At 43.5% G+C, this 131,698-nt stretch overlaps 2 protein-coding genes, 3 long non-coding RNA genes and 1 pseudogene across 6 annotated transcripts in view; 4 read left to right on the top strand and 2 right to left on the bottom strand.

Annotated features, from left to right (window-relative positions):
- Positions 1-3,845, top strand: part of SERINC5 (serine incorporator 5) — a 119,814-nt gene extending 115,969 nt beyond the window's left edge. Inside the window, exon 12 of the mRNA XM_007976640.3 lies at positions 1-3,845. This exon is cut by the window's left edge and continues 1,282 nt beyond it. The gene's annotated coding sequence lies outside the window, so the exon portion shown is untranslated.
- Positions 3,846-31,432: 27,587 nt separating this feature from the next.
- On the top strand, positions 31,433-59,225 carry LOC140711495 (uncharacterized). Its single transcript, XR_012092739.1, has 3 exons — positions 31,433-32,124; positions 37,434-37,728; positions 59,133-59,225. It is a non-coding gene; the product is annotated as an uncharacterized lncRNA (long non-coding RNA).
- Positions 58,358-104,630, bottom strand: THBS4 (thrombospondin 4). The gene is made up of 22 exons (XM_007976598.3): positions 104,351-104,630; positions 99,684-99,887; positions 84,132-84,379; positions 81,869-81,977; positions 81,400-81,482; positions 80,705-80,756; positions 80,291-80,493; positions 78,364-78,501; positions 75,784-75,852; positions 73,144-73,296; positions 70,887-70,991; positions 70,546-70,653; positions 70,116-70,275; positions 68,925-69,043; positions 67,995-68,047; positions 64,585-64,778; positions 63,426-63,604; positions 62,689-62,737; positions 62,400-62,596; positions 61,578-61,750; positions 59,125-59,264; positions 58,358-58,595 (listed from the first exon to the last, which is right to left on the bottom strand). The coding sequence occupies exons 1-22, from the start codon at positions 104,436-104,438 to the stop codon at positions 58,534-58,536; spliced, it is 2,886 nt and encodes a 961-aa protein (XP_007974789.1). The 5' UTR covers positions 104,439-104,630; the 3' UTR covers positions 58,358-58,533.
- On the top strand, positions 59,223-70,109 carry LOC140711493 (uncharacterized). Of its 2 annotated transcripts, XR_012092736.1 has the most exons (4): positions 59,223-59,309; positions 61,431-61,552; positions 68,657-68,814; positions 69,429-70,109. It is a non-coding gene; the product is annotated as an uncharacterized lncRNA (long non-coding RNA). The 2 variants fall into 2 exon arrangements; XR_012092737.1 differs by lacking the exons at positions 68,657-68,814; positions 69,429-70,109 and adding an exon at positions 62,312-62,416.
- LOC140711494 (uncharacterized) lies at positions 73,311-80,280 on the top strand. Its single transcript, XR_012092738.1, has 3 exons — positions 73,311-74,802; positions 79,461-79,589; positions 79,890-80,280. It is a non-coding gene; the product is annotated as an uncharacterized lncRNA (long non-coding RNA).
- A 13,041-nt stretch (positions 104,631-117,671) lies between the features above and the next one.
- LOC140711496 (E3 ubiquitin-protein ligase RBX1-like) lies at positions 117,672-128,749 on the bottom strand (annotated as a pseudogene).
- Between the last annotated feature and the right edge of the window lie 2,949 nt (positions 128,750-131,698).

Raw genomic sequence — 131,698 nt, forward strand, 5'->3', positions numbered from 1 at the left:
CAGAGGAAGCCTGTTAGGCAACGTGTGGGAGTGGCTGAATATACTTAAAGAGAGGTGGGCAGAGGCAGGTGGATCACTTGAGGTCAGGAGTTCAAGACCAGCCTGGCTAACACAGTGAAACCCCGTCTCTACAAAAAAGAGAAAAATTAGCCGGGCATGGTAGCGTGTGCCTGTAATCCCAGCTACTCGGAGGCTGAGGCATGGGAATCACTTGAACCTGGGAGGCGGAGGTTGCAGTGAGCCAAGATCACACTCCACAGGAATTTCCAAAATCCGTACTTGCAAAGTAATACAGAAACGTGACTTTTGGCAGCTACCTAAGATGATGTCTATTTTCAGCATTGATGTTCTCAGGCAGGGAAAAGGTTTACTTGCTGGAAACTCCTGTTAGAATTTCATTCGGGATGCAAAGAATCTTCTCGCGCTCTCTGGAAGTGAGGATCTAAGAATAAAAGGCTCAGCCTAGTCTTTTTTTTCTGTGCTCTACTGTATGAGTTGGGCAGAATTGAGTGCCACCTAAGCTGAGCTTCTGTGTGCCAAAATGCTGGTGGGTGAAATTAGTGAAATTCCTTCTATTCATTCCTTTGCCTTCTCCCAAGAAAACCCATGGGGAAACAAATTACAGGGGATGAATTCCTTTAGAACTTTCCCTACTTAGAGTGTTTGAGATTCAGTTTCAAAAGGCACTCCATCTGTGTGTGTGGTTAAGAGAGCCTTGTTTTGTAAAGTCCATTAAATTTCGTTTTGTAGGGCAGGAGCTCTGTACTTAGCAGTTCAAAGATTGATCCGGAGTCACAAAATGAAAGGCTAACTGGTTCCCCGAGGAACCAGTTAGGGTACAGGAGCTCCCAGTTAGGGTGCAGGAGCTCCGTGGACCAAGAATGGGTGCAGGGAGTGGGGCTGCGTGTCATCCACAGTAGCTGTGTTGCAGTGGTCTAGGGCCTTGGGGGTTGTCTTTAGGAAACACCCTGAGGAGAAGCAGATCAGGGGCCCGGGCAGTATTGTGACTAGTTTCATTGTTTTCCTCCTGCTGAGGTCTAGCAGAGCCTTTACTTTGTCTTCTTGACTGCGTCTGGCTGCCAGCTGGTGTGATTTGAGAAACTGACCTTACGCTCAGTCAAGGTCGAGCTGACAAGGCCTTGGATTCCTTGGCTGGCCATGGCTGGCTCTTTCCTCTGCAGAAAGCAGCTCAGGGAAGCCCAAGCAAGGGAGTGTGGCCAGTGGAAGGCCCTCGTCACTTCCTTCTGGAGCCAGCCCAGCCACCCCACGTTTTCCAGATGCATGAGTCTGGTTTGTGACATCCCGTTCCCTTCTGCTGGTTGGTCTGATGCAGGAGGAAGAGTTACAGTTGCTCTGAATTTTATTCTCAGCTGAAAATGTTAGCACGTGTATCTGGATGAACAAAAGAGATGTGGATGTATCTGAGGATGAGGGACTATCAATGCAAAGTTAATGTTAATGGTTATTAATTGTGATATACAATTCTCAGGCGAGGAGTCAACATTCCTGGATTTAAAGAACCTATAGTTTTGTGCAATTGTGATTTAAGAAACTGGAAACATTGTGCCAATGGCTTTGACTTGCTCTAACAATGGTGTTCATTTGATTAACTCACTGATATCTTTGAAAAATAATAGACATTTGCTTCCTACACCTTTTTGTACATGACTTAAAGAGTATATTCCCAGAAGCTGCTGGTCAGACACATTTAGGGATGACAGATGAAGAGGATTTTTTAAAGCTGCATGTGAATATTTCCTCTGTGTCATTTGTCTGATGTAGAAAAGTTTTCCCCTCATTTTTATGAGTAAAAACACTAAGTGGGTGGCGGGGGGTGGGGGTTTTTATGGGAGTGTCATAGCGAGGCATGTTACCTGACTGGAGGCTAGAGGCTATTTCCATTATAAGCCTTCAGAAACCCAACCACGTCTTTCCTGGGTCTAGCTTTTTTTAAAATACTCATTGGTTACTTTTATTTTTGCCCCCAGTTTCTTGGGCAAAAAGCTTCTTCATTTTGTCTGAAGAAATTGTTTGCCAGAGGTATTTGGAGCCTCTTTGAAGGGGAGATAGAGTCAGGTGGGCTGTGGGGAAGGTGGAGTTATTGGGGTTTTGGGATTCTGTTTCCATACAACATTTATTTCCGATTCCTTAGAATATCCTTCGTTATGAATAACCTCAGTGTATTTCCCACCTCAGTTAATTTCCCACCCCATGCCAAAATTGTCACCCTTGGCCTTTTTTAATTTTTTATTTCTTTTTTTTTTTTTTGGAGACGGGCTCACTCTGTCACCCAGGCTGGAGTGCAGTGACGTGATCTTGACTCATGGCAGGCTTGACCTCCTGGGCTCAAGGACCACCTCCCAAGCAGCTGAGACCACAGGTTTGCGCCATCACACCTGGCCAGTTTTTATTTTTTTGTAGAGATGGGGTTGTCCAGGCTGGTCTCAAAACTCCTGAGCTCAAGCAATGTGCCCGCCTTGGCTTCCCAAAGTGCTGGGATTACAGGCATAAACCACTGCACGCAGCCTACCCTCTGCCTTTTTAAGATGATGTATTTATTTAATTTTTGCCATCATTGGTGCTTCACCTTCCTGCGAAGGAAATTCCAGAGCCTGTATTTAAGCTGCCTAGGCTTTTACCCTCCCTTTATTGCCTTTCTAAATAGTATCTCATTTGGTGTACTCTAGTATCCTATACCTCTTGGAAGTGAAAGAGGACCCAACCTACAACTAAGAAGGGACAAACCTTGAACTTAGTAAGACCTTACACACCCAGAAAGAACATGGGCCCTCCTTCTTCAGGGACAGTGCAGGAGCCACTTGGCCTGTGGAATTTTCTGAAGGCTATTTTCTGTAACTTGCTGGTTAACTTAGTTTTGCATTTCAGACAGAGGTGTGCTCTGTAATGTTGGGCCTTTGACTTCACAGGACTGGAGAGCTGTCCACGCAGATGTTTAGACCTTTCTCTCTCTCTCTCTTTTTTTTTCTTCCTCAACAAATCTTTCACAGAGGCAGTCATTTTGAAAGGTTGAAATATTTGGCCTTTACCAAAGAGCTTTTTTTTTTTTCCTTAAGCAAAATTCTTTCAGAAAGAAACAAATGGGGAAGGGCAGATTAAGAATGCATATGTCCCAACCCACTTCTATAAGAGTTTAATCATATTCACATGAGCAAAATGATGGAAGAACTCTTTAAGGTAATCCTTTGGGATAAAGGATCCTGGGACGTTCTCTCAGGTAAAGAAAGATTACAGCAGATGCGTAATATATGTCTCGAGAGCTATTTATAAGAAATTTAAGAGGATTGTTTTGTTTTCCTTTATTAAAGATTTAAGCCTTTTTTACTTTGCAAAAAGAAAACTACAAAAGTTTTATAGATATAACTTTGCTAATTTTTTAAACTTTTCTGAAACAATTAGCTGTAGCCAAATTATGTGGTTACGTTTTGCTACGTTAGAATTTGAAAATGCAATATGTCTGGTAAATCTGTTTGAAATTTATAATTGTCTCTGATATGATTAGAATTTTGGTAACTTTTAAACATTATTTTCCTCCTTTAGTCATGGACTTCTATTTGTTTTTTAATGTTAATTTTTCTATAAAGCATCTGAATTGACTAGACTTTTCCTATGTAAAAAACTCAAAACTTGTTAACTCTGTACTTTAATAAAATTTGAAATTAAAACTATATTGTTTTTTTCTCTTCTGCTAGATACATACATAATTAAAGTACTCAAGTTAGTTGTTTTGCAGAGATGTTGCCTTCAGATGTTAATGAGGTCTCTCTTAAGTTTCATGGAGTATATGCTGATCCTTTAATTGACAAATAAAAGATACGTAGATCTGTGGTGTGCAACATGATGTTTTGAAATATGTATATATTCAGGAATAACCAAATGTGCTAATTAGCATATGTATTACCTCATGTTTTTGTGCTGAGAACATTTAAAAGCTCACAGTAATTTTTTTTCTTTTCTTTTCTTTTTTTTTTTTTTTGAAACAGAGTCTTGCTCTGTCACCCAGGCTGGGGTGCAGTGGCGTGATCTCAGCTCACTGCAACCACCGCCTCCCAGGCTCAAGCGATTCTCCTGCCTCAGCCTCCCAAGTAGCTGGGATTATAGGCATGTGCCACCATGCCCAGGTAATTTTTGTATTTTTAGTAGAGATGGGGTTTTGCTATGTTGGCCAGGCTGGTCTTGAACTCCTGACCACAGGTGATCAGCCCACCTCAGCCTCCCAAACTGCTGGGATTACAGGTGTGAGCCACTGCACCCAGCCTACTCTCAGAATTTTTAAGGTAGTGCAAGTTTCCCAACTAATCACCATGTTACACAGTAGATCTCCTGAACTTACTCCTTCTGGCTGATATTTTGTGTTCTTTTGACCAACATGACCCTGAACTCCCTTTCACCCAATCCCCCACCTCCAGCCCCTAGTAACCACCTTTACACTCTGCATCTCTTAAGTCATGGATCAGTAAGATCATGGATCTTAAGATCCATGGATCAGTAAGATCACGAAGTATTTGTCTTTTTGTGCCTGGCTTATTTCACTTAACTGTGTCCTCTAAGTTCCTCCAAGTTGTTACATGTTGCAGGAGTTCCTTCTTTTTGAGGCTGAATTTTTTATTCTGTTGTGTATATATGCCACTTTTCTTTTCCTTTTTTTTTTTTTTTTTGAGGCAGAGTCTCACTCTGTCACCCAGGCTGGAGTACAGTGGTGTGATCATGGCTTATTTTGGCTTTGACTTCTTGGACTCAAGCAATCCTCCTGCCTCAGCCTGCCGAGCAGCTGGGACCACAGAGTGCAACACCAAGCCTGACTAATTTTTGTATTTTTTGTAGAGATAGGGTCTCACTATGTTGCCCTGACCTCAAGCAATCATCCTGCCTCAGCCTCCCAAAGTGCGTGGATTACAGACGTGAGCCACTGTGCCCAGCTCACATTTTTTTTCTTTTTTTTTTTTTTTGAGTTAGAGTCTTGCTCTGTCAACCAGGCTGGAGTGCAGTGGCACGATCTCGGCTCACTGCAACCTCTGCCTCCCGGGTTCAAAGCAATTTTCCTGCCTCAGCTTTCCGAGTAGCAGCTGGGACTACAGGTGGCCACCACCACACCTGGCTAGTTTTTGTATTTTTAGTAGAGACAGGGTTTCACCACGCATGTTGGCGAGGCTGGTCTCTAACTCCTGACCTCATGATCCGCCAACCTCGGCCTCCCAAAGTGCTGGGATTACAGGCGTGAGCCACTGCACCTTGCCACATTTTCTTTATATATTCATTTGTGGACACTTGTGTTGATTCTATATCCTGGCCATTGTGAATAATGCTACAGTGAACATAGGGGTGTGGATATCTCTTAGACATACTGATGTCATTCCCTTTGGATATATACCTATTAGTGGGATTGCCGGATCATATGGTAGTTCTGCTTGCAGGGTTTTGGATTTTTTTTGTTGTTTTTGAGACAGGTTCTCACTCTGTCACCCCAGCTGGAGTACAGTGGCACGATGTCAGCTCACTGCAACCTCCGTCAGCCTCTAGGTTCAAGTGATTCTCCCACCTCAACCTCATGAGTAGCTGGGGTTACAGGCGCATGTCACAGTGCCCGGCTAATTGTTGTATTTTTTGGGTGGAGATGGTTTCACCATGTTGGCCAGGCTGGTCTGAAACTCCTGACCTTAAGTGATCTGCCTGCCTCGGCCTCCCAAAGTGCTGGGATTACAGGTGCAAGCCACCGCACCCAGCCTGACTTGAGCACTTTTTCATATATCTATTGGCCATTTGTATGTCTTGAGAAATGCCTATTCAGTTCCTTTGTCTACTTTTTAAGTGGGTTGTTTGTTTTCTTGCTATTGAGCAGTTTTGAGTTTCTTGTATATCTGGAATATTAACCCCTTATCAGATGTTAAATTTGCGAGCATTTTCTCCGATGCTGTAGGTTGTCTCCTAACTTTGTTGTTTCCTTTGCTGTGCAGAAGCTTTTTAGTTTGATGTAATCTTATTTGTTTACATTTTTGTTGCCTAGTTTTGGTTTCAGGTTTTAACAGCTAAGTCTTTAATTCATTGTAGGTTGATTTTTGAATATGGTATGAAATAAAGGTCTAATTTCATTCTTCAACATGTGGATATTCAGTTTTCCCAGCACCAAAAAGACATTCCTTTTCCCATGTTGTGCTAATTGTTGAGAATATAAACATGCAACCCCAAGCTTGTCTTCTTCCTCTGAAAGCTCCTGTGGACCACACTTCCTTTTTCCTGCCCTTATGCTAGTGACACCCTGTTCTGAATATGAGAATTGGAGTAAAGCATTTTTTTGTTTTTTTGTGACAAGGTCTCTTGCCTAGGCTGGAGTGTAGTGGCATGATCATAGCTCACTGCAGCCTTCAGCTCCTGAGCTCAAGCAATTGTTCCACCTCAGCCTCCCGAAGGCTTGGGGCTACAGGTGTGCACCGCTATGCCTGGCTCATTTTAAAAATTTTTGTAGACACAGGGTGTCTCTGTTGCCCAGGATGCTCTTGAACTCCTACCCTCAAGTGAGCCTTCTCTCTTGGCCTCCCAAAGTGCTGGGATTACAGGTGTGAGCCACCACACTCGGCGCCTAACCATTTTTAGGTGTACAGTTGAGTAGTATGAAGTACATAGTACGTTCACATTGTTTTGCAGCCAATCTCCAGAACTCCTTTCAATTTGCAAAGCAACTCATTAAAGAACTCCCTGTTCCCCTCTTCCCCTCTCCTGTGGCAACCATAATCCTACTTTCTGACTCTGAATATGTCATTTGCTTTTTTTTTTTCCCCCTCTGCTTGTTCCCACATAGATACTGATAGTCTTCAGCTCTTCCAGCTTTTGATTTTCGATTGTGCTATCTAGTTGCTATTTTTATGTAGCAATTCAGGAAGATCCAAAAACTATGCTTTTACCATTGACCCCATCTCTTCCATTCACACTTGAACTTGCCACAATAAAGCTTTCACACAAATTGAAAACTGCTTTTCAAAGTCATGGGTGACTTCCATATTGCCACGTCCATCGTCCTTACTTGACCTATCAGAAGCACAGGACACTGTGAACAGTTTACACTGCACTGAAAACCTTATTCAGATTTCATACACTCATCCTAACTTTTTGAAAGGGATTCCTCTTCACGTTGTGGAAGGAATGCAGGAGGCAGATAACTTGTCTTTTTAGTTCTTAGGTCTCTGCACCCACAGAGCCATCCTTGTGGCGCCTTATCCACACACAACTGGACCTGATTTACTTCCTAACTCCACCTTCTGGGTTGGCCTTCCTTTACCATTTGAAAAAGCGTGATTGGGCCTGGCGTGGTGGCTCATGCCTGTAATCCCAACAATTTGGGAGGCCAGGAGTTCAAGACCAGCCTGGGCAACATGGCGAAATTCTTGTCTACAAAAAATACAAAAATCAGCTGGGCTTGGTGGCACGTGCCTGTAGTCCTAGCTACTCCAGGGAGGCAGAGGTTGGAGTGAGTTGTGATTTGTTCCTAACCTCCAAGCTGTCCTTGTTCATTCCTGGGTGCAGGCTGAACTAACTTTGGGAGGAACTTAGCTTATAGTTTGTTTTGTTTTGTTTTGAGACAGAGTCTCACTCACCCAGGCTGGAGTGCAGTGGCCCCATCTTGGCTCACTACAACCTCCACCTCCTGGGTTCAAGCGATTCTCCTACATCAGCCTCCCGAGTAGCTAGGACTATAGGTGCATGCCACCACACCAGGCTAATTTTTGTATTTTTAATAGAGACAGGGTTTCACCATGTTGGCCAGGCTGGTCTTGAACTCTTGACCTCAAATGATCTGCCCACCTCAGCCTCCCAAAGTGCTGGGATTACAGGTGTGAGCCACCACACCCGGCCTATAGTTTAACTTTGAAACAAAGATGGTACCAGCCCTTTCCCCGAACAAACTCCCTTTTGGCCTGGGAACTATAAACTGCCTTTGCAGGACTAACAAATTAGCTACAAGATTAGATATTATGGTTTAGGAGTCATGCAGCTGGAGGTGGCAAGATTCTAAACCCCCTCCAAATTGCTCCCCTAGATAACACATATTTTGCAGACCCTGCACTTGATGGATCAGCTGTCCCTATCCAGATTGATAAACTGGTTCATCTGGTCTTGTGGCCCCCACCCAGGAGCTGACTCAGCGCAAGAGGACAGCTTCCACTCCCTCTGATTTCATCTCTGACCTAACCAATCAGTAGTCCCCACTTTCTGACCCCCTGCCCACCAAATTATCCTTAAAAACCTCATCCCAAGTCTTTAGGAAGACTGATTTGAGTAATAATACAACTCCAGTCTCCCGTACAGATGACTCTGTGTGGATTAAACTCTTTATTGTAATTCCCCTGTCTTAAATTGAGTCTGTCTAGACAGTGGGCAAGGAGAACTTGTCCGGCAGTTACAGCATCTTAGATTTGTTCTTTGCCTCCAAAGTTTTATTTTGCTTTTAGAACACGCTGCTAACTGACTCAGTCTTGGGCCCTCAATATTCTTCTAAAATTTGATTGAAAGGTGAACATTTCCCTCTTTAGTTTATCTCTTTCTGTACTTTATCAACGATCACAAGCCAGTTGACATTTTCAGCATTCTGCATGAAAGTGTCCTTAGCCAGTTCATTAATACATGTGTCACCTTTCACATTGCTACAAGTGACAGTGTAATTGAGCTGCCAGTATGTAACTCAGGCCCCCTTTTCTCTAGCCCACAAGAGCAAGAGTAAGTTTTTCCTTCCTGTTTTAGGCTAGTGTTAGGCCTTTCTTGCATTGCTCTAACAGAATACCTGAGACTGGGTGATTTATAGAGAAAAGGGGTTTATTTGGCTCATGGTTCTGCCAGCTGTATAAGCATTGGTACTGGCATCTGCTTGGCTTCTGGAGAGGCCTCAGTGAGCTTTTACTCGTGGTGGAAGGCGAAGTGGGAGCAGGCACGTCACATGGCAGAACAGGAGCAGGTGGGGAGAGATACCACACACAACCAGATCTCATGAGAACTCACTATTGTGAAGACAGCACCAAGCCGTGCGGGATCTGCAACCATGACACCTCCCACCAGGCCCCACCTTCAACGCTGAGGATTACATTTCGACGTGAGATTTGGGAGGGACAAATATCAAACCATATGAAGACTCCACCAACAGCCTTCTCACTGCTCCTCAGTCTTCTATGTGTCACTTGGTCCCAAACATGCAGCATTTGGCATTAGCTTTTCATTCCAGTAGTATGTCACGTTCTGGTGTCTATTTTTATTCCAGTCCCCTATTGCTGTGTAATGTCGACCTGAAAGAAAGAACTAAGGGCCAGGCATGGTGGCTCACACCTGTAATCCCAGGACTTTGGGAGGCCGAGGTATGAGGATCACTTGATCCCCAGAGTTTGAGACCAGCCTGAGCAACATAGTGAGACCTTGACTCTACAAAAAATTTAAAAATTAGCCAGGCATGGTGGAAAAAAAAAAAAAAAAAAAAGAACTAAGGCAAATGCATATAGGTAAAGAGTTTATTTGGGCCAAATTTGAGGCTTGCAACCTGGGAAGCACATATATGCCAAGTCCAGGAGGTGCTCCAAGTTGGGGTGGTTACAAGCAGATTTTAAGGAACAAAATGAGATACAACAAGGTGGTCTCAGCATGTACATATAGAAACGTCATTAGTTAACAGAAATAAGCTAACAAATGATGAGCTAAGGAGTACAGCACTTCTTGGAATAGTCATCAGTTTGTGATTAACCCAGACCTGGAGTTCTTTATAGAAGCAGGAGGGGATCTAGGAATTTCAGGAGAGTAACTGTGGGGTCTCGTGCTTACTCCCCTGTGGCCTGTGCTATTTAGTTCATCTCTATTTGTCTCTTTTGTCATCAGTAATAAATCACCCTAAAACTTAATGGTTTAAAACCACAATTGCTATTATTTGCTCATGGTTTGGGGGTGAAAAATGTGTGCAAAGCATGTTGAACATGGCTTCTCTCTATTATCTGGTGTCTGCAGCTTCAGCTGGCTGGCTTGAAAGCTGGGGGCTGGCAGAAATGCTCAACTAGGCCGAAATGGCTGGGCCTTGGTTCTCTTCCATATGTCTTTCTCCACATGCCTTCTGGAGTGGAGAAGCATTCTCCAATGCTTCCTTCCAAGAAGAAGCATTTCAAGAGGTGAAAGGAAGGTTTCTAAAACAGTTCCGAAGGCCCAGCCTGGAATTTACAGTATTACAGAATCTAGTTACAGAACTAGATTCTGTTGGTCAGAATTGGTTTAGGGTCAGCCCAAATTCAAGGAAAAGGGAAAGAGACTCCATCTCTTCTTAGGACAGTGGCAAGATCACATTGCAAAAGACTGTGTGAGGTGTGAGATATTTCTGCTGCCATATTTGGAAACACAATTTACCACACCCTCAAAATGGCTTCCCATCTCCTCTGAAGTAAAAGCCAAAGTCTTTACAGTGGTCTACAAAACCCTGCATAACCCATTCCCTATCCCTGCCTCAACTACCCTTTGCCCACTCTGTTCCTGCATTACTGGCTCCCTTGCTGGTGTTCAAATCCAGGAGGTATGCTCCTCCTTCCCCCTCTCCACTGCAGGCTCTCTGCACATACTCTTTCCCATACTGGATGCTTCTCCCTTGGATAGCACTTGGCTCATTCTGTCATTGTATCAGTCTGTTCTCATGCTGCTAATAAAGACTTACCTGAGACTGGGTAATTTACAAATGAAAGAGGTTTAATTGACTCACAGCTCCACATTGCTGGGGAGGCCTCAGAATCATGGCTGAAGGAGAATGAGGAACAAAGTCATGTCTTACATGGTGGCAGGCAAGAGAGCATGTGCAGGGGATCTACTGAAGGAGAATGAGGAACAAAGTCACGTCTTACATGGTGGCAGGCAAGAGAGCTGCAGGGGATCTACCATTTATAAAACCATCAGATCTCATGAGACTTACTGACCATCATGAGAATAGCATGGGAAAGACCCAGCCCCATGATTCAGTTACCTCTTACTGGGTCCCTGCCATGACACATGGGAATTATGGGAGGTACAATTCAAGATGAGATTTGAGTAGGGACACAGCCAAACCATATCAGTCACCATCCTCACACTCTTCCTCAAATATGTATTACCTTTTCAGTGAAGTTCTCCCTGACGATTCTATGTAAGATTTCACCCTCTCCCTGAATTTCCTACCCTACTTTACTGCTTTATTGTTTTCTATAGTACTTATTACCATCCAGCCAACTATATACATTTCCTTACCTTTTCAGTTTGTCTTCTGTGACACTAAAATTCAAGCTCCCTGAGGGGTAGGGATGTGTTCACTCCTGTATCCCCAGTGTCTAGAATGATGCCTGGTACATAATAGGTGCTTAGTAAATAGGTGACGAATAAATGAACAAATGGATGGATAAAAGAAAGAAGGATTTGTGAATGGCACTAGTGAAAAACAAGACATTATAGTGCCTTGTGAAGGACTTTTAAATGTCAAATGTCTAAATTAAATTTAGGGAACGGGACATAGGAAAGGGTGATATATGGGTAGATGGTAGATGATATCCTTCTAGGCATATGTAAAGATAAAGATAGGTGCTGGAAAGAAGAGATTTGAGTATCTGAACTTAAAACAAATTATATCAAGGTTATGACAAACTGGGAAGATGTAATTACAGATAGAGTCCTATTGTATTGCCCAGGCTAAAACTCCTGGACTCAATCAAGTAGCTGGGACTATAGACGCAAGTCACCACACCCAGCAATATATCTAGTAATTAAAATGCCTTATTACTTTTTTCTTTTTCTTTTTGTTTTTTTTTTGAGATGGAGTCTCACTTTGTTGCCCAGGTTGGAGTGCAGTGGTGCAATCTCGGCTCACTGCAACCTCTGCCTCCCAGTTTCAAGTGATTCTCCTGCCTCAGCCTCCCGAGTAGCTGGGATTACAGGTGCCTGCCACCAGGACTGGCTAATTTTTGTATTTTTAGTAAAGATGCAGTTTCACCATGTTGGCCAGGCTGGTCTCGAACTCCTGACCTCAGGTGATCCACCCGCCTTGGCCTCCCAAAGTGCTGGGATTATAGGTGTGAGCCACCACGTCTGGCTAAAATGCTCTTATAAACCAATAAGAATATAATAGGAAAACAGTTGGTAAAAAAAAAAAAACATGAAACTATCCTTTAATCTTACCAGTAATTAAGGAAATTTTGTTTCACGTATCAAATGGAAATTAATTTTCAACTAAGCACTGGAGACAATGTTGAGGAAAACTGCATTTTGTATGTTGTGGTGCAAATTGCCTGGCACATTTAGCAACATGTATCAAAACTGTTAAAAAATGACACACCTTCTGACCTGGCAATTCCAATTTAAGGAATTTCCCTAAGGAATTAATACTAAATAGTTTCAACTATTTAGTTACAATAATATCATTCAAATAGAGTTCATAAAAGCAAAATAATAGAAATAATTTAAATTCACTTAGAACATCTATACATGGAAATGTTAACATAGCTAATAAATATAGTGCTGTAGAAAAATATCTTATTAAATGTGTTCTGAATGCCTTGTAAAAAATAATTTAGGTAACTGTTGCCAGGCGCAGTGGCTCATGCCTATAATCCCAGCTACTTGGGAGGCTGGGATAGGAGGATCTTGAGGCCAGGAGTTCAAGACCAGCCTGAGCAACATAATGAGACCCTGTCTCTAGAAAAAAATTGTTTTAAAAATTATCCAGGCATGGTGATGCACACCTGTAATCTCAGCTGCTCTTGAGGCTGAGGTGGGAAGATCCCTTGAGTGCAGGAGGTGAGTTCCAGGCTGCAGTGAGCTATGATTGCCCCACTGCACTCCAGCCTCAGTGACAGAGGGAGACCCTATCTCTAAAACAAACAAACAAAACCTTTTTTCAGTGCTATCCAAGTTATGCACACATGCATAAATGTACTCATGTGTGCACATGGACCCAAAGGAAATGTACCCAAATGTTCACCTACCATTCTCTCTTCACAGCGGCATCTCCTCCCTGCTTTTACCCCCTCCATATTTTGGGAAGTTTTCTAGTAGGAGCAGCCATGTCCTTTCCATACAACTCTCCTGTCATAGCTTCAGTTAATTGATCCAAGAGTGGACTTTCCATCTAAGCTGGACAATCAGTGTCTTTTTGGAAATTTGGACTTGAGACTGAAAGAATGCACTTTGCACTTTGAAATGGCTGCTGTCTTGAACCAAGAAGTTTGGAAACTTAAAAGATGTTGTTAGTGACCATTTTAGCCTCATTGACACAGAAAGAAAGCCAATTTGCAGAAAGATATAGGATTAAAACAGCTGTGCAGAGGAGCAATTGTGGAAGAGAGGAGAGGGAGGGAAAGAGTAAGAATGAACAGACTTCCTGGATTTCCTTATTATGTTCCAGTCTGCAACTCTAATCCATTCTAGAGGCCCAGCTTAATAAAGTAATAATGATAGACAATGTTTATTGAGCACTTAACGTGTGCCTGGCATAATTCTCACAATGATCCTATGGACGTTACTGTTCTAATCCCCGTTATGGACATGGAGAAAAGGCAAACTTTTCTTAACATCCTTACTAATTTGCTTTCACAGAAACTGCCAGATCTTTCCTCTCTCCCCAGTTCCCTTTCCCACCTCCTCTCTTCTTCACTGCCTCTCCTCCCCACAAGATCTTCCCCTTTAGGTCAATCTTTCCTTTCCATATGCAGTGCTTTCTCTGGGCTTCTTTATTTGTGTAACCATTATATCAGTAAGGAATCGCATTTGATGAATGGACCACAGGGACTTAAACACCTGGGATGTTGATTCAGCAGCTCAAGGACGTCAGGTCAAAGATTATGGTGGATTTCTGGTTTCCCCTTGTGGCCCCCAGGAGCTGCTTTGCCAATCCATCTGATCTGCATTCCAGTCAGAAGACTCTGAGGGCACTGGGCTCCCTGGAGCATGTTTTAGGGCAGGAAATATCAAGATGAGTCTGGAAATATCTTCTTATTGCCAGAAAATAAACATAAAGATCCTCGGAAGATGACTAAGTTATGTCTAGTCATAAGTTTTATCTAAAAATAAGTTTTGTAACCATTATAGTATTTTGTGTATATTTTTCTGCTCTTTATGGTAAATAAAGAGACTGTTTCACTAGACTCAAAATATTAGTAAAAATTTATAAGATACTGATAACTAAGTTTGAAATAGTGTTCAAATGTTTTAATTGCTATAATTTATTAAATTTGTAGGGTTAAACTTTTTAAGCTCAGCATGTTTTCAGTGTTTAAGATTTTGCTTTATTGTTTTTTTCCTTGAGAACTCAATTACAATTAGATTGTGATTTGAAATGTCTAAAACTTAATTTTGAAAGTTTGATAAATATTTGGGAGTACTTTATCAAACTTGCAAGTCAGTTAGGTATTCATCAAAACCAAATAAAAGTAGATAATAAAATATTAACAAAATTGATTTATAAATTAACACAAGTTTAGTCTTCAAAATTAAGTTTTAAAATATATAATTTAAATATATAAAATATAAGTTGAAATTAAAGGGAGTATTTATTTCAATGCATAAAGGCTCCCTTCAGACATAAGAAAAACTCAGTTGACATTTTGGAGGTAGGTGGTATCAGTTAGTGTCAGCTAAGTTATGCTGTGGTAACAAGCAACTCCAAAACCCTCAGTGGTTTACAATTACTGAAGTTCAGTTCTTGCTCACATTACATGTCAATTATGGGCTACCTGTAGCTTTGCTTTAGGTTCTCCATCCTGGGACCAGCAGTCTCTATTTGGGATATTGCTGGTTTCATGGAAGAGAGAATGAACATAGTAGAACCGCAAGATGAATCAGAGCTTCTGCTTAGAAGTGGCACACATCACTTCTATTATCATTGCATTGGTCAAAGCAAGTCTCATGGCCACTCTTGAGGCCAACGAGGTGAGGATATGTAATCCTCCCACAAGAAGGGACACCTCAAATCACATCTCTAAGGCTGATGCAATGAAGCAGAGAAGTATTATTTTCCCCAGGATGGGGCAGCAAATATTTTGAGTAACAAAATCTACTGTAATGGGGAATAGGAGGTTTTTAAAAAATTCTTACAACTTTGTTTTTTTCCCTGTCACATAGGCTGTCAGTATATCCTAATATAGAAGTGATTGTGATTGTGTCGGGGTGTTGGAATTATGGTGATTTTAATCTTCTTCTTTGAAAGTTTTTGACAATGAGCATATATTAATTTTGTAGTCAAATTAAAATTTTTTAATTAAAAATTTAAATTATGCCAGGCATGGTACCTCATGCCTGTAATCCTATCACTTTGGGAGGTCAAGGTGGGAAGATCACTTGAGCTTAGGAGTTTGAGACCAGCCTGGGCAACATAGTGAGACCCTGTCTCTATTTTTATATAAACAAATAGGCAAAAATGTTGATGAAAAATTTTTTGTAACCAAATTAAAATTTATAAATTTTGTTTGTACAAAAAAGGCAGTGGATAACTAACTAGTTTTTAATATAGGAATGGTAGTATATATAGAACAGTGTTTTAGAAAAATACATCTCAAAACATTGAAGAAAAAAGTGTCTATTGGAGATTTTGTGTTTTAGATATATCTCAATCTGTCAGTTCTGAAAGAATGTGGCTATGAAATGGAGTGTGTTTGTTAAAGAAATAAGTAAATCAGTAAATGAATGTTGGTTTGTTGGGTGGAGAAAGGCTTAGAAGCATCTTGCACTAAAAGATACATTCGTTTGTGGTTATCTGGCTGATGTCATGAAATTCTGACTTATACCACCGGGGAAGATTACATTTCTCTTTGGCAGGAAACTTCAAATTTAGTACAGCTTGGACCTCACTGCATAGTCATAGTAAAAACTTTTGTACTTAATTGACTCTTTGTTCGCTTCTGGCTTTATAGTGGCCTTCCTGATGAACTAGCTTTTTATAATCCAAATTGGATCTGTGCCTACTTGATTGTTTCTGTCCCAATTCTATTTGGTGGTCAAGACTGAATCAGATTATCAGTTCCTCCTTCTCTCTTTTTGACTTTCTGTGTATTCAACTGAATTTTCATTATAATGACTCCAAAGTACTCTTCTCTTCCTTTGTCCTGTGGTCACAAGAAAAATCACAAGATCACATTGATGGATGACTCATGAGCTCCTCATCTTTCTGATAGAGTCTCTGAACTGAACCAACTTGAGTCTAGGTTTGCAGGAAGGCTCTTGATTCAGCCTTTTGATTCTGATGAATAGATGGCAGTAGAATTTATCTCTCTCTCTCTCTCCATCTTGCTTTTCTTTTGCAACGAATATAACTTTATTTACATCGATTTTCCTCCCTACCCAACCCACTGCATGTCCTTTTCTTGACCCAGGTGATGACATTTCTTAAACCAGTTTACTCTTCTCCATATCCGAGGCTGCTCTTGTAGGTCACCACTGTAACTCCACAGTTAATGCAGCAGCTGCCCAGCTGAGTCTTCCCATCAGACATCCCGAATCCATTCCAGTCACGGTGAGCTTTCAATAATGCAAATCAAGTCATCAAGGTCATTCCTGTGTAGAAAGCCCATTGCCTTCATCATATACTTATGGCTTTCAAGTTCCTTCATATCTAGTCTCTGTCCCCCTTTCTAGCCTACCTCCCTGTACTCTCACTCCAATATACCTCATGTCAACCAGATACTACTTTTGGTCTCCTCAAATGCTTTCCTTGACAGTGAACCTTGTTTCTGCATGAAACATTCTTTATTACCCTATTTCTATCAAACTCCCTGATTTTCAAGGTTCATTTCAGGCAGCATGCTCTCTAGGAAGCATTTCTTGGCAGCCTGATCCTCAGCCCAGCCTCTGATCTGATTTAGGCCATAGATTGAGCATAACATGTTTCACAGTATTGTAATTATTCATTTATATGGTGGTATCTCCTCACATTGAGGGTAGAGATTGTGGTTTTGGTTTTTGTGTTTGTTTTACCATTGTATACCTAGCATCTAGCATAAGGTTGGGATGTATAATTGCTAAATGAATGAATGGATAGATGCCTACACAAGGAAAATCTCTCACTAGACCATGTTGGTCAGTAACAGGTACTGGGAGGCACAGAGTCTAAGAGTCTAGCATGTGACACATGACCGCTGTCTCACTGTGCCATCAGGAATGGAGTGGACCCCTATAGGGATGTCTGTCCCCTACATGTTTGGTGGAACCATCCCCCTTCTCTCCCCTCCCCTCCACACGGTGACAGGGATGGGCTCCTGATTGCCATGTTCATAAACAAGACTACCTGCAACTACTCCCCACCCTGGGTGGGAGCTGAGCACTGTTAGTAAATTGATCTTGGATGGTGCCTGACCCAAGGTGGTTCGGTCTGTGTCCTTCTCCAGGAACTTGGAATCAGGACATACGGAGAGTTGTCTCTCTGCAGGTGACAAGATAAGCACAGGTCCTGTCCATGGTCATATTTTTGGCCATTTGGACCAGAGAACCCTGTTTGCAAGAAGACAAGATTTCTAAGATCTGAGAGAGAGCAGGCCCTGATTGCTTTTCCAGACTCTGGCTCTAGGGTTTTCCCATGGCCGCGCTGCTTTCCTGAGCTTGAGGTTCCATGAAGCACTCCTGTATCCTTACATGAAATTTCCTTGTATTTAAGCCCTAAATCTCCCTGAAATACAAGGACTGTGGAAATAAATGAAGACCACCCAAATGAGAAAAAACAAAGCCTACTATAGAGAGCTTGCAAGGTAGTTAGCCACCATCACTTGTGTTTGGCAGACACTTAAAGGCAGGCAGAGATGTGGAAAAGCCTTGTAGTAGAAAAAAGGGAAGACTCTGGGCGTGCCCTGAGACTGTTGGCATGGGGAAGCTGCAAGAAGGCCAACTAGAAGGACAGCGTGCTATGTGATTGGTTAGGGTTGCCCATTTGACTTTCTCTGATTAGTCTAAAGCTGGAGGTAAGGGCAAAAACTAGGGGGGCTGTCAGTTTATTAATCAAGTCCTGGCCATTCGGGACCCATTGCTAAGGGGGTTATTGCTTTGCTTCCTGGACTGGTTACTGCAGATGATGTGTTGGCTTCCCAGGCTAGTTGCCACAGATTGCGGGTCAGGGTTCGATTTTGATATCTAGTCTGGCCATCTGCATATTCAGTATCTCATGACAATACCTCTCTCTCCTTCCTTCACTGGGAAGCTTTGTAAAACCTTCTGAAATTTACCTGGCTAAGTGCATAATATGTGCAGGAACAGTTTCAGCTTTTGGAAAGGGAGGATGTTTTAGAACAAGAGGTACAGAAACAAGGATATATGTGCCAGGCCAAGAAGCATTAATCCAGGACACGATATCAGAATAAGCTACCTTCCCTTTCCATAACTTCCAGGGCTGGTGGAAAGGGGAGGTCAATACTGACGGACCCTGAATATTCTCAGGTGCCAGGACCCACTGGGAGAGTGAAGGTGAGCACGTTGGGCTTTGAAGTCATTCTGCTCAACTTTGTTTTCCTTGACAGCAGCTCCACTTCTAAGCTTTGGATTTGGGGGCTGGTCAGATGGGGAGCTGGATCATCTCTGTTCAAAGAGCTGCAACTGATGCCCAGACTATGTCATGTCCTCACCATAAGGGCAGGAAGCTCCCTAACAGACAACTGAGCACGAGGAACTGAGCAAATGTAAAGACAAGAGCATATTCAGATATCATCAGTTTTTATTAATAAAAAATAAGTGAGGAAGCTGGGCATGGTGGCTCACACCTGTAATCCCAGTGCTTTGGGATCCTGGGATCCTCCCAGCTGAGATGGAAGGATCTCTTGAAGCCAGAAGTTTGAGACCAGCCTGGGCAACATAGTGAGACCCCATCTCTATATAAAAAATAATAATTAAAAAAAAATCAGCCGAGAATGGTGGCATGTGCCTGTAGTCCTAGCTACTCAAGAGATTGAGGTGGGAGAACTGCTTAAACCCACGAGTTTGAGGTTACGATGGGCTATGATCGCACCACTGCACTCCAGGCTGGGAGAGTGAGACTCTGTCTCAAAGAAAAAAAAAATGATGACAAAACAGATTTAGAGAATGTATTAGTTTTTTTTATTGCTGCTGTGACACATCACCACAAATTTAGCAACATAAATTTATTAGTAGACAGTTCTGTAGTCAGAAGTCCAGGCAGGCTTGCGTGAGTTCTATGCTCAGGATAGCACAGGGCTGAAAATCAAGGTATTGGCTGGGTGGAGCTTTTACCTGGAGGCACAGAGAAGAATCTGCTTCCAAGCTCATTCCATTCATTGGCTGAATCCAGTTCCTTATGGCTGTAGGTCTGAGGTTTCTGTTTCCTTGCCGACTGTTAGGCAAGGGCCACTTTCAGTTCCTTGAGGTATTCCTTCTCATGCGGTCCCGCCATCTTCAAGCAGCAATGGCACTTGAGTCTTCCTCATACTTCAAATCTCTCCAAATTCCTCTTCTGTTGTGTAAAGGGCTCTTGTGATTAGATCAGGATCACCCAGATCATCTCCATATTTTAAGGTTGACTGACTTGAAACTTTAATTACATTTGCAGAATCCCTTCACAGGAGTACCTAGATTTGTGTTTAATTAAATAACCAGGGAACAGGAATCTGAGGGAGGCTGTGATGGTTAATACTGCGTGTCAACTTGATTGGATTGAAAGGATTGATCTTGGGTGTGTCTGTGAGGGTGTTGCCAAAAGAGATGAACATTTGAGTCAGTGGGCTGGGAAAGGCAGACCCACCCTTAATCTGGGTGGGCGCAATCTAATCAGCTACCAGCCCTGCTAGAATATAAGCAGGCAGGAAAATGTGAAAAGAGAGATGGGCCTAGCCTCCCAGCCTACATCTTTCTCCTGTGCTGGAAGCTTCCTGCCCTCAAATACCGGACTTCAAGTTTGGACTGGCTTTCCTTGCTCCTCAGCCTGCCTATTGTGCCTCAGACGGCCTATTGTGGGACCTTGTGATCGTGTGAGTTAATAAACTCCCCTTTATATTTATATATTGATATACATATTCCATTAGTTCTGTCCCCCTAGAGAAGCCTGACTAATACAGAGGTCATCCCTAGAATTTGTCCTACTACAGAGAGATTGCAATTTACACCATACGGGAATTGTGAATAGAACAAAATGTTTGCACATATGTTGGGTACTGTGTAATGGTTATTTGGAGGTGGAGAAAGGGGGTGAGCATTTCCTGACTGATATGGTTTGGATGTGTGTCTCCTCCAAATCTCAGGCTGAAATGTGATCCCCAGTGTTGAAGGTGGAACCTGGTGGGAGGCATTTGGGTCATGGGGCAGATCCCTCATGAATGTTTGGTGCCCTCCCTGAGGTAATGAGTGGGTTCTCACTCTATTAGGTTCACATGAGAGCTAGTTGTTTAAAAGAGCTTGGCATGTCCTCCCCTCTCTCTTTTTCTCTCTGTCGCCATGTGACACACCTGCTTCTGCCGTGATTGGTAGTTTCTTGAGACCTCACCAGAAGCAGATGTGGGTGCCATGCTTATACAGCCTGCAGAACCATGAGGCAAAATAAACCTCTTTTTAAAATGAATTACCCAGTCTCAGGTATTCCTTAATAGCAATGCAAAATGGATTAACACACTGACTATAGGTTAGTTGTAAAATAGATCCAAAAAGTGTATGATACAGTTTAGTTGGCCCCTCCAAATCTCATGTTGAGATGTAATCCTCAGTGTTGGAGGTGGGGCCTGGTGTTTGGGTCATGGGGCTGTTTGCCTCATGCCTTGGTGCTGACCTTGTGATAGTGAGTGAGTTTTTGTGAATAATCAGGGAACAACAATCTCAGTGAGGTCATCCTGAGATTCCTCACCACTACGCCCACTCTCACTCTTGCTTCTGCTCTGCCATGTGAGATGCTTGCTCTGGCTTTAAGTAAAAGCTCCCTTAGGCCTCCCCAGAAGCTGAGCAGATGCCAGCACCTTGCTTGTGCAGCCTGCAGAATCATCAGCCAATTAAAACTCCTTTCTTGGCTGGGCACGGTGACTCATGCCTGTAATCCCAGCACTTTGGGAGGCCGAGGTAGGCAGATCACCTGAGGTTGGGAGTTCAGGACCAGTCTAACTAACATGGAGAAACCCTGTCTCTACTAAAAATATAAAATTAGGCAGGTATGGTGGTGCATGCCTATAGCCCCAGCTTCTCAGGAGGCTGAGGCAGGAGAATCACTTGAACCTGGGAGGCGGAGGTTGCAGTAAATCGAGATTGCACCATTGCACTCCAGCCTGGGCAACGAGAGCGAAATTCTGTGTCAAAACAAAACCAAAAAAAGCCCCCAAAACTCCTTTATTTACAAATTACCCAGTCTCAGGTATTTCTTTATAGCAATGCAGTGTATTTTTTTTTTTTTTTTTTTTTTTTTTTTTTTTGAGTCAGAGTGTCACTCTGTCCCCCAGGCTGGAGTGTAGCCTGAATCTAGGCTCACTGCAACCTCTGCCTCCTGGGCAGAATAAGAATTCAAGCAATTCTTATGCCTCAGCCACCTGAATAGCTGGGATTACTGGCATGTGCCACCACACCTGGCTAATTTTTTGTATTTTCAGTAGAGATGGGGTTTCACCATGTTGGCCAGGCTGGTCTCAAACTTCTGGCCTCAAGTGATCCACCTGCCTCAGCCTCCCAAAGTGCTGGGATTACAGGTGTGAGCCACCACGCCCAGCCATGGGTATTTCTTTAAAGCAACTACATTATAACCTAATATGGTATATGGGCTTATTTCTCATTTGCAGAAAAGTCCAAGGCAGGCATTCAGGTTGATAGATAGCTTTCCCCTACCTAGTAACTCAGGCATCCAGGCTCCTTCCATGTTGTAGATCCCCAATTCCCTAGAGCCTATCACCTGCATCCAAGTGATGCAAGACAAAAGAAAACATAGAGGAAGCATATCTGTTCTTCAAGCCTTTGCCAAGAATAGGTACTATAACTTAGAACCATATCCCCTTGGTGAGAACTAGTGTGGCTGTGCCTGGCTGCAAAGGGTGCTGGGAAATACAGTCTAGCTGTGTATGAACAACAAGAATAAATGGATTGGTGAATAGTAGCAGTCTCTGCCTCAATCTACCATGAGCTGGCACTTTACATAATTGTCACTGAATTAACACCACAACCCTGGCAGGTACATCCCCTCTTTATAGAAGAGGAAGTTGAGATCCAAAAAAATGAAGTGACTTGCCCAAGGTCCCACAGCTATTATGTGGAAGACCCAGGATTGGACCCTAATCCTGTTTAATTTCTAAACTCTTACTCTTTCCAGTATTACATATTGACTCCTAGATAGCAAGCCCCTGCCTAGGTTTGACTATATTTTGATTGCTATGGTTGAGTCAGAATTACCAAAGGGGGATATTTAAAATGGTTGGTTCCTATCCCCACTCTACTGAAGCTTTGTTTAACCAGCCTGGTAGAGGCCCCAAAATGTGCATTTAAACAAGCCCTCTGGGTTATTCAGATGTGCTGTAATGTTTGTAATATGCCAGAGCAGCTTTCCCTTCTGGGATAAGGAAATCATTAAGGTAAATTCCCAGTTGTAGTCTGGAAAAGTCCCCCTCTCTGGGATTTGGGATCATAATCTATTTATGATTTTCTGGAACTTCTCCAGCGTAGCTGACCTCCCATCTGTAGGAATGACCTCATGTGGAGGGATTCAAAGAATGGTAACAACAGTGCAGTGAGTGCAATTAGTTCTATGTGCCTGCCCTGGTGGCCTATTCTCTGCTGACAAACCCACCCAGCTGATCCCTGCACTGCTCAGGTTGGGGTCACTACTGGCTGTTTCTAATTCCCTTCTTTTTTTTTTTTTTTTTTTTTTGAGACGGAGTCTGGCTCTGTCGCCCAGGCTGGAGTGCAGTGGCCGGATCTCAGCTCACTGCAAGCTCCGCCTCCCGGGTTCACGCCATTCTCCTGCCTCAGCCTCCCGAGTAGCCGGGACTACAGGCACCCGCCACCGCGCCCAGCTAGTTTTTTGTATTTTTTAGTAGACACGGGGTTTCACCATGTTAGCCAGGATGGTCTTGATCTCCTGACCTTGTGATCCGCCCGTCTCGGCCTCCCAAAGTGCAGGGATTACAGGCTTGAGCCACCGCGCCCGGCCTCTAATTCCCTTCTTTAGATCCCTGTGAAATCTTACGTAATTGGTGATATTGGCTGTCTAGGCCACTTGTTCAGCCAGTTTGTCACCTCACCTTCACTAAGGATGGACTGTTTGTAGACTTGTGCTAGACTTGTGAAGGAAGCAGAGATAACTCCTGCTCCTAGGAGCTTGTAGCCTAGCGGGGTAAACCTACCGTTAGTAATGAGAGCTACCACTTATCGAGTATTTTAACATATTAGCTTATTTAATTCTATCAAACAACCCCGGGACATAGGCATTATTGGCCCTTTTCCAGAAGCTGAGGTTCAAAGATGTTAAGTAACTGAATCAAGGTCATCCAACTAGTGAGTGGTGGTGGGGCTGGTATTGGAATCCAGGTCAGTCTACTTCTAAAGTCCATGTTCTTAGGCACCCCGAGTAGTGGACCAAATGTTGGTGTAATGGACTGAATATTTATGTCTCCCCAAAATTTATATGCTGAAATCCCAGCCCCCAAGGTGATGGTGTTTGGGAGATGATTAGTTCATGAAGATAGAACCTTCATGAATGAGGCTGGGTGTAGTGGCTCATACCTGTAACCCCAACACTTTGGGAGGCCGAGGCGGGTGGATCTCTTGAAACCAGGAATTCAAGACCAGCCTGGCTGCCTGGCCAACATGGCAAAACCCCGTCTCTACAAAAATAAAATAAAATTAGCTGGACATAGTGGTGTGCGCATGTAGTCTCAGTTACTCAGGAGGCTGAGGTGGGAGGTTCACTTGAGCCTGGAAGGCAGAGGTTTCAGTGAGCCAAGATCGTGCCACTGTGCTCCAGCCTGGTGGCAGAGTGAGACTCTGTCTCAAAAAAAACAAACAAACAAAAAAGAGAGACTAGAAGCCTTATAAAAGAAAGAGTGATCCCTGGCTCCTTCCACAATGAGGACGTAGTTAACAGACCTCACCAGACACTACAGCTTCCAGTGCCATGATCTTGGACTTTCAAGCCTCCAGACCTGTGAGAAACAAATGTTTGTTGTTTATAAGCTACCCAGTATCTGGTATTTTGTTATAATTGCCTGAACAGTCTAAGATAGATGGTTCCCAAAATGATGTCCACATCCTAATTTCCAGAACTGTAAATGTTAACTTTGCAAATGTAATGAAATTAGGGATCTTGATTTGAAGAGATCACCCTGGATTAGCCAAGTGATTTTTTTTTTTTTTTTTTGAGATGGAGTCTTGCTCTGTCACCCAGGCTAGAGTGTAATGGTACAGTCTCAGCTCACTGCAACCTCCACCTCCCAGTTTCAAGTGATTCTCCTGCCTCCGCCTCCTGAGTAGCTGCAATTACAGGAGCCTGCCACCACGCCCAGCTAATTTTTGTACTTTTAGTAGAGATGGGGCTATCTCTACTAAAGATGTTGGCCAGGCTGGTCTCAAACCCCTGACCTCAAGTGATCTGCCCACCTCAGCCTCCCAAAGTGCTGGGATTACAGGCGTGAGCCCCCGTGCCTGGCATGACAAGTGTTTTTATAAGAGACACACTGAGGAGAAAACAGACACAGATGAGATGATAAGAAGACTAGGTAGGAATTAGAGTGGTGCAGCTACAAGCCAAGGAATGTTGACAGTCACCTTGGCTTGTAGCTGCACCAGCTGACAGTTGGGAGAAATAAGTAATAGATCGCCCCCTAGATCCTTCAGAGGGAGCACAGCCCTGACAACATAGTACTTTCAGACTTCTGGTCTCCGGAACTGTGAGAGGATAACTTTCTGTGTTGTAAATCACTGGCTTGTGGTCATTTTTTTTTTTTTAATAGCAGCCTCAGGAAGACTAATACATTCTCTTTGTTTATAAAAGCAAAAGCACAAGGCAGCATATAATTCAAGGCTGAAGGAGTGTGGCATGCTGACAGATGGTAAGAAAAACTGAGTATCAGGGAAAGACACCAAATCGAGTCAGTGGCTCCGTGTGGTTATCAGTTAGTATGTGTCCCTTTCTCTTGTGCCCAACTTACATCATCACCATCACCTATTATTAAGCACTTAATATGTACTAGGTCCCAAGCTAAATGCTTTGCCTAGATCGCCTCAGTTAAGCCTCGCACTCATTCTATGAGGTAGGTGCCAGTATTTGCCTATTTTACAAATGAGGAAACTGAGGCTCAGAGAGGTGAGGTCCCATCTGCAGTTGGACAGTGAGTAAAGAGCAGAGTGAGGACCAGAACTCAAGTGTGTCTTACTGCAGAGTCTTGGCTTACGTGGTTCCTAGCCGTCTCCCGTGTTAGTTTGTTCTTCTACACATGCTTAGTCATTGTAGTTAAGAGCTCTGGGCCAGGTACGGTGGCTCACACCTGTAATCCCAGCACTTTGGGAGGTCGAGGCAGGCAGATTGACTGAGATTGGGAGTTTGAGACCAGCCTGGTCAACATGGCAAAACCCCATCTCTACTAAAAAATACAAAAAATTAGCCAGGTGTGGTGGCACTCGCCTGTAATTCCAGCTACTTGGGAGACTGAGGCAGGAGAATCAGTTGAACCCGGGAGTCAGAGATTGCAGTGAGCCAAGATCGTGTCACTGCACTCCAGCCTGGGTGACACAGCGAGACCCCATCTGAAAAAAAAAAAAAAAAAGAGCTCTACGGTTTCTGGTGACTTGAGCTAGCGGGAGTGGAATGAGGCATGGCTCTATGAGCCCGAGTCCTGTAGTGTACGACATCCCCCTCCAGGCCAGAGCAGCCTGCCTCTGTGGATGTTTGTTAATGAACGAGTGAACATATGGGTTGGGCTGCCAGCAGAGCTCTGCCTATCTCAGGGCCACATGAGGCATTTATGTCATCCTCTTGGCAGGTATGCCACTAGTGTCTGAGCTCAGTTACTGAGCTTCTTCCCACTGTGGGGGAAAAGGCGGGTGAGCCTGGCTCTCATGCTCTACCTCATCCACAAAGCCTGGAGAGTGGGGAAGGAGGAGTATGGAAATATAGCATGCAAGTCCCAGGGAAGGGAACGGAGAAAATGGACTGAAGTTTCTGATGAGGTTCATAGTGATCTGGATGGCCTGGGCCTATCCCATTCTCTGTCCAGGAAGAGGAAGAGGAGGGGAACACAAGGTAAGATTTTAATTTCTATTTTGTCCCCAGAAACTATCAATATTGTAGACTTAAGGCCTCTTACGAATATCCTTTTTGCAAGAGGGGATGGAAAAATCTCTGGCCCCAACTCTGACAGGAAAGCCTGGTTTTAGCGTTGAAAAGGTGATTGAATACAGCTTGCTTTTCTCCAGGGAGGAGAGACAAGATGGAGTGCCAGAGAGGCCTAAGGCAAGGTGCCTATTTTTGCATTGCTGCAGCAACGTGGAGGCTTTCTGCCCTGCCTCACACCCCTCATCCATTAGCCCCAGCCTTCCCCATCATGGTTTTCCCAGATGAGGCCTGATTGTTGATTTCTTTCATGTGTGTGTGTAATGAACATCTTCTATCCCTTTCAATGTTGAATTAACTTAGTGACCAACTCATTAAGGACTGCTTATCAAGGCTTTCCCGCCTTTCTATAATTTTACCCGTTGTCAGCTTTGACAGAACTCCCACTGAAGGTTTGTCAAAGAGCCATTAAAGAGTTCTAAATGGTCTTGCTTGCAGAGGGCACCTGCACTTGACCTCTATTTATACTTTTTGTAGTACTCTTGCCTGGCCTCAGAGATGGAACTGGGATTGAAATTATATTTACCAAACATCAACATATTGATATTAGACCTTAAAATAAAAAGTGTAAAACAGTAAACATCTATAGTCTTTTTGCAGTAAGCAGTAAACTCAGGAAATTTTTATTCATTGATTCCTTCCTTCAACGGAATTGTGATTAAGAATACCTGCTATTTGTCAAATTCTAAGAATATGAAAAAGAACAAATTCTACCCTCAACTTACTCAAAGTCTAGACAGCAAAGCGGAAAATAGCACATAATTACTATATGGTGTGATATGTACCACAGCCTGAAGAGAAATATACTGAAAACTGAGAATTCAAAAAATATTGAATTAATGGTTTGTGGGTTCATAATAAGCAACTACAGTAAATGAGGAATATTAGAGGGTTATTCTGAACCTGCTAAGATCATTGGAGAGGACAACCTTGGACGGTAGGTCTGGTTCCTGGGTTGGGTAATGAGAAAGGCTTGGGCTGGACCTGGGGTGCATTTGAGCTATACCATGTGCCCCCAGTTTCACCCTAGCAGCAATGATCCTTGGCAGCAGTTTATCTGCTTTATTTCTCCCCACCCCATTTTTATAGTAAAACATCTGCTAAAAATGATGTCAGTAAAAGCAGTCCCTATAGTGAAGCTGAATGTCATTTCTGGGACACTGGGTAACAGTCGCACGTAGGGAGTGGGTGGCTCCACTTTCCCTAATCAAAAATAGGGAAGTCCTGGCATTGAGCCAGGAGGGTTGGGCAACTGGATTGGGAGGCAGAAAATCAGTCATTGTCTCTGCCTTTTCCCTGGTTTATGGAGTGTCACAGCTCCAGAGACACACCTTTCTTATCTATAAAATGGGAATAATGTTTGCTTCCACCTTACTCATTTAAAAACATTTCTTACAATTCCTAGTCAGAGTTATTTGTCAGAAAGCTTTTGTGGATGGTGATATGGTTTGGCTCTGTGTCCCCACCCAAATCTCATCTTAAATTGTAATCCCCCCATGTTGAGGGAGGGACCTGGTGGGAGTGATTGGATCATGCAGGTGGTTTCCCCATGCTGTTCTTGTGATAGTGGGGGAGTTCTCACAAGATCTAATTTTTTTTTTTTTTGATGGAGTCCCACTCTGTTGCCTAGGCTGGAGTATAGTGCCATAATCTTGGCTCACTGCAACCTCCACCTCCCAAATGTCAAGCTATTCTCTTGCCTCAGCCTCCCAAGTAGCTGGGGTTACAGGCATGTGCCACCATGCTGAGCTATTTTTTGTATTTTTAGTGGTGATGGGGTTTCACCATGTTGGCCAAACTGGTTTCGAACTCCTGACCTCAAGTGATCTGCCTGCCTCAACCTCCCAAAGTGCTGGGATTACAGGTGTGAGCCACTGCACCCGGCGGTGATCTGATGGTTTAAGAGTGGCAGTTTCTTCTGCATGCTCTCTCTCTTCTGCTGCCATGTAAGATGTGCCTTGCTTCCCCTTTGCCTTCTGCCATGACTGTAAGTTTCCTGAGGCCTTCTCAGCCATGCAGAACTGTGAGTTGATTAAACCTGTTTTCTTTATAAATTACCCAGTCTCAGGTAGTCTTTGTAGCAGTATGAAAACAGACTAATACAGACAGCCAACATTTTGGTTAGGTGAAGATGTTTAGCTTTCAGTTGTTTGTTTGGGTCCACCTCTTGTAACTTAACATGGAGACGGTGCTGAAGAGATGGGGCCTAGGTCAGGTCATTGTTAATAGAGGGAAGGATCCTGGGAATATTGGGTTATCTTGAAGGCACCCAGAGATGGGAGTGTGAGTGGAAGTACTTGGAGTCTGGCAGCAAAGCCACCAGGCCTGGGGAGCCTCGCCCACAGGCATGGGGGTGGGGGCACAGCATGGCAGAGGTTATGGGTGGGCGCCATCAGGTGGTGATGCATGATGTGGTTTGGCTGTGTCCCCACTCAAATCTCAACTTGAATTGTATCTCCCAGAATTCCCACACGTTGTGGGAGGGACCCAGGGTGAGGTAATTGAATCATGGGGGCCAGTCTCTCTTGTGCTATTCTCGTGACAGTGAATAAGTCTCATGAGATCTGATGGGTTTATCAGGGGTTTCTGCTTTTGCTTCTCCCTCTTTTTCTCTTGCCACTGCCATGTAAGAAGTGCCTTTTGCCTCCTGCCATGATTCTGAGGCCTCCCCAGCCATGTGGAACCGTAAGTCCAATTAACCTCTTTTTCTTCCCAGTCTCTGGTATGTCTTTATCAGCAGCTTGAAAACAAACTAATACAATGCATATCCCCTCGTGCCCCATCCTTGCTCTCCTTAAAATGAGAGTACTGAGGATGCGTCCAGACCCGTCACAGAAGAAACATGAATGGTTATGCCACGCAGAAAAAAGTGTTCAGCCACACGAGAGTTAAGCAGAATGCAGTCTAGAAACGATACTAGTTTTACCTACCAAATTGGGAAAAAATAAAAGAAGATAATGGACAATGCTGATCATGTCTTGAAACAGGCACTACTGCTAGAGAGGATGAATTTGTTGAAGCTTTCTGGAAACAATTCAACAACATCTATCATGAACTTTAAGAATATTTAACCTTTTGTTCCAATATCCCAATCCTGGAAACCTATTCTAAGGGAAAAAAGAGATTACAGGGTTAGAGATTTCAATAAAAACATGGCCAGAATAAAATTATTTACATTGGAAAAAGAATTAAACAACTTCAATGCCCCCCAAATAGGGCAAGCATTAAGTAAACAATAAAAACATCCATAGGATAGACTATTATGCAGCTATTAAAACCATACATTTTTTTTTTTTTGAGACATGGTCTCACTTTATTGCGCAGGCTAGAGTGCAGTGGTGTGATCACAGCTCACTACAGCCTTGAACTCTTGGGCTGAACCGATTCTCCCACCTCAACCTCTTGAGCACCTGGGACTACAGGTGTGCACCACCATGCCCAGCTAATTAAAACGATTTTTTTTTTTTTTTTAAAGAAATGAGGTCTCATTATGTTGCCCAGGCTGGTCTTGAACTCCTGGGTTCCAGTGAACCTCCTACCTCGGCCTCCCAAAGTGCTGGGATTACAGGTGCAAGCTATTGCACCTGACCTAAACATCATATGAAGGGGCGGCCTGCTCCTCCACACCTGTGGGTATTTCCCATCAGGTGGGACAAGAGACTGAGGAAGAAATAAGACACAGAGACAATGTATAAAGAAAGAATAGTGGGCCCAGCAGACTGGCGCTCAGCATACAGAGGACCTGCACCAGCACCGGTCTCTGAGTTCCCTCAGTATTTATTGATTACTATTTTCACTATCTCAGCAAGGGGAATGCAGCAGGAGAACAGGGTGAGAGTGGGGAGAAGGTCACCAAGAAAACATGTGAGCAAAGGAATCTGTGTCACAAATAAGTTCAAGGGAAAGGACTATGCCTGGATGTGCACGTAGGCCAGATTTATGCTTCTCTCCACCCAAACATTTTAGTATGGTAAAGAATAACAGAGCAGCATTGCCGTCAGCTTTTCTCACCTCCAGCCACAGGGCAGTTTTCTCCTATCTCAGAATAGAACGAACGTACAATTGGGTTTTATACCGAAACATTCCGTTCCCAGGGGCATGCAGGAGACACAGGCCTTCCTCTTATCTCAACCGCAAGAGGCCTCCCTCTTTTACTAATCCTCCTCAGCACAGACTCTCCATGGGTGTTGGGCTGGGAGATGGTCAGGGCTTTCCCATCCCACAAGGCCACATCTCAGGCTGTCTCACTGGGTAGAAACCTTGGACAATACCCGGCTTTCCCGGGCAGAGGTCCCTGCGGCTTTCTGCAGTGCATCATGCCCTTGGTTAATCGAGAATGGAGAATGGCGGTGACTTCTCAAGCATACTGCCTGCAAGCATTGTTAACAAGGCACATCCTGCACAGCCCTAGTTCCCTTAAACCTTAATTCCATACAACACATGTTTCTGTGCACACAAGATTGGGGCTAAAGTTACAGATTAACAGCATCTCAAGGGAAAACAATTGTTCAGGGTACGGATCAAAATGGAGTTTCTTATGTCTTCCTTTTCTACATAGACACAATAACAGTCTGATCTCTCTTTCCCCCCCCCCCATCATACTTTCAAAGAATAACTGACATGGATAAATGCTTTTCCTACAGTGTTAACTTTTTGGTGCTGGGGATCTCAGTGCAGATTGGTATATACACCACACCTGTGCATGTGAACGATTGGAAGGATATTTTCCAAAGTGCTGAAACATCATTTCTGAGTTGTAGGATTGCAGGATTACTTCCTTTTTTACATTTTCCAATATTTTCTAACTATTCTAAAGTGAGTTGCACAATTTTGATAAGGGGGGAAGATACCATTAAAAAGTGATTGCACCTGCCTGACTGCAGCCAGTGTGCTCTGCTGCCAGCGGATCCTCTGCCTTTGGCAAGAGGCAGATTTCATGAGCCTGGAGACCCGGCCAGGAAAAGTGCAAGGGAATCGAACAATTCACCCTGGGGTCTGGCCAGGCCTGGTGGAGAGAGGGATGGGGCAGAAAAGCCCATCTGGGAAGAGGGGCCGTCTTTGTTCTCAGGTGCATCTCCAAATTGAGCTGTGCATTTCCACCTATGGACGCCCAGGACCCCAAGTTAAAGAGGAATTGCTGGTGCCAGTCTGAAGGCCCAGCTAAATGCCACCTTGACTCTGGGGCTGCGTGCCCAGTGCCACCTTGAAGAGTGAGGGGATGTGGCTGGACAGACGCTCAGGTAGACCCAGCTTCTGCCCCCGGCTCTGAGCGACTCAGAGCAGCGAGTGAAGAGCATCACACTTCGCTCTAAAAACCCATGGAGCATCTTGACTGGGAGTCCTGGTTTCTGCTCGAATGCATTTGAGACTGAAATTTCCCCCGCTGTATTGTCTAGCACGTTTCCACTCTGCTCAGTAACATCAGCATCGCCAGGGAGCAGGTTAGACGTGCGGAAGCTCGGCTCCGGTTTACAGAACGAGAATGTGCAGTTCAGCACATCCCCGGGGGACTCAGGAGCACTGAGTTTGCAGCACTGCTCAGCTCCCCTAGCAGGGGGATGGACCTCAGACTGGACCGGGCTCGGGGGAGCAGGGAGGAGGAGGAGAGCACTGAGGAGCTGCAGAGTGGGGGCCTGTGGGAAGCCCACTCCAATCAGGTGGGATGGAAGCAGAAGTGGCTCCTGAGGGGAAGCAAGAGCAGCTGGACAGAGCACGGAGCGACCGTCATTTCTGCCACTTGGGATAAAAGAGGCGGGGCAATAGCTTATTCCAGGGCAACCTCCTCCGGGAATGTGTAGAGTATGGGGATCGTCTCCCTGTTCCTCACAGGGTCCCTGGAGCTTCGTAGGAAGCAGAAGGTATTATTTTCATTTTCCAGATGGTTTTATAGGGGCTGGGGGAGGGAGCCTGGGAGGTTGCCAGCCTGCTGGGAAAGCTCAGAGCCCTCTCCTCGCTCTAATGGTGCCAGCTGGCTCTCGGGCCAGATAGGAAGGCTGTGCCCAGGCACGCCATCATTCCAGATCCCGGGAGAGTTGCCAGGAATTGGGCTGCTGGGTTTTCTCATCACAGCTGAGGCCCTTCAATGGAGCATCTGGGAGGTACAGAGAACTTGGGCTACCTTCTTTTCTTTCCTCCTCCTCCTCCTCCTCCTCCTCCTCCTCCTCCTCCTCCTCTTCCTCCTCCTCCTCCTCCTCCTCCTCCTCCTCCTCCTCCTCCTCCTCCTCCTCCTCCTTCTTCTTCTTCTTCTTCTTCTTCTTCTTCTTCTTCTTCTTCTTCTTCTTCTTCTTCTTCTTCTTCTTCTTTTTTTTTGTAGTCCATTTGATTAATTTTCCTCCAGTTTTATTAAGGTATAATTGACAAAGATGAGCCACTGTCATTTCGAAGGGTGGTGGTTGTTCCCAATGTATTAAAAACGCAGAAATGCTAGCCAGGCACAGTGGCTCCCGCCTGTAATCCCAGCACTTTGGGAGGCCAAGGCAGGTGGATCACTTGAGGGCAGAAGTTCAAGACCAGCCTGGCCAACATGGTGAAAACCTGTCTCTGCTAAAAAATATATATATAAAAATTAACCGGGCCTGGTGGTGCACACCTGTAGTCCCAGCTTCTCAGGAGGCTTAGGCAGGAGAATTACTTGAACCCCGGAGGCGGACAGCCAAGATCGTGCCACTGCACTCTAACCTGGGCGAGTGAGCAAGACTCTGTCTCATGGGGAAAAAAAAAAAAAAAAAAAAAAAAAGCAGAAATGCCAAAACAAGTTAAAATGTTACAGTATATTTTTAAAAATATTTTAAAGAAATGTTACATTTTAAAAATGAATGCTTAGAAACACATCCCAGGTGCATATGGATAGAACTTTATACTATTTTGCTAGGGCTGCCATAATAAACTACTGCAGCCCTAGCAAGGGCTAGGGCTGTTTAAGCCCTCAACAGACATTTATTGTCTTGTAGTCCTGGAGGCCGGAAGCCAGGCATTATGGTGTTGGCAGGGTTGGTGTCTGAGGCCTGTCTCCTTGGCTTGCAGATGACATCTTCTCCTCGTGTGTTCATGTGGTCTTCTCTCTGTGTGTGTCTGTGCCAATTTTCCTCTTCTTATAGACACACCCTTATTGGATTCGGGTCCACCCTCACAACCTCATTTTAACTGACTGACCTCTTAACCCTATCCTCCAAATTCAGTCAGATTCTGAGTTGCTGGGGGTTAAAACTTCAACATATGAATTTTGGAGGGACACAACTTGGCCCATAGCAAACATCATTTGGAAATAGTATCTAAAGTCTAAAAGTCCTTACTTGAATGTAAAGCCCAGGCCCAGCGGCCTTCTTGCCCCTACCTCTGTCTATGTCCTGGACTCTTAAGCCATCTTGGTGGGGAGCAGGAGGTATCTGATTTTTCCTGTTGGTGTGTTGTCTTAGTCTGTTTGGGCTGCTAAAACAAAAATACCATAAACTGGTGTCTTAGAAACAACAGAAATTTATTTCTCACAGTTCTGGAGTCTGGGAAGTCCAAGATCAAGGTGTGGGAAAATTCAGTGTCTGGCCAGGCCCAGTTTCTGGTTCATAGATGGAACTTTCTTGCTGTGTTCTATCATGGTGGAGTGGGTGAGCTAGCTCTCTGTGGTCGCTAAATCCTAATCATGACGGCTCTGCCCTCATGACTGAATTACCCTTCAAAAGTCCTACCTCCTTATGCCATCACTTTGGGGTTTAGGATTTCAACTCATGAATTTTAAGGGGACACAAACATTTAGTCCCTTGTATGTGTGGGGTGGGTCAAGAAGAAAGGTCCTCTCTCCCTCTTGCCCTACTGGCTGCTTCTTGCCCTCTGAATTCATCTCCACTTTGCCCTCATGTGGATTCCAGCAGCTAGCTTCTCTTTTGGTAGGAATGTTTGAGGTTGTGGCTTTAGCTGATGCCCATGGCTGGACACAGTCTCCCCAGGGGCCAGGATTCTGTTGCTCCTGTCGTTGGGGCATGCATGAAGAAGTCCTGCCCAACGTGGCATGTTCTGTCACTGAAGATGTTCCTCAAATCTGGAAAAACAACCTTGAGGAATTATTCAGTAATCACAAAGTATAAAACCTTCCAGTGTTTACCTCTGCCCGGTAACCTGCCCTTTTAGATGAGGAAATTCTGGCTGGGTGCAGTGGCTCACACCTGTAATCCCAGCACTTTGGGAGGCAGAGGTGGGCAGATCACCTGAGGTCAGGGGTTCAAGGCCAGCCTGGCCAACATGGTAAAACCCCGTCTCTACTAAAAATACAAAAATCAGCCAGCCTGGTGGTGAGTGCCTGTAATCCCAGCTACTTGGGAGACTGAGGTAGGATAATCGCTTGAACCTAGGAGGCAGAGGTTGCAGTGAGCTGAGATGGCACCAATGCACTCCAGTCTGGTGACAAGAGTAAGACTCCATCTCAAAAATAAATAAATAAACAAATGGATGGATGCATGGATGGATGAGGAAATTCTCTTTCAAGTCTTCCTTTCCTGCAAAGCCACCTGTTATGGGTTGAATTGTGTCCCTCCAGAAAAGATATGTTGGAGCATATCTAATACGGGGCTGTATTAGTTCGTTTTCACACTGCTGATAAAGACATACCTGAGACTGGGTTACTTATAAAGAAAAAGAGGTTTAATGGACTCACAGTTCCACGTGGCTGGGGAGGCTTCACAATCATGGTGGAAGATGAAAGGCACGTCTTACATGGCAGCAGGCAAGAGAGAAAATGTGTGCAGGGGAACTCCCATGTATAAAACCATCAGATCTCATGAGATTTATTCACTATCATGAGAACAGCACAGGAAGGACTCACCCACCATGATTCAACAGCCTCCCACTGGGTTCCTCCCATGACATGTGGGAATTATGGGAGCTACAATTCAAGATGAAATTTGGGTGAGGACACAGCCAAATCATGTCAAGCCCTAACCCCTAGTACATCCGAATGTGGGTCATTATAGAGGTAAAAAAATTAAAATGAGGTCACTAGGATGGCCTCTCATCTGATATGACTGGTGTCCTTAAAAGGGGGATATGTGGGTACAAAGACAGACATGAATAGAGGGAAGATGATGTAAAGAGACACAGGGAGAAGATGGGCATCCACAAGCCAAGGAGGGAGGCCTGGAGCAGACCCTTCACAGCCCTCAGAAGAAACCAGCCCTGCAGACATCTTGATTTCCTAGACCAGTTCTCCAAAACTGTAAAGACAGTAACTTTCTGTTGTTTCAGGCAGCCTTAGCAAACTGATACACCATTTGTGGTACCTCTTCCCCCTTGCACTACTTCTTGTTCACCTAGCTGCTCAGTCTTGGGCTATACACAGATCACAAGCTTCCTGAGAGCAAGGACTACGATTATATTCTCCTTCTCAATCCCACAGGCCCCAGCATGGTGCAGAAACTCAATGAAACCATGTTGATTTAAAGGACTTTCCCTCCCTTCCTCTGTTCCCCTTCTTCTCTTAGACTTTCTGGCATAGTTTGTGTAGGAGGCTGAGCCTAATAAATGTGGTCCTTGCTGGTGGGCCTGGGGCACGGCTGTGCATTCACTCAGCTCTTGGGTTCTTGTGACTTGGTCTTTCTTTCAACTTCCAATCTGATGCTGGGAACAATCTTGCTCAGCCATAGCATGTATCACCGTGACCTTGAAAGGACATCACAGTGCAAACATGACAACCCCAAGAAGCTCTAGAGTTCAGGGGAGGGCATCCCAGGGAGGCCTCTCTGGGTGGTGAGGGGGTAGGGAAAGGGTCTTCTGGCTGCTCCCTCCGGGAAGCTGCCTCAAGGTCCCAGGGCTTGAGATACCACAGAAGCCTGGCTCTCCCTAGGGGTGGCAACCTTGGTCTCCCTGCAGACCCTTCTCAGAGCATGTTCCATTTGAACTTTGATGACAACAGCCTCTAAGCCTGGGGTGCCCGCCCCTGCTCTGTCCTCAGGTGCAGCCCTCACAGCTGCAGGTGTGCTAGGGATTGCTGAGGGGGAGGGGAAGATACTGAGGGGCCCCAGAGGGACGGGCACTGTATGACTAGAAAGAAGAGGCACCCCCGGAGGAAGGGGGTTGGCTTCTGATGCAGGGAGGGGCTGTGAATTTTTACACAGTGGAGGGGGCCTGTGCTAGGCTCTCAGAGGGTACAGGAACTGGACAAAGTGTTCAGGGCCTCAGGGGAGGGAGTGATCACATCTAGCTGAAGGGCTGGAGAAGCCGCACAGGGGAGGTGACATCTGCATTAGGCCCTGGAGAGTGACCAAAAACCCATAAGGAAGAGTGGAGGCTTCAGAGCTGCTGCAGTCCTCCTTGCCTGGCACCTGAAGGTGTAGCCCATGGTGGGGAGACATTGCTGGCTGAAGAGACCCATTTCTTCCAACTCAGTTGCCAAGGATGGGCCTGTGATGGACCAAGTGCCAAGGGTATTTTAAAGAACAGAGCATGTCAGGAGAGTGACAAGAAAACAGATTTGCAGTATTAACCCCACTTGGCCGTTCTCCAACTCCCTGTCCGCCTCCAACTTCCAAGCAGGTGACTTCCTGGCTCATTGCCTCAGCTGTGGAATGTGACAGACAGGAAGGCAGGACTGGACCTGGGACTGGAAAAGCCCAAAGCCACTCCAGAATGTACAAGACTCGAGATCTAGCCAAAATGTTTGGCATATGGGAGGTTTGATGACGTGGTGATTTCCTTGGTGGTGAGGGGAAGAAGGAAAGCAATGACAGTACAGAGATGGGGGTCCCTGGGAAACAGGGGGCAGATTGTCCTGTTTCCTGCAACCTAGAAAGAGCCCTGGGAGACCCCAGAGAGGTAATGGCTTGTTTGTGTGTTGAGGTAGATGGCACCTTGTCTTCTAGAGGTTCTCATCCCAACATGGTTCAGAACAGAACCAGTTCCTTCCCAAGACAGCCACAGTAGGGGCAGCAAACCTTCAGCCTTAAAAGGACCATGACCTTGACAGGGCATCTGTCTAGTGACTGGGCTGAGAGGTGAGTGATGGTGGCTGCCCTGCACACCTCCAGGGATGTGCTCACACGGCGGCCTCTGCTGCAGGCAAAACTCTAAAGATATTTCCCCTTCTCCAGTTCCCTGTTTGGTCAATCAAACGCAAATTTAGGTTCTGCTGGGAAGGGGCTTTGCAGCTGGAATTAAGGTTACTAATCAGCTGACCTTAAAATAGGGAGAAAACGCAGCACATCCAGGTGGGCCTGATGTAATCAAGCAGAAAAGGAAGGCGGAAGAGTCAGATGCCGCAGAAGGCTGAGTCCATGATCTTCCAAGTGTGAGAAGGATCTGATGCCTCCTGGATGATGTGCAAGGAGCAAAGAAGGAACTCTAAGGAGCTGAGGGTGACCTTAGCTGCCACCTAGCAAGTTTACCCACAAAGAACTGAACTGCGCCAGCAACCCGAACGAGCTTGGAAGAGGATTCTTTCCTAGAGTCTCCATCTGTAAGCCCAGCACAGCCAACACCTGGTAAGACCCATGTTGCACCTCTACAGGAACTGTGAGAAATAAGTTTGTGTTGTGTTAAGCCATTATATTTGTGGTAATTTGTTACAGCAGTGAGAGCAAACTGTACAGCCTTTGAATAGTGGTCTGCAGTTGTGTAGCGCACAAAGTAAGTGACAATAGGCATCCTGCAGACACCCATGTGACAAAAGACAATAAGGACCCCATTTCCCAAAGCTCAGTGGGACTTTGACAACATCCTAGGTTCAGGGCATGGGTACATTCTAAATCAACAGAGATTATGTTTCTGCCACATTGGCAGGATAGAAATCAAAGTAGAATTAAACTCTGTGACAGAAAAACGGTTTGTTGGCCGGGTGCGGTGGCTCATGCCTGTAATCCCAACGCTTTGGGAGGCCGAGGCAGGTGGATCACTTGAGGTCGGGAGTTGGAGACAAGCCTGGCAACATGGTGAAACCCTGTCTCCACTAAAAATACAAAAATTATCCTGGCGTGGTGGCGCACACCTGTAATCCCAGCTACACGGAAGGCTGAGGCACAAGAATTGCTTGAACCTGGGAGGGAGAGATTGCAGTGGAGATTGCGCCACTGCACTTCGGCCTGGGTGACAGAGCAAGACTCTGTCTCAAAAAAAAAAAGACAAAAATGGTTTGTTTTCTGCACACCTGAACTTGTGGCCTAAGATTGGAACCCACTTCAAGAGATCTTGCATATCTTGCATTAAATGGAGCTGGAATTAAGGTCTCCTAAATGCTGAGAGCTTCTGTGTCCAGGTTAGCTTTCAAAGGATAGGAGCAAGAGGGAGGAAGGCGGAACAGATAAATAGTTGCAGAGGCTCCCAGACAGGTCTTCACCCCAATACAACCAGACCCACAGAACCTTCCACCAGCCCAGAGAGTATTTGCCCTGCTGCTTACATGCAAGAGGAGCTCTGGGGCCTGACTGCTGCTGCGTGGGGGAAGAGCCAGCTGTCTGGGGGCTCTCAAAAGTACAGTCCTGCTTTCTCTGGCTTCCCACTGTTGGGACTCAGAAAACAGTACTCTAAAATGAAAGCCTCAGAAGTTAAACATTTTTCTCTGCATACCTGCCCTCCTGTCTCTCAGGCCCATTCTCCCCTAGTCTAGCCATAGAAACTAGAATCCCTCTTCCCCGTAGAAACCAGAACCTCTTTTCCCCAAAGCCAGCCATACATCCTAAAAATATTACTCTTATTTTCCCTCTGCCTTTCTGTGTAAAAACTGGCCATAAATAAATGATCCAACTTACCTCGTTTGACTAGGTCATAAGACTCCCATTCCAGAGAGAGCCCTGTTCCACACACAGAAGGAAGGGACGCTGTAGAGAGAGGCCAAGAATCTACACAGGCCTCACTGAATCTCCCAGCTCAGTCTATTAACATTAGATCGTACCCTCTTTTGTCCAATCGCATTTCTACATAGCTGTTCGTACCTCATTAATCCTAAGCATTAACATGGCCAATTTCCCCATTATCTTTGGGTTTTCATTCTGAAGTCTCCTGTGTATTTACGTTAAATAAATGTGTATGATTTTTCTCCAGTCAACCTGCTTTTGCACAACACATCTCACCAACAGGACTAACCTTCCTTAAAGGCATCCCCTTGGCTCCTTGCACCAGATAGGAAGGAGCAGGGGTTCCTGTGCTACAGCCAGAGCAAGCCTGTGGGCAGCCCCTGAGTGAGGTGTGTGACCTGAAGGAGGGCTGAGATCTAGTGGCTGCTCCCAGCACCCTGGTGACTTGGGAGGGCTGATGGACCTCCTGGGGGACCAAGCATGCCAGGGACTCTGAGCCAGGCACTGGGCTGCATGCAGAAAGCTCGGGGTGTGTGACCTGATGGACGTTCTCGTGGCCATTTGACGACCTACCTTAGATCCTCTTTGGGGTCCAGAATGCAGTAAGGCATCGGGGTCACTGGGGACACCAAAAAGCCTCCTGGGAGAGGTACATAAAATCCTATGGCATAAGGGTGCGAGCTCCACGGTCAGGGTACTAGGTCCAAATCCTGGCTTTTCTCTTTATTAGTTGGGTGAAACTGGGCATGCTTCGTAACCTCTCTGGGCAGTAGTGTCCTGATTTATAATTGGGGTTATTAAGATGATTTTCTCGTTTGCTTTGTTTTAAGATTTTAATGAGATAACTCATGAGAAACAATTGGTGTGTAGGATGTGCACAACACATCTCAGCTATGATAATGCACAACAGGCCTAGAAAGGGAGGTTTTGCATTTGATAGGATGCAAAAATCCTATTGAAAGTGCTCTGTGAGTAGTTAGAGAGGAAGATGTGGTTACTAGGAGTCAACAGAGGTTCCTGTGCAGTGGATAGTGGTAGCTTTTGGCTGTATATCATCTAACCCTCATTTTCTAATAGCACCTATTACTTTTCCTTTTGGGGGACCATACTCTTGGGTTGTGGGGGGAGAGAGAGTACCCTTTCATTCTAGACCCAAATGGGTCAGATCCTCCCTTTCCTACCTAGCCATGGGTTGGGCACATGCCTTTGGCTTGGCCAGTTACACTCTTTGTCCTGGAGATTGTCTCTGTGTCTCTTAGTGGACTCCTATTGGGTAGATATTGGGTCTTCTGGATTGGTCATCTTTTCTCCCATTTTCTATCTCTCTATTTTTGTTCAATTTTCTGGATAGTTATCCTACTTTATCTTCCAGAGTTTCTGTTGAATTTACTACTTCAGTTGTAACTACATCTCCAAGAATTCTATCATGTTTTCCTTTTTTTTTTTTTTTTTTTTTTTTTGAGACAGAGTCTTGCTCTGTTTCCCAGGCTAGAGTGCAGTGGTGTGATCTCAGCTCACTGCATCCGCCGCCTCCTGGGTTCAAGCGATTCTCCTGCCTCAGCCTTCCAGTAGCTGGGATTACAGGTGCATACCACCAGATCCAGCTAATTTTTGTATTTTTCATAGAGATGGGGTTTCACCATGTTGGCCAGGCTGGTCTTGAACTCCTGACGTCAGGCGATCCACCCCACTCAGCCTCCCAAGTGCTGGGATTACAAGTGTGAGCCACCGTGCCAGGCCTTCTTTCATGTTTTCTGATTATCCCCCATTCTCTTCTGTTTCTCTTTCATGGATGCATATCTTTTCATATTTCATAGAGGATATTATTTATAGTGTTTTGTTTCATTTTGTTTTGAGGGATCCTCTGATCCCTTATAGTTTCTCTCTTTGTCCTCTGAGCTGCTTTTGTTATTATTTGGTCTCTCACTTTTTTAAGTGAGGCACTAAAAAGTGAATGGAAATTTCCCTGGGCATTCCCACCCTACCCACAATTGACAATCATCATCATGTTGATTTCTGCCCTCCACATTTTTTCCTGAATGTTATTTTAACGCTTTTCATTATTTTATATGTTCCATTAAGCTAATGACCATACTTACTTATAATTTCCCAATTGTTTTTTGGACATTTTTTTTTTCTGGCTCTGAGAGAAAAGTTTGCTATAAATATCTTTCTGCATGTGGCTTTTATTTCTACCTAAATTATTTTCTTGGAATAAATTCGAGGAGTAGAATTACCAGGTCAAAAGCTTATGGGTGTTTTCATCAGTCTTTCCTGTGTGTTGCCAAATTTCTAATGGTAGTGGATACAGGTACCATAGCAGCAACAACAGGAGTACAACTCTCCCAGCAATCTTTTTTTTTTTGAGACAGGGTCTTGCTCTGTTGCCCGGACTGGAATGCAGTGGTGTGATCATAGCTCACTGCAGCCTCGACCTTCCAGGCTTAAGTCATCCTCCTACCTCAGCCTCCTGAGTAGCTGTGACTACAGGTGCACACTACTGTGCCTGGCTAATTTTTTGCATTTTTCTTTTTTGTAGAAATGGGGTTTCATCATGTTGCCCAGGCTGGTCTTGAACTCCTGAGTTCAGAGATCCACCTGCCTTGACCTTGCAAAGTGCTAGGATGACAGGTGTCTGCCCCTGCACCTGGCCAGCACTTGATTTTTGAGTCTTTTCTTTATAGTTGTTTGTTGTTATAAAGGTACAACATAACACCTTAACCTTATTCTTATTTGAATTTGTCTATCTTTGAGTATTGGTGTGGTTGAACATTCTTTCATCTAGAACTGGGAAAATTAGCTGGGCACAGTGACTCATGCCTGTAATCCCAGCACTTTGGGAGGCTGAGATGGGTGGATTTCTTGAGGTCAGGAGTTCGAGACCAGCCTGGCCAACACAGTAAAACCCCATCTCTACTAAAAATCCAAAAATTAGCTGGAAGTGGTGGTGCATATCTGTAATCCCAGCTACTTGGGAGGCTAAGGCAGGAGAATCACTTGAACCCAGGAGGCAGAGGTTGCAGTGAGCCAAGATGGCACCACTGCACTCCAGCCTGGGTGACAGAGGAAGACTCTGTCTCAAAAAAAAAAAAAAAAAAAAAAAAAAAAAAAATAGGGAAAATTAAGCCTGGAGAAAGTCTGTTAGATATAAAAAAATTCATAAGAGAATTTCCAAATAGATACAAAAGCAACATTATTTTGTGTTAGCTGTGGTTCTTAACCTGGGGTCCAACGGCTATAGGTGGGTTGACTCCCTGAAATAATATGCAGAGTTTTGTGACCATATGCACGTTAGCATGGAGAGGATCCTTGGCACTCATCACAGTTTCACAAGGATCTGGACCTAAAAAGACTCACTTATAGGGTGGAAGATTTCTGCCCCAAGAAGAAAAAAGGCAACAGAGGAAAGCTCTCGAAGGCCACTTTTTGTTTGAAATCACATTCTACCACTTGCTAGCTCTGTGATCTTGAGCTAATTATTTACTTCTCTGTGCTGCAAGTTTCCTTGCCTGTCAGGTTAGGTGGAGGTAATAACAATAGCATCTATTTCATAGGATTGTTGTGATTAAATGAGTTGACCCAGGTCGAGCACTTTTAATTTAATCTGTATTTTTAAAGGAGTTGCGTTCTTGTTCTATGGCCCAGGCTGGAGGGCAGTGGCGTGATCATAGCTCACTGCAGTCTTGAACTCCTGGGCTCAAGGAATCCTCTTGCCTCAGCCTTCCAAGTAGTTGGGACCACAGGTGCACACCACCACACCTGGCTAGTTAAATTACTTTTAATAGAGCCTGGCACATAGCAAATGTTTAATAAATGATGTTTACTGTTAAGAATTATTAATAACTGGAGCCTTCCAACAATAGCATAGGCTACATCATACAGCAGTGAGTTCCCTGTCACTTGAGGTGTTCATGAAGAAGATAACAGCTGTCAGGCAGGCTCTTGAGGGGGATCCCTGAGTTGGGAGGGAGGAGGAATCTGGCATTCTGAGTTTCTGTGAATTAAATTTTCCTGTTGGGCATGTGGCAAATGGTGAGACTAGCAGTTCTCAAGAAGCCAACAGGCCTCCAGCAGGAGTGACAGCTGTGCCTGCTAATATGGAAATGTACTTCTGAGCAAGCAGCCTGTTTCAAGAGCATGTTCCTGGCCCATTCTCCTGAGGCTGCAGGAGAATAGTTTTTGTTTTTGTTTTTTTTTCTTTTGAGTCAGAGTCTTGCTCTGTTGCCCAGGCTGGAGTGCAATGGTGCCATCTTGGCTTACCACAACCTCCGCCTCCCAGGTTCAAGCGATTCTCCTGCCTCAGCCTCCTGAGTAGCTGGGATTACAGACGTGCACCACCATGCCTGGCTAATTTTTTAAATTGTTAGTAGAGACGGGATTTCACCATGTTGGCCAAGCTGGTCTGGAACTCCTGACCTTGTGATCGGCCCACCTCAGCCTCCCAAAGTCCTGGGATTACAGGCATGAGCCACTGTGCCCGGCCTGAAGAATAGTTTGAAAAAACCAAGTGCAGTTTCTTCACCATTCTGTGCAGAGAGACTAGGAGTGGGGAAATCATTCTTGGTGCAAACAAGATAACAGAGCAGGGGTTGGGGGAGGGTGTACGGCGCAGGGGCAGAGTGTGAGCTCCCAGTAGCTTTGTTGACTAACAGATATTTACTGAGCACTTACCAAAGGCTGTGGGCTGGGTGTAATTGCAGGTGGTGAGTGGGGTTAAAAATATAAATGAGATCCAGTATCAGTGTCTCCTCATTTTTCTAGCTTTCATTGTCCTTACTGGATTTCTAGGCTATTCTTGGAAGGGCAGTAAAGCTCAGCTGAGTGGCTGAGCGATATGATTGTCTTTGGGTAGTGGGCTCAGAGAAGAGTTGGAAATTTCCTTTTTTAATTGAGATAGGGTCTCGCTCTGTCACCCAGGCTGGAGTACAGTGGTGCCATCATGGCTCACTGTCGTCTTGAACTTCTAGGCTCAAATGATCATCCCACCTCAGTCTCCCGAGTAGCTGGAACTACAGGTGTGCACCACCACACTCAGCTAAGTCGTTATTTTTGTAGAGATGCGGTCTCCCTATGTTAACCAGGCTGATCTCAAACTCCTGGCCTCAAGTGATCCACCTTGGCCTCCCAAAGTGCTGGGATTACAGGCGTGAGCCACTGCACTCCGCCAGAAATTTCTATATATACGTCTGTGTGCATGCTTTTGAGCACAGGGTATGTCTTCGAACTTAATATTCCCTAATTTCGGAGTAAGTAAAATCTGAGTGCTGAGGAAGGTTTGCCTCTGGTCAGCTCCCCCAGAAGCAGACCCTGAGATAAGGATGAGTGAACCCTCTTTATTTGGGAGGTGAAGCACCCCTAGACTGGGGAGGGAGGAGGAGGCCATTACCACTGAAGGCAGCTGGAGCCTAATCATGCGGGAACAATGCAGGGCACATTCCTCAGAGGGGCTGAGGCTTTTCACACCCACTCCCTTCATCTCATTGGAGCCCATTCCTTAGGTCTCCTAAATCCCCCGCACCTCTAACATAGGCAGAAAAAGCAGCTTCTGCACCAGAGGAAGCCCAGAAACAAACAACTACAGGTGCTGGTGCTTTGACATCCGTGAATGACAAAGTGGAAAGAGAAATGGGCAGGCCACCAAAGTATCTGCCACAGTGTTTCCAGCAGGGACGAAACTCCCTTGGTGTGAGTGGGGCCGGGTGTGCATGGGGAAGAAAGATGGATTCCATCGAGCTCTTTCTCAAGCCTTGTCCTCTGTAAAAGGTTGTCGGTCTGCGTACTTCATAGAGGTAACTGGCCAAGAAGGCACAGGTGGGGTGAAATCCAGCCTGGGTTCCACCAGTAAGCACCATATGGGTTCGAGGCACTCGAAATAGACTTAGGTTTTAACACCAAGGGAAGAGGGAGGTGTGAAGTCTGATGGATGAGAGGAAAGTGAAGAGGAGGGAAGCTGGGGCCTGAGAAAGCCGAGGTCATACCTGCCTTCCACTGTTGAGTCTCTGCTCATCAAAACCGGAAGTGGGATGGCCTTCCAGGAGACCTCTGAAATTTCATCATGTACATTCTATCAGCGCATTTTCTTTTTCTTCTTTCTTCTTTTTTAATTTTTTGAGACAGAGTCTTACTCTGTCACCCAGGCTAGAGTGCAGTAGCACCATCGTAGCTCACTGCAGCCTCAACCTCTAGGGCTTAAGCTATCCTCCCACCTCAGGCTCCCAAGTAGCTTGGACGACAAGCGCATACCACCACATCCAGCTAATTTTAGTATTTTGAAGAAATGGAGTTTTACCATGTTGCCCAGGCTGGTCTCAAACTCCTGGGCTCAAGCGATCCACCTGCCTCGACCTCCCAAAATGCTGGGGTTACAGGCGTGAGATACGGCAATCTGGCACTGCTTTTTCTTTGAGTCCTCTAGAGAGAAACCCCCTTTTGGACTTTACCCCTGACCTGGCCTACCCAAGGCAGTTCTCATAGCAGGAAAATGAGAACCATGAGTCTGTAGCCCCAAAACCTGGGATCCGGCCTCAGTTTTGCTCCTAACTAGCCACGTAACCCTGACAAATCACAGAGGCGACTGGGCCTCAGTTTTTCCAACTGTAAAATGAAAAGGCCGAAACAAAAAGCTTCCTGATGACTCTTTAGATGTAAGATTTGGTGAGTCTGTGGTTCTGGATACATGACTTTATAGACACTTCCCCATCCTGAATTTCTTTTGCATTAAGGAGGATTAAATTTAGCTGGAAGTAACAGTAAAGCCCCAAGAACAGATGTAGATTTTTCATGTCCACAAAGTCCTGTGATAGAAATTTTATGGTAAGTTACTGGCATGTTACTCCACGGTGTCAGTTCTATCTTGTTCTCTGCGATGACACTTCTATTCCCAAGGCTTTCTCATCAACTCAAGACAGCCTCTGGAGCTTCAGCCAATATATCCATATTCCAGCCTAGGAGGAGGGAGAAGAGGATGAATAAGAAATACTAACCATCTGTCTGGGCGCGGTGGCTCACGCCTGTAATCCCAGCACTTTGGGAGGCCAAGGCAGGTGGACCATGAGGTCAAGAGACCAAGACCATCCTGGCCAACATGGTGAAACATAGCCAACATAGCCAGGTGTGGTGGTGCATGCCTATAATCCCAGCTACTCGGGAGGCTGAGGCAGGAGAATCACTTGAACCTGGGAGGCGGAGGTTGCAGTGAGCCGAGATTGCACCACTGCACCCCAGCCTGGCGACAGAGGGAGAATTCATCCTTAAAAAAAAAAAAAAAAAAAAAAGTAACCATCTTTAGAAGAAGATTCCCAGAAGCTACCATGAACTTTTTGCTTATATCCCACTGATCAGAACTTAGATGGCCACAGCTAACCTGGAAAGTTTGCAATCTTTTATGCTGGGCATCTGGGTTCCTGCAGAAATTTGGGGCACTATGACTATGAAAGAAGAGTAGAGCAGGTATTGGGGGTGACTGCCTCCCCTTAAGTTTCACCAGGTATGAGACTCACCAAATAATCCACTTCAGGTAGATTCTGTCCCTTGTCATGTGTCCAGTCTCAGGGGTCTCCACTTTGAGTTTGGCTCCTCCAACTCTGCAGGCATTTTGTGGTTATTGGCCTCAACTTTTAGGCCCCTGTTTCCCACTATTTTCTCATTAGTGATGCGTGTGATGACCTAGCACCTCAATTATTCTTTGCACTTTGTAAGCCCAAGGCATCTTTCAGTTGTTGCAGAGAAGTGACTGATGTTTTGGGGTCCCCAACACCACTACATTTAAGTGGTTGGCTAGAAAGTTTCATCGGAAGCTTTCTAGACAGGGAAGTTTAGAACGAGGCTCTCTTTGGACCCAGGTAAAAACTCTGCATTAAGTAAGTTTGGGTTCTTCCAATAAACAAATGCCCTCTAAATAGGTAGAGAGAATCTAATGACTGGCTGAAGCATAACTCAGCATCTACTTATTCTCACAGTTATAATTTATTACAGTGAAAGGATACAGGACAAAATCAAAAAAAAAAAAAAAAAAAAAAAAAGATGTATGGGGCCCAGTCCAGAGAAAACCAGGGGGCAGGTTACCAAGAGTCCTCTCCAGGTGGAAGTCACATAATATGTGCTTAATTTCCCCAGCAATGAGTTGTGACAAAGCATATGAAATGTTGGCCACAAGGGAAGCTCATTAGAAACTCAGCACCCAGGGTTTTTATTAGGGTCTGGTCCCATGGGCACCTTCTCCCTACCACGTACCAAAATTCCACCTCCCAGAAAGAAAGCAGATGCTCGGCATAAACCACACTGTACAGTCAAGACACAGTGAACCACTCTTATCAGGTTCAGAAATCATGGGAACACTCTGGAAAGCCAAGTGTGCAGATATCAGCCAAGGTCCAACTTTGCAATTAGGCCTTTCTAACTAAGGATCGCCAGCCATCTCGGGCCTGCTGTTAGCTCTTCTCTGCACACTCGATGAATGTGTGCTGTAGCTATAAAAGAATTTCAGATTTTGGAGCCAGAGTCAGTGATGCTCGGTTTGAATCTCTCTCCATCTATTGATAAGGTAGGCGTCCTCTACCCGAGACCTCAGCTCCTGTCGGCTGGCCCTCACTGCACCCCTATCCTCTCCAGGCAATGGTGACAACCCCTAACAGGTTGTCAGCCAGAATGTCCCCAGACTGAACCAAGAGTTGGGCTGCTTGTTCTCACAGCCCAGTAACGAGATGCAGATAAACCGGGAAAGAAGAGAGTTTATTTCTGTAACAGGGTACAGGGAGAAGGCCAGGAAGATATCACAGACCAACTCAAATTTACAAAGTTTTCCAGTGCTTATATACCTTTGAAGCTATGTGTCTATGTGTAAGTGTACATTCATCAAAAGACACAGTGATTGATTCCCTCTAATCCATAACTAAGGTCTGAGTCCTGGAGACCTTCCTCCGGAGCCTCAGTAAGTTTACTTAATCTAGATAGGTCCAGATGCTGGAGGTGATTACCCTTATCTTGTCTCCTGCTGAGTTACGGAGGTCTGGGGAGTTCTTTGCTGACCCCCAATAAAACGTGTTTAATACCTAAACGTGGGTACAAGGAATGTAAGAATTTCTTTGTTATTTTGTCATGCTTCCAGGCCCAGGAAAGGCCTAGGCAAGACTCTTGGTGGGCTTTTGTTACATTCCAGCCTTTGTGTAAGGGCACTGGCTCTTGCAACCTTTAATATTGAATCTAAGCACTCAGGCAGTGCTGAAACAGTTGTCATGGAGGCCTGCCTGTTTAGCTGTTAGTGAGACCCGACCTGCCACAAGACGGGTTGAGTCCCAACCTTCTCCATATCCCCTGCAGGCCGCACAGAGCGCCTGGGAAATCCCAAGTATGGAGTCTCATACTCGATCACTTACAGTGCCAGGTAGAAACTTACATATGTGGACACTGTGGTGCATGGAGAACACAGGCCCTTTTCAAGGTTTCTGTGCATGAATGCAGATGGAGGCCGGAGCTTTTGACTTTTTAAAGAGAAGTTGGAAATCCAGGTTTTTGTGTAAAAACACTCAAATTTTAAATATTTGCTCAAGTTAGCAAATAGAAAACCCAACAACAACCACCGAAACACTATGTGGGTCAAAGAATTTTTGACTCAAGTAATTTAGGTCACGCAAACTGTCCTGGGCCAGGAAGCTGCCTGCCCCTGCTCCCTGGAAGAGTTCTCCCTGGCAGGGATGTTTAGGATGAGGCTCCCTTGAGACCCGCTAAAACCTCTCAGGATTAAGTCGGGGTTCTTACAACAAACAAATATCCTCTAAATAGAGCGAGAGAATCTAGTGGTTGGCTTTGAGGTGCAGTTAATTTTTTTTTTTTTTTTTTTTTTTTTTTGGAGACAGAATCCCCCTCTGCTGCCCAGGCTGGAGCGCAGTGGCAGAATCTTACTGCAACCTCTGCATCTGAGGTTCAAGTGATTCTCCTGTCTCAGCTTCCCACGTAGCAGAAACTACAGGTGTGTGCCACCACACGTGGCTAATTTTTGTACTTTTAGTAGAGATGGGTTTTGCCATGTTGCCCAGGCTGGTCTCAAACTCCTAACCTCAAGTGATCTGCCTGCCCCCACCTCCTAAAGTGCTGGGATTACAGGCGTGAGCCACTGCGCCCAGCCAGGTTCATTTACTTCGAAACTACACTCTACTTTTGCAGTTATGATCAGTATTATTAATCGATGACAAAGGCTTTCAGTCATACAGTGGCCTGGACTAAAATGGACTGGCTTTGTGTGCTTTTAAAATCCCTCCCAGTACCTAGCTCAGGGCCCGGTATATAGTGATTGCTCAGTGTGTGTCTGAAGAATGAGTGAATGATGAGTGGATGGATGAAGAATGGCTCTTTGCTTTGCTCGTGGAGAAGACTCTATCCTGTGAATTTAGGCTGAGGGAATACCTAAAAGAAGCTGAGGCTTCAGTGTTCATTCAGAGACTAATTTGCAATAACTCAAATTCAGGTGGTGGTTTCCTTCCTATGTGGTGGTTGTTGCTTTTTGTTGAGATGTTTGTTTTGATACATAAGAGTTCTTTTTTTAAAGACAGGGTCTTGCTCTGTCACCCAGGCTGAAGTGCAGTGGTGCAATCATAGCTCACTGCAGCCCGTCCACTCAGGCTCAAGTGATCCTCCCACCTCAGCCTCCCAAGTAGCTGGGACTACGGCGCACCCCACCATGCCTGACTAATTATTAAAACATTCTCAGTAGGATGGTCTCACTATGTTGCCCAGGCTGGTCTCAAATTCCTGAGCTGAAAGATCGTCCTGCCTCAGCTTCCCAAAGTGCTGAGTTTTCAGGGGTGAGACACCACTCCTGGCCAATAAAAGTGTTCTTAAGCCCTGAACTATTAGCATATAGCATAGTGCTAGGAGCAGAGTTTAAAAAATTGTAGTTGTTGTTATTCTTTTTTTTTTTTTTTTTTTTTTCTTTTTTTTTTGAGACAGATACTTGCTCTGTCGCCCAGGCTGGAGTGCAGTGGCGTGGTCTCAGCTCACTGCAACCTTCGCCCCCACAAATTCACGCCATTCTCCTGCCTCAGCCTCCCGAGTAGCTGGGACTACAGGCGCCCGCCACCACGCCCGGCTAGTTTTTGTATTTTTAGTAGGGATGGGGTTTCACCATGTTGGCCAGGATGATCTCGGTCTCCGGACCTCGTGATCCATTCGCCTCGGCCTCCCAAACTGCTGGGATAACAGGTGTTTGTTATCCTACTTTTAATGAAATTTAGTCATCTTTTAGCGTTAGGGGCTGGTTTAGGGGTTATTTTTAGAGGATTGCTGCCCCCTAGTGGATGATATGAAAGAGACAAGGGTTTGAGGCCTCTTGGCCTCTCCAGTTCCACAAATTTGTACTTTATTGAGGGGTGGAGGGTGAGATAAACATGGCACGGTCCTCATCCTCCAGGAGCCTATAGAAAGCCTATAGAAAGGGCTACTGGGACTTTGGAGATGTTAGTTCTCAAGCCCTGATCCTCAGAATTCTGGTAGGAGGGGTAGGACGGGTAGGAGTGGGATGGAATTGTTGTGAGGAAAACTCCTTAAAAATATGCTAATGGAGAAAATTTTCCATTCAAATCTTCCTTCCATAAATTTTTCTTAGACATTAGATATCTGCTACTGTTTACTCTAGTAGGTGCTACAAAATAAATAACTAATGAACAACTATTTAGTAAATACCCCCAATGGGGCAGCAGATACTCACACTTAGTTGGACGCTTGTGAACGTATATGTTCACAGCAGTGAAATTCTATTGTGCTTTGCAGTGTGTAAATTTAATGTTACTCAACAAGTTAAACTTAACGAAAGGGAGATTTGTGCTGAATCACAGCTTGGATAATGGATAAAGGCAAACCTTCCCGCCAGCCCCAGTGTATCCTAAGCTGTGACTTCCTAGGTCTCCTCCTCCAGGCCAGCATGGGAACTGGGCTCAGCCACCCATCTGCCTGGAGCCCTCAGCTCATGGGCTATTTGTGGAATTTCTAGGGTGAGTGATCTGGCCTGGTTTAAACACAGGCATCTTTTACTTTTAGGAACAAATCTAAACAGTCGGAGGCCAAGTGTGGTGGTTCATGCCTGTAATCCCAGCACTTTGGGAGGCTGAGGTGGGAGGATTGCTTGAGCCCAGGAGTGTGAGACCAGCCTGGGCAACATAGTGAGACCTCATTTCTAAAAAAGAATTTTTCTAAATTAGCTATTGAAGTTGTTCATAATATGTTGTGGTAGCACTTTGAGATATTGACCCATTTCCTTTTCATATTTCCCTTTGCACCTGTCCTCCCATTCAGGCAGAGTGGACTCTGGGCCCACTATATCAGTGAGGCTGTGGTGGTGTGAGTCAGAGCCAGCTTGCAAACTGTTCTAGTTTTTGTGTACCCTAGAGCTAAGCCCATAGTTGAATTCTAGGGTTTTTGGGAGTGTCTTGGTCCATTTTGTGTTGGTATAACAGAATACGACAGACTGGGTGACTTACAAAGAAAGAAAATTTATTTTACACGGGAGGTTGGGAAGTCTGAGATAGATCAAGGTGCCGGTATCTGGCAAAGACCTTTGTGCTGTGTCCTCCCCTGGTGGGAGATGGAGGGGCAGAGAGCATAAGAGAGCAAAAAATGCAACTCACAGCCTCAAGCACTTTTATAACTGACATTAATCCATTCACAAGGGCTCTGCCCTCATGAATTAAACACCTCCCATTAGGCCTTATTTTTCAAAAGTGTTGTATTAGGAATTAAGTTTCCAACACATGAGCTTCAGGGGTCACATTCAAGTCATAGCAGGGCGTAAGTGAAGGAACACTGGGAATGGAGAAGATTTCTTGGCCAAAAGCAAGAGGGAGAATGAGGCTTCCCTCCTCATATTTGAGAAGGATTCTCCCATACTGAGAGGGAAGGAAGGGAGGCCTGTGGGGGCTTTCTGCAGTCCATAGGTGAGGGCCAGTAAAGGAATGGCTGCAAAGGTTCACACAGATTTGAAGTCCCCAGTATGGTCTGTTAACTCTAACAGAGTTTGGGGGGTGGGTGCTGACTATGGTCACGTTGGAAGGAATCTCTGTGGATAGATGTCCTCCTCCCCAAACACCTTGGTACTGAGAAGACATCCTAGAGTCTTGATTCTGGAAAAAGAATGGGAACCCCAAGAAAGACTGAGGTTATGTTTCTCTTGAGTTTGGCACAATAAGTTCTCAGAAGAAAAACAAGGTGAAATTTGGGAAAGAAAGTTGTTTTTTCTCTAGGACCTTAGTTGAAGGCGTGATGCATGTCCACTCCATAGCTGAGAAAGTAGACAATGTGAGGAAAATACTTTTCACTCTTTCATGATGAGCCAAGGAAATAAGCTAAAGTTACTTTTCAATCAGGTGGCGCAGCCAGAATAGGAGAGCTTTCATTGTGGAGGCCTCATTCACTCCAGCCCTCCAGATAAGCGGACATGTTTAGGCACCCTTAAAATTTTTAATGTAGCAGGGAGAAGAGAGAGGTGCTCCTTGCCGCATTGCCACACCAGGGCTCCAAGTTGGGGCTAGTGTATTCTTCAGGCCATGTGTCCTGGCAAATGAGGGGTTTGAGAGCTGACAGCAGGATAGCTCAGGCCCCCAGCGATACTGCAGCCAGCTGCTTGGTGATGCCCTGGAGCCGGGGAGAGCTGAATCAAGGTCCTTTATTCCTCTGTGCGGTGACAGTCCCCAGTGTAGAAAAGGGCAGTGCTCTGGAATGATTGTTAGCCCCTTATTTGGAATTGAGGATGCATTTCCCCAGATCTTCACCCCTTAATAAAAAAAAAATCAGTGCTGACTGTCAGTGTGCTGGCTTTTATAGATTTTGTTATTTGCTTATAAGAGTAGCTTTTGTACACAGAAAACACGATTTATGGTGACTGGTTTTTAAAATTAATGTTTGATTAAAGTTACAAATTGCAAAACCTTAAGTATAGAAGTTCAACTTAAAAATCTTATTACTCTACTATATTCTATAAATATGCAAATCTATTCCTTTATAGCAAAATTTATAATTACTTGTAAGCTTTTGATTAATGTCTAGTGCCATTTGTAAACTTAAATTTCTTTAAATGCCCTAAATTCCATTTATAAATTTAATATATTTATAACACAATATACTATGCTAATTTGTAACACATTATAAACAGTAAATTTAAATTGCATTTATAAAGTTTATTATTTTTATGCCACTTGTGTGACAAAACCTGCCTATGCACTTAAATAACTCTTGTAAATTAAAAAAATTTATATAGTGGATTATAAATTATTTGAACCACCTCAATATCATTTACGTATTCAACCAAATTCTCCCTACCTTCTGATTTAAAATCACAAGTCTGAAATGAAATACTCAACTACAGACAATCCCCAACTTATAATGGTTTGACTTAAGATATTTTTGACTTTATGATGGACTTATCAAGATATTAAATGCATTTTCACTTATGATATTTCTGACTTGCCGTGGGTTTATCCAAGGATGTAACTACATGGTAAGTCAAGGAGCATCTGTATGCATTTTAAACTAGAATCCTGTGTTGAATTTATTGCATTCTCTATGCCAAATTCTCTTAGACATTTCCTGTACTCCACCACATATTCAAACATAATTCCCAAGCACCACACAAAAATATTAGGATGATGGGTCCAATTGACTTCAGCATCTCTGTACTTAGTTCTACAATTGTAGAATTATTTCTAGAAATAAAAGACCCTTCTCCACTAAGGAAACTCTACTGCCTCAGGAAATTTGGGGTACATGTCAATTGACTGAGGTTGTTTATTAACCAGTGATTTGGGTGAGGTGGTAAAATGTGGAGCTTGCAGGAGGCTGTCCTTATGCCCGAAGGAAAGGTTGTCTTTTACAGAAAACACAATTTATGGTGACTTTGGTTTTAAAATTAATATTCTATTAAAGTTACAAATTACAAAACCTTAAGTTAAAAAATTCAACTTAAAAAAAGGTATTACTTTACTATATTCTATAAATATGCAAATCTATTTATTGCTCTATAGCAAAATATATAATCACTTTTAAGCCTTTGATTAATGGTTAGTCCCATTTGCAAACTTAGTTAATTAAATTTCCTTAAACACTAAATCCCATTTATAAACGTAATATATTAATTTATGACATAATATACTATGCTAATTTGTAACATTAAAAATATATTTAAATTTCATTTACGAATTTATTTTTTTGTCATTTGATGAAAACTACCTATGTACTTATATAATTTGTAAATTTAAAAAATTTATATAATGGATGAGAAATTATCTTAATCACCTCAATATTTGCATATTTAACCAAATTCTCCTACCTTCTGACTTAAAAATCACAAGTCTAAAATCAAATACTCTCTTTGGGAGGCCAAGGCAGGAGGATCATTTGTGCCCAGGAGTTTGAGACCAGTCTGGGCAACACAGTAAGACCCCATCTTTACAAAAAAAATACAAAAAATTAGGTGGGTATGGTGGCACGTGCCTGTAGTCTTAGCTTCTTAAAGGCTGAGGTGGGAGGACTACTTGAGCCCAGGAGCCGAGACTGCACCACTGCACTGCAGCCTGAGCAACAGTGAGATCTTGTCTCAATAATAATAATAATAATAATAATAATAATGACGATAAACCAGATATTCAACTATAAACAGCTCCCAACTAATGATTGTTTGACTTACGATTTTTATCAAAACATAACCCTATTTAAATTGAGGAGTATCTGGACTTAATGATGGATGACTTAAACTTTTGACTTGGCTTTATTGGAGTACTAAATGCACTTTGGACTTAAGATATGTTCAACTTATGGATTTATTAGGACAAAACCCCATTTTAAGGTGAGGAGCATCTGTCTGCATTCTAAACTGGAATCACAAGTTCAATTTATTGCATTCTCTAATTATGCCAAATTCTCTTAGATATTTCAAGTGCGTTGCCACTTACTCAAACATAATTCCCCAACACCACACAAAAGTATTAGGATGATGGGTCCAATTGACTTCAGCATCTCTGTACTTAATTCTAAAGTACTGGAATTATTTCTCTGGAATAAAACACCCTCACCCACTGTGGAAACTATACTGCCCCAGGGAATTTGGGGTGAGTGTCTGTCACCTGAGGTTGCCTATGACCAAATTGGGTGGGGCTGTAAGATGCGGAGCTGTGGACACTGCAGGGGGTTTCTTCATGCCACTGAAAGGTTGAGCCACCCTTCACAGTCCCGATGTTACTGGGGACACCAGGCGTTATCCCAAGCAGGGGTACCCCACCTCTCACCCCTAGATTCATGCTGTACATTATCTGTTTTTCCCACAGCCTCGCTTCTGGACCAGATTATTTTTTGTTGCTTGAGTCTGTTCCCAGTTATCTTCTAGCCTAGGCCATAAAAAATGCCTACAAATATTTCAGTAGGAGGTGGCTGGATTCGATATCCTCCTTATTCTCTTTAACTCTATAGCCTGTCTCCAAAATTAACCTAAGGATAATCACCATAATACTTCTGGAGCCTAGGACTAATAACCCGGATGGGGAGAAGGAAGAGCTTTTTTTTTTTTTTTTTTTTTTTCTCCTTTTTCTTGGGTGTAGGCAGAAAGAGCTGCACCTCCCTTTGTGCACCTGCTCCCATGCCCCCAGGCCTCCTCTGGCTGCCCCTAGTGTCCTCATCCTGCCCCCAGAGATCTCCCACACTTCCCATGGGATTCTACTCAGCCATGGTCTTTTCCCCACAGTGACAATACCTCTTTTCTTTCCTAGTCACGCCTCCCATTCCCCTAGTACTTAAAAAAAAAAAAATAGAGACAGGATCTTGCTATGTTGCCCATGCTGGACTTGAACTCCTGGGCTCAAGTGATCCTCCCCATTCAACCTCCCACGTAGCTAGGACCACAGGCATGCACCACCATGTCCATCTCCTCAGTCTTCTCGATCTCCATGAGAAGTCAGGAGGTGAATGGGCATTGGAATGAATTCATACTAGTTGTTGAGAGATTGATGGCCACTCAGTCCTAGAGGTGTAAGATTCAAATGAGGCTCTTACTAACCTAATGGAACTGTAATAGGAATTTGAGTCATTGTGCTAAGGTTGAGTATAACAAGTATTCAAGAAGCCCAGGGAGTTACTGGGGGGAGAGGGGGAGAGCATACCACACCTGCTAACTCACCCTCTGAGTCTCCAATTGGCTAGTTTCTCTCGAGTGCTTCCTAATTTTTACTTTTTTTTTTTTTTTTCCTTCAGACAGGTCTTGTTCTGTCGCCAAGGTTGGAGTGCAGTGGCATGATCTCAGCTCACTGCAACCTCCGCCTCCTGGGTTCAAGAGACTCTTGTGCCTCAGCCTCCTGAGGAGCTGGGATTATAGGCATAAGCCACTGCACCTGGCCTAATTTTTGTATTTTTAGTAGAGACGGGGTTTTACTGTGTTGACCAGGCTGGTCCCAAACTCCTGACCTCAAGTGATCCTCCCGCCTAGGCCTCCCAAAGTGCTGGGATTACAGGTGTGAGCCAAAGCACCCCGTCCATTTTCACTTTTCTTACTTCATTTCTTATGCAAGGTATTTTCTGAAAGCCTCACATTTTCTATATCAGCTTCAAAAAAAATAAGGAGGGCCAACTAGGAATAGGACAAGATAGAATAATCACTTGTGTGCTGATAAATGTTTAACCACCAGTTCTCTGGAGCCCTGATTTGTAGTGTTTGCCAGTTTCTGTGTAAATACTCCCACCATGGCCAATTTGAAACTACCAACAGTTTAACTGGCTCACAATATTCCTAAAACTTGAATAATTGGCTCTTATGAGCTGGTAGGAGCTGGCTTCAGCACACTGCTGGATCTACATGCATCTTTGTTTCTTGTTTTGCATAAAAAGTTTTGTCTTCCCAAAAATGAAATAAGCTCCCTAAGGGATGGAATTATGTTCTAGATCTCCTGTGGGCCCATGGTTTCTAAAACAATTATAGACACAAAAGATTTAACCAAGAGAGTCTGTTTCCTGTGGACATACTGTGTTCTTGGGGCTTGCACAGCTGACAGCAGGGAGGCTGCCCCAGGGGTGGGCATGGCGTGGGTTGCCTCCTCCTTCCACCAGCCTCAGGGAGAATATAGGAGCCATAGGACACTCACTCTTATTGCCCAGGCTGGAGTACAGTGGTACCATCTCAGCTCACTGCAGCCTCTGCCTCTCGGGCTCAAGTGATTCTCCCACCTCAGCCTCCCAAATAGCTGGGACTACAGGCAAGTGGCACCACAACCGGCTAATTTTTGTATTTTTAGTAGAGACAGGTTTCGCCATGTTGGCCAGGCTGGTCTTGAACTCATGGCCTCAGGTGATCTGCCTGCCTTGACTTCCCAAAGTGCTAGGGACCACAGGCAAGCATCACCACACGCGGCCCCGTTGGAGTTTTTGATGTAGGAGAGCAGATGTCCTGGATTACAAGGCAACACACATCTCCAGTCTGTACACGAGAGGAGGATGTCCAGAAAGCCTCCAGATCTCATGCATGCACCGTTGTATTTTCTCACTCTTAGTCATGGTAAAACTGGTGTTTTTTCTTCATAAATGATTTAATATATCTCTACGAATTCTGGGATAAGAAAATTTATAACCACACAGCAAATTCTTTGAAACTAAATTTCTAGAGAATTTATACAAATTTGCTTGTATCTTTGACTTATAACTGAGATACAAGAAAGGCTAGTGTACAAATTAGGCAAGTTTCTGCCCTGTACATCCAGCTACTGGTACCATAAATAGAGGATATGTTGTGACTGTTTGAGTTGAGGAGGGCTTTTATGATCATATGCACTCTACTGTCCTTTCACTTAAGAGGCATTCATTCATTCATTCATTCTTCGTTTATTCAGCAAACATTTATTGGCTATATACTACATTCCAGGTACTGTGGGGATATTGATTGTAATGACATGCTCCTTTATTGTCAATATGCTTACAATCCACTAGGGGGAGCCAAATATATAAATAAGCTTAAGAATGACGTTGAAGGGGCCAGAATGGAAGTCTGGAAGGAGTGGGATGGGTGGAGAGCATCAGAAAGAATTCGGCAAATCTGTCCCAGGACTAGGTCAGAAAAACACCTTCCTAGGGAAGGTGCCCCCCGAACATGTGTTTCTCGAGACCCCTTAGCCAAAATAAGGAAGCTGCCGAGGTGAGCATGGAACGGTTAGGTGTTTTGTATGGAGCAAACTGGGGGGACCCCAGATGAGACCTCTGGCCTGGTGGACCTTGTGATTCACGCACAGGCTCATCTTACCGGCTACCGGGTCTGAGAAGAAACCACCACCCTGCAAGTTAACGGGGATCCCTCACACGAGAGCAATGTCTGAGCAACACGGTTTTTAAAAATGATCTCCTTTATTGCCACGTTCATATAAAACATTTTGATTTATTTGGGTTGGTAAAAGAAAGCCACAGTGTATATAAAGAAAATTAAAGGAAGTTAAAAAATATATGGTTTTAGTGTTCGGAAAAGCAGTTACGGATTGCTCTCTTGGTTCAATTATCCAAGCGGTCGAAATTCTGGGTTTGAAACTCTTGGAAGTCCTCCGGGATGGTGTCTGCAATAGGAATGCGCACAGGGAGGTTAGCGAGGTTCCTTCCACCCCGGACCCCCGCCCGCGGCGCAGGCCTCCCGTAGGGGGCGCTGTTAGCCCGCCCAGGAGGCCCCGCAGGCCCGCGCCGCCATTTTCTCCTGCAGGCTGCTTTGCAAACCGTTGGCTTAAAGCCCAGGAGTGCTCCTTCCCGGCCCTACAGAAAATCAGCAGGCAGAGTGGGTTTTGCATCTATGATTATGTTTTAACTCCAGGAAAAAATAAGAGCTTCCTGTAAATTAAATCTGACTGGATTTCTCACTGAACCCCAAACCCTAAACCATGCAGTCAAATTCTGTGGGGTCTTAATTTCCACATGCATAAAATAGGATAAATGCGATCTGCTTTTTACTTCTGGTACACAGGGACTATCAGGTTTTAATGACTACGTGGTATGAGCGTTGGGCTTTTGGGGGGAAGTGCGGTATAAAAATAAGGTGGCAGTATTTGACTAATTCTAGTAACAATATTGAACAGTAACGAGAATGCACGTTACCATTGCAGCGATACTTGAGGTTGGACCAGATGATGTTTTCTTGAGAGAAGCAGAAAACGCCAAGTCGGCCTCCACGCATTGTGGTGTCTATGGTGACTCCAGAGTCAGCCACCAACTCGGAGCCTTCATAAAATCGTACCCTGCGGACAACACAGCCAGAGGGGTCTCCATGAAATCCAACCCGGGTAAAGTGCCCACTGTGAGGCCCAGGGGCCCCACTTCTTATACACACCTGTGTCTTTACTCTGTTTTAGGCTCCATTTTTCGCTGACCTGGATTATGCTGTAGCTGTTCCCCTTTACTTACTAGACTGGAAGTCCCTGAGGACAGGGACCGTTTGTGTGTCCCTGTGTGTGTGTGTATGTCTGGGGGTGTGTTTCTTCCCAACTTCTGTCTCTCACAAGGCTTAACATGATGTTGGGCACACTATCAAACTTGAGTTAAAAATCAAACCAAACCAAACCAAACCTGATGTCATGAGTGAGAAAGTTTTGTGTCTTCATTGTCATGTGAGTTGCCTTGTCTATATACCATGCTTAAAGACTTCTGCTTTTCCTTTGGTCTGATTTCTCTCTTTTGGTGGAATCTCAGAGCTATGATTCTCCACAGGATTCAGCTCTCCCTAAGTAGAGTTGGAGGAATCTGTGGGGACACTTTGGGTTGTCACAGGGGCATTGAGTGATGGCAGCCAGGGATGCTAGATGGCGTGCAATGCCCTAGAGAGAACAATCAAAACCTGTCCTGCATTCCACATACTTCTGGAGTGTTCCTCAGACACCAGGTTAGGTAAAGAGCAACTATCAGGGCCTAGAACCTGACTCCCTTTCACTTGTGAACATCAAATATATTTTGCACACATTTTAATGTAAACTGTATTTTCCAGGGTAAATTGAGAAAACTACTGAGTACTTTGTTTGAAAATTAACATTCTAAAATGTTCACCATTTGAGAAATTGACATTGCTGTCATCAATACCAGTGTAACATTTAAGTCACTGACACAACAGTCTGTGTTAGAGTGTCACCTGCATAGTGATTCTAGGTATGGGTGCAAGTGTCCATTTCATTTTGTCTTCTGGTGTGGCTGTGCTCAAGTATTTAAATTATCTTGTTATAAGTTATTCTTATTTCTGTATTATATTGTTAGGGCTCAGACTGATTTTCTAGATTATATGTGTAGGTAGGTTGTAATTTCTATGATTCCATTTTGGGACGGAAAAGGGGACATTTCAAAATATTATTAAAAAGGGGCATTGGGCTTAATAGGGCTGAGAACATGATCATCTTACTGTGAGACAAAAAGAGTACATTTGACATAATGTTATAAAAAGAAACAAAACATGAATTTGCCCTCATGACTTTCTTTTTTCCACGAGGCTGTTTCCTGCCCTGATGAGGAGAATGCACTCAATACTCCTTTCTCAATATACTACATAGGCTAGGATGGGTGTTGATCTGCAAGTTCAAATGAAGAACACTATCTACATTTCAAAGATACAGCCCTAAGCCTCCTAACTCCCAAGAGAGAATACAAAAAAAAAAAAAAAAAAAAAGTCCTATGAAGAAACAAGACAGACTACTTTGGCTTACATGACGATTAGTTCGTGCCATGTGTAGTAGATGCCAGGCTTTGTGCTAGGCACTGGGGAGACCAAGATAAAATAATAAGATACGGCCAGGCACGGTGGCCCACGCCTGTAATCCCAGCACTTTGGGAGGCTGAGGTGTGCGGATCACGATGGCCAACATGGTGAAACCCCATCTCTACTAAAAATACAAAAATTAGCTGGGCATGGTGGCACATGCCTGTAATCCTAGCTACTCGGGAGGCTGAGGCAGGAGAATCACTTGAACCCGGAAGACGGAGGTTGCAGTGAGCCTAGATCATGCCACAGCACTCCCACCTGGCAACAGAGTGAGATTCTGTCTCAAAAAAAAAAAAAAAAAAAAAGATATAAGTGCTGCCCTCATGCAGTTTGTGATCCAGTAGGGAAGACAGACTGTAAGGGGCATAGTGCAGTCAGGGTGAAACGTGCACTAGTAAGTGATTACACAGGGCTCAGAGGTGCCACAGGGGAGGGTGTGGAGAAGAGACCCTGCCATACCTCTTACCTCATACCGATTGGCATGTCCACCCTCAGGCTTCTCTTCAGAGCATGGCAGAAGGGCACAGCCATCCAAATGCACCAACCCCACAACGCTGGGTCCTCCCCTCAACTCTGCTCCTTCTCTCCCCATCTTGGCCCTTCTGTCGTGTCCGGGTGGTCTGTCTGAGTCTGAGTGCCTTCTCCCCCACTTCTTTTCTAGGTTCCCCACCCTGCAGTCACAAAAGTCCTGGCATGTCCCTGGGGACTATCCTAGGTCAGAGATGCTCAGGGAAGTGAAGGCTCTGGGATGCAGAACAGAGGGTGCTTTGCTTCTAGGGCAAGGTAAGGAGATGGGGCCTCCACCTACCTGATGTAGCCCACCTGGGGCCTGTGCTGTAGGAACCAGCGGTAGGATACCTTGTCCTTCCAGCCCACATTCCTGGAGTCCTTCCACAGCAGCCTGACCTGGTCACTGGTGTCCCCCGTGTGCCACAGGGAGTTCCGGAGATGCTCCCCTGGACCTGTCTTAGATTTCACAGCCTGGACGGTGACACAAGCAAGGTTTTAGGACAGGACCCAGGCACCACCCGTCCCACTTCCTGGATCTGAAGTGATGATCCAGGTTACAGTCATGGTTATCATCCGGTTGCCTTGGATTCGAAACAAAGCATAAACACTTCAATGTCATATCTATGGAGGTGACCCCAACCTTTTACTACTAAGCCTTGCCCAGTATTCCACCACACATTCCATGTTGTTCCTGCTGCAAACTCACTGCTCCCTACATTTGCCCAATGAGGGCTCCCATCAAACGCCTGGCTACTTAAGTCAGCCTTGTGTCCTAGCAGGAGTGACAGAAGTAGCCCACGAGCCCTCCTGTACAAAGTTGGACCTATCGATGAAACTTATTAGCCAGTTTCCAACACAGTGTGCCTGAAGGTGCACTCTAAACCTCCCCTCTCTCTGACCTCATGTAGGCTGGGATTCCCACCATTAGACGTTAGAATGTAGCTGGTACACAGTAATGAAGGCAAGGCACTGCTTGGGTCAGCTGTAGTCTTCCCTGACTCTAACGTTAGCATAAATGCATCAATTTTTTAGATTAAGTACCATATGGGAGAACACAACATCTGGAAAAAGATGAAGGATCCAGAAGAAAGGGCGATGAATGACTTCAGACCACCAATACCTTGAGCTGAATGCCAGGTTCTGCAACCGCTCGGAACGGGGTGGCTTGCCAATATGTCTGCTCCGTCTGCTTCCACATGACCACGTAGAAGCTGGAGCTATCTTGGTAGCCAAAGATAAAACCCGCATAGTCATCATCTGTCTGGGTATTTACATGGAAGGTCCCTTCAAAGTCAACTCCATTAAAAGCCGTGTACCCTGTAGGGACCAGATAAGATTAGAACAACAGACAAACCACACTAGTAGCTGGAAGAATTCTATGCGAGTGGCAACTGAGGCCCTGGACGTACCCACTGCCAGGCCAGGATCACTGTTCATGGTCTGCACAATCTCCATGCCCTGCAGAGAGAGGTGAGGGAGTTCAGAACAGTCTTGAAGGGGTCAAGTAACCCTGAGGAAGCTGAAAACCTCAGGTGCCATGAGTGAGTGGCCAGTGATGTCTGACCTCCAAATAAAGATTTCATCATCTGAATAGTTGCTCTATCGTGTTATGTGCTCAAAGAAAGCATGTGCTTGTAAAGGTTAAAATAAGCTCAAAGCTGAATAGAAATAAGTTTGCTGAGACTGTCACTTAAGCTGACTGAACAGGCCTTTAACTGGGGAACATACAACATATACTTCTAATCAATGTGACTTGCTCTGTGACTCTGGAAAATCTACTAAGCCTCTCTGTTCTTGCCTTTGTTGGTTACACAATGAGGAGGATATGCAAGAAGGCAGTCCGCTGCAGAGATCAGAAGTGTCAGTTCTAGGGTCAGACTGCCTGGGTCCCAACTGCAGTCATCTCAGCTACTTACCACAGTGCTACCATCATTAAGATGCTACAATCATGAAAGCTGTAGCAGACAATTTCATCCTCTGTAAAATGGGCATAATTGAAGTAGTCTGTCATAGGGCTGTTGAGGAATAAGAGCGATGTGAAGAATGCCTGGCTCATTGTCTGCACCCTCTAAACATGACCTACCACTATCAGAAGGGCCTCTGTTGAGAGGCAAGGCTGAGCCGTTGCCGCCCATGTGACACTCACCTGGTTCAGGACCACCCAGTTGGGATCGATCTGGGCATCCCCTTCAGGATCCAGGACCACGGTCTGGTAAGCCCTGAAGTCGGTCAGGGTGACCTCTGCGTTCTCTGGGCAGACATCAATCCGATCGATGACCTGGTCCTGGTCAAAGTCAGACTCACAGATGTCTCCCACTCCGTCGCCTGAGTGGGGTGGAAAAGGACAGGGGCTCAATAGCGCTCACACCCACTGCCACTCCTTGAGGAACAGAAGGGCTCAAGCTCCCACAACCAGGGCCATGATTTCCCATCAGTGTTGGGAGAGGAGCCCTGGGGTCATGTCTGAGCTGGTCCCAGGCCCCATCCTGGAGTCCTTGTACTGGGTGACCAGGCCAGTCCTCCCAGAGCTTTTTGAAAGATCAATTTGAACAGTTGCCCTCCACTCTGTCCCCATAAAAGTTCTTATTACATATAGTTGGGTTCACCAACTGGTGGATCTTAAGCTTGACCTCACATAAGCAAATGTCTACAGCACTTTCTGGACTGTAATGTGTAGAAAACAGGGAAATTGTTACCAGAATATCTCTAAGACTAACTTCTGGTGGCCCCTAGACTGAATGTGGCCCCCACGTGTGTGTTGTTCAGCTTACTTGCTGGCATTTTTGCATGTGCACTGCTCTGGACGGGCACGCCCTCTCCAGGTCACCGCAGTCCCCAACACTCCCTGCTGTCTCATGTCTGGCTTGGTGCAGACATTTTCTTACCTGCCTGGCCCCCGCAGGCATCTGTGTTTGTGAACCTGGCATATACCACTTCTGTGCCATTCTATCCTGCTCTTTTCTGGGACTCACAGTGGAAGGTGGCAGGTAAGATGGGGGAGCAGCTCTCCAGGCCCTTTGGGAACTGAGCCACAGTGTGTGGCTGCTTCCCTGACCTGTGTGATGGCATCCTAGGGTTGTTCAGGAAGATGCAAAGCAGCTCAGTCCTGACTTAGTTGGAGAGTGGTGTCTACCAGATATCTGCTGTCCACACAAGCTGCAGCTACGCAGAGAGGCCGGGTATGGAGAAGCAGCTGATGGGAGCTGGGGATGTTCTGAGTTGGTGCCTGGAGAGAGGCGTGCCCCCACGTGCCTGGCTGAAGGGAGCCCAGGGGTGCTGCGCAGCTTTGGGCTGAGCCTGCTTACTGTTGCTATCCTCCTGGGCTGGGTTGGGGACCAGCCGGCAGTTGTCTGGTCCAGGGGGCACCAGGTCTGGGATACCATCATTGTCATCATCATCATCACACTCGTCACCAATTCCATCCTTATCGGTGTCCAGCTGGGCACTGTTAATGACGGTGGGGCAGTTGTCTGTGCTGTCCTGGTGCCCATCTCCATCGCTGCGGGAGAAAGGACAGGTGATGTGGTTCACAGTTCAGCCGGGAACAGGAAGGATCCATTCTTAGGAAGGAGAGTCTGTGCTTGAGGTTTTTTTTTAAACCAGGGATGGCTTTTAAAATCAAACCCACTGGGGTCATTCCCTCAAACAAGGCTGCCCTATGGGCCTTGGAGACAGCTTTTCCCATCCTCACCCTCTTGAAACAAGTGAGTCATTTCCTACTCAAGAAGATAAGGGTCTATTTCTATGATTTGTGACCAGATGCTCCTATCAGTCCCTGGGAACTGCTAGATAATATTCAACTCAGAGGACGTGTGAGGGGAACAGAGTGACAGGCAGTGGAACCAGACAGCCCAGTGTAAATCCTGGCTCAGGCACTGACCAGCATGTAACCTCAGGCAGGACACCTGACCTCTCTATGGCTCAGGGTCCTCATCTGTAAAATGAAAATAGTACCCACCTCAGAGGGTTGTTACGAAGATTAAATGATGAAAATCAGGATTTTGCATATTACATTTCAATATATGAAAAAGTACTGACTCTTAGGAAGCCCTACAGTGTTTTCTGGATATTACTCTTCACAATCCGTGGCTAGTGGATCCCATGAGGATTCAGACCTGAACGCCATGGGGAGAAGGGCTAAGTGAACAGGGCCATGCCTTCCCGAGGGGAGCATGTAGACCAGGCTCAGTGCTGGTCTAAAGACTTCTCAGAACTCTCCTCCTCTGTCCACCTGACTTTCTGGGCTGAGAGAACACCTGAAGATGAGTCTGCCCTGCCTCCAAGAGGTGTCCTGGAGTCTGAGACCGCTCATGGTTACTCTGGAAAAGAATTAGTAGTCCTTTAGCCCTGGTCCACCTGCAGCCTGTCCTGGGCCAGGAGCTGCCCCTGCACCCTCTTGGAGAGGGAAGCCAGGGACCAGACCACGCTCTATGGCCACACTTTCCAGATGGTACAGCGGGACAGAAAGACTCCAGCAAAAGTGAAGCCAGCCTGGACAAGCAGAAGACGACGTGGCTCAAACAGCAGAATCCCTATGCATGCAGCAGGCTGCTTTATAAAACACAAGACTGAGCTATTTCCATTAGCAGCCGTTCTATAGAGCCCTGAACATTTTTATGCAAAAACAAGCAGTTCCTGTCCTCTTCTCCAAGGTTCAACTTTGTGGGAATTAAAGCAGAGCAGAATGAGTCATTTGTTTTGGGCAAATATCTAGAGGCTGGTGGGATAGGATATTTTAGAAATTAATGTAGATAGTAGTCAGAGTGCAAGATGACCTGCACCAGGGAACATTCTTGATGCACATTATTTAGGGCAGTTGTCAGTCCCACCTTCCCTGCAGAAGAGGAGAGGGACATCTGACGTCAGGCTGTGTTGCTGACGGGCCTTTCCTTGTACTGTGATACCGAGAATAACATGGTTCCTGCTTTCTGCATGTCACCCTTGGGCCAGCGCTGGGCCAGGAGCTTTATCTACATTATCTTGACTTTTCACCATAACCTGTGCGATGCATTTATTTATCTCCTCTTTGCAGGTGAAGAAGTTGAGATGCCAAGAGACTGTGAAAAATGTTTAAGTTCACTTAGCTAGTACAGTCGGGCCTCTGTATCCGCGGTTCCATATCCGCAGATTCAACCAACTAAGGATTAAGAAGATTTGAAAAAGAACAATAAAAAATAACATAAAATGATACAAATAAGAAACCATTGCAGTATAATAACTATTTACCTAGCATTTACATTGTATTAGGTATTACGTAATCTAGAGAGGATTTTTAAGGCATATGGGAGGACAGGTATAGGTTATATGCAGATACTACATCATTTTATATAAAGGACTTGACTATTTGAAGATTTTGGTATCCTGGGGGCAGAAGGATGTCCTGGGACCAATACCCTGGGATACTGAGGGATGACTACATGTACTTTGCAGCAAGGACACACAGCATAATGAAAAAGATGCACACTTTGGGAGGCTGAGGCAGGTGGATCACTCAAGGCCAGGAGTTCAAGACCAGCCTGGCCCACATGATGAAACCCTGTCTCTAGTAAAAATACAAAAATTAGCCAGGCATGGTGGCACACACCTGCAATCCCGGTTACTCGGGAGGCTGGGGCACGAGAATTGCTTGAACCCAGGAGGTGGAGGTTGCAGTGAGCTGAGATCACGCCAGCCTGGGTGACAGAGCAAGACTCCATCTCCAAAAAAAAAAAAAAAAAAAAAAAAAGAGAGACGTGGCTTCATAGGAGCTATCCTTGAGTAAGGTTTGGGTCAAGAACTGGTTTCTACAGGGCAACCTCTGATCCAGGTTATTTGGAGAGAAATTACCTCTTTTTTTTGCTTTGTCTTTCAGAATCCTTTCCCTCTCATCCTTGCCCTAGCTGCCTTTGTAAGACTTCCCTAAGGAGATGAAAGGGTTTAGAACCTTGGGTTGCAGGTGCCTCTAGGGCTGAGTGGCACACGTCTGTTTTTGGTGATGTTCCAGTATCTGATCAGTTGATCCAGCCTTGAATCTTAATGTAGGACTCCATCATGTTGAGCTAGGAGGGTTGACAAAACTCACTTCCACAGAACAATTCCACTTAAGTAAGGGAAACGGAATTTTAAAAATTTCAAGGAAATTTCCAGAAAATAATAGCAATCCCTCAGCAAACTGACAGCCTTCTATTTTGGGACGATGGTGAAGTTTTCCTGAGCTGAAAGATTATAAAAATAAAAGAGCTAATATCTACTGAGTGCTATGTATGTAACAGAAACCATAATAAGCACTTTCCATGGATCAACTCAATCTTCGCGACGGTCCTATGAGCTAGATCTACTGTCATCCTCATTTTACAGATGAGAAAATTGAGGCACAGAAGTATTAGGTAATAAGTATTAGTATAAGGTTAGCTGGCATGTAAGAGAAGGAACTGAGATTTATATCTAGCTATCTTATTCCAGAGCCCATCTGTGAAGCATGATGCTATATTACCTCTCCTGAAATAGATCTCACTTGCTGGAGTGCCTAGTAACCTATTCTGACACTGTTATCCCCTATACAGAACTTTCAGGGAGAATTTTCATGGTAATCCTGACCAAAGGCAGGGCTATTATCCCACCAGCAGCTCAGTCAACCCAGAAAGATCCCAAGGAATGGAGCGGCAGGAAGTTTTGAAATTTAAAACCCTCTCCGGATGTTGCATCTGGCTCTCTGCAGTTGGGAGACATGCCATACCTGTCCTGATTGGTGTCACAGGAGTCCCCAACCAGATCATTATCCACATCAGACTGCAAAGAGAACAGCGCATGTTATTTATTCCTGGGCCTGCATGTACAGAATGTTCCAGAGAAGGCAGACCTCACCCATCATCATTGGATTTGGGGAATTATTTCTCTGGAACTGGGGTGGTGCAAAACTGCAAAAGGACAACACCATATTGGTGTAGGCACAATGCTGAATTTTCAAAAAAGCCTTCTAAAATATCAAGCTACGTGGATGGGCTGCCCACACACCAGATGAGCTGATTGGAAAGGGGCGCTGGGGCAGCATGGTGGCAGGTGGAGGCATGGAACTCCAGCATGGGTCAGAGGGAGCCAGCCATAGGCACGGGGAGAAGACAAGTGGATTTTGCTTTGCTTCTGCAATTTGAAATTTGGCCAAAATCATGAGTGAGTCACAGAGGGCAACTATGACTCCCCTGTCTCAGGGCTTTAAAAATAAATGACACATCATACCCAATTATCCAGACAGGAAGGAGGAGTGAGAAGGGAGATGCAACACATCACTGGCTGAACTTAATCTGAAATGTCCATACATAGGCTGTGTAGGGGTTTAGGGACTAAAGGGACACAAGGCTCCCAATGGTTAATTTCCATGTTCCATTTTCCTTTCTGCAGGAGAAATACTTGTATTGAGCATCATGAAGCTCGTGTTGCTAACCTCACAGGCAATCGACAGCCTGGGAGATAGTCCCTAGGGCTTCAGATCTCGTGTGGTGCTCATCCCACCATCTTCAGGCCCACAGTGTGTCCTTTCTCCGCCTCTGCTTTGTTAGGTAAGTGGCAACAGCTAAGAGGCTCTGCTGTTTTCTAGACACCCGTCTTAAATGAGTCTTTGCATAGAGGAATTCAGCCTGGAGTTTGAATTCCCCAGTATCCTACTAACCTGGTTAGGGTTGCTGATATCAGGACAACTGTCACAGGCATCCCCCACACCATCACCATCCTTGTCCCGTTGGTCACGATTGGGAAATCTTGGGCAGTTGTCCAGAATGTTTTTTATTCCTGTGAGAAAGAAATGCTACCTTGAGTCAGGGGGATGTCACTGACTTCTAGGTGCTGGAGAGATCAGGCACATGGTGAGTCGCTTCTGCCTGGGCCAGTGTCACACAGGGACTAGCCTTTTCAGCAGTTATCCAGAGGTGGCTTCAAAGGATGGATCCTGGGAGACTTAAAAATGAACAGCTCTCAGAGGTATTTGTCGACTGAATTCTAATTTGTCCAAGATGTCAAAGGCTATGATAGCAACCAGAGGAGGGGATCATGACGGCTGTATGGGCTGACCCTGGAGAGGGAGGATCTCATGGGTATCTGAGCTATGACTGAGACCCTAGGGCTCTAGGCAGTGTTGTGTTGGAGCTGCGTCCATTGTGTCCCTCTCTCTTTTCAGTTTTGTGTTTGATGATGTCACATTGGTAGCTTGAAATCAGCAATGAGGACAGTATGGAGTTACCTCATGGAAACTGGCAAATGCTACCAACCAGGGCTTTCTGTGGTTTGTTTACCAGCACACCACTGGAAATGGGTCATCAGTTAGGCTTGCAGAAGGTGAGGTCATGTTTTAGGGGGGTGTGCATGTTCTGGAGTGGGGTGTGTGTGTGTGTGTGTGTGTTGGGGCAGGTGGTATTTTGAAAAGGTTTTTCCTTCAAGGGCCCACAATGCGATGTGTAGCCTGTGATGTGTAATCTGTGATGCTGCTCAATGCCTTCTCATTCAGTTCTCCACTTCTGGGTCTCTCACATGTAGAAAGTCTAGTGGCGAGTGAGGAGAGGTAGAAATGGGAAGGGAGATGCCCACAAAGACACGCCCTGATAAGACACTGCTTGAAGGGGTCCTACAAAGTTTCTGGCAATGATACAGAGTCCTGGAAACATCTAGAGCCATTAAGTAGTGGAGTGGGCTGTGAAGTCTCCTTCCACAGACACAAGTCCACCTTGGGCCCTCCAGATGCAGGCCACAGTGAGCCACCCACAGCTGGAAGGCCCTGAATCAGTCATTCTATTCCTACTCTGGAGAGAGAACAATGGAACAAGGTCAATTGAATCCCAGATAAAAGACAAAAGCAAGATAAATCTACCATCTCCATCCATGTCATCATCACAGGCATCTCCTCTTCCATCCCCATCTGTGTCTTTCTGGTCATTATTTAAGACACTCAGGCAGTTATCACAGGCATCTCCAAAGATATCTTTATCGCTGTTCCTTTGGTCCACATTGTGAATCAGGACACAGTTATCCTAAAAGATGAAAGGATAGAACATCACTCAGACTTTTACTAAATCCACTTCCCCCATTGTTAAGAAGCGTCAGAACTCTGGTGGCCCAAGTTTGTCAGTTTTATATTTCAAACATTTGTGAATCTTAAGGAGTAAAAAGCTGCAGTGCCATGGAATGCAGGCATGGAAACTAACATTTGGGATGATTCATATACACAGTTGACTTCACAGGCTTTCTCCCATCATCCCTGGTACATGGCAATTCACAGGCCCTCCCAGCAAAGCAGGTACCTGCTCATTCAGGATCCCATCTCCGTCAGCATCCTCGTCACAAGCGTCACCAATGCCATCTCTGTCTGCATCTTCTTGGCCAGAATTTGGCACATACTTGCAGTTGTCCTTAGAGGGAAAACACAGTTCTGAATAACATTCTACATTTGTGTTAAGCTAGTAACTGTTTCTGACCTCAACACACTGTGGCTTTATTGTTGGTGACTGTTTCACTTCATCTGAGATGCAGCTACTTTACAAGTGCAATTTTAAATTAGATCCAGAGAACCTCTCCCCATAGAAGATGTGACTTTGGAAAGCCACAGTGCATGTGTGCCTACTGTCACCCCAACACCCCTTACCTTCTTACAGTTCCTGGCAGAGCATGGCAGTTCTTCATCAGGGTAACTGTCAATGTCCACATCCTTTCCACAGACATAGCCATCGCCAGCCCAACCGACTCCACACTGTAAAGGGAAAGCCCATCAGAGGCCTGGGAAGCTGAGCCTGGCAGGGAGCTGGGGGCTGACAAGGGCCTCTCTGCTCCTTTGCTCATTCCCAGGGGGAGGGCCCAGAGTCACTCAGCCTTGTTGGGTGGGGCTTAGAAACTATTTAATTGCACTTGAATAGTGTGATGGTTCCCTATTCAAAAGATGTAAAGGGAGACGTAGAGAGAAAACTCTCCCTCCCACTCCCGCTTCCGCTTCCGCTTCCAGGAACAGGCAGAGCAGCAGAAGGGAGACGGGAGGAGGGAACCCAGAAGGTCACAGGGAACTGGAAATGCAGAGGGACAGAAAGCTGACCTGGGGTGGGAGATAAAGGAGGGAGGAGGGAGAGAGTCTGAGGAGCAGAGTCTGGGCCAATGGAAATCAGACTTATGTGAGCACAGGTTAAATTTCCTGGCCTCACCACCCAAAATAAGCAGCTTTCAGACCAGTGACTTCCTCAGCCGCAGCCTGCCTATTCTCAATCATCTGTGCTCTCCCTCTACAACCAGGATTCAGGAGGCAGGACTCCAGAGAGACCCTACCGGGCTCCTGGTTCCTGCTCACTTGCCCCAGCAGGGCCTTTGGAAGGCCTGGAAGGTTGATCCATGAGGTTGGTCCTTGACTCACTTTAATGAGGAAAAAATGTCCTCTAGGAACAAATACATTTTTAATGAGCCATTTTCTGGCAGATTCAATTATTTCAGTAGTCACACCAAGTTTATTAATCCTTTACCATCTGTCGTTGTGCCTTATTACAAATTCAAAAACATATTAAGAGCCCCATCACCCACCATCCCAGGGGAGTTGTCAATTTGTTCACAGAAAATGGGGATTTCAACAGAGATATACACTTGCTTCTCAATGACTGCTTTTTGTTAATAAACAAGCCCAACCATGAGGAATTCAGGAACTTACTGGGGTTATTCCCTCTCTGATATAGTACATTCCTCCATCTGACCTTGTTACAGAATATCTGTATTGCCAGGGAGGGCTGACTTTATTATATTTATTTATTTAACTCATTTTTGACTCTTATTTTTCCTGTTTGAAAGTGATAGGCTCATTGTGGAAAACTGTGCATGCATAAAGATAAAGAAGCATAACTTTGAGACAAAGAAGATGGAAAAGGGCTCTAAGAATCCATCATGCTACTCAGGGGTGATCACTGTGAACCAGTGAATCCAGAGTCTGACAGGCCACCTGCCGAAGGCCTGGTACCCCGGGAAGTGCAGAGGAGGGGGGCAGCTAAAGTCTGCTGATTTTTCAGTGCCTAGGGTCCCCAGGACTTTGGATCCTTGGATTTGGGAATGGATGGCAGGCTGAGGACTCTGGATCCTTGGATTTGGGAATGGATGGCCGGAGCGCACCCTCTCCTTCACATAGGGCCCACTACAAGCTCAGCATGAGACCCATGTCAGGCCCTGCTGTGACTGCTCTACTCTCTTCCCAGTCTCCCCTCCCCAGACCAGCTCCAGGGCTGGATAATGCACAGGAGGCGTGACCATTCACGGAGCTGTCCCTGGTTGGAGTGGAGGTAGGCATAGAGCATGGCACCGTCTGGCCCCTGCCAGTCACCTGCGGGAGACGGGAGGTTTCTCCCCGAGGGCCTATGACAGCCCCCACGTCTCCACGGCGGCCCACCCCCAACAGGAGCGTCCAGGCAGACACTGTGGAAGTCGTAAGGATGAGGACAATTAGAGATGACAGCAGGTATGTTGTCATTATACAGGCAAGTAGACGGGGCAGAAGAAGGAAAGGGGAGAAGAATGTTTCTTCACCTCCCTGCTGCTGGCTTCTGGGCCTTTCCACAGAAGGTGCTTGGGAGCTGGGGCTTCACTGGAGGCTCTGGCATTCAGGTACCCAAGTAGACAGTGTTGCCCCACAGCCAAGAGGGAGAGAAAAGGCAGCTGATGGTTAGATGGATGTCAGGCTGCTCCCCACACACTCAGTGGACCCTGTTCCTATTACACTGCATGCTCATTTTGATTGCAATGCTTTCATTTTGAAGTACTTTTACCCCGAAGCACATAGAAACTGGAGAGAGGTGATGTTAAAAATGGAGGAGGAAAAATGGTAGAGGAAGTCAAAAATGAAGAGGAAAAATGATAGAGGAAGTCAAAAAACAACTTACCACACATGTCACATCCCCCTGCCTCTCTTCAATGCACTGGGCATTCACACTGCAAGGGTTCAGCTCTGGGTTTCTGCAGTTTCTTTCCATTTTGCATCCTCTTATCTGATCACCAGTATACCCTGGCTTGCAAGGCCCACAGCGGTAAGATCCCTGCAGGGGACAAAGATCAGGTGATGAGCTGAAAGCTGTGAGCAAAGGTACAGTTTGAGCAAAGGTATGGTTATTGTGTCTATTTTCACAGGTACTCATTGCTGGCAGGATTCAGGCATCAGACCCCTGCCTGCCTCTCTGCTTACATGTAAGATCGTGTGAATGTTGGTGAAAACACCATCAGACTGGAGGCTGTGTCTGGCCACTCAGACAAACAAGGAATAGAAGTGAGGGAAGCAGGCTGCACAGTGAACCAGACACTGAGTTGCCCGTGCCACCGTAGAGGGCATAAGGGGAGAGGCCAAAAGTTCCAGTGAAGTCCTGGGAGGTGGTGTGAGAAGCTTACTCTGGGGACAGGGAGATGATCTGCTTAAGAAGCAAGTTAATTTTTCTTCTTGCTGTTCCTTTGGCTCTTTTACAATGGAATGACAAAGGAATGGGTGCACAGAGAAATGCTGGTGGCCTGCATTGAGAATTTCTGATGAGGCAGACTGAGAAACTGACAAATGAGCTGTCAGCTCCACTGCAGTGACACTTCAGGGGCCAGGTTTTTTTAGCTTTTATAGATATAATATATATAATCACACTGCACACAATATATGTAATACATATTATATATAAAAATCAAAATTAAAATTTTCATTGTTATTGAGGTAAAATTGACAAAACTGAATATATTGAAAGTGTGCAGTGTGATGATGTGATATATATATACATTGTGAAATGATTACCAGTCAGTTAAGTAACACATCCATCAACTCACATAGTTGCCTTCCCCTTTTTTCTTTTTCAGTGAAAACACTTAAGATCTGCTCTCTTAGCAGATTTCATATATATAACATGGTATTATTAACTAAGTCACCATTCTGTATTTTTCATCTTATGCAGTTTTATTGGCATAAAATTTATAGATCGTAAAAGACATCCATTTGAAGTATGCAGTTTAATGATTTAAGTCACTCACAACCTCTTAATTGCCACATCCAAAGCACGCTTTCCAACGACCTGTCTCAATCTCAGCCTCCCTGGCGATGTTGCCCACTCGCTCCTTTTTCTGGCTTCTGCTCTTTTTCCTTGGCCTAGTCCTTCATTTTGGGGGTTTCCTGGAGTTCTATTTACTGTCTACTTTCCTTCTCTCTAGGTGGCTCAGTTATTACCTTTACACCAAGATCTCGCAAATCTATTTGCAGACTACTTTGTCCTGGTAAAAGCTGAGAAGCAATAAATCCCCATCTATTCCTAAGCAATATAGCATTGTGGAGAAGAACTCAGGCTCTGTAGCCAACCTGGAAGTCTTCTAAGATGTGTGACCTTAGTATAAATACGTAACATTTCTTCTTTTTCTTTTTGGAGACAGGGTCTCCCTCTCTCACCCAGACTGGAGTGCAGTGCCGATCACAGCTCACTGTAACCTCAAACTACTCTTGGACCAAAATGATCCTTCAGCTTCAGCCTCCTGAGGAGTTGGGACTATAGGAATGCTCCACCATGCCTGGACTTAATGATGTAATATTTCTGTGCCTCAGTTTCTTCAATTGTAAAATGTGGATAATAATAATACCCGTTTATGAGGTTGTTGTGAGGATTAAAATAAGTGACTCGATAAATGTAAAGTGCTTTTACTTACAAGGAAACAAGGAACCTAGAGGTTGGAAAACTTTCAAATAGTCATACACGTAATCAGTAGTTCTTTTCTTGATAGTCTATTCTGGTACATCTTTCGTCTTGGACATAGTTTGATAGGAACTTTCAGAAATAAAACCCATATCTGAATACTTAAGTTATAGCCATCCCTAAGTGCTAAGCACTTCAATTTAATACAATGAAAAGTTTTGAAAAGTTTTTTTAATTTTTTTTTTGAGACTGAGTCTGTTTTTTTTGTTTTTGAGACTCTGTTGCCCAGGCTGGAGTGCAGTGGCGCGATCTTGGCTCACTGCAAGCTCCACCTCCCAGGTTCACGCCATTCTCCTGCCTCAGCCTCCCGAGTAGCTGGGACTACAGGCACCCGCCACCAGGCCTGGCTAATTTTTTTTTGTATTTTTAGTAGAGAGAGGGTTTCACTGTGTTAGCCAGGTTAGTCTCGAACTCCTGACCTCGAGATTGAAAAGTTTTATGAAAATAAAGAATGACATTTGGGGATTGTGTAGTCACCAGTAAAACACTGAACTATTAACATAAACTACCAAGCTCTTCACAATTTTAAAATACAGGAGTAATAATTTATTCAATAAATAGTTATCTAATGGCCTAATATTGCAACTTTGGTAGAAAATAAAGGACAAACTTGGCACTTATAAAAGTATTCTTACATAAAAATTACTTATACAGTTACTCATATTAAACACTTCATTAGCACAAACTTTTGCCCTTATTCTGCCCATCAAATATATTATGCCCACATGTTCTAGGTGTGTTTGGAAGCTATGGTCTATACACATACACTTAATAGCCAGTTCTGCTTTGATAACAGCTATGAGAAATACTCACCAAAGTATTAATGCAGATCGAGTTGGAAACGCATGCTCCATTTCGACACTCATCAATGTCAGTGCAGACCTAGTACCGAAAAGTTCAAAGAAAGTTTAGCGAGACATGCTGCTTAAATAGAAATGCAAATAAATCTCCTTTGTTTTGCTATCTGTGTGTGAAGTGAAGATGCAGAATTTCAGGTAGAATGGTCATCTGAGGGTTATGTGTACCATCTCTCTGCATTTGTACCAGTTTGTACTTAATCTAATTGCAAATGAGAATTGCTTTCATGGCATTGAAAGTTATTCAGAAAAGACAACTTGTGTAATTCATCTGTTCCACCACCTTGTTAGGTTAGGAAAGTTTTTTTTTTTTTTTTAATCTTGCTTGGGACTCAGTGTAGTTCTCCTATCTGAGGATTCTTAGCTTTTTTCAATTCTGGAACATTCTCAGTTTCCCCCAACTGCTTTCTAGTCTTTCTTTGGAACTACAGTTGGATGAATATCGGACTTTCTCGTTAATATCTTCTTTTGACTCCTAACCTCGTTATATGCTTCATATCTTTATTTCTCTGTGCTGTGTTCTAGATGATTTCTTTAGATTCACCTCCCAGCCTATGAATTCCCTGCGAAGCTGTGTCTAATCTGTTTTGCCCGTCTGTTGAGTTAAGGTCAATGATTTTCCACTGATAAAAGTTTTATTTGGCTGTTTTTCAAACTTGTCTGTTTTTCTTACATTGTCCTACACTTTTGTTGTTGTTGTTGAGACAGGGTCTTGCTCCGTTGCTCAGGCTGGAGTGCAGTGGCACTATCACAGCTCACTGCAGCCTCGACCTCTCAGGCTCAGGTGATCCTCCCACCTCAACCTCCCAAGGGCTGGGACCACAGGCACGCACCACCACACCCAGCTAATTTTTTTGTGTGTATTTTTTTTGTAGAGATGGGATTTTGCCATGTTGTTCAGATGGGACATTGCCCTGTTCTTTAAGTATGGTATTTTTTCTTTACCTTTTTATATTTACTTTCTATTTATCATGTTTCCTCATGGTAGTTTCTTTATATAAACTGCCATTTTTCTTTATGAGCATATCTTCAGTAGCCCAGATTTTGCCTGTGGGCATTCCACTGGCCCTGAATTTTGGCGTGTCTTTACAGAATGGTGTGTCTTTGACTTGAGACAGGGCCCTGGGGATTTTACCTTTTCATGGCTGGTTGATTTTAATTTTTTGGCTTGTGTTTCTGCATTATAGGTATAACACAGATTTGGAATTCATAACTGTATGTGTTCCACACTGTATGTGTGCCACCATTTGTTGTGGGCAATTTTCATTTTTGTCAAGCATGTCTTAAAGCTAAAGTCAAGCTTCTTTATTGTTTCTTAGGGCTAGTCAAGTTTTCCTGTCTCCTTGTAATGGATAGGGTGGTTCTTTGAGGGTCCTGGACTTACGCAGGGGTGTTAGGCCTTTCCAAAGTTCCCAGACTACATTGCTGCATCCACTCCACACAGGTGGTAAAAGCCAGGTCCCCGTTCCTAGGACCTGGACCTGGCTCCCACCTCCCAGGATCTGCTGCGGCATCAATTCTTAGTCACAGTTCCGGCTTTGAGTTTTCTCTTTGTTTCTGGACACTGCGTCATTTCCTTTTATTTCTTTTGACTTTGAAATGCAGTAACATTTGCTGTTAAATTTTATCAAGGTGGCTCCCTTCCACTTCAGTTCTGTCTGCCATGTTACTGGAAGTCTATTGAGAAGCGTTCCTTACTACCTTACACCAGATACCTTATATTTTATTTTGTCTATTTCCTTGGTTTGTTCTTAGAGATTCTGTCTTTAGAGGACTCTAACAGCTTCTTGTCATTCCTATATGTCTAGCTTGCCTACCTTTTCTAGTCTAAAAAATCATGCCCTCTAGAACCCTTTGATAGGCAGCTAGGAAATAATAAGCCCCTGCCCTTCTTCAAAGCTAATAATTTCTCTAAAGTAGTGAAATATATTTATAGACCAACCATTTTTAAGGGCTAAAAACATCAAAAAGAATTTCCCAGTCAGTCAGTTAAATAATGACCAGGATATAGTAGAACATTTGGAAATGAATGGAGACTGTCAAGAAGTATTCAAGTGCTTTATGGCAATTTATAGCTTACATAAGAAAAAGGGGAGGTTGCCTTGGGGGATTATTTCTACTCTTAAAATCCCCTCATCTCTGAAACAGCTTCGGATTGGCAACAGTGACTCTATAAAAGTGACCTAATTTTTCAAAGCTTTTGTTTCCCTGGTTCTTAACTTACTGTGCAGGACAAAATGTTCAACGGCCATCAACAAAATAACCCTGAAATTATGACAATAGCCATATTACCCCTTTTACTGTTTTTCCAGTAATACTCTATTATCCCATCTTAAAAGCTTCTTCCCTTCTAGATTTTATAAATGTAAATGCTTAGAAATGGTTGAAAAAGTTCCTAATTTGCTCATTTTGCACCATGACATTCCACATGGCCTTGGCTGCTCAAGGAGGTCAAGGGTTACACCAAAGAGGTGGGAACCAACCACCGTTGTTCTGTTAAGATGAGAAATGAATAGAAACCATGACTTCAGCCTACCTGCTTATTTGACTTGGCAAAACTGATCCCAACACCCTGCACCATGGGCCCTGTGAAGCCCACTGGGCAGGCGTCACATCTGAAGCCAGGAGACAAATTCACGCAGCGCACGCCCGGGTAGCAGGGATGGTATTTGCACTGAAGACAAAAAAGTCCAAAGTCTTTAGCCACACCGAGAAAACACTCCAACTTTTCTTCATCTATTTGCACATACTTGTTTAGTCATTTAACTATCTTTTGGTGGAAAAAATAATAAAAGGAAATAAAAGCTTCCAACTCCAGTTACCCACTGAATCCCTGACTACACAATCTAACGTTGCTTTTTAGTGGGCTCTGCTGTATTGTAGAATAATGGCACATCCATGTTGAAAAGATCCTTGATATTAACCAGCCTACCTCTCAATGTAATAAGCTCCCTGATATTCTGACACGGAATTTGCAAATCTCTGTGAAAGGACTATGTCCCTGGACCACTTAGCTGGCTGTTAAGATGACTCCAAAAGCATCAGCAAACCAACTACTCAGTCAGAAAGACCTCAAGAAGGCAAAGCCAGGACCGGTGCCTCTTCAGTACCACATAATCCCTCAGGGCCTGTGCCTGCCTCCATGTCCTGTCAAGTCCATGCTACTCCAAGGCTCTAGAAAGCTTGGAGATTGGTTCCTTTTTTTTTTTTTTTTTTTAATCCACTTCAACTAATGTAAAAAACATGACCACTTCCTGCCCTTTCAGAAAGAGGAAAATTCCAGCTCACAGATAAAAACCAGATGCAGTTCAGTGAAATGTGTGCAGATGTTTCTCCAATTGAGGGATTACTAGAGACCATCTTAATTGCTTACTACTAGGGAAGGTAATCAGCTGAGTGTTACTAACGTTACCAAGGGCCTGCAGGAGCCCCAGGGAGCCAGTGTGCCTAAGTTCCCTACCTGTGTCTCTCCCCTGCGCTTCTCCTTTCAGCCTTCCTCTGGCTGGGTGGGAAGAGAAGGGCACACTGAAGGCACATTTTGGTGGCAGCCTTGCTACCTGCTATGAACACTACACTTTGCGACTGGACTGATGATTGCCTAACCATGTTTTTTTTTTGTTTGTTTTGAGATAGGGTCGTGCCCAGGCTGGAGTGCAGTGGTGCCATCATGGCTCACTGCAGCGTCAACCTCCTGCCTCAGGCAATCCTCCTACTTCATCTTCCAGAGTAGCTGGGACTACAGGCACATGCCACCATGCCCAGGTAATGATCATATTTTTTGTAGAGGTAGGGTTTTGTCCTGTTGCCCAGGCTGGTCTTAAACTCCTGAGTTCATGTGATCCTCCCACCTCAGCCTCCCAAAGTGTTGAGATTGCAGGCTTGAGCCACTGGGCCTGGCCTGCCTAACCATGGTGTTGAAACAGTCTCTTCTGGGGCTCTGCCAGCCGGTCAAACAGCTGGATGTGCCTCCTCCGGGGCCCTCCCTGGGCACATTTAGTTACTAATAGGTTACAGGGCCTCCCCCTTGTTGGTGTGACATTCCCCTCTGCTCCTTTATTTTAGGAAGCCTGAAGAAATCCATGGTGACTCCTGAAATATACCCTTACAAAAATCCTCCCCTTCTACATTTGCAAAAGTGGGGGGAAAACAAAATTGTAGCACAGACTGCTTAAGAGAAATAACCAATGCGAATGTCAGCGTGTAAAGCAGAAACCTCGGCACTGTAGCCAATGGACCAGTAGAAGAGTTGGAAACGCAGAGGAAAAATGACAAATGCAGCCATAACCTTGGGTCATGTCTCCTTCCGCCATCCCTGTGTCTCAGGGTCTCCAAGCAAGTGGTTTTGATGGAGCCTGGAGGACAGCCCAAGTCAGCCCTTAATCATCAGCCTGGCTTTTTTTTCCAAAAGCTGCAGGGTGAGGAGGATACTTAGGGATTCCCTCCCGGTCTAAGTGAACTTTTACCTCATCCACATCAATACAGGTGATCCCGTTTCCTGTGTAGCCCTCGGGGCAGGGCCCACACTGGAAGCCATCTCTGCTGTCAGTACATTGGACACCTCGGAAACATGGGTTGGAGTCACACCGACGAGGTGGGCGTGTTGGCGGTGCAGGGGGTGCTGGGGGTACCACTGTGCTTGGGGTTGGAGACTGAAACTTGAGAGGACCTAGAGGAAAACAATCATCCACAGGCTTATTCACCGCCAGGAACACATACAGAAGACAAAACAAAATTTAGTTTCCCATTGAACTTTTCCTCCCTCCCCTCCAACTATGTGGTAGACCTTCAGAAACTGCGGTTAGCACAGACTCACCGCAAGCCCTTCATCAGCCTGCATCATCCGACTCAGGCGAGCCCATTACTAGGAAAGCACTTACCGCAAGCCTGGCATTCAGCTATGGTGTTTCGCAAAAATGATGTTTCCTTAACCTTTAAAAATGAGAAGGGGAAAAGGATTGAAAAGGAATGCCTGAAATCATCCAGGAATGAAAGAATCCATGTGGAGCTATCTATGTAACACTTTTTTTTTTTTTTTGAGACAATCTCAGTCTGTTGCCCAGGCTGGAGTGCAGTAGCACAATCTCAGCTCACTTCAATTTCTGCCTCCTGGGTTCCAGCGATTCTCCTGGCTCAGCCTCCTGAGTAGCTGGGATTACAGGCACGCACCACCATGCCTGCCTAATTTTTGTGTTTTTAGTAGAGACGGGGTTTCACCATGTTGTTCAGGCTGGTCTCGAACTCCTGACCTTGTGATCCGCCCACCTCAGCCTCCCAAAGTGCTGGGATTACAGGCGTGAGGCACCGCACCTGGCCCTCTGTAACACTTCTTACAGTAGCGTTAGCAGCCCTTGGTGGTTCCCGCTCTGCTTAGAGCCACGGTGTGTTCATCATGAACTTGGCCCCCATTTCCAGAGACCTTCCAGTGGAGCCCTGCTGTGGGGGGCTGCGTGGGCCCCCGGAGGTCTGACTCAGAGGCCGCCTCCATGCCTGGGCAGGCCTGCAGCTCCACTAGCTTGTGGGGAGCTGCTCTGAGAAGACCCGGGCTTTTCTGATGATACGCCCCACTTGTTACCTGCTGTCGCAGAAGGTCCTTCACCTCTCCCAGGAGTTGGTTTAATTGTGTCATTTGACCCAAGAACTGCCGGTTAAAGTCCCCTGTAGGAACAGCAAAAGGCAAAGAGTTTTCAACCAGTGATGGTCATTTCTAAGTGACTCAAAACCAAATGATTCCCCAGGAAATCATCATGACAAGATGATTCAAAAACCCAGAATATTTGAATTTAATTTGGGGTAATTTCTTTAATTCAGCTAAAAAAATGATAATGATGCCACTATTTGAGTCTAAATTCATGTGAATCATAAAAATAAAAGTATAACGAAAATACTCCTTGCCCTGGATTTTGTTCAAGAGCCTGATTTTCATAGATACATTTTGTTGGGCTGCTCTGCTGACAGTCCCACTTTTTGGTGATGGGACCCTGCCTATTCAGGGTCTTTGGAGTTTGTGTTGATGAATATGCAAACTGCCCAAGAGCCCACACCTGTGCCTGTGGCAGCCAGCGGCTCGCTCTGCTGCAGGAAGCAGTCTTGCAGGCTGGCCACCTGGAACAGTGAGCCTCTCACCACCAGCTTCAGCTCTTCCAAGAAGTCCTGGAAGAAATCACATTCATACCACAGATTGCTGACACTGTTCAAAAGCCAATGTGCTTGCCTACTCACGCAATTTTCATAATCAAGTAGTCCTGTATCATTGGACCCTCTGACATCTTACATAATTTTGTAGGATCACATTTTTTCCTAAAGCCTGCCAGCCCTATCTTTTTGACTGAAGTGAATATGTAAGTAGCCAGTAGCCTAGGAAAATGCTGGCATTGTCACCAAGAGGGCTGAGAAAAGGAAAGGCTCTCTTCCTACATGGTAAAGGAGTTATTTTGTGACAGGAAGCTCTTAAGAATTGTCTGTAATTTGTTTATGGAATTTAGATCGCAATAAATAAGGTGTTAATCCCAATTTTAAACAGTATTAGTTTTTGGATGTCTTGACTCAAGGTTCTAGCAAAGCCTATGATTTCTTCGGGCTATGAGAATGAATAAATGATATCTTCTATGATCATTAGGTAGTTGGCATCATATTTTTACATTTCGGGTTGATATTATTCATTGTTAGTCAAAAAGTAAATTTTCTTGCCCTTTTATCTTGTGAATTCTGCTTGGAATCACTTTTATTATATCTATATACAACCAAACGTTTATGTTAACTGCCAAGGTCAAGTCATCATCCTTATATAGAAATGAGCACAGCTGAGGATTTTCAGAGGAATTCTGCTTTTTGATCTAGCTAAGATTTAGGCAACATATGCTATTTAACACATACTGTATTGGACATCAGACTACAATCTCTGCAGTCAGGACAATGACTGGCTTTGCCTGCCACAGTAGCACTAATGCCTAGAATGTGCCTATTTGTTGACTGACTGAATGAATGAGTAGGTGACTATGAGACTGAGCCACTGTGATCACTACCGATGGTCTAAGGAGGTAGAGCTTCTGAGAAAATTCCAGTAAGTACAGTTTCTGATGACTTTGTCAAGGCTGAGTCCTGACTTTTAGAAATTGACTTATTTGGTGTTGAACACTAATTTCTGAAATGAGCAGTGACACAGTTTCTGACTGTCATTCTGATTATGTGTGCTACTTTGGGGATTCAGAAATAAAGTTGAGCACATCTTTCTATTATTTTTTTTCCATATGTAAATCTACATTAAAAAATCTCTCTCTATATATGACTGAAAAACAAAAAAAACCCCAAACCTTGGATTTTAGCTTTCTTGGAATTTCCGATTAAAAATGCTTCTGTTGTTCAAGTGCAAAACTTCTAGGATCAGATTCAGTTTTTATATTGCTATCTAAAACTGTACAGCATTCCTACATGAAATGGAAATTATTGCTTACACCCTGCTTCTCTGTACAAAGGGCTCAGAGTAGCTTGTAACTAAAGCATATATTAATCTAATGAATCAACAAATGGAAATGGAAAGTGAGGATTGAGAGGTAGCAGACAAAAATAATATGGGCCATAGCAAATGAACATAGTTACTGATTTGACATAGGCTTATATAACAGACGAAATTCAGGAACTTTAAACCAGTTATGCATTATTGGAAAGGACAAAGAATACTAGTTCTTTATAGAAAACAAAGCACTGACTAGCACACAATTCTAAAAGAAATGTATGTGGCAATTTCTACAGCAGGTGCAATGATAGAATAATAAAAATACCATCAACATGGAGTAAAACAAGACAGAGGTGATGATGTCTTAAGACCAAATGGAGCTAAGCTAAGCTCCCTTTTGTTAGTGGATGTTCTGACAAGACCTGTGAAAATGCTGTTCCGACAGCTTGGCAGTTTCCAATCATTCTTTTTTATTTTTATTAAAGAAAACTGAAAATAGATAGCGTCATCACTCTGAGGTATTTTTATTTTTGCCTTTCCTTTCCAACTTTACAATTGTATCCATAGTCTCTACTTATCATTGAAAGCACAAGCTCTCAATTTTGGCATCACATTAGAATTGGTGTTTTAAAAATGTGCTGATGCCTAGGCCCCACCCGACAGATTCAGATTCGGTTTGTCTTAGGGGCAGCCCCCTAGCACTTGCTTTTCAAGCTCCCCAGGCGATTCTGATGTGCAACCGACATTAGACCCACTGACCTGCAGCAGGAATTTCTCAGCACACTCCTCTGCACTCCCTAGGCACCGGCAGCTCATTTTTCCACTTCAGAGAATGGTTTGTGCATTCCTACCTGTGGCTTCCTCTGGAAAGTCCTCAATTCAATGGTCTCAGGATTCTGGGAGAGGCCAGCAAAGGCCCTGGGGAGATTGTGAATGGAATCCACCTGGATGCAGTCCAGGTAGAGCTCTAGGGAGCCGGCCCCTCGCTGCAAATTGCTCAGCCTCAGGAGGAGCCTGTGCCGCCTTCCGTCTGCCAGCTGCAGGTTGTTGAAAACCACCAAATGGACCTTCCCGTCGTTCTTCAGGTAACGGAGGATGGCTGGAAGCAAGCACAGGTCAACGAATGGTGTGATAAGTGGAAGAGGGGGAAGTGGAGGGTCAACAAATGGTGCTGAACAGCCTCCTGGTAACACGACTGGGTTGCTGGACAGAATGTGAGTGAGAAATAACCTCAAATATTAATTCACCATCTTCTGTGTGCTAGGCACTGTTTCAGGCACTGGGAACCAACTCTCCTCCTGAGAATGTTTTGTGCTGATGGAGAAACAGATAATACGTGGCAAATTTGAAAATAAACAATACAATTCTCATATAGTGGTAAGTACAGTGAGCAAGCAGAACCCTATCTGAAAGCAAACTAAACTCTAAGTAAGCCTAGAACATGAATCCATTCATTCACCAAACACTTGCTAAGCACTACCATGGGGCTGGGGGCTGTCCTTAAGTGCTTTAAATACTTGATTTCTCTCCCCTCCCCCATTTTTTTTTTTAAAGACAAGATCTCACTCTGACCCTCCGGCTGCAGTGCAATGGGACTATCTCAGCTCACTGCAACCTCTGCCTCCCGTGCTCAAGTAATCCTTCTATCTTAGCCTCCTAAGTAGTTGGGACCACAGGTGTGAGCCCCCACAACCAGCTAATTTATATATTTTTCGTACAGTCAGGGTTTTGCTGTGTTGCCCAGGCTGGTCTAGAAATCCTGAGCTCAAGCGATCCACCTGCCTTGGCCTCCCAAAGTGCTGGGATTACAGGTGTGAGCCACTGCACCCAGCCTAAATACTTAATTTCTACTCACTGCAACCAAATGCAATTGGAATAACTATGGATGAGGAAAGTGAGTCTCAGATAAGTGAAGGCACTTGGTCAAGGACGAAGGAAGCGGCAGGACTAGAATCTGAACTTGAGTATGGTTCATTCCGTGACTAAAAAATGCAGGCATGCACAGGCCTTAGTCAGCACACATCAAATCGCGTGTAATGTCATATTGTCCCTCAGCAACCCATCCCTGAATTTAACAATGTTCAGAAAATAAAAGGTATTGGCTGGGCACAGAGGCTCATGCCTGTAATCCGAACACTTTGGGAGGCCCAGGTGGGAGAATCGCTTGAGGTCAGGAGTTTGAAATCAACCTAGGCAACATAGTGAGACCTCATCTCTACAAAAAATAAATTTAAGAAAATTGGCCAGGCTGGGCCCGGTAGCTCACGCCTGTAATCCCAGCACTTTAGGAGGCTGAGGTGGGCAGATCATGAGGTCAGGAGTTCAAGACCAGCCTGACCAATATGGTGAACCCCCGTCTCTACTAAAAATACAAAAATTAGCCAGGCATAGTGGTGTTTGCCTGTAGTCCCAGCTACTCGGAAGGCTGAGGCAGAATTGCTTGAACCTGGGAGGTGGAGGTTGCAGTCAGCCAAGATCACACCACTGCACTCCAGCCTGGGTGACAGATCAAGACTCCATGTCAAAAAAAAAAAAAAAAAAAAAATGGCCAGGTGTGGTGGCACGTACTTGTAGTCCCAGCTACTTGGGACACTGAGGTGGAGGACTGCTTGAGCCTGGGGGATTGAGGATGCAGTGAGTCATGATCGAACCACTGCACTCCAGCCTGGGCAACAGAGTGACGCTGTCTCAAAAAAAAAAAAAAGAAAAAGAAAAAGAAAAGAAAACGTATCCATGGTTGTAAAAGAAGGACTCCCACCTTATTTTCTGTTTTTGTTTTTGTTTCATTTCGTTTTTTTTCCCTATGTGGGTAGCTATTCACATATCTGCTTAAGCCCACATATCTTCTGGTTTTCAGCCTTGTTTTTTTAACTCCATTATTGTCCTGAACATAAGAGGCCCTTAGCTAAAATTTTGGAAGTTGACCCTTTGTGAGTGGAGCCCATTAGTTAAGGTTTGCTAGAAAGACCAAAGTGATTTCAACTGGTGTCTAAACATGCCTCCAGGTGCACCCACAGGTACCATTCCCAAACCAGCACTCTGGGAGGCCAAGGTGGGCAGATCACAAGGTCAGGAGTTCAAGATCAGCTTGACTAATATGGTGAAACCCTGTCTCTACTAAAAATACAGAAATTAGCCGGGCATGGCTAATTTTCACTGGAAACAATCCCGGGAACAAGGTTGGAGGCTAATTGCAAATATTGCTGATAAGGGAGGTGGTAAACACATCATTGCAGTTGCAAAGCTCTGGCCAGTCTTTAGCTGTCCCAGGGTGGGAAAGCCTTAAGTAGAACTTAAAGTAGAACTTTTCTGGAGGGTAATTTAGTCATGTGCATCAGAACCTTAAACATGTGTAAACCCAACAGCCCAGCATTGCCACTTCTAGGAACTAAAACTGAGGAAATTAAAGAACAAAAAAGAAGCACTTCAGCACTGTCCTGGGTTATAGAAAAAAAAAAAAAAGCAGCACCAAGATGTATGGATGAGAATGTTCATTTCAGAAATACTTATTGTAATCAACACTTGGCACAACATGTATGTCCAAAAGGAGAGGGCTGGCTACTTAAATTACACTATAATCATAAAATGGAATACTATGGAATAGCTGAATTAAAAACACAAAAAGACATTCCCAGTATTTTGTTAATTAAAAAAAAAAAAAAAGGAGGTTATAGGTCAATATGGGTTAATTTAGAAAAAAGTGTGCATGTGTGTATATATACATATATGTATACATACCTAGAAGATTAGAAGAAAATATGTCTACATTAATATGGTTATTTTCTGGGTGCCTGGATGGTATTTTTTTTTCTTCCTGCTCATCTTCATTGTTTTAACTTTTCTACAAGAAACAACCATTACTTGTATATAAAAATAATAAAAAAAGAAATATATTAGACATATACACCCAGACTGTGTTGCTGTTAATCTGTGTGATTTGTGGCAAGTAACTTGGACCATCTTTCTCCTCAGGTACCTTTTCTGTAGAGTGTAAATGCCAAGATGGTGCTGCCTGCAGATGAACTAGCCAAGAATACCTATTTACATTGCAGTGTCGCCAAAGAAAAGAATCACTACTGTGGAACATGAAGGATATATTTTAAGGCTTTCTCCACATTAGACTTTCTAGGTTTATTTTCCCACCCTTCTGAACTCTGACTGGATTTTCCAGTTGACCACAGTCTGAAGAGAGCCAGTTGACGTGAGGTTCTGTGACCTACAGAGATGGTGGGAGGAGTCAGATGGGAAATCTCTTATGTCGACGTGGTCACCACCACTTGCTTCCTGAGGGAGAAGAATCAGAAAGACCTGGCAAGACAGACTAGCTAGAAGGGCTTTCTGATTCCAGAACAATACTAACTTTCCTGAAGTAAAGTATTAAATAAATATAAATAAATGGTAAGATGCATATAAATGTGGTATGAAGAGGAAGAAAATAATGGAATGGAGGAAAATAGACCCAAATAGAAATTCTAAGGTATTTCTAATCTGGGATAGAACAGAATCTTCTCCTTTTATTTAATGTTAATTGTTGAGAATTCATATGTACCCCTTAAATATGTAAAAATTATGTATCAATACAAATAATTTAAATCTGAAAAATTTTTTAAATGTTGACAATTTACAATAGTAACTGCACAGCTGGAAATTAGAACCATATATAGTAACCAAAAGAGGGAGAAACTGAGTCCAAACATATGCACTAACTCAATTTTATAAAAACTTCTATTACATTACTATTTAGAACAGTTTTGCAAATACCCGGAATTTTTACAGGCCAAGAAAAATACCACTTGGACCACCAAACTTGAATTAGGTCACACACACACTCACTCACTATCTCCTTATTTCAGTTATGGCCACTACCTCTGTTCTCTACATTAACTGTTTCAGAGGATGCACATACTGGCTTATAACAAAAACTCTTGGTTTTTCCTCCCCAAACTAAGATTTCTGTGAAATTCAAAGGAAATATATTTTCTTGGGCATGTTGCTTGCTTTTAACAGGGCTTCACAGGGCATGTGGGCCATGGTTTATTTTCATAACTAAATAGCTGGGTTTAATTTGATGAATAGTACCTAGTGGGATACTTTATATATAGCAGGTACACACTAAATGTTGCTAATATAAACTTTCAACGAATAATTAAATGATTGCATTTAAAGCTTTGTATATAGAAAATAAAGTTTAGAGAGTAGCAATTCAACATCTAATTCAAGGTAGCAAAACCTCCTATTGTGTTCATACTCTCATTGAAGTGGTTTCTGTACTTCTGCCTTGCTTTTTGTTGCAATGTAACACTCAAATGACAAATCCCTCATGCCCCTAGATCTCATGACAATAGCAAAAGAAAACACAGGCAAAGAAAACCATGGAAACTTCCATCTTCACAATGTCTGTTAGCAGAAAAATTATCAAGTGCCTTGACATTTCCCATTCTTCACAATTGATCCAATACTCATTTCTCTTATGGCTTCCATTTTTCATTTTCTTTTTTATTGCAAATTCTTTACTTCAGTGCCTCTACACTTATTTTATCATCAGAGCAGTTAGACTACCCAGAGGGCAAGCAGGCTCAGGAAGCTCAATGTTTTCACATCAGTCATACAGAGTCCGGGAAAAGCAGAAAGTTCTAGCCCCAGGAGCCTGCAGCCTGTTGGGTGCAAGTTTTCCTCACCTTCTCCGGAGGCAGCATCAGCGGGAAGGGGAAGAGAACGGACAGGGTTCCCTTCCTCTTGCCAGCCCCCTTTCCTGGTGCTCGTCTCACCCTATCTTATCCCAACACATCCATACATAGTAGAAGAAGCAAAACGCAGGGGAAAACACTACAGAGGGAGGAGGATGACCGTTTCGTCCCTCTGGGAAGGAAGAAGCAGCTAGGCCCCTGAGGCTGGAACCATCCCACCTCCCAGCTTGACCACACCTCTGCCTGGCCACCACCCTGGAGAGCACTCAGGAAAACAGTCACTGGGTATGAAACAGCCTTTGCCAAATTATAACTCAGGAAATTATGACAGTGAAAGAAATCAGACCTAACTGACTCTATCTAGCTTATAACACTAAAGCTTTCCTTGTTCATTCCTGGGCAGAGGCCGAACTAACTCTGGGAAAGAATTCAGTAGATGGTTTGACTCTGAAGCAAAATTGGTAACAGCCCTTTCCCGAAGACTCCCTTCTTGCCTGGGGACCAGTCTGCCTTTAAAGGACTAATAAATTAGCTACAGGATTAGAAATGACAGTTTAGGGGTCATGCAGCCTCTGGCTCCAAGAGTCTGAACCTCCCCAAATTGCTCCTAGGGTAACATCACTATTGTAAAGCCTAACATCAGTGCTTGAGATATTTTTGCAGACCACGCACTCGACGGATCAGCTGACACCACCCAACCCAGTAATCTGGCCCAATCATTTCTGCCATCACACCCAGGAACAGAAGACATTAAGAAAACCTAACTTCGACCCCCTATGATTCCATTTCCAACCTGACCAATCAGCACTCCCCACTTCCCAAGCCCCTACTTGCAAAATTATCTTTAAAAACTGATCCCCGAATGCTTGGGGAGACTGATTTGAGTAATAAACTCCAGTCTCCCACACAGCCAGTTCTCCGTGAATTACCCTTTCTCCATTGCAATTCCCCTGTCTTGATAAATGGGTTCTGTGTAGGCAGCAGGCAAGGTGAACCCATTGAGTGTTTCCAGGTACAACTGTTTCTTCAGCTGTAGCACATTCAGTTCGCATCCTCAGTTTTCACTTACCACCAGCTGCACAGGCTTTCTTGGCAATTGCAGCTGGTTATCTTGCAGGGTTACTACCGAGAATGCAGTGCAGATTGGATTGGAATTGAAGGCTGTCAGTCAGTGGGTGCTCACATCTCAAACGATGTCTCTGCCTCTGCTCCACCTCTGGGCTTCTCTGTTAGATTCCTGACTCCCCTTCCTACTTTAGGGCTCTTTCTGCATGGACTTTTTGGACTGAGAGATTGAACTTCTTAGAGGACTGTTCTGATCAAGTTATTGCCTCCTCAAAGCAAGCAAGGAAGCAAATGAAAGCCTTCAATAACTCCCTAGCGGATTCTAAATAACGTTTCAACTCCCTATCCCAGGACTGGCCCTAATCTTCCCACCACCTTAAGTCCCTCCCTGCTGCCAAGTCTATATCTTACTGATTTTCCCACTTCCCATAGTATCTGAGGGCACCACTACAACTACCTATGAAGTGAAAAAAATAGATAAAATAGAGTGTGTCCACTCTGACTTTTATTACTCACAACTATGTCCTTTTTTAAATGTGGAACACTTTGTTGGTTATATAAATCCTTTCCCTCTAAACTTGGCATCTTTGTGTAATTGACAATTTGGGGCCCAATTTTATGGCACTGTCCAAAAGCTACATTTCCATGCTTGGGACCAGCCGGACACAGGAACCACATAGCCCAGTCTGATTAAATACGATTTCAGTGACTGGCAGGAGATTAAAAACCAAGCCCAGGCAATGAAGATTTGAAATATTGCTATCTTCAGAAAGAATTTTCAAAAGGTGCTTTCTGAAAAGTGGACCTGGTAGTCAAAAATATTATGATATGTTGAATGTCAAAGTTACGAAGCAGGGTGCCAGCTTTAAAGAACTAGAAATGATAATATTTTGTCTGCTTGGGCAAAGGAGTCCAGAGTGGCCTGGCCTGCAGGCAGCAAACTCACAAAGGTAGTCCGGAGCTCTTTGCTTTATTTGGCAAATGGCTTTGCTCTTTGGCACTTTTAAACATATGATGGAAGCCATCATTGTCAACCTTTCCTCTTCTTTTAAAATAATTGTACATTTAAAAATTGCCTCCTTGACATTAATGTCTCTTGTGATGGATATGCTTGTTTGCCTTTGCTTATTTATCTTCATGCCCTATACACGAGGTCTTTGTAACTTTAGTGCTTTGGAAATACATAGAAAAGGTAAATCAGCAAACTGCTTTTTCTGAAAGTACTCTGGGTGACTCCTATCTGTGATAAATGCAGCCTGTTTCAAAGTTTTCTTATGGCAGTTTGGACAATGTAATGTATACAGAGTATACACACACACACACACACCTATCTAGTGAAAGAAAACACAGCAATTATGCTAAACATCTGCAGAGGACTTTCTGTTTTGAAAAAGTATGAGATTCATCATAGTATGCAACTATCTGGTAGGCTACAAAGCTGTGAGTGTGCACAGAAGCCCAAGGTCATGTTACAGGAGACAGCTGCAAAGCAATTTCTTAAGCGCCCATGAAACTTCTCTAGCCTTGGTAGAATGACAAAATACTACCATTATAAGTCATCCAGCTTAATATCTCACTTCACAAATTCCTTCAATAAAAGTGCAGCCTCTACCAGCACATTTCCAGTAACAAGGAACTCATTACTTTGCAGAGAAGCCCATTTCACTTTTGGATCACTCTCCAAGATTTTCCTAATACAGAGCCAATATGTTTCCTCTGTCTTCTACCAATGGATCCTAATTTTACTCTTCAGAGCTAGAGAGAGATTTACTCTGATCTTCATTCCAAATGACATTTTTCAAATATTATTTTTAAATTATTTTTAATTATTTTTATTTTTTTGAAACAAGATCTTGCCCTGTTACCCAGGCTGGAGTGCAGTGGCATGATCATGGCTCACTGCAGCCTCACACTCCTGGGCTCAAGTGATCCTCCTGCCACAGCCTCCTGAATAGCTGGAGCTACAGGCATGTACCACCAAGTCTGGCTAATTTTTAAAAAAATGTATTTTTGGCCGGGCGCAGTGGCTCACGCCTGTAATCCCAGCACTTTGGGAGGCTGAGGCAGGCGGTTCACGTGGTCAGGAGTTTGAAACCAGCCTGGCCAACATGGTGAAACCCTGTCTCTACTAAAGACACACGCAAAAAAATTAGCCGGGCATGGTGGCGCGTGCCTGTAATTCCAGCTACTCAGGAGGCTGAGGCAGGACACTTGCTTGAACCTGGGAGGTGGAGGTTGCAGTGAGCTGAGATCGTGCCATTGCACTCCAGCCTGGGCAACTGGGTGAGGTTCTGTCTCAAAAATATATATATATATATTTTAATTTTTTACCCAGACTGGTGTTGAATGTGTGGGCTCAAGTGATACTCCTGCCTCAGACTGTAATCCCAAAGTGCTGGGATTACAGGCATGAGCCACTGCACCTAGCCCTTTTTTCAAATATTGTAAGGCAAATTTCATATTTTTCATGTCTTCTGTCTGGTTCCTTCATTTCTGTAGTTGCTTTAACTTTTCTACTTAAATGTGGTAAACAAAACAAAACAAAACAAAACCCCAAAACGGGGCCCAGATAGGTGCTCTTTTTGTGACTCTTTTCAAGATAATCTTTGACTTGACAGTGTCCCTGTGAAATGTGTCCAGGACTAAACACAGTATTAGATGTGGCCTGGACAGTTAAGAGTACAGTGGGACTATTAGCTTCCTTAACCTGGCCATATGTATGTGCTAATGAAACCTAAAGTGTAGGGAGCTTTTTATAAACAGTTGCATCACAGTATCTGTTCATTCATTCATTCAGCAAACATTTTTGAGTATCTATTTTGTGTCAGGCACTATCCTCAACACTGATTAGGATTTGTTGTTGATTAGAACTCTTAGGATAGATGTCTCACATCGTGAACTTCTGCAATTTGCTTTTCACTCCTAGTTGATAGCTTTACATTTATTCTTGTTGAATTTAATCTGATTGATTTTGGCCCATTGTATTATCTGGTAGGCATTTGTAAATATGAATGATAGCATCCAACATGTTCAACTCTTTTCTAGCTTTGAATTGCAAACACGATAAAATGCTGTCTTTGCTCACGTCACTGACATGTTGAACAGTTCAATACCCAAGACAGAGCCGTGTCAAAAACCACTAGATAATTTGCTATGCAGTGACTTATTAACCCCTAGCGGTACTATAATCTAGCTTATTCTTTTTTATATTATTTAGAGAGGTATAATAAGCAACTTCATCTAATTCTTTTCTGAAGTCAGATACATTATGCTCACAGCATGTTTTTTATCTATCAGCTTTGAAACTTTACTGAAAAAAAAGTTTGGCATGATTTATTCTTAGTAAATCCATTTTGTCTTTAAAAAAATCACAGATTTCTTTTCTAGGCAATCCCAAAATACATGAATAATCATATAACCCTTTAGAGCTCTGTCCTAAATTTCAGTAGCCTGTGGTTTTCAGAATCCACCTTCCCTTCTTTATAAAAATGGAAACATTTGCCTGTCCTGTCTTTTAGGACCTTTCTGTTCTCTACGATTTCTAAATGATACTAACAGTGGCTCCACTATCACTTTCTTCACTAACTATCCCAATATGTAATTCATCTGGACCTGAATAGTTAGTCTCACTAAAGAGAGTGGGTGTTTTTCTGTTATCTCCTCATCTAGCTTGGATTTTTGTTTTCTTTTAACCATCCTTGACAATTTGAAGAACATTCCCCTTGATGGGTAAGACAGAAACAGAAGAGCCATCTATGACTTACCTCAATCGCCTGTTAATCTCCCGTTACCTATTCCAGGAGGTGGACTTATTTCTTCCATATCTTCCATATCTTATTCTGAACATGGCTAAAAACATCCATTTTATTATCTTATGTGTGAATCACCAACTTTGACTCAATTAGGTTTTAGCTTGTCTATCCTAATTTTTATAGTTTTGTGTCAAATTTTAAAATTCTTTCCATCTTCTGCATATGACCACTTTAAAATGAAGCGAATTCAAGGGCATCTCATAGGAATACTGTGAAAGTTAAAAGGGAAAATAGGCTTTGAGCTTTAAACACAGTCCTGGTACATGAAAAAGACTCCATAGGGCTGGGCGTGGTTGCTCACGGCTATAATCCAAGCACTTTGGGAGGTTGAAGCAGGCGGATCACCTGAGGTCGGGAGTTTGAGACCAGCCTGACCAACATGGAGAAACCCTATGTCTACTAAAAATACAAAAATTAGCCGGGCCTGGTGGCGCGTGCCTGTAATCCCAGCTACTCGGGAGGCTGAGGCAGGAGAATTGCTTCAACCCAAGAGGTGGAGGTTGCAGTGAGCCAAGATCGTGCCATTGCACTCCAGCCCGGGCAACAAGAGCGAAACTCCATCTCAAAAAAAAAAAAAAAAAAAAAAAAAAAAGACTCCATAAATATTATTATTAATGCTTGAGGCCCCTCATTTTTTCCACTTATTATTGGGTCTAAAATTTTATTTTTTAAGCTCTACTATCTCTCTTAATCTATATTTCTCTTTAGCTTGCAAGCTTCAGAACCACTACTCTGAACTATTTGCATGTCCTATCCTTAGGCTAAGGAGTTTGACTGACACTCTCTGGTTATTACAGCAAACACTTTGGGTTTCCTTCACTTCACAGCACCAAGTTGTTCTGAGACAATCATACTAAGACTAAAGAAGCAGTCTCCTTTTCTTCTTCTGAAAGGTGAAACTGTCATCAAGGCAAGCCAGGAGTTCACCAAACCATCATCATTAGAAAACAGTTGCCTAAATAGCGGACATCTCTCTCTCTCTAATACTGTTTAAGAATATGAAAATTTTATTGAGCCTCATAGTCTAAAGAAAGTTATTATACCTTATATAATTCGGTTCTTGCAATCAACCTGAGAGGTAGCTATTATTATCCCCATTTATAGGCAATCAACCAGGGTTAAGAGAGATTCAGAGATGTATTTATAGTGATGCAGTTTGTGACTCAAACTCAGGATACAAACTGGAAAGTTGTCTTTGTGCCAGATACTAGAAGAACATCAGCCATATCTTCTATCTAGCCAGGCGGTTTCTGTAGGATGCTTATTTCTATCAAGATTTAAAGCCTGTATTACTAATAACCTGGCAGATCACATCTACCAGAAATACTACCTGTATCCTCTTATATCCTATTCCAAAAGGCCTTCAACATTTATTCATTAAAAAAAATATATATATATCTTTTGGCATGGTGTGGTGGCTCAGACCTGTAAGCCCCACACTTTAGGAGGCTGAGACAGGAGGATCACTTGAGGCCAGGAGTTCGAGACCAGCCTGGCTAACATGGCAAAACCCCATCTCTACTAAAAAAATAGAAAAATTAGCCGGGTGTAGTGGTGTGCACATGTAGTTCCAGCTACTTGGGAGGCTGAGGCAGGAGAATCAGTTGAACCTAGGAGGCAGAGGCTGCAGTGAGCCGAGATCTAGCCACTGCACTGCAGCCTGAGTGATGGAGCAACTCTGTCTCAATAAATAAATACATAATTTTTTTTTATTACCTACTGTGTGTCAGATATTGTGGAATCCCAGAATTTCACAATGGTGTATGTCATTTTTCACAAACAAGTCTATTCTTCTCAGCCTCCATTTATTCTTTTCAATCTGCCCATGAACCACTTCTACGTACAAGGCACCTTGCTAAGTGCTGTAGCAGATGTAAAGATAAGGGCTGCATAGTCCCTGTCTCAAGGGAGCTCCCAACCAAACGGAGAGAAGACCTAGAAGTAATTCAAGTACAAGATGAGCTAAGATGAATGTCTTCCTTAAGAGGTACAAAGTCATATTAGAAAGAACATCAGAAGGAGCTGGAGATGAGTCTCGAATGTGTAGGATTTGGGTGTCGAGAGGTGATGTAGGACATGTGCCAAGGGAGCAGAGAGCAGGAATAAAAGGATGGAGGAGAGACAGCATGCGCGGTCCCAAAGAATGGCAATAGCCTATCTTGCTGAAGCTCAGGCTGCATGGAGGTTGGAACGAGGGATAAACTGGACAGGCTGCTTGGGGCCATGCAGTGGAAGCCCTGAATGCCTCACTGAGACATGGGTACATTATTCAGTTTGGAAAGGGGGCCACTAGAGGTCTCAGAGGTCAGGTGTATCTTGATCCAAATTATATCTGTGAACAGTAATGAGGTGGTCTGGGGTAGGCTGACTTGGAGAGGGTGAGAATAGTAGCAGAGAGCTCAGTGGCAAACTCTTTCTTTACAGTCTTCATTAGCTACATTTTAATTTGTTCCAGGAGGTCATATGGGGCCCAGATGACCAAATTCTGCTCTTTGATGCTGTGTAGTCACCCTCCTTCATCGCCTAGTCCTGGACTTTAATGGAGGAAAGGGTGTGTTTTATTTCCTACTCAGGTGTTTTAAGTCAGTAGAGATCCATTTGGATTTCTTCTGTTTCCTTGTTTTCCACGCAAATCAGCAGAAGAGGAGATCAGCTGAACCTTGGCCAGATGAATGCTGTCTGGAGCCTACCACATCCAGGAAGATAATTTATGGAGGGTTGTGCGGAGCATTATGTCAAGCCAGCATGGCTACCTCTGAACACTTCAGTGGGGAGTCTCAACCATAGGCTCTGTCTTTTCCTTGGATCTGATGAACCCAGTGACTTCTTTTTATTGTTCCAGTCAGAATGGACTTCTCCTTCCTGGAACTTTCATATTCACCAGTGCTGGCAAATCTTCGTACTTTTTCCGACCGCTCCAGTGAAACAACTTCTCTGTGTCACTTCAACTCTCCAAGCTCTAATAATACCATAAATCCCTCTTTGCCTTATAAGAATTCTCATTTCTAGATTCTTCCAGGACTCCTTCTGTCCCCATAGTTTCTAAGAACAATTTATCTTTCCTAATAGGTTGGAGGGTAGGGAGATGTTCATCTTTCAGTTCTTCATCTCAAACCTTTCATCTTTTCCTCTAAAATTTTTTTTTCTTTTGAGACAGAGTCTCGCTCTGTTGCCCAGGCTGAAGTATGGAGTGCAGCGGCATGATCTCAGCTCACTGCAACCTCTGCCTCGTGGGTTCAAGCAATTCTCCTGCCTCAGCCTCCCGAGTAGCTGTGACTATAGCCATGTACCACCATGCCCAGCTAATTTTTGTATTTTTAGTAGAGATGGGGTTTCTCCATGTTGGCCATGCTGCTCTCGAACTCCTGACCTCAGGTGATGTGCCTGCCTCAGCCTCCCAAAGTGCTGGGATTACAGCCCCTAAAATTTTTGATCAGCTGGTATTTACAGCTGACTCACATTACTGGTGATTCTTCAGAGGAAACATAGTAACGATTCCCTTACCCTTTACCTACTGCCCATTAAATCTAGTGTTACTCTTGTCTATGCAAACTGAAAGGATCAGTTCAGGGGAAGTTGCTTCCTTGTGCTTCCCAGCAACACAGACTTTCCACAATGGGCTCACAAATACTGACCAATTTAGAAATAGAGGGTGAGAGGCAGTGAGGGCAAAAGCTTGGAGCAGTTTTTTACTCTGTAGAGGAACTTCTGGCCATTAAGCTGGATGAACCAAAAAAAAAAAAAAAAAAAAAATTCTTTGCAATGCCTCTGAAATAGACAGGTTAGGAGAAGTTGCTGATCCACAGATGAAGAACGGTGATTTTTACAGATCACAAACTGAGTAGCTGGGTTGTCAGAAGGTAAGCAGTTCCTTCAACAGATGCTAGGCAAAATGCAGCTGTTTGATTCAAGGCAGAGACATGGGCAGAATCACCCCTCATTAGGGCTGAAGATGGGAAAAGGGGGACAGGAATGGTTGACCCATCTGCTGGCTATGTCCCCAGACTCACTTTATTATCTGACACCTCCTTACGGCCCCTGACAGGCTGTGAGGCACATACAGATAAAGCAGACTTGGGAGTAGAGTGGAAGCAGGGAAGAAGCATGTTGGAATTTGACAGAAAAGAAGGGGTTAAAACCCCATTCCTTTACACTTTTAACTTTAGAGTCCTATGAAAATTAAGAATTAGAAACTTATTTCCTAATGCCTACAGATTTAAGTGTATAATCACAAGTACAATCTAAGAGAGAGTTTGAAGCACTAGGAAGTGTCTACTTTGTAGAGCAAACTGAAATAAACATAAAATCCAGCCAGAAGAACCAGTTCTCCTATTTTATTAAAAGCATGAAGCAGTAGGAACACACATCTGTCACATTCCTTAATAAACAGGAACAGGTGTTGTCCCCCGGGCAGGAGTGGAGGAGAAGGCAATGAAAAATAGTGACCATTTTCTTTGGGACTCACTTCTCAGTGCTTATAGTAACTTACTACGGCAATAAAACAAATGACAGCAGAAGGATCAAACCAGTGACAGGCCTGTGTCTGGCATGCACAGGGAGAAAAGAGCCCTATTCATCCTGTTCTACTGGTTAAGGTCTATTCTCTCCATCACAGCCAGTTAGGAGCTTATGGAGCTAGGAGCTAGGTCTACTGAGCACTGGCTTCAAAGGGAACATAAGAATGGTATGCGGTGGCTGTCATGGGCTGAATATTTGTATCTGCCCCTTCCTCCTGCCCCACCAAATTCATATATTGAACTCCTAATCTCCAGTGTGATGGTATTTGGAAGTGGGAGTTTTGGGAGATGATTAGGTTTAGATGAGGTCCTGAGGGTGTGGCCCTCATGACGGGAATAGTGACCTTATAAGAAGAGGCACAAGAGAGCTTGCTGTCTGTCTGCATCATGTGAGGACACAATAAAAAGATGGCCATCTACAATCCAGGAACTGGGCACTTACGAGGATCCAAATCTGCTGGTGGTATGGTTTGGATATGGTCTGTCTGTCCCCATCAGAACTTGTGCTGAAAATTGGTCCCCAGTGTGGCAGTGTTGGGAGGTGGCACCTTGTGGGAGGTGTATGGATTATGGGGGTGGATCTCTTATGAATGGCTTGGTGCCGTTCTTGAGATAGTGAGTTTCGGCTCTTGTGAAAATGAATTAGTTCTAAGGGAATGGATTAGTTCCTGAGAGAGTATGTTGTTATAAAGCTAGGATGCCCCTCAGGTTTTCTCCTCTTCCCATGTGTCTACTCCCTCTTTGACCTTCTCCACCATGTTGTGACACAAGAAAGTCCTTGTCAGAAGCCAGGGCCATGCCCTTGAACTTCCCAGCCTACAGAACTGTGAGCTAAATAAATCTCTTTTCTTCATAAATTACCCAGTCTCAGGTAGTCTTTTATAGCAACACAAAATGGGACTAAGATGGCACCATGATCTTAGACTTATCACGCTCTAGAACTGTGAGGCGTAAATGTCTATTGTTTAAGCCACATACTCTATGGTATTTTGTTATAGCAGCCTGAGCTGCGTAAGATAGTGGCTGAATTGTCCCTTGACCTGTCTGCTCCAGAACTGGATTCAGAAAAACATAAGGATGAGACAATGTCAAAAGCCATCTTGGTCACAGCAATTCTTCTTTTTTTCTCCCAATGTCACTTTCTCCCTGAACCCACCACCCCCATATAGGTAAATGTACAGTAAGAAGAATTCAATATTGAAAATTGAGATGACTAGTGAGAATATAATTGTACAAGAAAACCATCTTAAAGAAAGTATACCTCTAATCCTGGAATAGAAAAAGGAGATTTTTAAGAAAATAATTTCAGCAAATTTGCTTACCTTTGTTTAAGCGTCCCATCACAGTAAATTCAAAATATTTACTGTTGTCAGTTGAAGAGTAAAGACCGAAGATGGTGGCTGAACTTTTAGTCTGCAGCTTGAAGGTGGAAATCACATAGAGATCATTCAGGGCAGGATCTGTCAGGACTGGCAGCAGAGCGCCTGGGTTCAGCCTCTGACTGGAAGATGGGAGAAGGTCAAAGACTGGGGAGAAGGGAGAAAAGGGGTATAAGTGAAAGATTCAATTTGGGGGAAAACAGGGTTTTTTTTGGTTGGGGGGGGCAATTTGACAGTAAGCTACAAAGTAATGTAAACTAATCTTGTAATCCCTTTTCCATATTGCCAAACTCACCAGTTCTTCCCTGTTACTTTTACAGTGGCTGGACATCTGAGCCAGAAGAAATATAGCACAATATTCATCACTGGGTATAGCCTTCAAGAGAGGACTGAATTTGCAAACACAAAATTGGGTTTGGCTGAACAAGTAGCTCTGAAAATGCCCACCAGGAAAAGCACTAAAGGCTTAAAGTACAAGGGGGACTGGTGAAAGCATCCAAGCCATTGCTTTACTGATGTCCCCAAGCAGTGAATTTCTGTCACAGAGTCCCTTAGGCACCTCCAGGACCAGAGCCAATTGTGTTTTCCTGGTCAGTGACAAATGACAGGAAATGCAGCAGAAAACATGGATATGGCGGTAGATGTGCTGGCGGAAAATGATTTGCTACCTCTGTGAGACCTAAGTGTTCCCTTTGTGCCTTTACAATTTTCTGGCATTTCTCTGTTTAAAAAAATCCCAATGTGGAAACAAAACAAAACCAAATGATGTGGTTTCTGTTTCTTGACTATATCTTGACTTATAGAGTTGGTCTACAAAAATCAGAATCTGCATTTGTATTTGTATAAGTTACTTTTGATCAAGCAAGCAGTACTTTCTCTCACAAACTTTGTAATATTTATGAAAGCTATGAGAGAGTAGGCCTAGAGTCATTTAAAAGGCAAAGGCCAAATTTGGGTAATACTCTGTAGAAGTTACTTAGTATATCTATTAGCATATGCAAATATCACTTGAACAATTACATAGCCTGCAGAAACTTCAGCACCTACAGTTGTCTTTGATATAATAATCTAGTTATTAAATGGGTAATATTGACAATTGATAAAGAGTTCTTACAAATCAATAAAATGATAAGCATCCTAACAGAAAAATGGGCAAGGAATATGAAAAGGCAATTTATATAAAAAGAATTACAATGACCATTAAGTATACAAATGTATTTATCTAATGATGTAATCATGTATTTATCTAATGATGCAGGAGTTGCTAACTTAAACAATAAGATATTGTTTTCACCATCGAATTGGAAAATTAGTAAATACAATAGTACTCAACTGTTTGTGGGAGTTCAGGGAAATGGGCAGTCTCTGTACCACTGTGTAACATTTAAACTAGTATAAACATTTTGAAGACAGTTTAAACAACAGTAATAAAGGCTCTAAAACATATGTGCTCTTTAACCTAGGAATTTTACTTATGGGAATTTATCCTATGGAAATAATGGATAACATGGTAAATTATTTAGGTATAAGAATATTAGACACTAGTGGTAATTCTAGAATTTCTATTTAGGAAAGAATTAGGTGAAAATCTAATTGGAAGAGAGGTAAACCTAAGCTCTGTTGGCATAGCATTTTGCTATGAAAGTATTAACTGTTCTTAGCCAAAAAAAAAAAAAAAAAGAAGGGCTTGGCTGAGATTGAGGGGATGGTTAAAATCATCCTAAACCATCTTGTGACACTCGCACTTGTTCAATAAATTATTATTTACAATATCAAAACACCAAAAACAACTTAAGGGTTCTATATTACAACCCTGGCTAAATACATTTTGATTCTTCCAAAAAGCAGAATACTACCTAATTTTAAAGTGTAGCTGAATACTTACAGATGTGGAAAGATGTTCATGATACATTAAGAAAAAAGGATTCTAAAACTATATGTATAACATAATTCCATTTGAAATATATTTTCACGTAGAAAAAGATTTGAAATGAAAGACAACAACATGTTAATGTTAATAGAAGCTATCCCTGGGTTGCATAAACATAAGTTTTAAATTTCTTCTTTATTTTTTGCTTTTCTAACTTTTATCTTTGCTACAATGGGCAAGTATTGCTTTTGTAATAAGAATGAATAAAAGTTCTAAAGCAAACAGGCAAAAACCTGATTACTCAAGAATGTCTACCCTTTTTAAAAGACAATTTGTCTTCAAACTGGATCTATATTGTATTTTTCGCATGTACCAGGGTCCTTGCACAGTAATGAATTTAATATGAGACATGTTGGAAAGTAGAACATTTACTGTGTTCCTCTTAGTGCCTATATCCCTAAACCATAAACACTGTTGCCTACTGCATTTCAAAAGGGAAATTGGATTTTTTAATCTTCAAGAGAATTGGAAATTTTACATTTCCACTAATGAGGGCAAAGGGAAATAAGGTATTATGTTTTAAAGTTCCATTCAGGACAAAACATCTTCAGAAAAGAGATATGTTTTTAAAGTATGGGAACTACCTTCAAAGCAAAATTCTTAGTACTCCTGATTTTTGCTTTGACTATGATCAGGTCCATGATGTAACTCAAGCTAAACTTGCTGTATTTCAATCTATGGTTCGTCTGATTCGTTTGCATCTCTCTCAAGAGGCAGAGATGGGATTACTTAGTAATGAATATAGAGAGTGTTTTGAAAAGGAAATGAGACACTACCATTTTCTATTAATGTTATTATGTTTTAGTAAAAGTGCCAGGATCGAAGCACAATCCTCTAGTGTTAGAGGTGAAATTACTGCTATCAATGAGCCCAGCTACCGTGGTATGTAAATTGAATATATACTAATTTAAGACTAGCAATGCAGCTCAGAGGAAGAAGGAGATAAGCAAATTATCCTGTTAAGCCTGATAATTGCAGACTAGATAATGCAATAAAAGAATCTATCAGAAAGTTGACTTAATCAGATCATCTACAGCAACTAAATTAACCAGATAACTTAGGTTATATAGGCTGAGTTCAAGTCTCCATAAAATGGTCAGGTATGTCTGAGAAACAGCACACCTAAGGCACACCATGACGCTGTATGTTCAAAAGTCAAGAATGCATATAATGCAAAAAAATTATACCTATAAATTCAAACTTGCCAAATATCACCACAATAAGACTTTTGAAGCGTCTTTAAAAGCTTCCTTTCCTACCTTCCTAGAACTATGAGGCACAGACTACAGCATTTCAAATATTTCAGCACAAACTAAAAGTTAGCAGTACTCTAGCCCCTGAAACCACAATTCTGGTTGTCTGGTCTGGAATGAAAATGAGTTATTCGGCGAAATGCAGTTTAAATGGGCGATTCCAGCAGCGGGAGGCAGGGGAATTGAGAACACCCTCATAGGCATTCTTTGCTCTGGCTTCAAGAGGAAAAACAACTTTTACTTCAAGTTGTGTGTCTCTTCCAGTTTTATTTCCAAAGTCAGTAATAAATCAACCCAGGCACCAAGTTCAAACACATGAAGCTCACCCCTGACCAGTTAGGGCCAGTTAGAGCCCTAAGATTTTTTTTTTTTCTTTTTTGCTTAAATTATGTCTTTCTTTTGGTCTTTACAAAAAAACTGTTTAACTGCTTTCTACCCAATGGCTATCTCACACCCATTTAACCAAGGGGTTTGAGGACTGTCCAAGCATCTTTTCACATTATTTATATTTTTACCTTTTCATAGAAAAAGACTTTTTTTTAAATTATAGATTCAGGGGGTACATGTGCAAGTTTGTCACGTGGGTGTATTGCATAAGGTGGGATTTGAGCTTCTAGTGAACACATCACCCAGTGAACGTAGTACCCAATTGGTAGTTTTCCCAACCCTCACCCCCACTTTTGGAGTCCCCAGTGTCTACTGTTTCCACCTTTATGTCCATATGTACCCACTGTTTAGCTCTCACTTGCGAGAACGTGCTATTTGGTTTTCTGTTCCTGCCTTAATTAACTTAGGAAAATGGCCTCCAGCTGCACTCATCTTGCTGCAAAGAACATGATTTCACTGAAAAAGACCAGGTTTTCAGCCCTTCCTATTTATCCCAGAAATTAAGACATCAAGCCAACTCCTGAAAGAAACGTTCTCTTTGGCGTTCAAGCAAAGTCAGAGCAGAAAATGCAGGTGGCAGGGCAAGTAGAGTAATTCTGCGTCTTTCTGAGGGATGTCAAGAGCACACTCTGGGCGAACATCGCTATGCCTATGGAAGAATTTAGGGAGCAAGGCTGCCTGGAGGGAACCGGCACAGGATGCAGGACCCGGAGTTCACCCTACACCAGAGCCTAACACGTTAGAGGTCTAGCGCCGTGTAGCAAGTTTTGAAGGCAATCCCGCGTCTTTGCATAGTTTGAATCAATTTTACATCCCCCACCTATTTAGGGAATTGTTCCCATCATTGGATAATCGAATTTCAGAAAATTCTAGACTAATCACTACCTCCAATCACAATATGCTTTTTTGGGCCCGGGAGGTACAGAGAGGGGCTGAGCAAGGCCCCAGGAGCACAGGGCCGAGCAGGTCCCTCCTCCACTCGCTCCGCGGATGGGGCACCCGGTGCCTGTGGCCCCCGGGACCGACCCGAGCCCACTTACCCTGGGGGGTGGCCTGGGCGCCGGCCGCCAGCCACGGCTGCAGGACCAGGTGCAGTAGGAAGACGGCGGCTCCGCGCGGGGCCAGCATGTTGGCTCTTCCTGCTCCCCGCGAGGCCTGGGGCGACGGCGGCGTTGGCCCTGTCTGGGGGTCCCCGGGCCGTGCGTTGAACCTCGGTCGGGGCCCGGGCCGGCGGCGCAGGTGACCCGTGCTCGGAGTCCGGGCTGCCGTCGGGGGAGGCGCTCGCGTCCCGGCCGCGCGGTGCTTGGTTGCTGGCGGCTGCGCTCCGCGGCCGCGGCCGGGCGCTTTATGGTGCGGCCGGGCGGGGGAGGGCTCGGGCGGGGGCGGCCCCCTTGGCGGGATCCCCTGTCCCGGGAAGAGCTGGGCAGCTGGAGCCGCAAGCCGGGGCCGCAGGGAGAAAGGCGCGGGTGTGAGGATGGGAAGGAGCCTGGACGGACCAGGTCCTGGGGTGGGTGTAGACACGGCCCCGACGCGCGAGGGTAGGAGCGAAGATGGGCAGTCGGGGCTGGAGAGAAAGGGGTGCTGAGCAGAGGCACTCGGGGCCACAGGGGAGAAAGGAGCGGGAGGAAAGGGGCGAAAGGGAGGAAGACAGTGACACTGACCCACCAGCTTTGGGCACCTTCAGTCCCCCACCCTTGTGCTCCTTTTGTTTTCTAAAAAGAGGACCATCCTTTGGATCGGCTTTGAACGCCCACCGTGGGTTCCCTTGCGAAAGAATCCTGAAGTTCTCCAGGAACGCTCTGCCTCCTAACGTGGCCCAGAGAGCAACGAGTTTCTTCTATTTCTTCAAGCTTTTCTTGAATACTTGAAAGGCTGAATGTTTTTCTCTATCGTTTTGAGACACAGTGAAAGGAAAGTTTTTGTGTTTTTAATGGAAATAAAACACATCTCAAGGAATCCATCCAGACAGAGCCATTTCTAGGCTGGTGAATCTGTGCTTTTTGGAGAATTTGTTTTCAGTTTGGTTTCCAAACGCCCTGCTTGCCCACCTCTATTCCTCTGTCACCAAAGATTCCGTGTGACAGTTTAAAGGTGCGGGGGTAGAACTTGAAAGAGATCGAGGGAAGGCAAGTAATTCGTCCTCCTCCTGGGTAAAGCTCCCGGAATGATATGGATTAACTAGAGGAAAAAACATTTGATAAACAGTGGCAAAAATTTCTCCTCTGTAACAATCTCGACTAATGGAGAAGATCCAGCAAAGTACTGCTATCTCTTTTATGTCTCAAATAATTCCATTTCAAAGTTTAATAAGCCACAAACTGGGAGATTAATGCACCATTTTATCCCCAAACTGTGCTAAAATTACCTGACGCCAATTATTACTCAGTTTACAGCTATCTGCAGAGTTCTCTAATATGTAAGGTCCAGTACAGGTCTATCCAGGGTTCCTTTAATGCCGCATTACACTAAAGTCACTCTCTGGAATGGGGCACCATATGTCTACACATGAGAGAGCACTGAGAGACACAGAGGATGTCCATACATATCAACTAATGAGATGGACTAGATTTGGGAATCTTCAAATCTCCAGACCATGTTCTCAGGAGTGGCCTGGGTTTGAGAGGAATCCAGGTTCCCAACCTATGCTTCAAGCAGAACAGCCTTGCTTTTCTATGTTTTGTACAGCAGACTTCAGACATTAAGATTTTCTGTGAAGACAATGTTTGGATGTTCAAAATTTTGAAAGCCACTATTCAGTGGTTCTCAGCTGACTGGGTATATCAGAATCTCCTGGGGAATTTTAAAAACAGTGATTAGGTGCCTACAGGGAACAAATGAAACCAGTCATCAAAAGAAACAATATATTATATCACACCATAGACTACTCTGATACATAAAAGAGGGTTACTCCTTAAATAAGTCACCGAGCAAGCCTAGTAGATGCCTGCGAGAGTTCTTGTGTAGTGCACCAGACATTGCCTGTTTCCTCTCAGATCTGGTGCTCACCTTCCACTGCATGCTTGTCAGCAGTCTAGATAAAATGGAAGACTAGAGAGCAATAAGAAAGTAGAGGGTAGAAACTAGAGTATTTCCCTCTCTGTGAACTGAATGGATGTATCTTCTTTGTGACTCTTGCAAGTGAGGTCCACCATGATTCTAGCTTCTGCCTTCTCACCATTTGAGTCCTCCAGCCATGACGTTGGAGATCACTTACTGTAGTTGGTAAAATGTGGATTGCCTCACTCTTCCGGTTGACATCTCAGTTCTTCCATTATATATGTAATCATTTCCCTGTATTAAATTTCTTCTATTTAAAATACCTAGAGTATTTGCTAGGAATCTCCATGGTGAGGACGATGCACCACATGCTGCTGGAGATGAATGTGTTGGAGGGCACCCTGCAGTGCCCAGAGTCTGGACGTGTGTTCCCCATCAGCCGCGGGATCCCCAACATGCTGTTGAATGATGAGGAAACAGAGTTGATCATGCTAAGTGCTAGTTTTTGTTTTTCTTTTTGTGTGTATTTTTGTTGATGTTACCCTGTTTCTGAATTCTGCCATGTGTGTCCCCAACCCTTGACCCAATGACACACCAGACACACAGTGTTCTTGAGCACGATAGTATTTTTTCCTCATTAAAGACTCAAAACAAAAAACAAACAAACACACACACAAAAAAACTAAGAATTTTCGATTCCTAGCAAATTCCCAGCAAAATAGCTTGCACATCATGATGGTTAATGTTGAGTGTCAACTTGACTGGATTGAAGGATGCAAAGTATTGCTCCTGGGTGTGTCTGTGAAGGTGCTGCCAAAGGAGATTAACACCTGAGTCTGTGGACTGGGAGAGGCAGAGCCACCCTCAGTCTGGGTAGGCACCATCTAATCAGCTGCCAGTGAGGCTAGAATAAAGCAGGCAGGAGAAGACAGAAGAGCAGGCTTGCTGAGTCTTCTGGCCTTGATCTTTTTCTGTGCTGGATGCTTCCTGCCCTCAAACATTAGACTCCAACTTCTTCAGCTTTTGGACTCTTGGACTTACACCAGTGATTTGCTAGGGGTTTTTGGGCCTTCAGCCACAGACTAAAGGCTGCACTGTCAGCTTCCCTGTTTTGAGGTGTTGGGACTTGGACTGACTGGCTTCCTTGCTCCTCAGCTTGTAGACAGCCTATTGTGGGACCTCATCTTGTGATCTTGAGTCAATACTCCTTAATAAACTCCCCTTCCTGTCTATCCTATTAGTTCTGTCCCTCTAGAGAACCCTGACTAATAACACATATAGGCACACTATACATTTTGATTGACTACTAAGTGTAATGGAAAAACAAAAGAATCAAATGACTTTCTGTTAGCCTAGCAGAATTTACAATCTGGTTTTGCTTTTAGAGGGCTTGCATTTTTATGCAGCCGTTCACTGGGGAGTCTCAGTAAACTTTTTCTTTATGTCCTCAGCGTCTAAAGTAAATTTGATTACAATAAAATTAATTTAATTAGCTATGAAATATATGATAAAGGAGACAAGAGTTTATTTTCATTTCCATGCCACTTCTTGTTAAAATATCTGTTCATGTACTTACATTGGATTTTATTTCATTTATTTTAATAATGTATTGATTTGTTTGTTTTTTTTCCAGTGTCTGACTGTGAGCTCCTTAGTATTATCTCATTTATTTTTGTAACTCTAATTCCAAGTACAGTACCTAACATTTAGTAGTAAATATATCATTGAATTGACTTTCCTTCTCTTAATACTGTAATCTAGGATAAGAGTTGTGACATATTAGTAATCCATTAGTAGGTGCAGTAGGTAACAAAACAGGCCCCAATTCTTTACTCTTCTATGTACACATCTTTTATTCTTATGTGTACACATCTCATGGCTTGGCCATGTAACATGCTTGGCCAATAGGATTTTGGCAAAAGTGCCACAAGCAGAGGCTTAAAAAGTGCTTGTGTGATTGGGCTGGCTTACTCCTGCACCTTTGCCTTTGCCATGATAGCATGCCTGTGCTGGCCTATTGGAGGATGAGAGACATGGAGCAGAGTACAGCCCACCCCAGGCAAAGCCAGCCAAGATCAAGCTGACAGTGAATGAGTTCCGGCAAGATCAGCAGAGCTGTTTGGCTGACTCCAGATGTGTAAGCAGGACACATTTATTTTTGTATACCATTGAGGTTTGTGGGTTGTTATGTAACAATATTATAGCAATGGAGAACTGATACACTACATTTTATTTCTTTTCTAATTGTTGTAATACAGAGTATGACTTAATTTTTGATGTTTGACTGCTGACAGCTCTCAAGCCCCACCACTTTCCTTCCTCTCTGCCCCACATCTGGGCAAACTGATAAGAATGCTTGGGTGGTCCTTCCTTGGCACTAGCAGGAAGTTCCAACAGTGTAAGCCCTAGCCCATGTACAGGAACCCTCATCACAGCCCCACTCCTAACCACAATAAGAATCCCAAAGCCATTCTCCTTTCTTGTTCTCTCTAGCTTACAGACCAGCTTGGGAACCCATCTTACTCTCCCCAAAAAAAAGGTGAGCAATAAACCTTTCAAACCCCTTTGCTGCATGTGTGATGGCATTATTGATTTTGGCATCCAAACCCAATTTTGAAAGCGGGGATCTATCCTGCTCCTGTGACTACAGCACTATTCTTCACAAGTTGGGGAAATCACCCATACTGTGCACTTGTATTTGGCACAACTAAGTAGAAGTTTTATACACATGTGTTAATTGATATAGGTATAATAATAAAGTACCATTAGTTATGTCAGGTTTTCCACTTGAATTTTTGAAGGAAACAGAAATGGATATAATTATTAACATTAAAAGATGGATAAAGGGCCAGGTGTGGTGGCTCATGCTTATAATCTCAGCACTTAGGATGCCAAGGTGGGAGAATCACTTGAGACCAGGAGCTGCAGACCAACCTGGGCAACATAGTGAGACCTCATCTCTATAATAATAAAAAATAAAAAATCAGGCCAGGCGCACGGTAGCTCACGCCTGTAATCTCAGCACTTTGGGAGGCCGAGGCAGGTGGATCACAAGGTCAGGAGTTTGAGACCAGCCTGGCCAACATGGTGAAACCTCATCTCTACTAAAAATACAAACAATTAGCCAGGCATGGTGGTGGGCACCTGTAATCCCAGCTACTCAGGAGGCTGAGGCAGGAGAATCGCTAGAACTCGGGAGGTGGAGGTTGCAGTGAGCCGAGATTGCACCACTGCATTCCATCCTGGGCGACATTATCAAGACTGTCTCAAAACAAACAAACCAAAAAAAAAAAGTATGGTGTGGGAGAGGCATAGTGAATAGTATTGACTATTTTGAACTCTGGGGAGAGGTCAGGCCAGATAGGAGCTAAAAACTGTGCTTGGGTTTATCAACTCGGAAGTCACCGGTGACTCTGTTGAAAGCAGTTTGATGTAGTAGTGTGGGTGAAAGAAGGGCAGAGTATTGCTATTGGAGGAGTGAGGATGACAGAATACGAAGTGGAGATGGTAAGGGTAGATAACTTTGTGGGTTTTTTAGAGACAGTGGTGGAGGTGGGGTGGGGTGGGGATGTCTTGCTGTGTTGCCCAGGCTTATCTGAAACTCCTGAGTTCAAAACACACTCCTGCCTCAGTCTCCTGTGTAGCTGGGATTGCAGGTGTGCACTACTGTGCCCTGCTAGGATAGATGAACTTTTAAGAAGCTTGTCCGTAAAGCAGAAGGTGGATATAGAGCAGTAACTCTGTGGGAGAGAAATGAACGTATTTTGATTTAGGTTGACTAGAGCTGCCAAGGAGGGAGGAGTTGTTATAGTATTTTAGGTTTTCTTTTTCTTCCTTTTTTTTTTTTTTTTTTTTTTTGAGACAGGGTCTCACTCTGTCACCCAGGCTAGAGTACAGTGGCATGACCTTGGCTCACTGCAGCCTCAACCTCCTGGGCTCAGGTGATCCTCCCACCTCAGCCTCCCAAGTAGCTGGGAATACATGTGTCCACTACATGCCTGGCCAATTTTTGTACTTTTTTGTAGAAACGGGATTTTGCCATGTTGCTTAGGCTGGTCTTGAACTTCTGGGCTCAAGCAGTCCACCTGCCTTGGCCTCCCAAAGTGCTGGGATTACAGGTGTGAGTCGCTGTGTCCTGCCTGATATTTTATGATTTTTTTATAATGGTTTTTCATTTTATGTGTCACATCACTCCTTCAGCAATGTAAGCTGTGCAAGAGTGAAGTCTGTCAGTGTAATAGATGGTAACAAAATTCCCATCTTGGGGATTTATTATTTCCTACAACATGAAGTCCAGAGGGAGAGAGGTACGGAGGTACTTTGGTGGATTAATGATGTTATGCCTGTGGACCAATTCCTGGACTTCCCTCATGGTTGCAAAATGGCTGCTGCAGCTCTAAATATTGTCTTCTTTACATGATATCATCCCAAAGTAGGAAACAAGGAGAGGGTGGGGATTCTGCTCTTGTAGCCTTCTTTTTTTCCAGTGAGAAAAACCTTTTCCAGAATCACCCCAACAGACTTCTCTTCAGGTCTTACTGTCCAGGAGTTGGTCATAGACATACCCCTTTGTTTGCCAGGAAGGTGGAAAAGTGACAATCTGGTTTTTTCAGACTCTATTATGAGAGGTGGACTCTACCAGGAAGAAAGAGGGAGAAGGGAATGGATTATTGCCCATGTCAACAAGATCGGCCGCAAGTTCTGTGTCTTCCACTTTGTTAGTGCCTGCTGCAGTGCTGGGTGTTTACACGTGGGTCTCCGGCAAATAGTCTTATTCTCCAGTAAGGTTTATAGTGCGATAAAACAAATACATGAGGTAGAGACGAGAAGTAATGTCCTGGTAAATCAGAATGGGAATGAGAGTGTGGGGAAAAACATAAAGTCTTAGGGAAAAGTAAATGGGCGGAAAGAGCGAAAATGACTTCAATTTCAGAAAATGACTTGAATTTCTTTTCAATGTATTAAAAGTTTTAGACCAGACACTGGCAACTATAGCCTATAGGCTGAATCTGGCCCACTGCTTGTTTTTATAGGATCAGTGAGCTAAGAATAATGTTTATAGTTTTAAATAATTGGAATTTAATATTTCTGACGTGAAAATCATGTGAAATTCAAATTTCAAGGCTCATAATTAAAGTTTTATTGGAACACAGCAATGCTGTGTCCATTTTTGTGGCACAATGGCACAGTTGAGTAGTTGTAACAGAGCCCATGTGGCCTGCGAAGGTCTCAGATACTTACTCTCTAGTCCTTTACAGAAAAGGTTACTGACCCCTGTTCTAGATCATGACTTTTCTGGCAATCCTTGTCCATTAATATTAGACTCAATTATTAAGCAGAAGAAAACACAGGAGGAAGGAGAAGGACATATTAGTGGGCTTCTTTTCTTGCTGGTAGTCCTTTCCCTACTTTCTTATCGACTACTCAGATCTAGGAGTCGAGGTACACGGGATATTAGAGTTACCATCTTGCCTCCTAGTACCGCAAACTAAAACTATTAAACCTGTTGTTCATCTCCTTGTAAGTATAGTGTTTCTTTTCAGTGGTATTAAAATGATTCAGGTTCATATAAATTTCAGGAGAAGTGGGAGGGAATTGGTCACTGACTTGAAAACTGTTGAATGGAAATGTGATTTCATGTATGGATCTAGGGAAATGTATACTGCAAACACAATTTATTCCATTTGAGCATTAAATTCCATTGGTATGTAGCATGTGCTTTATCATACACGTCACTTAAAAATGACTTTCCGAAATATATACTCTTCACAACGGGATTTCCTTGTGGAGTTCTGCCATGCCCCTTCACCCGAAGAGTTTCTGAGTATGGGTATAATTACCAGTGATGTTGATTATTTTGGCTACCACATTTAAAAACTGACTAATGGGAAAGGAAAATAGAAGTAACAAATCTAATAAAGTTTACCCAGAAAACTAGAGTGTTAATGTAGTAGAGGAATTTGGAATAAGAACAGAGAAGGGGGATGTGTGGAGGACCTCAGGACAGGTGAGAGGTGACAGAGGGTCCCTCAAGGATGAATGAGCTCATTGCATCCACGGGTTTTGACCACTGATTCCTTTAAAGCGCCTATCAGGAAGAGCTCCTCCTGAGTGAACCCCAAGCGCCATTCATGATTCCTTCTTCTTTCCTTGATGTTCCCCCGACCATTCCCTGCAAGGTAAGAGCTCATTTTCTAGTGCCTTTCCAGTGGGGCCAGGTCTCCATCCACAGCAGCTCCCTAAAGTTGCTTGTGGGGTCATGGGCTTTGGGGCTAGTTCTCTGAGGGCTGCAGTGCCTTGAATACAATCTTTGAACACTGTCTGCGTATCTAATAGTTAAGCAACTAAAATCAGAGGACTGCAGACTTGCCCTAGCATGCTTTATGAGGGCTTCTTCTGTGAGAGTATGACTAGTTTTTCTCATCTTTTTTGCATAACACAACGTTCTTATACATATGTCCTTGTAATCATATTCATGCATGCATATATATCCATGTTTATGTATAAGTACACATATACCCACGCACCATCTTTTTCTTTTTCTGTGGAAGAATACGGTAAGTTTTTACTGCCTAGAAACCCATATCATAATAATAACCAACTTTAAATATCTCATTCAGATAGGACGCTTTGTCTTATATTTGATCTCATCTGATCTTTACAACAATGAGGTGGGACAGACGGGTGCCATAGTTATAATTATAACCCACCAATTTTTTCAGCAGGTACTGTAGTTATAATTTCCACTGCACAGAGTAGAAAACTGAACGTCAGGGAGATTGAACAACCTTCCCAAGGAAATGCCAGAAACTGGCCTCGAACTCAGGTCTTCTGATCCTAGGCACAGTGTCCTTCTACTTGCTTGCACTGCCTTAGGGAGAGTGAATGTCTTATCAATGCATAAAACTTTGCTTCTGGGGCAGACTACGTGAATTGAGGCCATGAGAATGCATTTCTTATACTTAATTTAATGTACTTCCAATTATTCATATATTATATAAAGCCAAAAACTCAGTTTTTTAGTATTTGCTTTTTTTCTCTATATTTTTAGAAAGCCATTGCCAAAATGGTTGTGGTCACCAGCATAATACATCATGATATAGTCCTGTCCTGTGAAGGAATCATAATGCTATGTACGATCTGGAGAGGTAGCACGGTGGAGCCACACCTGGGTTTGAAACCTGGCCCAGTCACTTACTAGCTGTGTGGTCCCTTACGCTCTTGGTGGGATAAAGGAGTGGTGTCTTACTTTCCTCACTGGGAAATGGGAATGATAGCTACCTTATGGGTTAAGAACCAGCTCTAGGGTGGTGTGTGACAGATCATGGCTCTCAATGAACAGCGTTGGGCTTCTGACTTCAGGGACCTGCAACTGATTCCCAGGATGCATGATCTTGAAACATTTCTGAGAGCATCCGGTAAAAACAAGAAGGGGTAGCGTCCTGGTTAGGAGTGCAACAGCCTTTGATACTGGCTCCATGACAATATGACCTTGGGAAGCCATTTAATGGCTCTGTTCCTTAGAGTGGTCATTCATAAGATGAAAATGCTAGTGGGACCTGTTTTCAGGTCAGTGGAAAAGCCAGTAGTACTGTTCTTAGGTGGAGGATGAATATAAACACTTAATCTAGTGCCTGGCACATAGTGGTTTCCTTACTATTATCTTTATTTTTGTGGGTGCTATGGTTTGGATATGGTTTGTCCCACCCAAACTCATGTTGAAATTTGATCCCCTTTGTGGTGGTGTGGGGAGGTGGGCCCTAGTGAGAGGTGTGTGAATCCTGGGGATGGATTCCTCAGGAATAGATTAATGCCCTACCGTAAAGGTGAGTGAGTTCTTACTTTTGTGGGATGGATTAGAATGGGATGGGTCGTGAGAAAGAGCCTGGCTCCTTGGTTTCTCTCTTGCTTCCCCTTGCACCATGTCATGATTTCTTTTCACACACCAGCTTTCCCCTTTTGCTTTCCACCATGAGTTGAAGCAGCCTCAGGCCATCACCAGATGTGGACCCAAACTTGAACTTTTCAGCCACCAGAATCATGAGCCAAATAGACCTCTCTCTCTTTCTTTTAAAATAAACTACCCAGTCTTAGATATTCTGTTACAGCAACACTAAATGAATTAAGACAGTGGAGTTCAGATGTTTCCATTTGTAACTGAGTTTGTTAATCTATTATCACCCAAAGCTTAAATAAGAGGAAATGGGGAAACCGTAGGTTATTTTGACAATCTTTGAACAAGTAGAGCATACTCTGTTAGGGAAGGGGCACCTAACCCTCTTGTAAAAGGAAGGAAAAAACAGCAGGACTTAGAGTAAATTTTAATTCCCCTGACTACAAGTAGAAAGTGATTTCAGCTGCTTTCGTAACCCAGCGCAAATACTGATCTCCAAACTCAGGTGGAGTCTGTTACTTTATATAGAGATATGATATATCTCACATGTGTATGTGTAGGTACAGCTAGGTATATTGTCCAACATAGAGATGAGAAATAGAGTTCAAGGGCTGGTTCAGGCCAAACAAGGTCTCAGGATAAAAATATCCAGCATCTACAACCTGTAATTGACACTCGGGAATAATTATTCTATGATAATCAGAGACTGGGTTATCACGTGATGTTATAATTCTGAGATTTGTTTTTTGCAAAATCATGTCTGTTTACTTTTTACTTTATTTTTCTTTAATAAATAATTGAGGCTAGTGTTCTTGCAACTCAGGACATTGATGATAACCTACTCAGCTATCCAGGGGAAAGGTCTATCCTAGATCTTAAGGGGAGGCTTGAGTAAAGAGGAGTGGACCATCCTCAGGCAGTAGCCTAGTTCCAAGCATCCCAAGCCCACTACAGTAAAAAAGAAACCATGAATGACTTTGGCTTTAGAAACCTGCTTCTTATATAAAAATGTCCTCGTGAATTAAAAAGCATGAAAAAAGAGATGTAGTGCACTTGTCAACAGGGCTATCTCCACATTGTTATGAAAGTATTCATGACTTTTGAGAAGGTGTTTTTTCATGATCTGGCCTATCTTCATACTTTTTTTGTACATAATATAGAGTTCTGAATTCACAATAATTTGAATAAATGAGCTGCAAAAATTAGGGGGAAAGATTGGTTTGATAGAGCACTTTCTTGTGTTGAGACAACTATATTTTCAACTGAGTAATTGAAAGGTGGACATGCTGGATTTATGCCTTAAGGTCACCAGTTTTTTTCACAGTATTATGGTAAGGATTTTGTTTTTCAAAACTTGCTTGTGGTTGTAACCACTATTTGAATCTCTTGCTTGTGGCTGTAACCACCATTTGAATCTCTCCAAGAAATGGAAGAAAAGTGATTGCGATTTAACTTCCATTGAAAATGCTGTTGCATTGAGACTTCCGTTTCTAGTAGTGTAATGTGATGACATACCCTGAATGATCTTCCCAGTGAAAATAACTAAAAACTTGGGGTAGAAATTTTAAAATTAAATGAATTATTGAGCTGGCAAGAAAGCAAGAAACGTATAGAGACCAAATATAAAGCGAAAGCCTGCGCTCTGAGAGGGAAGTGAGTGCCAAAGCTATATTATACCCTGAAAGTGTCTGATAAAACCTGGGACCTTAAACTTCTGTTGTATCAGCATCATGGGTTGAAGAGATTAAGAAAAGCCATCCTAGGGTGAAAAGCCCAGCAGGAAACCTTTCATAGAAAACTGAGACCTCAGGAGTCAGACCCTCAGTGTAGGGTAGCTTAGACATAAACCCTCCTCCCAAAAGGAGAGAACAAGAAACTTGCCTCTCCTGATTTTGGCCGTTGTGTAGAGGAGAACACCTTTAGGGGAACTCATGTGATTTTCTGGTTTGTTTTTACATTTTCCCACAAAATCTAAAAATTTGTGGAAATTTTGAGCCTACAAAAAAGTTGAAAGAAAGGTACAATGAGGCTAAGTGCAGTTGCTCATGCCTGTAATCCTCGGACTTTGGGAGGCTGAGGGAAGAGGATTGTTTCAGGCCAGGTGTTCAAGACCAGTCAGGGCAACACAGACCCCGTCTCTACAAAATGTACAAAACACAGACCCCCTGTCTACAAAAAATACAAAAATCTAAGCTGGATGTAGTGGCGCATGTAGAGGCTGAGATGCAAGGATCCCTTCAGCCTGGGAGTTTGAGGCTATAGTGAGCTATGACTGTGCATCCAATCATAGCCTGGATGACAGAGACCCTGTCTCTAAGAAACAAAGTACTATGAACAGTGCTCTTAGAGTCACTATTTTATCTCATATGCCTATACATATGTGTGTATGTGTCTGTGTATAGATAATATGTTTTTTCACTTATTAACATACTTTTATTAAAATCAACTATTTTTCAAAACAAAAAAAATTTAGTGATAACACTAGCATTGTTTTACTTTTTTGCAAATCTCTTTTATGTCTGACAATGGAAGACAGTTGGATTCTCAAGTCTGCTTCTTCATTTGATGCACTGCTTTGGTTAAAGTATATGAAGAAAAAACTAGTTTTGCACAGACTTGCAGTTGGAAGGAGCACTTCATGAACCCCCTGACAGGGTCTCAGGTACCCCCAGGAATCCTCAGAGGATTACCATATTTCGAGAACCACTGCAGTAAACAAAACCATTTCTCAGTTGAAGATTCTCTATAGCTACCAAATTAGTACTAGAATTGGCAATTCCTTCTGTGGCCCAAAACATTTTAATAAGTTGTGATGAGGTAGTGGTGGTAAAGGAAACTTGAACTCTTGTGGTAATTCGATTTTAGGTGACATCAGTTTTTAAATTGAGTTCATACATTTGCCAGCCAAGATTACATATTACAATTTTTTAAAACTTATTTTTCTAAGCTAAGAAGAGAAAGCAACATGTCATATGCACGCAATGTTTACATTTGAATAGTGGTTTTGCATCTTATAAAGCCTCTTTCTGTGCCCCATGTAATGCCATGTAGTCCTTAGAAGTCCACATTATAGAGGAGGAAAGATCAAGGTAGAGAGGCAACTTGTCTGAGAGTGCCATCAGTAGCCAGACTATGCAACCAGGACTCAGAGCTGGGTCTGATGACTGAATCCCATGTTCTTTCCTCATTCAGCTGCCCACTGCTGTCACACCAGAGCAAGACAGGGCTGACTACTGTTTTCAAGGTCAGTGATCCACATTCCCCCCTTGTACGGTTGGAGTCCTCTGACTAAGCGATGCGCTCACAGGACAACCCTGCTGTGGCTCTAATGAACACACATTTCACTTTCAAAATGTGGCTTTTCAGCCTTGGAAGAGGGACCCCTTCATTTATGTTCACTTTTTCCCCACATACACAAGAGACAGCATTCGCTCTAGAATCCAACTGAACTTTATTTGACACAGAATACAATGTGGCTGCGAGAACAGCAAATGGAAAAGACAAAGCAGAAAAGACACAGTTCTATCTAATTTATAATTAAGTGGCAGAACGGCAAGTCATTAAATGAATCACAAAACAGTTAAACTTGATGGAAGAAATCTTTTTCTGGTACCCATACTTTTGGAATTCCCACTGTCTGTTGTCAAACAGACACAGCTGTTGTGTTTTGAGCAGTGAGAGAGGCAGTGGAAGTGAAAAGCATGGTTACAGGCACCCCGTGCACGGTACACGCTTCTGAAGTGGCAGACTCTTGGTTAACTTGACATTCTATGCAGATCCCTGCTGTGATTCCTGCAGATGGCACAGTTATTAACCACAACATCCCAGGCCCAGAGGGCTAGCTACTGTATTTCACTTTTTTACTTCAAAGCACTGCTGTTGGTACTGCTTGGGGTATCCACATCCATTGCCGCTGCCATTTTGGACCGGGTTTTTTTGTTTGTCTGTTTGAAAGCCAGTTATAAGCACAGGATACTTTGCCCTTCAATACTTCAGCAGCCATCTCCTAGATGAAGGACATCTCTTGTATAATTACAATATCCTTATCTCACTTAAGAAAAGTAATGATAATTCCATAATGCCATTTAATATACAGTTTGCATTCTAATTTTCCTAAGTGACTCCCAAATATCTTTTATGACTTAAAAAAATCCAGAAGTCAATGAAGGGCATGCCTTGCATTGGACTGTTGTCTCTGGAGTTTCTTTTAATTTCTAAGTTATCTTATAAAGTGTGTGTGTGTGTGTGTGTGTGTGTGTGTGTGTGTTTATGACTTTTTTAAAGAATCCAGGCTCTATAGAATGTCCTAGATTCTGTCCTATAGTCTTGATTTGATCAATTATTTCTCATGATTAGATTCAAGTTAAATATTTTTGTCAATAATACCTCATAGTTGATGTTGCTTCCTGTAGTTTTGTAGTTCCAAATTCATGCTACTATAGTTGAGCCAGTGAGAAATGCAGTGGAAGTGGAAAGCATGACCAGAAAGAAAAAGAAAAAAATCAAAGAGAACTGGTAGGGCTCCCAGGCAACTGAAGTAAAAGAAAATCCTTTCTGAAGGACCCCAACTTTAACCAGTTCTCAAAAAATCCTACAGATAACATTCTAAAGAATACGAACTCCCCTCCCAACAAACAAAGACAAAGTATACTAGGCAAAACGCACACCAAGTAAGAACCAGAGGAAACAGCAGACAACAACATCACACTTTCAGAGACTTGCAAATATTGGAAATATGAGAAGTAAACCATACAGTAAATATATTTAATATGCTTTAAGAAATAAAACAGACATCTGAAAATAATGACAAGAAATAAAAACATGTTTAAAAAATAAGTATATTTGGGCTGGGCACAGCGGCTCACATCTGTAATCCTAGCACTTTGGAAGGCCGAGGTGGGCAGATCACCTAAAGTCAGGAGTTCGAGACCAGCCTGGCCAATGTGGTGAGACCCCATCTCTCCTAAAAATACAAAAATTAGCCGGGTGTGGTGGCAGGTGTCTCTAATCCCAGCTACTAGGAAGGCTGAGGCAGGAGAATCAATTGAACCCAGGAGGCAGAGGTTGCAGTGAGCCGAGATCATGCCATTGCACTCCAGCCGGGGTGACCCAAAGAGCAAAACTCTGCCTCAAGAAAAAAAAGTATATTTGAACTGGAGCTTCTCTAAGTGGAAAATATAATTTAAATTAAAATCAATGTATGAATTAAACAGCAGACTGGACACAAAGAGATAACCAGTGAAGTATAAGATAAATCTAAAGAAATCATATAAAATATAGTATAGAGAAATGAGATTTCAAAATATAAGAAGAGAAAAGGAAGATACAGTTTTTGAAAAAGTCCATATACCTAATTGGAGCTCTGGAAAAACATAGTAGAAAGAATGGAAAAGAGACAATATTCCGAGGAAAAATGGCTGAGAGTTTTCCAGAATTGTGGAAAGATGCTAAGCCAAACCACAAGCAGATAAATATAAATAAAATAATTCCTTGGCACATTATAGTGGAAGTTCAGAACAACAAGGTCAAAGAGAGGATCTATCTTAAAAGTAGCCAAAGATAGAAAACAAATCACCTCAAAGGAATAAAAATTAGAGGTATAGCAGTGTTTCTAACAGCATTAATGGAAGCCAGAATATTATTTTCAATGTGTCAAAGAAAAAAATAAGATCAATCCCAAATCCCACAGTTAGTAAAAAGATCATTTAAGAATAACAGTAAAATAAAAGACATTGAAGACAAACAAAACTGAGTATAGATCCTCACAAAAGAAAATTTTGAAGGCTATAGTTGAGGCTCACAGAAAATGAATCCAAATTGAAAGTCTGAAATGCAAGAAGAAATGGTGAGCAAAGACATTTATATATAAATACACTGAAACATTGGCCATATAAAATAATGGTGATGATAATAATAATAGGGTTTAATTTGTAGAATTAAAAAGCAAAATCGAACTAAAACACTCAACTAAAACACAATAAAGTGGCATGGGAAGCAATTCGATACAGTCTTATAATCCCCTTGTAGTTTTCAGAAGCAGGTAAAAAGATTTAAACTTAGATTTTATTAAATATTAAAATATTTAGGTTAACCTCAAATGAATAGACAGAGGATGTATTATTTAAAAATCAGTAGATGGAAGAAATTGAACAAAGAACAAAATTCCTTAAAAAAACACATGTTTTGTTGGGTTGCATGTTGTTAGATTATATTGTGGTATTGTGTCATCCATATTACTGAGATTTTCTTATATAGATTAGAGTGCCAAGAAAAAGCTTTCTTTATTTGGGGAGGTTTTCTTTATGGTATTATTTTGTACCTATTATAATTTCATTTATGCTTTTGCCACCAGGAAGCCCAGCTTGAACATTCCATTTTAATAATTATGTAGGAACTAGCATTCTATACATCTTTCTAATTCTAACTCCTCCTTCCATCTTTATCATCTAACATTTATTTTTATTTTTCTTAATCCTGGTTTTTGTCTTGTGTTTTATCATCTGTCTTAAAGGCTTTGGAACAAATTAAGTAGGAATAAACCAACATAATTGAATGGATCAATAAATAAATATAAAATGATTAAAGCAAATAGAAGATTGACATCTGGGAAGCGGAAACTCTTTTGCTCTGTTGTTTCTTCATTAGTGTCAGCACAGGGAGTGTGTATGGGTTAATCTATCTGTTTTGAATCAGTTCATCCAAGGTTGGAATTTTAAGCAGTTTGTCTATGCTTGAAGTTTTGGGTAGCTGTGGGCAGTGCAAATCACTAACAGGACAGGCAAAATCTATTATGAAAAGAAAAACCAAAAACTTATCACCTCACATTGCCAATACTTCACTGATCAATTTTTAGGGCTAGCAGTACTATAATTCTAAACACAATAATATGTGTATATTATTTGTTCATTATTTATCAAGAACTCAGTTTGGTCTCTCAAACAGAAATTGTCATCAGTAAAGAACCTGCCCTGCTTTCATACAATGAAACAGTTGAATTTGTTATAAGATTTTGTCTCACTGGATTCATTTTGTGCTAAAAATAATGCCATTTCGCAGACCAATCCCACTCAAAAAAATCAGTGGAACACAGAAAAAGAACACAGAAAATAAAAATGATATGAAATAAAACATGATGACATTTCAACACTACAGCGTAGGTGTTATATGGGAGGAAGGCAACAATGGGGTGACCCAAGAATTAGGCTATGAAAGGACACAGCCCTTCGCCAGCTGAGCACATATAATGGGTCAAAACAGTAGGCAGTCCCATCTTCCAGAGAAAAGAAACTTCACTTTAATCTGTCTTGATTAAAGACATCAACACGTTTAAGGCAAGACCATGACAAACAGAAAGGGAATCGGTGAGTCATTGAGGTTTGGAAATGTGTGACAGAGGAAGAGTCAGTGAGGCAAAGTCTGGCAGTGGACGCATGAATACTGTCCAGGGAAGGGTCTTCCTGTCCCCAAAGACAGCCCTTTTGGTCCAAGAGGCAAACAGAAGCACATGGTGGAAATGGACGCATCATGTAATTATAGGCTGACCCCATTAAACATCACTCTTGTTGCTTGTCAAGCAACTTTCTGTTAAATTGGCTTCCTTGCAGTTTGTCTAAGAATGTACTTGCCAGACTGATGCTAATGCTCACCTCATAAAAGACACCTTGCCTTTTAATGACAACACTGGCAGTCTGCTTATTATTCTTCAGCTTCTCTCAGGCACTGACAAGAGTTTCTGCATCTCTGAGACTGAAGGCCTGACCCTGGTCCCTGGTGCCTTCATCATGGAAAGGAACACTTGCCTTGGGAGCCTGCATGCCAGTCTTCCCTCCAACAGCTGACCTTCCCCAGGGACCTTCTCCGTGAATGCTGACAACCAGCAATCATTTTACTAATGATGAGGATGATGGTGTTCCAGTGAAACACAGTATCATCAGGAGGTTTCTTATCAGAGGGGGAAATGTTCCAAAAGGCATAGGGGTGGGCACCAGAACATGGACTTATCCCTCCTATTATACAGCTTACAGGGATACTGGTGATCTCACTCCCCTCAAAGGTGAGACAGGCTTCAGCCCTTGAGGGGGTGTCCTCTTACCTCCCTAAGTACTTGTAGTCCTTTACAGAGGGTCTCCCACTGTGACCAGGCCATGCAAGCCCCACAAGGGCATACTCACCTTGGCTGAACCTGATAGCTGGATCATCTAGGGGAAGGCCACACCTGAGATGCTCAGCCCCTACTTAGCTCTTGCTGCCACCAACTCAGTACTAAAACTTTCCCCATCCCCTAATTGGATATTCATTTCAATGCCAAAAGGAAAAGCATGATAGGGTTACACCTTTTTATATTGCTTCATCTCTTCTCATCTAAATTTGGAAAATGTTCTAAGGTTGAGTACTGAATGTTAATTATTTTAGAAGATGTAAAGTTTCCATTAAAAGATTTCTTGCCAGAATGGTGACATTTCCAAGTTTTTGAGAGTCACCACATTTCAACTGGCAAGGAGTGTTAGCGAGACCTTGGCTTTATCTGAATCTGATAGTGATGAAATAAAATCATCAAAGAAAAGACATCAGTTATTGAGTGCTACTCTTTTTCCTCCTTTCTATACATAATAAGATTTGAAGAGATCAACTGACAGACTTGGATTAACACCTGGTTCTCCAGACCGCTGGTTCGGTGCTCTTTCCACTTTCTCATTGACATACACGGCTGTAAATGAAGCTCTTAGTTTTATGCTTATGGTGACCCAGATAAGAGAAGTATACTACATAGTTCTTTGGCTATTTTCCTCACTCTTGTCCAATTCAAAGTCTCTTCTTCACATTCTTCACACCCCAAATGTCTGTACCTTGGGCTATAACCCATGCATGGTCACAAATAAATACCAGCAGCTATTCCATGGTATCAGACACTTTCTCCCTCTCTTCCCCCAAGTACTGGCTAACACCACATCCTTGGGCTCGAGTACCACTCTTGCTAGGCCTAAGAGGTATCTGAACTCCCTAACATCTCAATCAGTCTCAGAATGTTGATGCTTCCAAGGGTCCTGCTGTATCCACAGAACACCATTCTGCTTGTTCCAGAGATCCCACCACGTATTCGAGGGACCATTGTCATGACTGCTAGAACCATCAGTACCTCTTTTGGGAACCAGAGCTATGTCTACTAGATACCATTGGCACATCACCTGAAGACCATGGTCATATCTGCGGAAGGCCACTGTTACATCCATTGAGTACCACCTCTGATGCTTTGGACACTGTGAGATTCCAAAGCTGGGCAGCATTTGAAGCCAAGTTTGAGACATTGTCTCTTTCCTGGTTAGGTGGGACATATGTATTGTAGGAAGTGGTGGTGGTATCAAGACAACACTGTGCTGTACCCTAAAGCCTTAAGGAGTTTTTACTGAAACAGTTCTTTTCACAATTTACTTACAATCCCTCCTCTACATGGGACTCAGTGATGAATTACAGGGAAGCTGGGCAAGGAGACATAGCCAAGAGCTAGGCTCCAAGCTACGTTTGGAATCTCTCCTTCTGGGGTTTTGTTACTGGATCAAGTTGACCTTCTTCTTACCTTAGGGTAAACTTCCTTCAAGGAGGCTTACTTATGGGGTATCTACTATTAGAACTGTCATTTATCAGTGCTTACTACGTTCTAGGCCCTATGCCAAGAACGAATTATACATCATTTAATTCTCACAACAGCCTTGTGAAACTATTATTATGTCTCTATTTTACAAATGAGGAGATGAAGGCTTAGAGGGGATACAGACTCTTCCAGGGCCACAAAGCTAATAAATGATAGAGCTGGAGTTTAAACCCAGACCTGTGGAATACTGGAGCCTGCTTTCTCAACCCCACGCTACATGGACAGGGTGCAAATATACCCTGGGCAGGCTGCCACCTGCCCACTATCACACATGCCCAGCTATAGCTAAATCCCAGAGGCAAACATAAATAGTGCTCAAAGTGGGGCCCTTCATGGAGATACCACTCTATTCTTAAAATATGAGAATGCAGAATCCTGGCTAGACCCCTTTGGGTTTAAGAAATTACACACTTTTGGCCAGGCATAGTGGCTCATGCTTGTAATCCCAGCACTTTGGGAGGCCGAGGCAGGCGGATCACCTGAGGTTGGCAGTTTGAGACCAGCCTGAGCAACATGGTGAAACCTCGTTTCTACTAAAAATACAAAAGTTAGCCCGGTGTAGTGGCGGGCACCTGTACTCCCAGCTACTTGGGAAGTTGAGGCAGGAGAATTGCTTGAACCAAGGAGGCAGAGGTTGCAGTGAGCCAAGATTGTACCATTATACTCCAGCCTGGGTGACAGAGTGAGATTGTCTCAAAAAAAAAAAAAAGAAAAGAAAAAAAAGAAAGAAAGAAAAAGAAAAAGAAATTACACACTTTTGACGGGGGAGCGGGGCAGAAACTTGCCTTGTTTTGAGGATCCCTTGGCCCTGCCAATATGCAGCTGAGAAGTCTCATGTGTTTCAGCACTGGGTTTCTGGGAGATGATGGGGATGAGGGCACAGGGGAGAGGAGAGAGGATGTCTAGCAGGGTCAAGTGCTGCACAGGAGAGTCCCAAGACAGGGCCCAGTGGGACCTTGTGTGACAGCCCCAGTCAGTCAGGGTAGAGATTTTCAAACACACTTTAATCTGAAGATAGAATGCCACTACTTAAGTAGAGTGAAATTTCCTGGGTTGTGAATCTGGATCTTAGTTCCAACATACTTTGCAGATGGGATGAGGCTTTCTCATTAGGCGTATTTCTGGTGTTTGTTGTGGGGACACTGAGATTGTCTCAAGTGATGGACACTGATGGCCAGGAAACCAAGGCAAAGAGAGCCCAGGAAATCACAGCCTTGGAGGGGGCCTGTGAGGGGAAAGTGAGAAGCCCTGAGTCTTGATAAGCTTCTTAGTTTCAACCTCTAGTTGAAATGTGCCTCTGGGGAAGAGACCAAGCACACCTCTACGAGCTCATAACCATTTGAGAAGTCAGACATTTTATGGTCCCTCCTATTCCCTCTGTTTAGGTTTCTAGAGTTTTAATGTGTTTTTCCTGTTGTACATACCACATACCCCTCTCCCTGTCCACAAGAGGAGGATCACATTAGTTGGTTAGATGCCCACACTCCCTCATACAGTGTCACTACCAGTCAGAGTTTTATTACTAGGGCTCCTCATAGGCTACTGATAATCTTATGCTTATCCTACAGGTGGTGGTTGCTTTATGTTCATTTCCAATCCCTGGTTCAATCAGTGGCAGAGGCTGGTCTGGCTATTTTGTTCAGAAAGACGGGGCGTGGGCCCTTAAGTATTTCTTGGTCTCCTTCATTTTTATTTTTAAATTTTATTTATTTATTAACTTTTATTTTAGGTTCAGGGGTACACATGCAGGTTTGTTATATATAGGTAAATTGCATGCCATGGGGGTTTGGTCCTCAGAATATTCTGTCATTCAGGTAATAAGCATACTTTGGTCTCCTTCTTTTAAACAGAACATTATTATGTTAAAATCCAATCAACGCTAAGAGAAAGTGATATATTTTAATAGTGCTATCTTGGGTCAATACAATTACTGTTTGGGTTTCTTTTCTTTTTATTTTTTTTTGAAGAAACAGAATCGTTTCTCAGTATATTTTATGTTTTACCTTAAGTGACTTTTTCTGATATGTAGCAGGTCTTAGGGAAAAAAAGCATCTAAATATTAATTGTCCTTGTGACTTGGGGTTTCAGGTGCAGGTTGTAAGTGTGTCCTTAGAAGCCCCTTCCTGCAGAGCTCTGGAGAGTCGTCCCTGGCTCATTCTGAAGCCTACCTAAGTTTGGTGTAGTCCTCACTATTTAAAATATATTACTGGATGAGCAGTTTCTCAGTTGTTCTTATCCCATTTTTAGCTCTCTTTCTGCTTCTGTGTTTGGTGGGTTGCTTTCCTCAATGAAGTGGTTTTTTATCTAAAACAGTCAATAAGCTGAACAAATTCAAACAATGATTTTCCTTCCTTCTTGTGATTGCTCCCCAGTATCCCTTCTCCCTTTTTCCTTTTAGTGCTGGCTAGGCATAGGGCCTCCTAACTAGAAACTGTATTTCCCAGACTCCGTGGCAACTATGGTGGCTGTTCTAGACATTCTAGATAATGAGGGGTAAATGGAAGTGGTTTACCCTTGTATTAGTCTGTTCTCATGCTGCTGATAAAGACATATCTGAAACTGGGTAATTTACAAAAGACAGACACTTAATGGACTTGCAGTTCCACGTGACTGGGGAGGCCTCACAATCTTGGCAGAAGGCAAGGAGAAGCAAGTCATGTCTTACATGGATGGCAGAAGGCAAAGAGAGAAATTGTGCATGGAAACTCCCCCTTTTAAAACTATCAGGTCTCATGAGACTTACTATCACAAGAACAGCATGGGAAAGACCTTCCCCCATGATTCAATTACCTCCCACTGGATCTCTCCCACAACACATGGGAATTCAAGATGAGATTTGGGTGGGGACACAACCAAACCATATCAATGCTATTTCCAGGTCACATCCTGTCCCAGATGCTCTGCTGTGCTGCCATCTGTCCAACTGGAAGGCTACTGGCTGACAGCCCCCTTTGAGAATTGCCTCAGCTAAGAAGAGCCATCTCATTCAAGGTCATATCTCTTTCCTGGAGCGACTAGTAACCAATATCTGGTCTCATCCCAGCTCTGAAGGACCAGCTCAGCTTCAACGCTCCATATCAGTTGGGTTGAGACCTTGCCAGGACCGTACTGCAGCCTAACTTTTCTATCTCCCAGTTCTGCTTCCTTCGTTTCCTCCAGTGGGTGATAATTCACGGAGCACACCGTAATGAACTTCCTGTACACTAACCTCCATCTCAGAGTCTGTTTCCTGGGGGACCTACCCAGCAACACAAATTTAAAAGAAAGCTATTTGCTGGCCTCTCTGCCTTCCTTTCTACAGGTTGGGACAGAGTGAGCGTAATGGTGAGTGAGCTTTGACCGTGTGGATGAGGAGAATGTCTTAAAGGGTGGGGAGCAACAAGATAGAAAGTACTTGGGTCAAGGTACCTTACTTAGATGGCCTCATGTATCAAACTTCCCACAAACTCTGGACCACTGACCACTGCATACTTCTACCCTGATAGGTGAGAGAATTATCAATTTTGATCTCATTTGAGTCACTCTATTTTTTTGATCTCTAACTTAGAGCAGCTTAGCATATACCCTAGGAGCTGGGGAAAATGTAGTCTGCTCCAATCAGATTAATTTAGGACTTTGTAGACCGCAGTAAGGATTCTGGACTTTGTCTTAAGGGTAGCAGGTTTTTGCTGTATCTCCAGGTATTGTGTATTATGTTTATCCAAAGAATGAACTGTAGACCAGAACTGAGTTGCTTTGTCAGTGCAATCATGGTTCATTGCAGTCTTCAACTTCTGGGCTCAAGTAATCCTCCTGCTTCAGCCTCTTGAGTAGCTGGGACTACAGGAACATTCAGCTAATTTTTTGGGAGGAGTAGGATGTGGGTAGAGACAGGGTCTCACTATGATGCCTAGACTGGTCTTGAACTCCTGGTTTGAAGTAATCCTCTTGCTTCCTCCTCCCAAAGTGTTGGGATTACAGGCTTGAGCCACCAAGCCTGGCTGCTTTAACATAACTTTTTTAAAAAAGCAATATAGCTAGGACACTTGGCCCCTACATTTAGTTAGACTGACTCAAAAGAATTTTTTTTTGCATTGTCCTGACAAAAATACAAAATTGTAGATGTCAATTAATAAAGGCAGAATAAGAAGTTCATGTATTCTCTTTGGAAACTTGTTTGAATCACTGTTTTTTTTTTTTTTTTAGTTTTTCTTCATTGGAAGTAGATTTGATTTTTCACTCCAATCTGGCAATCACAAAGAATGTGAGTGGAAAATAGGATTATGCTGAAAATTCCTTGGAGGAAGGAATGCTTGGTGACTCTCACTATACAACCGAAGAGCAGTAATTAGAGCCACAGAGACTCTAAAGGTTAATTCCTTAGAAACTTCCCCTTCATAGTTTCTTGGTTTAGACAGCAAACTATGTTTTCCTGGGTAAAATAGAAGGAACAACACTTTAGCAAAATTCCCTGTCGAATTATTTTCTGAAAAGTCAAACAGTAAACAGTTTTCCTATTCTGATTCTCAATTCATCTCTTGGCAATTTGTGTTTCGGACACACACATATAATTATTCAGCTAGGTGGTCTAGGTTGGAATTTCAGTTATTGCTATCCAAATAAAACACTCCTTTTCCAGAAATCAGCAGACTCTGTACTAACTGTTCTTTCAAAGCCTTGGATGAAGTCTATATTGGGAACCTGAGCCGCGTCATAAGTACTTTCTACTGCCTTTTTCTCTCAAAGCTGCTGGAGCAAACAGAAGCTTCTGTCAATAGAGCCTTAGATTGCAAAACAATCCCATGTCTACCAGTTCTCCAGTTCCTCAACCATTTCCATTGGTGCTTCTCCCAAGATACTTTAAAATAAAGACTACATAAAATATGGCTTTCCTCTTCTTTCTTCAAGATCAGGACAAGCTAGTTTTCTACTAAGATATTAATACATATACTGCACTTATAAATAAGCTTCTTCCCTCAGAACAGGGGTCCTCACCCAGGGATGATTTTGTGACCCCCTCCCCACCAGACATCTGGTAATATCTAGACATTTTTGGTTGTCACAACTAGGGTATACTACTACTGGCATCTGGTGGTAGAGGCCAGGGGTGCTGTTAAGCATCAAACAATGTATGAGAGCCCCTCACAACAAAGAATTAACTGGCCCAAAATAAATAGAGCCAATATTGAGAAACCTTGCCTCCGTGAGATTTGAAATTGTATTGATGTATTTTCCAAATTAATTGGCTATCATATGTACTTTGGATATTATTCAGAGGCAGTGTTTGGAAGCAAATTTTATCCTTTATAGTTGCCATACTTAAATAAAAATGTGGGAAGCCAGCGAGCCGAGATTGCACCACTGCACTCCAGCTTGGGTGACAGAGCGAGACTCCATCTCCAAAAAAATAAAAATAAATAAAAAATAAAAATAAAAAAATGTGGGATATCCAGTTAAGTTTGAAATTTTTACTTATAAGAAAAAATTACCTATTATTCATATGAAATTCAAATTTAAGTGGGCATCTTATATTTTATCTGGCAACTCTGTCTTAGATGGAGACATTTGCCTTAGTTTCTCACTGGTAGACCCACATTTATATCTTAATTTAAACCACTGATTGTAGCTGGAAACTGCTTACTATTTTTCTATGTTAATATAGTACATAAAGTATCTTTCAGAAAGACAATATTACTATGAACACAGCCTTAAAATATCATTAGTTTTGGCCGGGCGCGGTGGCTCAAGCCTGTAATCCCAGCACTTTGGGAGGCCGAGATGGGCGGATCACGAGGTCAGGAGATGGAGACCATCCTGGCTAACCTGGTGAAACCCCGTCTCTACTAAAAAATACAAAAAACTAGCCAGGCGAGGTGGCGGGCGCCTGTAGTCCCAGCTACTCGGGAGGCTGAGGCAGGAGAATGGCGTAAACCTGGAGGCGGAGCTTGCAGTGAGCCGAGATCCTGCCACTGCACTCTAGCCTGGGCGACAGAGCGAGACTCCGCCTCAAAAAAAAAAAAAAAAAATTCATTAGTTTCTTCTTTGAAAACTATACCAATTTGATTTTCATTGACACCGATCTGATGTGTTAATAAACTTTTTAATGCTTTTATGCTCTGCTAGAAGTTGTCCACATTTATTCCAGACCTGGGCTCAGTTTGTTGTATGATCTTACCCCAAATACACAAATTGGTGTCTTTCATTCTCTTTTCTTGTGGGAGCATCTATTGCTTTATTTACTCTAAAAACCAACTAATTACTATTTGAGAAGAATCTGAATAACTGATAGTGACATGCCATCCACATCACTAGAAGAAAAGTGATAATAACGCCTCAAACAATGATATTTCAGAGCACTGTGTGGTATGTGCACGAGCCCAGGGCTAGGAGTCACAAGCCTGGCATTTTGGTTGAGGTTCTGCCAATGGCTTATAACTAGTCTCTCAATGATTCTCTGGGCTTCAGTTTTATTCACAGTTTCCATCCCTGAGGCAGACAGACCCCAAGAAGTGCATCACTTGACAGAGCTTGAGCCTTGAGGTAGAACTTGAGTGAGAACCAGGATCTGAGTAGTAGCTACGTCCTGCAGACAGGACACACATGGCGGACGGTAGTGCCCCCTTTATTCTAAACCAGCTCTTGCAATGGCAGTGAGACTCCTTTTTGGGCCATTCCCTCTTTAGATATTTTAACTCCTGTGGGACTGCCAGCAGGGTGATGCTGAGGTCCAGTGTGGGGAAATGTCCAATCTGACAGTGAGTGGCAAGACAATAAAAGGGAAGAGGCCTAGTTCCAAAAAAAAACTAGAGCAGAGGTGTATTAGTCCATTTTCACACTGCTGATGGGCAATTTACAAAAGAAAGAGGTTTAATTGGACTTACAGTCCCACGTGGCTGGGGAAGCCTCACAATCACAGCAGAAGGCAAAAAGGAGCAAGTCTCCTCTTACATGGATGGCAGCAGGCAAAGAGAGAATGAAGAAGACACAAAAGCGGAAACCCCTGATAAAACTATCAGATCTTGTGAGACTTATTCACCACCACGAGAACAGTACGGGGGAAGCTGCCAATGATTCAACTATCTCCCACCAGGTCCCTCCCACATTGTGAGAGTACAATCCAATGAGATTTGGGTGGGGACACAAAGCCAAACCATATCAAGAGGGAAGCTGACCAACCTGGAGGAAGGAAACCTCCATATTTCATAACTATGAGGGTAAAAGAGTTTCCCAATTCCTTTTCTGGAAATCTTTACTTTTCAAGAAAACTATAATACATGCTTTATTCTAAAAACAATGCCAGAGGCTGGGCGTGGTGGCTCCTGCCTGTAATCCCAGCACTTTGGGAGGCTGAGGCAAGTGGATCACGAGGTCAAGAAATTGAGACAATCCTGGCCAACATGGTGAAACTCCATCTCTACTAGAAATATAAAAATTAGCTGGGCGTGATGGTGCATGCCTGTAGTCCCAGCTACTTGGGAGGCTAAGGCAGGAGAATTGCTTGAACCTGGGAGGCGGAGCTTGCAGTGAGCCGAGATCACGCCACTGCACTCCAGCCTGGGTGACAGAGCGAGACTCCGTTTCAAACAAAAACAAAAACAAAAACAAACAAACAATGTCACAGACAAAACAAACTGTGCACTGTGTTCCAGGTTATAAATATCTCTAACATATGTCATTTCTCCAGAGTCTCATGGTGCTCTGCCAGCCAGGCAGAAGAGGGATCAGGTCCCACTTTATACAAAACAGGATACCAAGACTCAGGGAAGTTAAGAGAACTGCTCAGGCCAATATACAGCAGAGCCTGGACCCCAGTTCTCGAGAATTCACATCTAGTGCTCATTCCTCCGTGCATGCTCTTTTTACAAAGTT

This window comes from Chlorocebus sabaeus, chromosome 4, assembly GCF_047675955.1.
Source record: "Chlorocebus sabaeus isolate Y175 chromosome 4, mChlSab1.0.hap1, whole genome shotgun sequence".
NCBI lineage: Eukaryota > Metazoa > Chordata > Mammalia > Primates > Cercopithecidae > Chlorocebus > Chlorocebus sabaeus.

Bases quoted from the DNA above. Each gene is read 5' to 3' on its own strand.
- THBS4 (XM_007976598.3), bottom strand. From the start codon at position 104,438: ATGCTGGCCCCGCGCGGAGCCGCCGTCTTCCTACTGCACCTGGTCCTG. The intron at 78,502-80,290 runs GTAAAAGTTCAC...TTTTGTCTTCAG, and splicing joins CCTGTATTGATGTGGATGAG to TGCAAATACCATCCCTGCTA. The intron at 68,048-68,924 runs GTTAGTAGGATA...TTCTCTTTGCAG, and splicing joins ATATCAGCAACCCTAACCAG to TCTGATGTGGATAATGATCT.